Source organism: Schistocerca americana, chromosome X (assembly GCF_021461395.2).
Source record: "Schistocerca americana isolate TAMUIC-IGC-003095 chromosome X, iqSchAmer2.1, whole genome shotgun sequence".
NCBI lineage: Eukaryota > Metazoa > Arthropoda > Insecta > Orthoptera > Acrididae > Schistocerca > Schistocerca americana.
The window spans coordinates 22,058,685-22,202,863 of NC_060130.1; the positions used below are offsets into that span (position 1 = coordinate 22,058,685).

Here is a 144,179-nt window from a genome sequence, read left to right on the forward strand (position 1 = left end):
TTTACAAACTTTTTGGATGTGATAAATACAGCTTACTGCTGTCAATACTTTTGTTAATTACAATATTGATCGTTTGTTATTTTCAAGCATACATGTCAGGTGCCACGACACCTTTGAATTACTGCAAATGGACAAAGATGACCAGACTCATTTCTCTTAAGTAGAAACAACTATTGACAAGAGAAGAAACTTGATGTCATTCAAATCTACTTTTTCATTGGTAGAGATCTTTCACTCATGGGATTAGCAGCAGAGATTAAAAAGAAGCAGCAGCAAACAGATCCAAGGCATCCATTGTTTGGAACTCATGTTCTTCCATCACAACTCCTTATAATAGTATCAGCTCTGGAGAACTAAGTCCCGATTCATTTTCTTGTAACAAAATAGACTGCCATTACCTTGCAGTTAAAAATGGGAAGCTTTACATGAATGTCCTACATGCAGTTTTTTTATACTTGTGCTCTTTGAGTTCCTGTCCTAGAATACATTAAAATATTAAAAAATGTGTAAATTAATCTTTGAAACAATCCAAACCTTTCAATGGAAACCAGGAAAGACTTACAAACATTATCATTAAAAAAAAAAAAAAAAAAAAAATCAAGGAAAGGTAATGTAAGGAACAATCAGGAAAAGTCCGCTGTACCCTTCCTGTTGTGTACTGTGTTATTGTTATTCTTAATTTTTTAAAATTTGATAATGGCCATTAAAGACCACGCAGAATAGCAATTGCACATTACTAGAAGCTGCCTTTGCATTCTTCCTCCAACAGCCCGTTGTATTTGCTCAGCGTAGAAGCCTTTAAAGTTGTAACTCTGGTCGGTCTGAGACGCCGCCTAGATTTAATCCAGCCTGTCAAAGATCCCTTTGTCATTCCCCTGAACTATGTCAGAAACTTTAGGGTTCTTTCCAAGAGTATTAAAAATCTGTTTTGTCAACCTGACCTTCAAACTTTCGTCTTCCTGACTCGACAGGTGCAGGCAGTATTTCTCGATTTCTGAACAGCTTTTGACTTAGTGCCAGATTGATGCTTATTATCAAAATTGCTACCGTGAGGGGTATCGAGTGAAATTTGTCACTGTAATTGAGGATATTTTGGTAGGAATGACTTACATGTTATCTTGGCTGGGGAGTCATCATCTGATGTAGAAGTAACCTCAGATGTGTCATAGAGAGGTATGTTGTGACCATTGCTGTTCATGTTCATGTACATTAATGACTTTGCAGACAATATTAATAGTAAAGCACTCTTTTCACAGATAGTGCATTTATCTAGAATAAAGTGCAGTCTGAAAGAAATTGTACAAACATTCATCAGATCTTGATAATTTCAAACTTTCTTTTAAATGTTCAGACATGTAAAATCGTGCATTTTGCAAAGTGAAGAAAACGCAGTGTGGTATGACTACAGTATCAGGGTGTCTTGCTTGGATTAAGTCTATTCGTACAATTACCTGGGTGAAGCACTTTGTAGGGATATGAAATGAACAGTCATATGGGCCTACTCAGGGGTAAGGCAGGCGAAAGAGTGAGATTTTTTTTTGTAGAATACCATAGAAATGCAGTCATTCTACAAATCGTTTGTATGATCCATCCTAGAATATTGCTCAAATGTGTGGGACCTGTATCAAAATGGATTAATGGGGAATTGAACGCATGCAGAGAAGGGCAGATCAAATGGTCACAGGTTTGTTTGACCCAAGGGAGAGTGTCACAGAGATGCTGAAATAACTGAATTGGCAGACGCTTCAGGATAAGATGTACACTATCCTAAGAAAGTATGCTTACCAAAAGACGACTCTAGGAATATGCTACAACCTTGTAACTATTGCTCCCATAGGAACCATGAGGACAATATTAGATTAATTACAGCATGCAGAGAAAGATTTAAATGGTCTTGAAACATGAACAAGCTTTAATATCTGGTACAGTGAGATGTACCCTCTGTCATACTCTTCATAGTGGTTTGCAGAGTGTGGATGAACATGTGGATAGCATCATCAAGAACGCAATCAATGTGTATCTGAAACTTGAGCTTCTCCTAGTGTGTAGTGTCACAAACGTTTTGACATTATTATACATACGTCTGCCACTGGGGCAATCACAGGTAATGACTAATTTGGCAGTAATATGCAGTGCTAGATTTGTTAAAAGAAAAAAAATAGACTTCTTAACATGTATTTATGGTAAGTAGCACTCTATCATTTCCTATATTTCTAAGTTCCTACCGAGAGTTTCCGTAGTTTGATTTAGACTTCTGAAAAAGTTATAACACTTTTCTGAGCTTTTTAAAAGTGTGAATACAACATTTGCATCTTACCGCTTCAACTAGAGCAAAAGTTCTATTGTACCACATCTCAAAATCTTTGGGTCCAATTTTTTTCGTCATCAGCGGTATACTGTCACAAATCAAGCCTTAGTTATGTGTATTGTTAGATTTTGTTTATTATTATTTATGTGGGGTGCATGAACAATGCAGCTGACTGGGATTCACCTGCTGCAAGTCATAGACTGACCGCTGCTGTGTTCACTGCCTGGGTCAAAGGTGCTGAAAGGATGTGCTCATTGATGCTATGGAGACACTGTTCTGTGTTTTATTTTAACGACAATTATTGTCAGTTTTTTCTTGTTTTGTTTATAAGAAAGGAATGAGGACATCATTAGATCTTTTGAAGAGTACACAACATAAATCACAAAATGTTATTTCTGTATTAGCAAAAAATTGGACTACATTGTATGATAGAGATGGAAAAGAAACCGTGATTAAATTCTTTCTGTGTTAGATTCCTGAACCTGCCGATCTTTGAGAGAGAGAGAGAGAGAGAGAGAGAGAGAGAGAGAGAGAGAGAGGGGGGGGGGATGGGATGGGATTTAATTGTATCTCCCCATGCAGCCGTAGCATTTTGGCATGTCGTACATTGGTCAGATCATCAGTAGCTTGGAGGACTCGTATGTAGGACAAAAATCAGCAGCTGTAAAAGGCAGATTTTTTTTCCAACTACAACCAATTCCTCCATTTTACAACAGCATAAATGAATGCAGCTCTTTTTCCCCAAATTTGCTGCTTCAGAGTATTACCGTCATAATGAAGTCTTTTAAGAATTAGGGGCACAGACAGATTAATAAATACAAAGAAAAGCAGGAATATTCAATTTGCTCGAGGCTACCAAATGAAAGAAGAAAGGGGGGTAGGGAGGAGAAAACAAGATCACGTAAGAAAGAAATAAACTGCTGATTGTTTGCATCATTCCTAGACTCAAAACCCTAAGCGAAAGAAACAGTGATGATAGCATTGATTTAAAATGATGTCAGAAAAGACGGCAGCTAATTCTAGGTGATGCTCCATAAAGCCATGGTCTCACGTTGTCAAACCCCTGCAGGATTGTTTGAGGGACAATGATTTGACATTGATTGTTAACTCAAAAAGGCAATGCATCTTTGACTGAAGAAACAATCAAAAATATATTCTTTTAATGGAATATTTACATTGCAGTGTACTGATCTGAGAAACATACTGAAAAGAAACATGACTATGTTGAGAAATTTTCATTTTGTATTTTCTTATATTTGTAACCACAGTACATGAAAAAAGTGACACTCGACATTTGAGTTAACTGAAAGATGAAAGATTAGGGTTTCATGCCCTGCTGATCCTTGTCCCCAAACGGGGACAGCCCGCAAACAGAATTCTACCAACCAGCTTGGACTGAAAACATAACACACAAGAATCGTGCCCGTGAGTGTAGATGACACTCGGAATATCACGCAACACGGATACCCGAGGATGGTGTCTGTCAGAGCAGATTGCAGATGAAGCACGAAGGCAGAGGGAACAAATTACAGACCTGCTCCATCTGACGGTCAGTCTCAAGTAGCACTTTGTAAAAGCAACAACTAATGTCACCGAAATATGCGAGGAAGACAATGATGTCCGACTGTGCAAAGGACAACTCAGGAATTTCAGCAAACTTCTGGAAAAACCTGAAGAATTAAATTGACAGAAACCTGTTCTGGATTGGTAACTTACAAAATAAAACATTTTCAATCTCTGGACAAGTCACACACAAGAAAGATAATAGGCCTTTAAAAAAGAGGATACCATACAGTGTAAAGCTGAAACATGTAAATTGGTCTGGCCAATATGCTCTACACCTGAGCAAAAATGTCAATGAAGTGGTGCACCTTTTAGGAACTGTTAAAAAAGTGTCATTTTACATCAATGAACACAGCAATGACAGCCTGATCCTAGGAGAAAAGAGCTGATACACACTATTTATTTAAGAATGAACACTTCACCTCAACTTTTCACAGCACGGGACCATCAAAAATTGAAACAATAGAGCAACACAGAGGACACTACCACACAGCTGGGGGAGGGCACAGAGAGAGAGAGAGAGTTTAATGACCTACTTACTCACTTTTTACTGGCAACAAGATAAGAGTGCAGGTGGTGTCATATCAAAATTGTAGAGAACATGCACGAGAAAAAGTTTTAACAATAGCAAATTAACGTACTTGCTAGTGCTTATTTTTTGTTTTAAATATCTCTCTCAAACTGATCAGGTATTGGAAAAAGAAAGATAAATATTTTGAATTAAGACTTAAAACAGGATGGAAACGGGTACCATACTGGCCTGAATATAAGATACACCATTTCTACAAAAAATGTCCCATAAAAACTGGGACTTTTATGAATCATAGAAACCTCAACTGTAGTGCTTTTTCTTAAGTTTGAAATGAAACAAAAATATCACTACAGTTTGTAAATCAATTGTTGTGTATGAGGTAGCAATGCAAACATTCTCTTTGTTGCTATCCCATTTAGGTAGTGACTACAGAGGGATCCAGAGAAGTGTAGACATTTTCTGATTGTTATTACCTTTGGAACAAAGTGTTATATGGCTGCAATTTTGAGTGGTAGCATAAACCACTGTTTTCCCAACAGATCTTGTCGTGTGGGTTTCCAGCAGATGACAATGCAGCACTGAATGAAATACAACTATTGTTTGAGCAATGCAAGGCTGTACTGAAACAACAATTTATTGTATTTGGTATAAATTTTAAGCAGACAATACTGTTTAAAATGTGCACAAGGAAAGGTCCTCCAAACAAGAACATCAACCTCCAGGTTCCAGCACTGCTGTATTGCAACATTTTTCTAGATCATCTCAAAAATCTATGAAGCAGGATGTATGGGGAAGTGGGGTAAGCTGATCAAGTGCATGATAAATTCTGAAGACTGCAAAGTGGAAAGTGTACATTCCAAGATTATTTCACACTATGAATGAGGACAACCCCAATCGAAGGATGGAGCACTACGAGTGGTCTGAAGGCATGCTTCACGAAGATGATGGTTTGCAGGGAAGGTTATCTGGCCTAATGAGGCACAATTCAACCTGAATGGTAATGTAAACTGTCATAGCTGCATGTATTGGGCTGCTGAAAATCCTCATGTTCACATGGACAAACATGTTACTTCACATGGTGTTACTGTGTGGTGCGGTCCGTCATAGTATTGTTTCTCTGACCCATTCTTCTTTGAAGGTACATAACTGGTGAGGTGTATCATATGCTGCAAACATTGATTTTATTAGCCATCCAAGAGGTGTTTGGAAACAAAAGATTTTTAGCTACAAGACTGTACTCCGCCTCACCACCACAGAGATATCAGATCCTACTTAGATGAAAATCTACGTGGGCGACGGATAAGTTGAAGAGGAGCTGTCAAGTGCCCACCAAGGTCACGGGACCTTACAATTCTCGACTTCTACCAATGGGGGACCTCGACAAACAAAGTTTACCAACAGAACCCAGCTACACTGAATGAGATATGAGAAACCATCAAGACATTCTGTGCAGCTACCACACTGGCAACACTGACAGCTGTACTTCAGTCAACAATTCAGCAACATTGATGTTGCTTGGCTGCTAACAGGTGTCACTTTGAACACACAAAATGATCTTCCTCCCATGCAAGAATTTTGACACTATGCCATTTTGTTCCATCAATATTGACTATCAAAGAGAGTCTACATTTTTCTGGACCCCTCTGTATTACCATTCTCACAGTTTCACTATTTTAGACAATGGGACAGGCACAGTTTTTCTCTAACTAAAGAATATAATTTATTCTTCACCAATGAAGCACAACATTGAGAGAAAATTTTGGAATTTGGTACAGTTACGTTGCAAATTTCAAACTCACAGTTATTCATCTAACAGATGTGCTTTTTAAAGGTACGGTTCAAGAAATGCTGCACATGCAATGCCCGGGATTGTAGCGACGGCACTGTACTTTGGGAGGAGAGTGACAAAAATACTGACAGTGACAAAACAATGAATGTTAGTGAAGTTAAGAGTGTCTTACATGAAAACTGCAACTGAAAGCTTTGTTTTGGTGTGTAATTTATCTACAGTGTACTACAAAAAAAAGTGGTTAAGGGTAAATCACATTTTGAAAAGCTTTTGTAAATGGGCAACTTGACAAATTATTTTTAATTAAGTTTCTCTCTTTTTCGAAATTAAAGGTGCAACTTATATTCAGGCCAATTCGATGTGTATATAATTTATGATAACTACGAACAGACTTTTAAATTTGCCTACGTCACACCAGGTATACTTAACTTATTTCACTGACCCACACAGATGCTCATGTCCGGTGGAAGTCTCCTCTAGTTCCCCCACTTTTGGTCAGAAGCATTATTTCAGATATCACAATGTCATGACTCACAGCTTTGCACATATCGTACACTGTTAAGGCAGACACCGATACAGCAGTGAGAGCTTCCATCTCCACGCCCGTCTGCCCTCTACACTTTGCTGTGCCAGTTATAATCACACAGTTGAGAGCAGAGTCCAGTTCAATGTCCACAGCCACAGAGGAGAAAGATATATTATGACACAGAGGGATAAAACTGGACGTCTGCTTGGACCACACAATTCCCGCCAGGCGAGCAACGCTAAGTACGTCACCTTTATTCAGGCCATTTTCTCGTACGAGTTTCATCAGTTCGGGTCCCACAAAAACCTTTGCTCATGCTGTAGCAGTCCGTTCTGTCACCAGCTTCGAACCCATGTCGACCATTTTCGCCCTGCCGGTCCGGTCAACATGAGTCAGACTTCCAGACTGTGCTCCCAAACTGCAGAAACGGCAAGAGAAGACAGAGGGCTGTGCTCTGTGTGTTTGTCTTGTTAGGAGTCCTGCATTGCACATAATGCTTGGGGTACAGGGAAGCAAAAGAAACTGTTTTCTAGATTCAGTCACTACACTCAAATTATGTGACAACAACTGAGACATCTGTGTATCCAAAACAAACAGGGGCGAAATGTTGGTGTCTGAGAAGAAGTACTTTTGAAAATCTTGTTTCTGAAGGTTTAACAACTTCCAACTCTGTGCCTTCACGACATCACTACAGCCATCAAGTTCAGTGCCACCTGGAACAAAAATACAAGCTGTAACAAAGAACTCTTCATAATCTGAAAATAGGTTAACTACAAAAGAATTTTTAAGCATTTGTGTTGAAACACCCCCGATTAATTCCTTTACTGGATTTTGGGTAATTTACCGAAGCCACCAAACAGTTAATTATTATGATATATGACCGTGTGCTTAATGGATGAAAGGCTATTGGTTGTTCTGCGAATGTGGCTGTTCTGAGACAGAATAGCTAATGATTGAAAGTTTGTCTATTATTAAGTATCACAAAGGTTGCGATGTACAGCTGATATATATTTCCTACTAACACACAAATTCTGAGGCAGTTGCTACCTTTGCCTTACACGTCTAATTGCGGTTATCTCTTTTTACTGATTGCTGATTTTCAGTACTTTGTCACACGCAATGCTGATGGTTAACATTCACAACAATCCTCACTGCAATCCATGGTTGTTGCTGGCCGACGCGGTTGACGTGAAACACGTAATTCGGCACTTGTCACTTTCTGTTTCTTATCACTCGCGAATCGGCATTAGTGAGAGTCAACCCCACGACGATCAGGGGGACGTGCTCACTCGTCATACTCCAGTGAATTTTACCGTTTACAACTCACTCGACCACCATTCTTGCCCGTCTTTCCCACTCTACTTCTCACTCGACACTCTACCATACTACTGTGCACTCAGCACTAGTCTCACTGCCTACTGCAGCGCTCGACAATCGACTCCTGTCCGCTATCGACCTGGGCGTCAGATACTAGCGTCTATGTTTGTGGGATCACGGATCCCTTACAGTGTTCAAGACAAGTTCTTTGAACCTTAATGATCTGTGATGATTCTTTTCTTTCCTAAGCTAAGGTCGAAAATCTGTTTTGTCTGCAGAAGTGTGCAATATGAATATTACATAAAGTTGATAGGAACATCTCACATAAATCTCCTCAGTGGCTGTAGATTTCACAATCTTGCAGGAGTGGATACAAGTGGAGGTCATAGCAATGATGATAACTACCAAACACTTCCCAAACAACATATTATACTGGGGTGCCCTTAAGAAGGCAGCAGTGTGGTGCATTCTGTGCAGAAAGAGATGGGGAATGTTTTATGGTGCTGTCTGTGTGTTCTCTCTCTCTCTCTCTCTCTCTCTCTCTTTCTCTCTGTCCCACAACTCACATTTCAGCCACTTCCAACCCTCGTATCTGGCACAGGCCACTGTGTCTGCTTCTGACTCTGCCTAGTAGAATTTATGCGGTCGGAAAGCTATCGCTGTTGCTTTCTAATGTAATACTTGTCATGTTTCCTTTATGCCAGCCATTGTGAACACTAATGGCTAAGTAACCTCACCATACCTAAATGCGTTGTATCGTACACGCACTGCAAAATGCACACTACAGACAGATGTGGCAGAATGACACGATGTCTTTATATTTTTTACTTCACCAATTTCCAAATGCACACATAACTTTTGGAGAAGGAGGTAGCGTGGAAACAGAAGTGTGTCAAAAATGCCAAGTTCTTCCAGCAATGACAAGCTACATGTAATAAAGGACACTTTTCAGTTGCTCGTGCTAGGGTCTGCCCACAAGGACATGCTTTTGGTCTGATTGACAACATTCCAGCTGGGTAAAGCTGCACACCACTGGGTTGAACATACCAGCTGTCAACAACAGATCCGATACAACAACAACAGAAAGAATGACTTCCCGAACACAGTTGGAAATCACTGATAGAAACAGTATTCCCCTCATTCACATGTGTTTGCAGACCTCTGTTCAGTCATAATGTTTATTGAAATAATGATGGTGAGCACACACTTTGACAGAGTTCAACTTGGTTGTTACGTGATTGTTCAGCTTTTTCCTTCTTTGCTCCTCCCTTTTCTCTTCCCAAAATCTTTTCATTCTTTGACTGTGTTCTTGTTTCCTTTGATATGTACATATTTTCTCTGTTTTCTTCCTTTCCTTTACTTCAAGTTTTATGTTCATAATTTTGTTTCTGAATTTGTCTCTTTCATTCATCATTTCCATTCTGATTCCTGCTTGTTTGTAGCCTTCTTCTATTTCTTGAAACCAACTGGTTTTTTTGATTAAGGCATTTACTACATCCTAAATCCCTTTGTGAATCTGTCGCTATTCATTGTGTGTATGTGTCCACAGAATGTTAGTCGGTGTTTTCTGATTGTGACTGAGTCTGCCTCTGTGTTCATATAATTCTCTGGTTGATCTCTTCATTCATATACCATCTCTGTGCACTGCTCCTAAAAATTTTCTGAGGATTTTGCATTGTATTCTTTCTGCTTTGTGGTGCCTGGTCCTCAGATTGTGGTCATTTCTGATGCGAAGAGTGCTTCTGATACTATAACTGTATTGTAGTGCATGTGTTTGCCTTGTACTGAAATGTTTCTTTTATTATAGTGTGTCCATGTCAGTTTGTACACTTTCTGAAGTTCTTTTGTTTGTTCTATGTTTTCTTCCTTCTTTGATCCACCTATTTGTATTGTTACTATTATATTGAATAATTTAATATGTTTTTGTGTGTTTATTATTGTTATTAAAATTGTAGATGTCTGTCGTATGCTAACAGCGAGGTTGCTAGCGAGTTGCATTTTTGAGGGAAGCTGGGCGAGGGAGGGTGGAAACAATAACAAATCGTCACTCCCCCCGTAGCAAGACTGCAGCACAAGAGGCAGGAGTGCCATCTGTTCCCTTCGACGTTTCTGTCTTGCTTTGCCACCTATCAGTAAGTGATGAACCAGCTAAATCTGGACTTTGCTGCCACAAATCAAGAAGCAATGGCTCGGAGACAGCATGAGCTCATTGTCCAACTGACGGGTGGAAGCAACACAACAGCAACAGCAACACCAACACCAGTCACACCACCAGTGAATATACTAGAGAGGCCCTCAATATCACCGCAGTAGTCCTCGAGCTGGAAGTGTGAGCTCCGTGGAACAAAGATGGACCTTGGAAGCTGGTGGGTCCAAAATGCAATCAGCAGCAACATACACGAACAACTGAGCCTACTGACTCACACGGCAAATGCAGCGTGCTTTTACCAACACCAGTTCCGAGCATCGGTAATATGAGGGACCATACAAACAATTCTGCAGCACCTCAACTACACAACACTACCCCAGCCGCTACGCAGAACACTACACCGACTGGCTTCCCACTGGTCAAAGTACACAATTACACTTGCCTTGGCAAGCTAAACAATACATTTGTAGAATCCCACGAACGCTGACTGCAAATTTGTATGTCCGTCTGGTTATTTGACCTGTTGTGCTGCCATTCGCAAACAGCATTCCTGGAGGTGTTTTCCTACAGGATAACACTTGCTCACATACTGCTGTTGTAAGCCAACATGCTATAGTGTGTCAACATATTGCCTTGGCTTGCTCGATAACCAGCTCTACCTCCAATCGAGCACATATTGGACATCATCTGATGACAGCTTCAACGCATCCACAAACATCATTAACTGTCCTTATATTGGCCAACAAAGTGCAACAGGCATGGAACTCCATTCCACAAACTGACACATGACACGTGTACTACAGCGTACCAGAATTTACATTTACATTTGCTGTGGCTTATCTCACACTTACATTGATCCCTGATCCTGCAACATTAATCACTTTACATATGTTGTCTCAACAAATATATTCCTGGTATTTCATTACTCTACATTAATTATTTTTTGGTGTTGCAAATTTTTCCGTCAGTGTACCTGTCCTTTCTTTAACCATCCCTGGTGCAATGCAGAATTTTCTTCCCAGTAGCGAGAAAATGCTGTTATTCCAATTTTGAAATCAGATAAATTGCCTCTTCAAACGGACAGCTGTCGTCCAGATTGTTTACTCAGTGTCCTGCAAGTTACTTGAACATATGGTTAGTCGAAGGCTGTATTGTGTCCTTGAATCCCCGGGTCTTTTGGCTTCGATCCAGTGTGCTTTTCGCCAAGGGCGCTCTACTGAAGATAATTTAGTCCACTTGAAGTGTGTTATCTGAACAGATTTTGCTCAGCATCAGTTCCTTGTTGCAGTTTTCATTGATCTGCATATATATCTTATGATACCACATGGTGCCATAACGTCCTTGCCACCTTAAAGGAGTGGGGCCTCCATGGTCCACTCATGATTTTTATCCAGAACTTTCTTCCATGTCACACTTTTTGGGTACAGGTTGGTGCCTCCTGTAGCATCCCCCCCTGCAGGAGACGGGGCTTGCACAAGGTTCTGTTTTGAGTGCCGCTCTCCTTTATGTGGCTATCAATGATCTGGCGGCAGCTGCATGACATATGGTGTCCCCATCTTTTTTGTTCGTCCGCGACGCCTATTGCTGGAGGCAGAATGCAGGGAGCAATACACTAAGCACAATCCTGCGCTTTCACTCATAGCATCCATTTTTTGGCTGCCATGACCTACGTTATGCATTTCTGCCATTGTGTTTTTTAGGACCGGTCTTTTATGCCTAGTTGACATGGCTTCCCCGTCTTTGTCAACTAAAGCAGACATGTAGGTCGCACCTGAATGCTCTTCTATGCCTCAGCGACACCGACCGCGGTGTGGTCCACTCTAGTTTGGTATGGCTGAATGCAGCATTGGTGCAGTCACACCTAGATTACAGGAATATCTCATATGACTTTTTATCAGCTACGACATTACGCCTGGATTCGATACACTATTGTGGGGTAAGACTGGTAACAGGTGCCTTTGGACTAGGCAGCAGTTCCACTATTGTGGGTTCTGCACCATCAAAAATTGATGGCAGCTGCTCGCCCATAGTACCCTAACTGTCATCTCCTCTTTCCAGATACGAGATTTACCTCCGAAAACGGCAACACAGGTCTGGGGTTACGATCACCAAGTTTGAGCCTTGGTCCAGCACACAGTTTTAATCTGCCAGGAAGTTTCATATCAGTGCACGCTATGCTGCAGAGTGAAAGTCTCATTCTAGAAAACTCTTTAACTGTAATTCTCTTTACATATTGGCTATTTTCTTCTTATATGGGGGACATGGTCTCATCTGAGAAGTGAAAGCAAGCCTGTAAAAGAAAGAGGGGTGGGGGCAGTTCTCAATTCTTGAGCAGTGACACTCTTTTTTATTTTTTTTTTTTAAAAAAAAAAGAAAGATCCTTTGTAATTTGGGTGAGTTTATGTTCAATCCTTGCACCCAATTTACTCTTTCATCTACCTACTTTTTTTCTCGTCTAGCAGAACGATATTTATGACCGTTGCTTAATACCTGTTTGTATCACTTACACTGCTGGTATTTATGAATTCTTTAGCATTTGACTCCGGAAAGACCATTTTTCTTTGTAGTGAGGTCTTGCCAACAGCAAATTTTCTGGATGGAAAGTTGCCAATCTGCTCATATACTTTAAAATTTAAAAGTAAATCTAGCAATGCTAGAATGTATACAAAATACTGATATACCCATTATCAAGTTGTTGTTTAAAGATTCGCGACTTTTAAAACTTACGTAGATTATCTTTTTCATGATAGAACTTTACATAAGAAGTTATTAAGAACATTGTGAATATCACATGATGAACAATTGAATGACTAAAGCAGTGTTATCAACCCTCATTCATTGACACATGTAATAAATTCATCGAGGCAGTGAAGTCCAGAGCTGTTGTAAAAATTTCTTAAATTAAAAGTATATATTACCTAATGAAGGTAGTATTTTGGGGTGAAAGAGCACAATAATTATTATTTTTGGAATGTAATAATTCACTATGGCTTCATTTTAATTCTAATAAGTTTCACACTGTAATGAAACATTGTCTAAATGCCTCTCTCTCTCTCTCTCTCTCTCTCTCTCTCTCTCTCTCATTTGTTATAACTTACCGCTGTTATTTTGTATTTGTATTGCAGTCATTACATTAAAATTGGCTATATTGATTCTGCAATTTATACTATTATGTTATTGCTAAGAATTGATTTAAAGAATAAACGTATATATTTATTTGTAAGATTTTGTAAATTTATACCACTGGAACTCTTTCAAAATATTTGATTGCGTAATACTGCCAATAAATACAATGACTTTCTTTCTTCTGTTTATGATTGTAATAGATGTTGGACACGTTGATTCCAAGTATGTTATACAGAAACGCAGTGAATTTTTACTAAAGGCAAAACTATGTGTTCGAAGAATTGTGGAGAGGAGGGTACGTGATGTATTTTAAGTAGGTTATAAAGAGTGACTATAACAACAAAAACAATATATTATTTATAAAATTATTTAATTGAATAGATAAAAAATCTACTCACCAAGTGGCAGCAGAACATACACATAAAAGACTGTTATGATTGGCAAGCTTTCGGAGCCAGTGGCTCCTCCAGACAGAAGCACTGAAGGGGAAGAAAGAAGGGTAAAGGAAAAGGCCTGGAGAGTTCCAGGAAAAGGTGTAGATTTTGGGAAAGTCACCCAGAACTGCGGATCAGGCGAAAAATAGAAACGACACATGTCATATACCAGCTATTATGTAAACACTGTTCAGCTTTCTACATCTGCATGACTACCACCAAATTATTAGTTACGATAAATGGGCATAGGCATAGTGTATATACTGGAAACTCACAATATCCTGTTGCAGGGCATGCTCTACAACATGGCATACGTGACCTCGACACTTGTTTCACCACACATGCCACCTGGATTCTTCCGCCATACACCAGTTTCTCAGAACTCCGCAGGTGGGAACTAGCACTACAACGTGTCCTTGGTTCTCACCACCCACCTCGCTTTAATTTACGTTAATTTCTGCTGTCTCAGCCTTTCTTCACTGTAATTACTCTTTGCTTCACTCCGTTTTAGCTTTCTACATCTTTCATTGTCTTTCCCGTCTATTTTCACTACCCCCTCCCGCAGCTGTTGTATACAATACGCTTAGCTTCTCACTCTTATTAACTCATGTACAGTTTTAGTAGTAATCTCTGTCTTGCATATTACCCTGTCTTCCACCTTTAAGCTCTCAGGTTTCCGAATCTTGCCCGATGCAGTCCCCAACAATTAGTCTTTCCTTCTCATCCTGTACGGTAAGTCACCCATGACCCACGGTTCTGGGTAACTTTCCCAAAATCTACCCCTTTTCTTAGACCTCTCCAGTCCTTTTCCTTCACCCTTCTTGCTTCCCCTGCAACCCTTTAGCCTGAAGAAGGAGTCACTGGCTCCAAACGCTTGCCTATCACAACAGTCTTTTATGTGTGTGTTCTGCCACTGCTTGGCGAGTAGATTTTTTATCTATCCAATTAAATAATTTTATAAAGAGTATCTGTGTGTCATGTTTTTATTGGTATACAACTTGTTATAAACAAAACTTATTTTTACCATTTAATATGTTTCCAGATATTTACCAGTGGGAAAGATGAAATTGGGTTGGTTGTACTTGGTTCTGACAAGACACAGACTCTACTTGATTACCCAAATGCGAGTGTGGAATTTCCTCTTGCACTGCCTACATGGCAGATGATATCCTTTGTGGAGAAATCTTTACATGAAAGAGAAATAAAAACAGATTGGATAGATGGTGTTGTTGTTGGCATGCAAGTCTTGAAAGATGAGCTAGAGTAAGTATTTAAAGCTGTCTGTTTCATGACATTCCTGGAACATGTTCCAGAATGTGTGTTACACAAATCACAGCGACATAGTTGTGACTTTATAAATTTGAATCAATATGTTTTCGTAATGAAAAGGAAACAGAAGGCACAATACCTGCAGAAATAGGAAATTTTTTTGTGTGATTTTACTGTATGAATGTTTTTTACAGTTTTTCAGCTCAATAATTAAGGAGGTATTGATACAAGGCTTTGCCAAAAATCAATCTGTCACCTACAATTCCAGCCCTGTCACTGGCATTCCCTATCCCCACAACATGACTGGGCCACCATGAAAGCAGCCACATCATTGTCAAATTCACTGAAACTACTGCATAGCAATTTACTTGAGTATGGCTGCTGTTGTGGTCTTCAGTTTGGTTTAAGCACTGCGTCAATACCTTCTCTTCATAGCACTCGGAGGTCGCGATCTGCGACTGTTTTTACAAATGGCAAGAGAACTTTTCCTCTAGTTGCTTGTTTTTCAGTGAAAGATGCAAATATTTTAGAATGTAGTGCCTTATGTATATCTGTTAGAATAGCCACAAGGTCTGAAAGTTATTTTCAAATGATTGAGCTCTTCTACAGAGTATTGAAATTCACAGATTCTTCCAACCTGGTCCACCAATGTCTTACATACTCCTCTTCCTCCATGGATTGTTTCCAGCATTTGGAGATGAAACATTAGGCAGCAAAACGTGCCTTATAACCAAAATCTAATGAACATATAATTAAATTAACCAAAGATGTAATGTTGCACTCTCAGGTAAGACTGATCTTGAATGCAAAGCCTAAGTGGAAATTAAATGTACGCTGCAACATTCATCACACTTTTTGTTATTGAAATTATTCACAGTGCCATAGGGAGAACTGAGTTTATGTGTTTTGTAGAGTCAGATACACGCTGTGGCGCAGGGTGCTGTCCGTTATTCTCCTGACTATGATGTGCAGGAATGGTAGTCTTCCTTCTTCTTTGGTCTCCATAGTGAATTTGATTTTGTGGCGTGTGGAGTTCAGATGTACAAAGAAGTCAAGAAGTTTGTCTCTTCCATGAGGCCAGATGACAAGTGTGTTATCCACATAACAGAAGAAGAAGAAGAAGAAGAAGAAGAAGAAGAAGAAGAAGGATTTCCATTTGGATGACATCAGGGCCTCTTCCTCGAAGTGCACCGTAAATATATTCACAATCTCTGGTCAGAGTGGGCTGCCTATTGTGACTCCATCTGTTTGCGGGAGGGGGGTGTGCCACGAGTCAGTGAAGTGGGAAAGCTGACCAAGTAATATGTGTGACGTGTCATACCTCGACCGATATTGAGAACAGAATAAAAAATTCAGAGGCATTACTTTTCAGCACTTCCATGCATATTCTGTATGCAAGATAAGCTTATGGAGCAGGTTTCTCATTCAGAAATTCTATTTCGGTGTTGATTGTTTACATGAAGACCGTGTTAAGCATAATGGAAGAAGGAGAAATGTTTATCAGCATTCCAGATTTGGCAGTGGCAGGCTCATGGTCTGCTGAGACTCTGGTTTATTGTTTCACTATATTGCTGCTTGCATTGCTCAGAATCTCATTTTGTGCGAACATAGAATTGGTAGGTTCAGGAGGGCCATGCTAAATGCCTTGCAGGGCCTCAGTAGTGCCACCCAACTAGCACCTGAGAGGGCAGACAAGTGTTTGCTCATGCGTACGTGATCCTGCAGTGAAGTTGTGTACATTTAGTCAGGAAGTGGGCTTGTATACAGTGAGACAAGTATCCACACAGACAATGTGATGGCATCTGGAGCAGCACAGACTGTCAAGCCCTTAATGCAGCTCTAGAGAGAGGTGAACTGACAGCGGTGCAACTAACAACAATGCCAGACACAGGAATGGCACTGTGTCATCGTATCAGATGAGTCTCGGTTCTGTAACATCGTCACAATTGATGTACTTGTGTGTGGAGGCTCTGATGCCAACAGACCTGGCCAGATTGTACCTGTCATTCCCATGCGGGTCCAGCATGTGATGTGATGGTATGGGGTGCAACTGGATACATGTCACAACCTCTGGTTCACATAGCCAGTAATTTGGACAGCAGCCATTGCATTTGTGTTTTGTTAAGGCCTATCGCTGTGCCGTATTTTCAAGGGCTCCATGATGTTATCTTTTAACAAGATAATGCAAGACTACACATCACCTGAGCTGTACTGAGCTACCTCGATACAGAGAGTGTTCCACTGTTGCCATATCCAGCATTTTCTTCAAATCTGTCACCTGTGGAGAACATCTGTTCACAGGATGCCAAGAGATGGGTATGCCACCAGTCGCCAGCCACCAGTCGCCAACCACTACAGTTGATGAACTCTGACATATGACATACAGTTGAGTAGCATGAATTAATGTACCCATGGCTGTAATCCAACCTCGATTTGATATCCAGTGTGATGAGAGCTGTTCTGCTGTTCCAGTTTCAATACTGAAATTCATATATTATTTTTAATGTATCCTTACCAGATTGGACTGTGGTGTCGTACAGCATAAATACCTTACAACATGTTGAATCAGTGATGAGAAGTGTAGAACAGCCAGCAGGGGAAAGATGTTGGCAATGCGACAGCTTTTATGTAGAACAGCAGTACAGTGTTTTACAGTGCATAATGCTTCCTCAGATTGAGAACAAAATGTGCGGTATGCTGTCATCCATTATCACAAACATAGCCTTGAAAAATAATGTTGACATTACTGTGCATTTCACTCTGAGGCATATTGCACTCTGAGAATGTTCATCGAATTCAGTTACTTTGTATTATATTTCAGTAACAGTGACATAATAGCAAATTGGACTGTATGAGTTTTTATGGATTTTTTTTCCAGAGACACACTACCATTTCTTCAGATTTATTTAATTTGGGTATAAATCCTTTCCAGCATATATGCTGTACACAAAATGTTGAACATAAAATATAGCTATCTGCTGATTTAACATCTTGCTGAGTATACCAGTACAATGTTTTGTTGTAACAAATAGTTCAATGTATTTTACACACTTATAAACTTATTTATACAGTTATAGTAATTTATACCATTACATTAATGTTGTACCTTAATGTTCTGGAAGATGATATTATAAGGAACCTCATACTTTTCCTGGATGATAGAGTTGTCTATAATGAATTATTGCCTGAAAAAGATCTGTACAAATTTGAGTCAGATCATAACATTTCAAATTGGTCCAAAGATGGGCAACTGAGTTTAAGTTTTCACAAATGTAAATTGGAGCACATCACAAAACAAATAAAAGACAGTATTGTATGACTACATTATCAAATAATCACAGTTTTAATTGGTCAACTCATACAAATATCTGGATGAAATGAAATGGTGACATAGACTCACTTGTAGGCAAAGCAGAATGCAGACTTCAATTCGTTGGTAAGATACTGGAAAATGCAATCAGTCAATAGAGGACATTGCTTACAGAATACTTGTGTGGCCCATTCTAGAATATTGCTTAAGTATGACCCATAACAAATAAGGCTAATGGCAGACATTGAATGTATACAAAATAGTGTAGCATGATTGATCATAGATTTATTTGATGCATGGGAGAGCATCAAGAAGCTACTAAAAATTGGAAATGCCAGACAAGTGAAGATAGACGCCAAATATATGACAAAACCCAACTTATGAAATTTCAGGAACATGTATTAAGCGAGGTATTTAGGGATTATACAATAACCGCATATGTATCACTCCTATAGCGACCATGAAGGCAAGATTAATTACAGCATGCACAGAACCATTTAAAGAATCATTCTTCCCACACTCCACATGAGCACTGAATGGGGAAAAACCATAATGTGTGGTACAACAATGTACTTTGTCGGACAAACCCACAGTGGTTTATACAGTGTGCATGGAGACATGGAATCAGTTGACAGTAGTGGTAATGGTTCATATTGATTCCCATTTCTCTGTTTCAGTAGGTGATCTTATGCCTCTAATTATTTTTTCATTGCTATCTTAACTTGCATTCTTCAATTCAGTTTATTAACCCTTCTTATCTCTTTGTATTAGGGCAAATGTACAGTTAACTTTTAAGGAATTTGTATTTTCAATTTATCAACTGGAGTTTTGTTTCATATGCAGCAGAAATGTTACAAATTATTTGTTTCAGTTTGTTTAGAATAATTTGCTGTTTCACAGGTGCCCTGAAAAAAATAAAAGATCGCGAAAGTGTCTTAATGACAACCGATGGCCTCATATTGACAAGACAGCTGGTTGCCTTGCAGAGGGCAGGGCTTGACGGTCTGAACATCTGCTTAGACACCCTGCAGTCCCAATGCTACAACCAGATCATGAGGAGGAAAGGCTGGGAGCGTGCCATGGCTGGCATAGATCTAGCCTTGCAACTTGAATACGACCCTGTGAAGGTATTACTAGTGCAGCTGTCATCGCATGCAGACTTTCATAAGCAAGAGATATAAATCTGTTGTTAAGAATATCAATACAAGAATCACCATTTTAAAGCAGTACGCCCTCACCCTCAACTCCATCCCCGCTCCCACCCTCACCCCTGTCTCCACACTGCAGCTGAAAGTGAAGGAAGGTATATTAAGACAGAAGAAGTAAATTTTAGCTGAAGATGCTAACAGTTTCATAGTTTATACAACGTAAAAAAGTATGCCTTGCAAGTTTACCAATTAAATATCTTATATTTTCCTCCCAAGAGAGTCTTATGAGACTCAAGATCTTTACAGTTTCTCTTTTTTTCTTTTGTGTCTTTAGTTTAAAATAAGTTTCCTCTATTGTGGTGTTGTTTTGAAAAAAATACTCAATTGTTTGGAAAAATTATTCTTAATTCTGTAGTCACACTTCTGTTGTGTCTAAGTACTACTGGTTTCAGTAGCGAGTACCAGCATCAGTTCATCTTATTATCAAAAATTTCTTTGCAAAATAAAAGCTGACCACTGTGGCCGAGTGGTTCTAGGCACTTCAGTCCGGAACCATGCTGCTGCTACGGTCGCAGGTTCGAATCCTGCCTCAGGCAGGGATGTCCTTAGGTTAGTTAGGTTTAAGTACTTCTAAGTCTGGGGGACTGATGACCTCAGATGTTAAGTCCCATAGTGCTTAGAGCCATTTGAACCATTTTGCAAAATAAAAAGCTTCTGTACAACTGCAAACTAGACATACCATTTTCAGGGTGCAGTTCACATCTATTGAAAGCACAACAGTGACCTTTACTTTTAGTAGATAAGACACCTACTGGGGTAAGTGACTTGATGAATGCACACAAGAAGTTGTCATTTATTCCATATGTAGCTGCCATGCAGAATCATATTTTGTATTAGTTTGTCCTTACTCTTCCAAAAGGTTAAACCTTGTCTCTGCAGCCACAGCTTCCTCTCTTCAGCAGTTGTTTTCATCTCCATGTGTGAAGAAAATCCCATTCATTGATCATATTGTTTATGTAGGATGTTCTCAGTTATCCCCTTGTTTTCTTACCTATGATCTTGCCTTCAGAAATGTTTTTTAAAAGATTATCATCTCCAGTTAAGTGTCCAGTGTATTTTGCTTTGCTCTGGCCTATAACTTTCAGTGGTTCCTTCTTCTCTCCTATTTCCTTTAATTTTTCTGTCAATGCAGCTAGTTCTTGTACTTCTCCTCCAGAACCACATTTCAGCAGGTTTGAGGTGAGCTTCCTTTGGCTTTTCTAATGTACAGATTTTGCATCTGTGTGTCAGAACACTCCACACAAAGGTCTTTACAAATATTTTCTTAATGTGGGAGCTGATATGTTTATTCAGTTGCAGCTTCTTCTTATTTTGGAAGGAACTCTTCACCTGTGCTATTCTTTTCTTGAATGCCTTGAAATATTGATTGTTTTCTTGCAAAATGCTACTGAGATAGTGAATTTCAGTTCCTTTCTTGAGTTGCTCATTGCCTGTTCTTGCGTCAGTCCTGCCTCCACCTCCTTTCTTGTCTGTAGCCATAACTTTTGTCTTCTTTGTATTCATTTTTAGCTTTAGTTTTACCATTTCTTGATTTAAGGCCTGAAACATTTTATTTAGTTCCTACTCTGATTTACTATTGTGATGTCGTCAGTCTGCAGTGTATATGCATGCAATTAAGTCTCCATATCGACATCATGCTCCAAAAACCACCTAACTGTGTGTGACAGGGGGTACGTCTCATGCCACCAACTGACCCCCTCTGCCTTGTTCCACTTGTGAACAGTGTTTGGGAAGAATGACTGTCAGTACGCTTCTGTATTATCTCTAACTTCTCAAATTTTCTTCTCGTGATCATTTCATGAATTGTATATGAGAGAAACTATTATGTTGTCAGACTCTTCTCGGAAACTACTCTCTTGAAACATGGGTAGTAAATCTTTCCGTGATGCACAACTGCTCTCTTATGGCATCTACCACTGGAGTTGCTGAGCATCTCTGTAATGATCTCACAGTGACTAAATGATTCTGTGACAAAACACTCCGCACTTCATTGGATCTTCTTTCTCTCTTCTGTCAGTCGTACAGGGTAAGGACACAGGGGTAATTTACATTCACTTAAGATTCTTCCTGTGGATGTTAGTCTGGCATCTGCTTTTCTATTGCTGTTTTGTGTGATCATTCCACTTTAAGGTTGCTCTGAATAGTTACTTCTAGATATTTTATGGTAGATTCTGTTTCCAGCAATTTGTCATTAATAGTGTAGTTGTACAGTATTGGATTTCTTTTCCTGTGTGTGTGTGTGTGTGTGTGTGTGTGTGTGTGTGTGTGTGTGTGATATGTTACATTTATTTATGTGCAGGGTCAACTGCCAGAGCCTGCATCATTCACCAATCCTTTGCAGGTCATTGTGCAAATTGATACTGTCTTCTGTTGTTGACACTTTCTTATGGACAAGTGTAATACCTGTGAACAATATTAAGGAGCCTCTGACACTTTCTACTGGATCATTTATATACATTGTAAATGTAATGGTCGTATCACATTTCCTTGGAGTATTCCAGAAATTACCTTTTGATTCTTGTCATCTTTTCTTTGTTGTTGTTATTACTTCCTTGATGAACATATTAAGGAAGTAAGGTGATAGAAGGCACCCGTCTCTCACTGCCCTTCTGGTTTTCCTTCTTTCATATCCGGTTCAGTACTCTGACTTTTGTATATACTCAAAATTAATCATCTGTCCTTCCAGTTTGGACATTACTTTAAGGAATGATGATATAATGGTAATCTGTTTATTAAACAATATTTTAATGATACACTATGCTTTCTGATCATATAGTGGCTTGATGATGGAATTTGATACTGAAATTAGTAATCATTAGACAAAATAAAAGTGAAGCTATAATAAAAGAAAGTAATATTTTGGATCATGTCAGTCGTTGTTCCAAACAACTGCACGTCAGGAATAGGTTCAAATGGCTCTGAGCACTATGCGACTTAACTTCTGAGGTCATCAGTCGCCTAGAACTTAGAACTAATTAAACCTAACTAACCTAAGGACATCACACACATCCATGCCCGAGGCAGGATTCGAACCTGCGAACGTAGCGGTCACTCGGTTCCAGACTGTAGCGCCTAGAACCGCATGGCCACTCCGGCTGCCTAGGAATAGGTACTAAATTATTTGTCCGCTGATGACCTCACAGCTTAGAACACTAAAAAACAAATGTTAATTGTTTGTTATGTGCCCTGGTAGAGTGTACAACTGTTTACAGTTCACGATTGGTTGTTGGAGATTGGGCGTTACTCACATAGTGTATTTAGTGCACAGTGCAGAAAAAGGCAGTGTCCAGAAAAGTAAAAAAGTGTAAAGGCAAAAGTTTCATGACAGGATGTTGTGTCACCATACTTGGAAGACAATTATAGCCAAAGACAGAAATTTAAAAGAAACTGGCTCATTTGAGCTGTGGAGACCTAGTCGAGGATTCTCAGTAGATAATTGTTAGCACAGTAGAATTTATAAAGAGAGAATGTCAGATCGTGTGAGGGAAGGTTGATTGGTAAGTACCTATCAGCTTTCTCATAAAACTCACAATTTGAAGAATACACATCAAGGAAAAGGTAGAAGTCCAACAGTGTCAAATCTAGACAATAATATCGATCATCCAACAGTTTTGCAAAATCCCCAGTTGTACTTACTTTACTTACTTACTTACTAACTTACTCAGATTTGCTGTGTACCATACAAGGAACTGGTTTCCACTAGTTCACTCGATCAGCTGCCAAGTTCTCACCTTCCTCCAAGTTTGTGTCCATGCATTGAAGATTCATTGCAAAAGTTCCAGGTGTTAAAAGGTCTTCCTGTACATCTGTATCTGTCCATTGATTTCCACAACAGTGTTGATTTTGGGATTCTTCCACCTTACATGTGTAGAACATAACCTGCAATCTTCAGTCTTCTTTCAACAATAATTTTGTGCAGGCTGTGTAGACCTCGTATTCTCAGCACTACATCGTTTGTAACTTGGTCGGGTTAACATCTTCAGAATTCATCTCTAGCATTGTTGGTGAAAAATATGGAGACTGTGTGCTGATTTTACTGACATTTTCCAAGTCTCACAAATATAAACAATAAAGGAGTACAGGCAAAGCTTTGTTGACATATTACAGACCTAATTGCCATATGGACTGATTTTACAGTTCTGCTGGTGATTTCTGCATCTGTGACCTCATTATTACATATAAAGCTACCGAGATAGGGCAATCTGTCAACATCTTGTAGTATCTTCTATTGCACTGTAGTCGGGGAAGAGACGAGTAATTTCCACTTACTTTGCACATTCTGTTTGCCTTATCTCTATTAATTTTCAGCCGTACACAATAGGGCATTTAATGAGAAAGCAGATAAAAATTAACTTGATGCCTTCCAAGGTGACGGTCTCTACTAAGTCTCTACTCCTTCAAGTCTGACTATGTAAGTGTAGACCAGAGATGGTTTAAATTCAGAGAAATAGTATCGACATCAATTAAGAGATATATACCAAATAAATTGAATGGATACCAAATAAATTAAAAGGGTGGTGCACAAAATATGTCAAAACTCAGCTGCAGAAGCAATGAAAAAAAGCATGTCAAAATTTAAAAGAATGCAAAATCTCCAAGATTAGCGATGTTTTACTGAAGCTCGAAACTTAGGGTGGGTTTCAGTGGAAGATGTGTTTAATAATTCCCATAGTGAAACTTCGTTTTGAAATCTGGAAGAAAATCCAAAGAGGTTCTGGTTGAATGTATAGTACACCAATGGCAAGACACAACCAATACCTTCACTGCGCAATAGCTGTGGTAATGTTACTGATGACAGTGCTACTAAAGCAGAGTTACTAAACACGGATTTCTGAAATTTCTTCACCAAAGACAACAAAGTAAATATTGCAGTATTCAAATCAAGAACAACTGCAACTGTGAGTAACTTAGTAGTAGCTCTCCTCAGTGTCATAAACCATTTATGTTTCTTTCAGAGAATGTTGATACAATAGCTCCATTAGAAATCATATATAGCCGCTCATTTGATAAAGATCCATACCTAGAGACTGAAAAGTTGCTCAGGTCACACCAATGCTCAGGAAAGAAAAGAGGAGTAATCTACTAAATAACAGACTCATATCACTAATGTTGATTTGCATTAGGATTTTGGAACGTATATTGTGTTTGAATATTTTGAATTATCTCAAAGGTAATGATTCATTGATAAATAGCTAAGATAGATTCAGAAATATCGACCTTTTAAAACACAGCTAGCTCTTTAGTCACACAAAGTAATAAGTGTTGTCGACTGGGGATCTCAAATTGATTCCATATTTGTAGATTTCCAGAAGACTTTTTGAAACAGTTCCTCACAAGCATTTTCTAATCATATTGTGTGCCTATGGAGTATTGTCTGAGTTGTACAACTGGATGTGTGGTTTCCTGTCAGAATGGTCACAGTTCATAGCAATTGATGGAAAATCGTCAAGTAAAACAGAAGTGATATCTGACATTCCTCAAGGAAGTGTTATAGACCACCTGCTGTTGCCGATCTACATTAACAATTTAAGAGAGAATCTGAGCAGTCCTCTTAGATGATGCTATCATTTACAGTCTCGCAAATCATTTACTGTCTTGTAAAGTGATCAGATGATCAAAATGAACTGCAAAATGATTTAGGCTACCTATCCATATGATGCAAAAAGTGGTAACTGACCTTAAATAATAAAAATTTTTATGTCATCTGCACGAGTAGTAAAAGGCATCTACTAAATTTTGTTTACATGATAATTCACACAGATCTAAAGGCTGTGAAGTCTACTGAATACTTAGGAATTACATTTACAAATAACTTAAATTGGAATGCTCACATAGATAATGTGGTGGCAAAGCAAACAAAAGACTGTGATTTAATAGTAAAACATTTAGAAGATTAGGATTACTAAAGAGACTATCTACAACTATACTTGTCTGTCCTCTTTTGGAGTATTCTGCATGGTGTGGGATCCTTACCAGATAGGACTGACAGAGGACATCATTTAAAAGTTCAAAGAAAGGCAGCTCATTTTGTATTATTGGGAAACAGGAAAGTGCATGCCACAGATATCACATGTGAATTGGGGTGGCAGTCATTAAAGCAAAAGCATTTTGCTGGAGCAGGTTCTTAAAATTTCAATCATCAACTTTCTCCTCCGAATGTGAAAATATTTTGTTAGAGCCCTCTTACATAGGGAGAAATGATCATTGTAATGAAATAAGAGAAATCAGAGCTTGTACGGAAATATTGAAGTGTTTGTTTTTCCTCAAATGCTGTAGGGGAGTGGAATGGTAGATAAATAGGTTGAGGGTGGTTCTCTGAACCCTCTGCCAGCATTCAATTGTGAATTACAGACTAGTCATGCAGATATAGATAATGTAGATAGGCTTTCAATATTGTGCACCGATTCTCTAATTTTATACATTGCTCAAATACTTTCGTGGCGCTTTGGAGTGACCCCTTTAAAATAAAAATTTACCAGTCTTCTTAATATGTATTTTGGTAATGAGGTTGATAAGAAGTTACAACAATACTTTCTTATTACTCCCCAGTTTTGGGTTTTATTAATGAACAAAATCGCCGCAGTGTTCCATAACAATTACGGGCTGAAGTTTCCTGCTGATGGAACCAATATGATTTTCTGTGTTTCTCAGCATACAGGTTGTGTACGCTGTTTGGAGTCTGGTGTATGCTGAATCAAATGTTTTTATTGTTGTGATCTTCCATCTGAAGATTGGTTTCATGGAGTTGCCCATGCTAGCCTATCCTGTGTGACCCTCTTCACCTCTGCGTAACTACTACAGCGTACAATAACTTGAACTTGCTTACTGCAGTCAGTTTTTGGTCTCCTACAGTTGTTACCCCCATTATATTCACAGATGACCACATATTGTGGAAATTGCATATTGTAATGTAGGATGCAATAATAACGTACGGAAAGTTTCTGTTGAAAATTACGAATTATTTAGGAATAAAGCAGATGGCTCACCAAAAGGCAGAAGCACTGTCTCATTGATAGGCACACGAACAAAAGGTTTGTAGAATGAGATTTTCACTGTGCAGTGGAGTGTGCACTGATATGAAACTTCGTGGCAGATTAAAAGTGTGTGCCGGACTAAGAGTCAAACTTGGGACCTTTGCCTTTTGTGGGCAAGTGCTCTACCATCTGAGCTATCCATGCATGACTCACGACCCGTACTCACAGCTTTACTTCCACCAGTACCTCGTCTTCTACCTTCCAAGCTAAAAGTACGTTGCTTGGCGAGCTTCCAGAATGCACTTTCTTTTTCTAGCTGTAGGGAAAACATGCGCGCGCGTGCACACACACACACACACACACACACACACACACACACACACACACTCACTCACTCACATGCACATGCATGTCTCCTTATGTTGTGGTCGCTCAACTGCCAGCTCTTTACTGGCCCATGGTGAGTGTTCTGGAGTGAGGTGGGGCTTTAGAGTGGGGTAGGATGGGGTGGGTTGAGGCAATGTGAGGGATGGAGAGAGATGGGAGGGGTTTGGAGGGCAGCATTTCGTGGCTCGTGGGAGAGTGGGGAGCCATCTGTGGGCTAGCTAGGGGTGCAGGTAGAGGGGTCAGGCGACAGACAGCTGGGCACTCATAGACTAGGGTGTGACGTGAGATAACAGCACACAACTAGCTGATTGGGAAGGGGGGAGAGGGGGGGGGAGGGGTGGGGCAGGGGCGTGTGTGTGTGGGGGGGGGGGGGGGCAGGGGGGCTGGTAGTTAACTTGGATTTAGGCCAGGAAGCAAAGGATGTGCTGTAAGTATGGCTACGAAAGTTGAGTATTCTTAAATAAGATCAGCTGGTGGCAATGTATTGGAAAGTAACTGGCACACAAAGTGCAATTTTGGCTCCTTTTTCTTTGTGAATTTTAAATAGTCTGCAGAGCAAATTGAATTAGGAGGATCAGGCATTTGTGTGGGTCTAGGAAAGTAAATTGTAGAGCCAGATAAAAGGCGCGCAAGACAGGAGGGGTACTACTGCTCATCACTGCTGTATCGTGCTACTAGTACATGTCAGTGTGAGTGCACTGAGAGTGGTGTTGCCGTACATGCGTCTTTAAATTGGTCACCCACTGATCATTGCAGGCTGGCTGCTGGATTCTGTCTCTGGGAGCCAAGCGTGTGGCGCGGTCGCTGCCATGCCATCTGCTGGTGACTCGCACATATATTAGTGTGGAACAGTGCTGACTGATTCTCTGTGTGATTCTAGTTTGTAATGTGCACATCAGTGTTCTGTGTCTTGTTGAGTCCTTAGAGGCATATTGTTCGGAGGTTATTATTAAAGCCATATTTGTGCGACTTGGATCACACTTCAGTATTACTTGGTTATTACATCACCACAAACATATGGACCGGGAATGTACATGCTTTGACAGTTTGCTACGTCTCTCTCTTCTAGGACTGACATGGTAGCTGCCTTGCATTTCTTAATGACTCTGACCTTGTCAACCACAAACCGAATCTTAGTACAGTCATGATTTCCCTGAAGAGATTACATGACAGCAGAGACTTGTAAAATTGTGTTACCCATTTCTCTAGCCAGTGAAGATTCATTCTGTACCTTCAGATACAGTGTCATGTAGGAGTAGAACAGCAAGAAATACGTAGCTCCTCTAACCGTAATGACAGTTTATCACCTCCCAACACTACATGTACCAATGTTTCAGTGCATTTTTGAATATGTTTGTTAACAGATTCATCAACACAACAAAAATTTACGATCTCAGTAGCATCTTATTTCTTAACTCATACTTTACTATTCATCAGAATCTTCATCGCTGCTCTTTGATTCGTCAGAGCTCCCTGCCGTACTTTGTTTTATTTCATAGTCAGAATTAGGTGAAATACCACCTACCGTATTTACTCAAATCTAAGCTGCACTCAAACCTGAAAAATGAGACTCGAAATAAAGGAAGGAAAAAAAAAAATTCCCGAATCTAAGCCGCACCTGAAATTTGAGACTCGAAGTTCAAGGGGAGAGAAAAGTTTTAGGCTGCACCTCCAAATCGAAACAAAGTCGGTCCATTGTAATATGAGACACAATTTAGGTCGAATGAATGACGATACAGCTACAGTAGTTTGGTTCGAGTCGTAAGCTTAGCACTTAAGCTTTACCAGGTAGCCTTTGCTATGCGTCAGGCCCTCCGTCCGTATTTATACTGGTACCCTTCCTTTTTCACGTGCTTCGTCTGGTTTGAATCAATTGCTTATTTTGCTTTGATCTGATAAGTGCCGGTTTCCTTGTTATAGGCGTTTATGTCACTCTAAGCTGAAAATACATTACTGTACTGTGTCATGCATTGTTTGTCGCATTCTGATAGTGCGTGTTTGCGGCCTGTCGTCGCTCGCGGCATGGCTTGCTTTTATGCATGCTACCACCGCCTACAATTAAAAAAAAAAAAAAAAAAAAAAGAGAGAGAAATCATCTCATTAGCGAAACAATGGCAAGAGACTATTTGTTGTTACTTACACTGCTGCTTTCTTTGATAATGATCAACAAGAACCAAATAATAGACTGCGTATGATAGAACATGTTCTGAACGAGAGTTAGGCGAAAATTTATCTCCGTTTGAAAATCTTTGCGGCCGCTTCTTTAGTACATCAAATTCTGCACAGAAATTAGAGTCATCTTAGATTTAAAAATCTAGTCAGTTGCCGTGCTTCAGTTCTGACTGTATCACTATTAGGCATAAGAATAATACGAATATAAACATGACACGATACGTATATTCTTCCACATTTGCTGTTGTCTCACTCTAGTTTCGTAGTTTATTAGGCAGACAGGATTTAAATAAGATAGCAGCAAACACGAAAGAATACGTGGCAACATGTTTATATTCGTATTACTCTTATGATGAAGAGAATACTGCATGTGATTCACATTTCATCAGGTTCCTATAAGCAACCATCTCTTCTCACAGGTAGGAAAAAATTCAGAACGTAGAGTTGGCCATATTGACAAACATCCGAAACAGTCTTGCCAGTCGGATTTTCGTAATACATTGAAGTTCTGCTACATTCGAAGATGAACAATACGGAATTTATATTTACTTCGTTGGATAATGTATGAAAATCGTCTTCCACCTTTTTTTTTTAATTTATTTACTGACGCAGAGGTTTTGGCACAAGTATTTATCTTTGTGCCTACGAAGCATGCCTGTGTAGCGCTACATATATTCGACGGCAAAAGTTAGTTGTGGCAGCACCTACCGACATTTTTCAGAACTTCCACTTGCTTTGCACTCGATTCTAAGCCGCAGGCGGTTTTTTGGATTACAAAAACCAGAAAAAATGCGGCTTACATTTGAGTAAATACGGTACATCCTCTCCTTTGGATTCAACTCCTTAAGTATTATCTTTCGAGTCAACACCTGCTAATCTGTGAGACCGAAATGATGAGCCATACTACTCTATTTCACTGTGCCTGTTTGTTTCATTTGTATAACATTTTATTCCATCATAGATGCTGCACTTACAGTTTCATATATGCATTGCAGCAGCAGACACAATAAAAGTAGCAATCAGCAGTGCTTAGTTTGTGAATGGGTAAAAAATATGCCGTTGTCCCAGTTCCACATATCCCCAAAATTTGATTCTGCCAAATTCTGTACTCTCTGAAATTGAATGTTTAATCCAAAGATGAAAGTGAACAAGTTTGATGCAGTATTGCTAATATTGTTTATTACTCATCTTGCTGGATGAAGTGCATACTGTGTCCTTTCTGAAAGGTTTGCAGAAGTAATGCACATACCAGTTTTCTAAAAACTTACATTGAGATTGTGCTCTCCTTCCTCTTGTACAAATTAGTAGAGCCCTTCGGATTACTCCACAATATGCCTCTTGGCAAGGTGGTAACGACAGTATTATGAAAAGGATAGATTGGCACTCACTGTATAGTGTAGATGTTGTGTTGCAGGCAGGGGAAAAAAAAAAAAAAATACACCACCCATTAAACACGTAAGCTTTTGGTGCAAACCTCCCCCCCCCCCCCCCTTCCCACACACACACACACGCGCACACACACACACACACACACACACACACACACACACACATGCGCGCAAATGCAGATCACACATACATGACCACGGTCTCTGGCTGCTAGGGCCAGACTGGGAGCAACTGCGCATCATGGGAGAAACAACATTCATATGTGTGTGTGTGTGTGTGTGTGTGTGTGTGTGTGTGTGTGTGTGTGTTTTGTCCACTTACGAAGAAGACTTTCTGATCGAATGCTTACGTGTTTAGTAGTCTTTTTGTTGTGCTTGTCTGTGACCTAACATTTCCTGTGTACAGTGAATAGCAATGTATCTTTTTTATAATATGGTCATTATTCCAGCCTAGATTTTCTATTGTTTGTTTCCTTTTAAGACCTTACAGAGACAGTTACTGACAATTTCTTTTTTCTTATTGGAGAAAAGTAAAACCATATGGGGGCAGACGTAGATTGTGAATGAATATGGAATAGAGTATTTTTATTCTCCCTGTATGCTGTGTCAATAACGTCACCTCACACACTTCATTTCTGGCAGCACCTCCTCCTCAACACATGACTGTCCCCCACCACCTCACCATAGTCTTCAAGTTACATCCTATAGCACTTCTGGGTGGACAAATAGATGAAGGATGTAGTTTAAAACAGTATAACTAAACTTAAAAGCCGAACTGCCCTTTTATAGAGACTGCCATCATTATTTAAACATACTAAACAACATCAAAACAGTCAAAAGAAATTGTTTTTCAAAAGAGCAGAAAATTGTAGTGAAATTCATGAAAGGATTGTTTTAAATTGTTATATCTTAAATCTGTCAGCATTTCCCAAGATTTTCTGGCTTAATTAAGACTAGGTCATGCCACCACAGTGGTCAAACAGTGGACTTGCCTTCGAGAGGACAACGGACCCGAGTCCCATCGGGCCACCAAAATTTGGGTTTTCCTTGATTTCCCTAAATGATTTAAGACAAATTCTGGGATGGTTCCTTTGAAAAAGATGACATTCAGCTGAGGAAGCTACATAGTGCTGGTGGAAGCATGAGTATTTCAGAGCACACCATCCATTGCACATTGTTAAACATAGGGCTCTGCTGCAGACAACCCCTGTATGTTCCCATGTTGACAACACAGTTGAATTACAATTTCTGTGGCTCAGGAGCATTGAGATTGGGCAGTGAATCAATAGAAACGTGTCATCTGGTTGAATCATTCGAGTTTCGCATTACACCTGCGTGACGGTTTTGTGCACATACACTGTCAACAGAGTGAATTGGTGCTTGAAAGGTGCACTTTGCTACAGACTTAGGCCAGTGGGAGCAATATTATGCTATGGAGGACATTCACCTGGTCTTCTATGGGTCCTGTGGTAGTAACTGAAGGCTCCATAACAGCTTTGTTCTGTGTGAACATTATTGTGCACTGTCCGCACCCTGTCCCTAATGAAGGTGACATGTTTCAACAATATGACTTTCAGTGTCACGAGGCCAGAATCAAATTCACCCCTTCTGAATCTGATGGAATACATCTGCAATGCTATCAGATACCAGTTCTGCACCCAGAAACCACTGATCTGCAATTTATGGGAATTACATGACCTGTGCTTAGACATGCGGTGCTGCATAATGCTGGGAACATACCTCACATAATGCTGGGAACATACCTGAAATTTGTTGAACTTGTCCCACACAAAATCACTGCTGTATTGTGTTCCAACAGTGGACAAACACATTATCAAACATGAGGTCATAGTGTTTTGTCTCATCAGTTTATATATTCAATGCTTGAATGAAAGGTGTGCTCTTTTCCTTTTTTCTGCTATTGCGTGTATGTGTAAAGCAGGATGTTCTACCATTTGGGCTTGTTTATATGATGGCTGTCAGTATTACCACCTGCACAGATACTAAATGCTCCTTTTGTGAAGACCTTTTATCTTGAGAACACTTTTAACTTTGTTTCACAAATGGCAGCACAGTTTCAAGAAAGCTTCTTAATTTCATGTAATAGTTAAAATAATACCTTCAGCAAAAGATGTGTGTGTTGGAGTGGGGAAAAAGATTGGAGATGTATGTAGTTTAATTTTCATAAATTGTTAAGAAGGTTAACAGCCTGGCATGCTAAGATAAATTCAGACATTCTCTAAAAAGAGAGAAAAAGATTAATTTAACAGAATCAGTGAGGTATACAAATATAACAACAGACTTGTAGAACCATTATTTTGTAGGTTAGATTAGATTAGATTCAGCTTTTGTTCCAAGACCCAAAACATGAGACGATTCTCATGGGTGAGTAACATGCCAGAAAGTATAACATAAAAAATATAAAACATTTGAATACCCTGAATTTGTCAGGAGATTGTCAAACTAGGTGAATACAATACAAACTGGAACAGCTAATATTTTCAGAATTGATACGCTGTCAGACTGAAACATTGTTATGCACTATTAATAAATTTATCAAACAAAAAGTACATAATCTTGACTGTTATGGCAAAGTGCTCTCAGAACTGAAATCTAACAGACATTCTTATTTAAGCTGGCCTAACAGCCACTGTTAAGATATTCATCTATAGAGTAGGATGAGTTATCTATCAAAAAGTCTTTCAAACTCTGTTTAAACCATGCTTTATCTGATACCAAGTTTTTAATGGTGTCTTTCTTCCACAGATAAATTGTGTTGTAATGCGAGGTTTTAATGAAGATGAAGTGTGCAGTTTTGTGGAGTAAACAAAAGAGAAAAATGTTGATGTAAGATTTATCGAGTACATGCCTTTCAGCGGCAACAAATGGAATGATGGGAAGATGGTCTCATTTTGTGAAATGCTCCAAATAATTAGAAAGCAGTGGCCTAATTTTGATCCTCTTCCCAATGGGCCCAATGATACCTCAAAGGTACGTGCAGTATTACGTATGAACATACATTGAAAATAATTTAATGTTTATGACTTACTACCAATCACAAGAATACTTCACATCTGCTGGTGGTATGAGAGATAGACTGGTTTAGTTACATATTTCTCATCCCATTCAGTAAGTCTGTCCTGGCCTGGGTTTCTCTGCAGCTTTTCTGCAACTCTCCCCATTTCCTAAACCTTGACAATCCTTTTCTTTCTTCCCTTTTCCTTCCCCTTATTGTTTCTGCCAGAAGAAGAAGCCACTGGCTCCGAAAGCTTACACATTTCCATAACTTTAAGGGGAGTTAGAAGGGGAAAACATTCTTTTTCACTTTTTCGGGTTTTTATCTGATTATAAAATTTGCCATTTTCCAAATAAAATGATATGTATATTACTTATAAACTTGTGTGAGAAGTATTTCATTTTATTTTCTAAAATATAATCTACACCAGTTGAAAATGTTAAAATTTTTACATGCATTACTTCAAGACCTAATAAAATCTGTAATTTTTTATATACAGGGTAGTCCATTGATCGTGACCGGGCCAAATATCTCACGAAATAAGTGTCAAACGAAAAAACTACAAAGAACGAAATTTGTCTAGCTCGAAGGGGGAAACCAGCTGGCGCAATGGTTGGCCTGCTATAAGGCGCTGCCATAGCTCAAACTGATATCAACTGTGTTTTTTAAAATAGGAACCCCATTTTTTATTACATATTCGTGTAATACATAAAGAAATATGAATGTTTTAGTTGGACCACTTTTTTCAGTTTGTGATAGATGGCACTGTAATAGTCACAAACATATGTCTCATAATTTTAGACGAACAGTTGGTAACAGGTAGGTTTTTTAAATTAAAATACAGAACCTAGGTACATTTGAACATTTTATTTCGGTTGTTCCAATGTGATACATGTACCTTTGTGAACTTATCATTTCTGAGAACGCATGCTGTTACGGCGTGATTACCTGTGAATACCACATTAATGCAATAAATGCTCAAAATGATGTCTGTCAACCTCAATGCCTTTGGCAATACGTGTAATGACATTCCTCTCAACAGTGAGTAGTTTGCCTTCCGTAATGTTCGCACATGCATTGATAATGTACTGACGCATGTTGTCAGGCATTGTCGGTGGATCACGATAGCAAATATCCATCAACTTTCCCCACAGAAAGAAATCCGGGGACGTCAGATCCGGTGAACGTGCGGGCCATGGTATGGTGCTTTGACGACCAATCCACCTGTCATGAAATGTGCTATTCAATACTGCTTCAATCGCACGCAAACTATGTGCCGGACATCCATCATGTTGGAAGTACATCGCCATTCTGTCATGCAGTGAAACATCTTGTAGTAACATTGGTAGAACATTACGCAGGAAATCAGCATACATTGCACCATTTAGATTGCCATGGATAAAATGGGGGCCAATTAACCTTCCTCCCTTAATGCCACACCATACATTAACTTGCCAAGGTCGCTGCTGTTCCACTTGTCGCTGCCATCGTAGATTTTCCGTTGTCCAATAGTGCATATTATGGCGGTTTAGGTTACCGCTGTTGGTGAATGATGCTTCATCGCTAAATAGAACACATGCAAAAAATCTTTCATCGTCTCGTAATTTCTCTTGTGCCCAGTGGCAGAACTGTTCATGACATTCAAAGTCATTGGCATGCAATTCCTGGTGCATTGAAATATGGTACGGGTGCAATCAATGTTGATGTAGCATTCTCAACACCGACGTTTTTGAGATTCCCAATTCTCGCGCAATTTGTCTGCTACTGATGTGTGGATTAGCTGCCCCAGCAGCTGAAACACCTACTAGGGCATCATCATTTGTTGCAGGTCATGGTTGATGTTTCACATGTGACTGGACACTTCCTGTTTCCTTAAATAATGTAACTATCCGGCGAATGGTCCCGACACTTAAATGATGTTGTCCAGGATACCGAGCAGCATACATAGCACGCGCCCCTTGGGCATTTTGATCACAATAGCCATACATCAACACGATACCGACCTTTTCCGCAATTGGTAAACGGTCCATTTTAACACGGGTAATGTATCACGAAGCAAATACCGTCCGCACTGGCGGAAAGTTATGTGATACTACATACTTATATGTTTGTGACTATTACAGCAGCTGGCCGAAGTGGCCGAGCGGTGCTAGGCGCTACAGTCTGGAAACGCACGACCGCTACGGTCGCAGGTTCGAATCCTGCCTTGGGCATGGATGTGTGTAATGTCCTTAGGTTAGTTGGGTTTAAGTAGTTTTAAGTTCTAGGGGACTGATGACCTCAGAAGTTAAGTCCCATAGTGCTCAGAGCCATTTGAACCATTTTTGACTATTACAGCTTCATCTATCCCAAAGTGAAAAAGTGGTCCAGCTAAAACATTCACATTTCTTTACGTACTACATGAATATGTAATAAAAAATGGGGGCTCCTATTTTTAAAAAATGCAGTTGATATGAGTTTGACCTATGGCAGTGCCATTTAGCAGGCCAACCATAGCGCCATCTGGTTTCTCCCTTCATGCTAGACGAATTTCGTTCTTTGTAGTTTTTTCATTTCATGCTTATTTCGTGAGATATTTGGCCCGGTCACTATCAATGGACTACCCTGTAGAAAGCTGTGGATTGCTGTGTTATAAAGGTTAAATTATGTGTTTGCATTGGTAGCACTGTCAAAAATAGTATCGTATCTTTTCATAGTATAAACATGCTTTGTATATCAAAGTGCTAACGTTTTTCCGAGGAGAAGTGATGAATAGACTGGTAAATCTCTCAAAAAGTATGACTCCAAAATGAAGTGTTTTTAAGAAATGTGGGTTTCATGGTAATAAATTTTTGAATAAAGAGAAACATTGTGTTCAGCATGTGGTGTGTGAAGTTGCAGACAATGAAATACTGGCAAACTCATGAGTATCTAGCGAAACACCCATTAGTGCTTCGAAGATTAAAATAAAACATAGTGATAACACAGTTATCTCAAAACAAAACTCATGTAAACGGTAAGTTAGGTTATATTCTGATACATTTACACATCCTAACAGGGGTGTTATGTGAATGTGTGTGCTGTATGTATGTGGAGGGCCAGTTAGTTTACATGAAGACATTGAGGTATCAAATGGACTAGCCAGGAAACTTACCATTAATTCTGCCATTTGTAAATACACTCATTCATTTTGGAATTCTGATAAGTGTAAAGATAATTATTTTGACATAAATGTTAGGTGGTTTTATGGATTGAGAGCTATTGGCAAAGGACACACTGCAGCAGAAACAATGTGTGTCGTGATGTATATGCCACGCCCACTTTGTAAAATGGACAAGTATGCAGGATTTATTGGAGCTGCTGTGAAATCCACTGCATGTGAGTCAATTAAGGGTGCTACAAATGAAGCTGCTGAAATAAACGATGGTATGATTGTCATATCAGTAGCTTTTGGGGCACTTGGTAGAAGCGCAGCTGCAGTTCTAAGAATTCTGTTGCTACAGTGACCAGTGTTGATACTGGAAAGCTAATAGATTTCCAGATTTTAACCAAACATTGTTATAAGTATAAATCAGGGAATGAAGAAGGGCATATCTGTGACAGAAATTATGAAGGACAACTAGTCGTACGGAGGCCTGTGGAGCTGTTGAAATTTATAATCGATCTGTAAACTAAAGGGGAGTGTGTTACACTAAGTTCTTAGGTTATGCAGACTCAAATGCATATAACAGTGTAGTAGCCACTCAGCCTTATGGTGAGAAGCTTATCACAGAACTGGAATGTGTTGCTCATGTCCAGAAGAGGATGGATACCAGATTGAGGAAGTTGAAACAAAGTTTGAGAGACAAGAAACTTTCAGGTGGTAAGACCATAAGAAGCAGGCTGACAGACAACATGATTGATGAACTACAACAGTATTATGAGATTGCCATTAGAAATAATACTGAGGATTTGTTGAAAATGAAGCAGGCAGTATGGGCTACCTTCTTCCAGAGACTGTCAGCTGATGATAAACCAGTACACCATCTTTGCCCTCCTAGATCTGGTTCATGGTGCAATTACCGCAATGCCCAGTACTCAAACAGGTCATACAGCCATAAACATTCTATCCCAGCAGCAGTTGTGGATATCATAAAACCTGTTTACAGAGACCTGGCAATCCTGAATTATTGAAGAAGTGTCTGCATTGTCAGACTCAAAATCCCAGTGAGTCGTTCAATAATCTTATTGTGTCAGTGTCGTTGTAACTGCCATCTGCGTCACGTCTGCTGTGCAGCGAGCTATGCTAATTGAAGTATGAACTCTATTTTTCTTACTTGTCACTTCCTTTTCCATGTGTTTTTGCTTTTAGGAAGCTTTAATTGTCGGGTGCTAGTAATAGTGTTCCATAGATTTCGTGTTTGTTTTGAATACAGTCAGAGAGAGTCCGTTTAGTCAGCCATAGTGCCAGTAGTGCTAGTGTTTGTTTTCAATACAGTCCAGAGACAGGTAGTGCTATTTTCATTGTTTTCTACAGGAAGTGTCTAGTAACCACAGTTTAGTCAACTATCAGCCGCCTTTAGTGAATTAGCAGTCTAGTTATAAGTTGATTAACTCTCTACAGTAAATTGATTTCTTATGATGGATAGGATGTGTGACTGCTGTGTACGGACACAGGAGGAGCTGGCCACTGTTCGCAAACAGCTGAATGTGTTGAAGCCGCGGTTAGCCATCTTCAGGCTGCTGCCTCAGAGTGTAGCGGCAGTGGGGAGTCTGGTGCGTTGCATGGTACACCCCAGGTGTTACATTACATGCTTCACCCACTGACCCTGCTGTCAAGACATCTTTGCGGCTACCGGGCACGGTTGGGCCACCCTCTTCCCAAGGGGAGTGGCGGGTTCAGCGGCATTCGCGGTGCATGAGGCGGAGGGTCAGTGTGGAGGCTGGCCGTGTGGCATCGCCCGTTCTGCCTGTGAGTGGACATGTGGCCACTCCTTCAGCAAGGTCCGAGCAGGCACATGGGGGGAGGGGTATATTAGTTATTGGGAGCTCCAACGTTAGGCGGGTGATGGAGCCCCTTAGGGAAATAGCGGAAAGGTCGGGGAAGAAGGTCAGTGTTCACTCTGTCTGCTTGCCGGGGGTCTCATCCGAGATGTGGAGGAGGCCGTGCTGGCAGTGATAGAGAGCACTGGGTGCACCCGACTGCAAATTGTTGCTCATGTCGGCACCAATGACTCCTGCCGTCTGGGTTCAGAGGTCATCCTCAGTTCGTACAGGCAGTTAGCGGAGTTGGTGTAGGCGGAAAGCCTCGCGGGGTGGAATCTGAGCTAGCTACTTGTTGTATCGTTCCCAGAACCGATAGTGGTCCTCTGGTTTGGAGCCGAGTGGAAGGCTTAAACCAGGGGCTCAGACGATTCTGCGGAGATCTGGGGTGCAAATTTCTCGACCTCCGCTATCGGGTGCAGAAATGTAGGGTCCCCCTGAATAGGTCACGCGTGCACTTCATGCAGGAAGCGGCTACAAGGGTAGCGGAGTATGTGTGGAGTGCACATGTGGGTTTTTTAAGTTAGAGAACTCCCTCCCTAGGCCCGACAAGACACCTCCTGAGATGCGGCAAGGTAGGAGTAGACAAAATGCAGCAGGGAATAACAATATTAATGTGCTAATAGTAAACTGCAGGAGCGTCTATAGAAAGGTCCCAGAACTGCTCTCATTAATAAACGGTCACAATGCCCACATAGTACTAGGGACAGAAAGTAGGCTGAAACCAGATGTAAACAGTAATGAAATTCTAAACTCAGATTGGAATGTATACCGCAGAGACAGGCTGGACAGTGAAGGGGGAGGCATGTTTAATGCGATAAGAAGTGCAATAGTATCGAAGGAAATTGATGGAGATCCGAAATGTGAAATAATTTGGGTGAAGGTCACGGTTAAAGCAGGCTCAGACATGGTAATTGGATGTCTCTATAGGCCCCCTGGCTCAGCAGCTGTTGTGGCTGAGCACCTGAAGGATAATTTGGAAAATATTTCGAGTAGATTTGCCCACCATGTTATAGTTCTGGGTGGAGATTTTAATTTGCCGGATATAGACTGGGAGACTCAAACTTTCATAATGGGTGGCAGGGACAAAGAATCCAGTGAAATTTTTTAAGAGCTTTATCTGAAAACTACCTTGAGCAGTTAAACAGAGAACTGACTCGTGGCAATAACATATTAGACCTTCTAGTGACAAACAGACCCGAACTATTTGAAACAATTAACGCAGAACAGGGAATCAGCGATCATAAAGCGGTTACTGCAGCGATGATTTCAGCCGTAAATAGAAATATTAAAAAAAGGTACAAAGATTTTTCTGGTTAGCAAAAGTGACAAAAATCAGATATCAGAGTACCTAATGCCTCAACACAAAAGTTTTGTTTTAAGTACAGATAGTGTTGAGGATCAGTGGACAAAGTTCAAAACCATCGTACAATATGCATTAGATGAGTATGTGCCAAGCAAGATCGTAAGAGATGGAAAAGAGCCAGCGTGGTACAACAACCGAGTTAGAAAACTGCTGCGGAAGCAAAGGGAACTTCACAGCAAACATAAACGTAGCCAACACCTTGCAGACAAACAAAAATTACGTGAAGTGAAATGTAATCTGAGGAGGGCCATGTGAGAGGCGTTAAATGAATTCGAAAGTAAAGTTCTATGTACTGACTTGGCAGAAAATCCTAAGAAATTTTGCTCTTATGTCAAAGCGGTAGGTGGATCAAAACAAAATGTCCAGACACTCTGTGACCAAAAAGGTACTGAAACAGAGGATGATGGACTGAAGGCCGAAATACTAAATGTCTTTTTCCAAAGCAGTTTCACAGAGGAAGATCGCACTGTAGTTCCTTCTCTAGATTGTCGCACAGATGACAAAATGGTAGATATTGAAATAGATGACAGAGGGATAGAGAAACAATTAAAATCACTCAAAAGAGGGAAGGCCGCTGACCTGATGGGATACCAGTTCAATTTTACACAGAGTATGCGAAGGAACTTACACCCCTTCTTGCAGCAGTGTACCGTAGGTCTCTACAAGAGCGTAGCGTTCCAAAGAATTGGAAAAGGGCACAGGTCATCCCCGTTTTCAAGAAGGGACGTCGAACAGATGTGCAGAACTATAGACCTATATCTCTAATGTCGATCAGTTGTAGAATTTCAGAACATGTATTATGTTCGAGTATTATGATTTTTCTGTAAACTAGAAATCTACTCTGTAGGAATCAGCATGGGTTTCGAAAAAGACGATCGTGTGAAACCCAGCTCGCACTATTCGTCCACGAGACTCAGAGGGCCATAGACACGGGTTCCCAGGTAGATGCTGTGTTTCTTGACTTCCGCAAGGTGTTCGATACAGTTCCCCGCAATCATTTAATGAACAAAGTAAGAGCATATGGGCTATCAGACCAATTATGTGATTGGATTGAAGAGTTGCTAGATAACAGAACGCAGCCTGTCATTCTCAATGGAGAGAAGTCTTCCGAAGTAAGAGTGATTTCAGGTGTGCTGCAGGGGAGTGTCGTAGGACCGTTGCTATTCACAATACACATAAATGACCTTGTGAAAGACATCAGAAGTTCACTGAGGCTTTTTGCGGATGATGCTGTGGTATATCGAGAGGTTGCAACAATGGAAAATTGCACTGAAATGCAGGATGATCTGCAGCGAATTGATGCATGGTGCAGGGAATGGCAATTGAATCTCAATGTAGACAAGTGTAATGTGCTGCGAATACATAGAAAGAAAGATCCCATATCATTTAGCTACAATATAGCAGGTCAGCAATTGGAAGCAGTTAATTCCATAAATTATCTGGGAGTATGCATTAGGAGTGATTTAAAATGGAATGATCATATAAAGTTGATCATCGGTAAATCAGATGCCAGACTGAGATTCATTGGAAGAATCCTAAGGAAATGCAATCCAAAAACAAAGGAATTAGGTTACAGTACACTTGTTCCCCCAATGTTTGAATACTGCTCAGCAGTGTGGGATCTGTACCAGATAGGGTTGATAGAAGAGATAGAGAAGATCCAACAGAGAGCAGCATGCTTCGTTATAGGATCATTTAGTAATCATGAAAGCATTACGGAGATGTTAGATAAACTCCAGTGGAAGACTCTGCGGGAGAGACGCTCAGTAGCTCGGTATGGGCTTTTGTTGAAGTTTCGAGAACATACCTTCACTGAGGAGTCAAGCAGTATATTTCTCCCTCCTACGTATATCTCACGAAGAGACCATGAGGATAAAATGAGAGAGATTAGAGCCCGCACAGAGGCATACCGACAATCCTTCTTTCCACGAACAATACGAGACTGGAATAGAAGGGAGAACCAATAGAGGTACTCAAGGTAGCCTACACCATCAGGTGGCTTGAGGAGTATGGATGTAGATGTAGATGTAGACCAAAAAATGTTTTTCTTGTAATGAAGACACTAAAGTGGGGGTCAGTCATGCTGTTATTGCTTTTAATGATGGCAACATTGGTAGCGTGAAAGTGCTACAACATATGGGAATTAATTCTGGAGCAAACTGCATCAGAGAATTTGAAGGGATGGACAAGGTTTGCACTGGTAAAGCAGAGTATGCAGCACAGTTGGCCACTACGGAGTCCAGAAAGAAGAAAACAAAACAAACTTAAAAAAGATCAAGAGGATGATATACAGTATGGTGCAGGGTGCTTCTGAGTGACTAAAAATAAAATGTTAAGCATATATTGAGTTACAGTCTATTGAAACTTTAAAAACTCTTCCTGAAAATTTACATTTTCTCTTGCATTTTTCCCTAAATCTCCGAAACTACGGCAAGTAGCGAATTCAAATTTTCAAGGAGTAATGACATATGTATCCTGAGTCTTCTGAACTAAAAGAAAAACATAATGTTATGTATAAATAAAATTATTTAGAATAACATACAAAAAGGTACACAAAATTTTAACTGTGTAATTAGAAAATTGTATTTCCAAAAGCAGTGGCTGAAATGCAATTATTGTAAGACTCAGAACATATAGTTTAATGTCCTGTAAAAGTTTCTTGTCAATGGCTACAGTTGTTCCTGAAGTACGGGGAAGTTAAGTCACTAAATGTAACATTGTCAGGATAGGGCGTTCAAACTCCCCTTAATGAACATTTTCTCCTTCCTCCACTTGGTGAGCAACACATTTATAGTATTTTCACAACAGCAGTACCTATTTTCTTACAATTTCTTTTTGCAGGCATACCATGTCCCGGGCTTCAAGGGACGTGTGGGATTTATTACCTCAATGAGTGAACACTTCTGTGGCACGTGCAACCGTTTACCGATAACAGCTGATGGCAATTTGAAGGTGTGTCTCTTTGGGAATTCAGAGATATCTCTCAGGTGAGTGATGAAACATAGAATAATCATGTCCAAGTGAAAATTCATGCGAGGAAACCATAAAATTACTAGAAGACTGACAGACTGATCAGTATTTTACCTTCAGGAGGTGAAATTCCAAAACTTCTTATAGACACATTTGTTCCTGTTGTCCTCACATTAGTTGTGGAGTCCGAGTGACCTTTCAGACCTTCAGAAACTTATCCCTCTTTCCTCTCTCATGAAGGAACTGATAGTTCCAAATGCTGAGTATAGAATAATACTTTCAAACTGTTTGCCATGCACATTAGGTATGTGGTTGGTATATGGAAGAGATAAACTGCAGTTAAATCCAGCAGGTATGAAATGAGTAATCTTTTCTTGAAGTTTTCAGCTTGCACCCTCCTCCCTCCCAGACATACAAACCAGATACCTCTAGCTAAATAATTTGTGAGTATATATAATTTGCCTCTGTCAACATCATGTTACACTAACCTATTTGTTAGATTAAATTAAAGGAAAGTAATCAGAACTGGAAATTATGTAAAGACATTTTTAGCTATGTCCCTATGTTGTATTAAAGTTAACACAGTATTTCTGTCCGTCTGATGGTAACTATGATTCGCCAGCCACCGTTGCCGAGCGGTTCTAGGCGCTTCAGTCCAGAGCTGCGCGACTGCTACGGTCGCAGGTTTGAATCCTGCCTTGGCTCAGATGTTAAGTCCTATAGTGCCCAGAGCCATTTGAACTGTGATTCATGATTATCAGAGTCTATATGTTCCAAATAAAAATTGGAACTTCATGTGTATAAATGTACAAATTATTAGACAATGGGACCAACAACTGACACTTTTAAATTGATGACTAGACTAAGAGATTAATAATAGGAAAAAAACTGCAAGATACTTGGCGATAAGTTTGTTTCAGGACAAGGTAAGGGGGGTGAGGGGTGGGAAAATCAGCTCTCTCTTTGTGAGCATACCAGAAATCCTTTATCAACCGAAGGTAAAATAAGATATAAAAATACAGGGTCAAACAATTAATTTAAGTATCTTAAAAACCAAATGACTAATAAAATTGGAAGCTAAGAAAAGTAAGTTCGTAGTAAGTAGGGTGAAACACAGGGGGCTGCAACATATTGCCATTGTTGTTTGACTTGTCTATCAAAGAAAAAAGAAATGGATCAAAAGAAAATAAAAGTGAGAATGGAAATGTATCAGAAGCAAATAGGAATAAGCAAGGAACATATTCTTTAATAAAAAAAAAAAAAAAAAAAAAAAAAAAAAGTGACATGTGAGGCAGATGTTCCTACAATTTTATGTTCAAAGCACAGCAGTCTGTGAAAGCAAAATATTTATGACATTGAAAAAAGAAAATCAATGAGTGAAAAGTGTGTGTAGGTGAATTGTGGTGAAAGACTGGATATTGGAACTTCTGTTAGGCTGCCCAGTATTAGTTAACTTGGTAGTAAAGGAGCAAGTTTGCAAGGGCAGATAACTGTTTGGCTACGTAAAATAGAGTGGAAGTATGGAAAAGCTAGTCCAAGATAGGATGAAAAAGATAACAGCAACTTAAAAAATGAATTGATAAGTTACCATGAACCCCATTCCAATCTAGTGAATCCAGTGGTTGACAATATCTTGTGACATTCGCCTATAAGGCTCAAACAATAATTGCTAAATAAAATTACAAAATGTTGACAAGACTGTATCTAAGCTGTCACTCTCTTTTGAAACAAGGGTGTTTAAACCAAGAAACACGCAGGAAAGCAGGGACAACTCGCACACTAGAGGAGGATGGGAAGTATCATTGAAGGAGTGAGCATAAACCGTGTGGAATATGTGTGGTACAAGTAATGATAGTAAAAAAAAAAAAAAAAAAAAACGAAGAAGATGAAGAGGAAAAGTCTTGATCTGGAAACAAGGGAATAAAAATTTGCCACGTGAAGAGACAATATGATACTGTGCTGATGAGTGTGTACAAGTGGTGATATACAATATACATAGATAAAGGAACTCTGCATTGGGCCCAGAAGACCACGCAATGCTCTTCGAGAGATGTCCTCTACTATAAATCTATGGAGAGTTAGGGGGTCAGTATACAACTCTCCAGGCTGTTATCAACTTCCAGAAGTTGAAGACACTACTTCTCACTTGAGTATCTCCTCAGCTGGAACTACAAGCAGTGTGTACCCTATTCCAGTCTGTCCACCGAGCAGAATTTCCCGGCTCTACAAGGAATTGAACCTGATCGCTTTCTATGGCACGCCTGTGGCATACTGACTGCGTGGCTGTGGCAAGAGTCATAATATACACTTGTGAACAATTGAGTTATAACTATTCTGTTTATTGGGGAGAGAGTATGTATATAGCCACTGTGAATGAAACAGTTTAGTGTATCATAACTGTAATGTATTCAGACCTCGTACTTGTTGTGTGAGAGCGCAGTGTCTTAGACACTTGTAGTGTTTGTCTTAGCATGTACTAACCGGTGTGCCTTACTTTCTAGTATTTTTAATTGTATATCATTACTGGTGCCTCTGGCACTTTTGTGTTGCAATAGCAATAGCTTGCAATAGCAAACATTGAGTCAACCATGGTTTTTGGATTAGAAGTAGAGGTCAGCTGGGTTGACATTGGGAATAGAGTGATGGGAAGTGAACAATAAGCAGTTATATCGAAGGGTGCATTATTTGATATGTTAAGGTTAATTACAAAATGTGAATTGGAGAATTTTTCACGTTGAGCAGAAGTAACTTTACAGGACCAGGTGTCAAATTACACATGATCAGTGTGAATCCCTATAGTCAGCATGAACACTGGCACACAGAATAATTTATAGGTAGCCTTGCTGTATATAAAAATCAGATTTGTGCTGAACTGTCATGAACAAACTGTCACTTCTCTGGAATAAATAGACTCTGATTTGTTAATTACATCTGTGTAAATGAAAAATATAGGAAAACATAGATTGCTGCTTACTGTAAAGGAGACATGTTACATTGTAGACAGGCACAATTAAAAAGGCACTTACACAAAGCTTTCGGCCACAGCCTTCATCAGCAAAAGAGATACAGAGAAACACACACATTCATACACACAGGCAAGCACATGTCACACACATATGACTGCCAACTCCAGCAGCTTGCCCCTAGCTGCTGGACTTGGCAGTTTTTTTTCTCTGTGTGTGTGTGCAGGGAAAGATAGATCACTATTTACCATAAAGAAAACAAAGTTGCACCAGGCACAACACACAAGCAATCATTACGTATCCTGTTTCAGACCTCACGCCCTCCTTTTTTAACTTAGCGCGTGCCTTTCGGCTTCCTCTCATTGTGTCTAGGCTGTCTTGTCTAGACACAACAATTTTTGGCGACAAGTCAACGGAAAGGGTCTTGTTCTTTCAAATTGCTTACATTTACTTGTGTCATGGCTTCGCCAGATGTACTGTCCGAATTTTATCACTTGCAGAATCAGCAGACGCAGGCGTTATTGGATGCCCTTGGACGGCTCGTCCAGGGTCAACGTGAACTGCACAACGATGCGGCAGCCACCGCTCTACTACTACCGCAGCCACAACTCGCAGTTGCACCGCCTTTTAGGCCATTTGACCCAGCTAAGGAAACATGGACGGAGTGGTCACGCCAGTTTGGATTTCATCTCGCCGCCTACAGAATTCAAGGTAACGAGCGGCAGCCTCATTTATTGGCATGTGTAGGGGTGCAAACGTACCGTGTGATAGTGAAATTATTTCCCCAATGCGACGTAGCAACTCTGTCCTACGAAGAACTTTTGTCTGCTTTAGATGCCTATTTCAAGGAAACAGTTAATGTAGTTGCAAAAAGGTATACGTTCTTTCGTACAAAACGTACGGCCGGTCAAACTAATAGGGAGTGGGTTGCAACATTGCAAGGCCTTACAAGGGATTGTGCTTTTGAGTGTGAATGTGGACTCCCTTATTCAGATACAATGGTCCATGATGCAATTGCACAGAACGTTTCTGATGTTCGTATATGGGAACAGATTTTGAAACTAGTTAATCCCTCCCTTCAGCAAGTGATAGACATATTAGATAGACAAGACACACTTCACTTTGCTCAGGAATCATTTGCAACTTCGCCAGCCGTGTGTAACATTAACCAGCCCGCCGGGCGCGCTGCACGGCCCGGTAAACTGCCCTCGCGCACGTCCACGCAGCTGCCACTACGCTCTAAACCAGGTGTGCCGCGACAGCATACAACTGCAGTAAAATCATGCCCGCGGTGTGCTACTAGACATTCGCGTGAAAATTGCCCGTCACGCCAAGCTATTTGCTTTTTCTGTAATAAGAAAGGACATGTTCAAAGTGTTTGCCAGAAAAAGCTCAGATCAGACAATCACAACCATTCCAGGCCTTTTGCTTCGCGCCGGAATCGAACCAAGGACACTCAGGCTCATGGACCTTCGCCCATGGACATTCATGTAGTGAATTCCACCCCGTCCAGTGCCACTTTCTCAAACAGTGACAGTGTTCGTCCCACACAAAGTGTGCGTCGACGTCGCCGGAAATCACGTCAATTAGCAAGTGATGCTGTACCTGTATCAGTTCAAATTGCACGAGACAGTTGCTCTTGTCGTCAGCAGGACAATAAACTTTTTGTAGATTTGGATTTTAATGGAATGGTCATACCATTCCAGCTCAATACCGGAGCTGCAGTTTCGTTGCTCAATCACGACACGTACAAACAACTGGGCAAACCTCCGTTGCGTGCCGCAAATGTTAAGTTAAATAGTTATTCAGGTCAGAATATCCCCTGTGTTAGGACAGTGCAGCCTTCTTGCAACATACAAGGGACAAACAAAACTTGTCTCATTTTACGTTCTTCGTTCTTCTACTGCAGTGAACTTGTTTGGTTTCGATTTATTTCAGTTGTTTAACATGTCTATAGTAAATCAGGTCCTATCAGTGAATCAGACTGTGCCTTCAGACAGTGTTTCTCGTCTGTGTGAAGAATTTGCAGACATTTTTGCGCCGGGCTTAGGTTGCGCTAAAAACTATGAAGCACATTTGGAACTGAAAGTCAACGGGCAACCGAAATTTTTCAGAGCGTGCAATGTTCCTCACGCATTGCGTGATGAGGTTGCAAGAACATTACACGATTTAGAATCACAAGGTGTAATTGAACGTGTGCAGGCTTCTCTCTGGATCTCACCATTAGTAATTTTGCCCAAACCTTCCGGAAAACTGAGACTTTGTGTGGACTTCAAGGCCACTGTGAATCCACAACTAGTGTTTGCAACTTTTCCATTACCCCGCCTGGAAGATCTTTTTGACAAACTGTGCCCGGGTAAATATTTTTCAAAGTTGGACGTCACAGATGCGTACTTCCAAATACCAGTGGACGAAGAATCCCAGCGCGTCTTGGTGGTTAACACGCATCTTGGTTTGTACCGATTCAAAAGACTGCCATTCGGGTGTGCATCCGCCCCTGCATTGTTTCAGCAATATTTACAAACTGTTTGTGCATCAGTCCCAACTGCTGCGAACTATCTGGATGATATTGTGATCTCCGGAAAGACAGCAGACGAGCATTTAGCACACCTACGAACATTATTTCAGGTATTGCGACAAAATGGTCTTTGCTTGCGGAAGGACAAATGTGTGTTTTTTGCTCGTGACTTACCATACCTGGGACATGTCATCAATGCCCAAGGCATACATCCGAGTCCAGAGCACCTCCGTGCCATACAAGACTTGCCTTCGCCGCAGAATTTGAAGCAGCTACAGAGTGTGTTGGGTAAAATTAACTATTATCATCGCTTTCTGCGCAATGCCTCTTCCATTTCAGCTACGATTCATAGCTTACGCCGTAAGGGTGTTCCGTTCGTCTGGACGACGGAATGCGAACGCGCCTTTCGCCAGTTGAAATCGGCGTTGCTTTCTAATACTTGCCTTACGCCATTCAATCCCCAGAAACCCCTTTTGTTGATGGTAGATGCATCAGATTTCGGGATCGGTGCTGTGCTTGCGCACAAAGATGGGTCGCATGATCGCCCTATTGCCTTTGCATCCAAATTGCTCTCGTCTGCGCAAAGAAATTATTCACAGATAGAGAAAGAAGCTTTGGCTCTCGTGTTTGGTGTTACTAAGTTCCATGATTTCTTGTATGGTCGTCACTTTACCATCATCACAGACCACAAACCTTTGATGTCGCTTTTTCATCCGAACAAGCCTGTACCTCCGCGTACAGCGCAGAAATTCATTCGCTGGTCTATTTTCCTCTCGCAGTACCGCTACGATATCTTGTATCGGTCCACTGCTAAGCACGGAAACGCCGATGCATTGTCCTGTTTGCCTGTTGCTGAGGATAGAGCATTCGATTCTTTTGAACTTGCTTGCATGTTCATTGATTCGGAAACCGATGACGTGGTCGACTCGTTTCTGATTGATTTTCGTCGTGTAGCTACAGCCACAGCTGCTGACCCGGTCCTTGCTACCGTTTTGCATTTTGTTGCTACGCAATGGCCTTTGTCAAAGTCTCGGATCGAGGATCCGTTGGTTTGCTGATTTTTTGCTCACAAGGAGAGACTTTTTGTTCGACGCGGTGTTTTGTTGTTGCGTTCTGATAATGATCAGTCCACAATCATGGTCCCACATTCGTTACAGTTCTCTGTTTTACGGCTTCTTCACCGAGGACATTGGGGTATAGTGCAAACGAAACAACTTCCTCGTCAGCACTGTACTTGGTTCGGAATCGATGCTGCAATTACGAATATGTGTTCTTCTTGCGTGGCGTGTGCCAAAGAACAATCCGCACTGCCGCGGAAAGTCTTTGCATGGCCAAAAGCCACTTCCCCTTGGCAACGCTTGCACATCGATTTTGCTGGTCCATTCTGGTATGCTCGGTGGTTTGTTCTGGTAGATGCCTTCAGTAATTTTCCTTTTGTTGTCCGGATGTCTTCCACGACATCAACTGCCACCATCCAAGCGTTGTCTGCATCTTTTGCATTGAAGGTCTTCCGCAGACTATTGTTTCCGACAATGGCTCACAATTCATGTCCGCAGAATTTCAGTCATTCTGCCAGGCCAACGGTATTCAACATCTGACATCCGCGCCGTTTTCGCCTCAGTCAAACGGTGCCGCTGAACGATTGGTCCGGACTTTCAAGTCACAGATGTTGAAGTTGAAAGAGTCGCATTCTCGGGAGGACGCGTTGTTGCTCTTTTTGTCTTTGTATCGCTCTCAGCCCCGAGATGGTCGCTCGCCAGCTGAGTTGCTCCACAGTCGTCCTCATCGAACCTTGATGTCTTTGCTGCACCCGCCGCATCAGGTTCCTGTGCAGCGGCAGACTTCTGCTTTTGCTCAAGGCGACGTTGTATTTTATCGCAACTATCGAGGTTCACGGCGTTGGCTCGCAGTGCACATTCTTCGCTGCCTCGGCCGCGTGATGTATTTGGTTTTGGGGGCCTCTGGTGAGGTGCGTCGGCATCTCAATCAGCTGCGCCTCTGTCGTCGCACCTGTTCTGCCGCTCCCCGTCTGCTTTCAGCGACGGTGCCATCCGGTCAGCGCCCTGGGGACCCATCTACTGGCTCGCCTCATCCCCAGGTGTTACCAACGATGCCTTCCATTTTGCCCCATGGCGACGCGCCGCTGCCGCCTCCGCCGCCGCCGCCTGCCCAGCTGGTGCCGCCCGCAGTGGACGCTTCGCTGCAGCCACCAAGCGCCTCCCTGAGTCACACGCCGCCGATCGCTTCCCGTGACCAGCTGTCCTCCGCCATGGAACTCTTGCCCGCTCCGGACCACATGGCGTCTTCGCGCGTCGGGTACCCCGACGCAATGGAGGTCGACCCTTCGGCCCCTCCTGTCTCTTTACGGGCACATACACCGCATGTTGACGTGCACCCTGGACTAGGTTTTCAGGTGTTTCCTAGCTCCCCTTGGACCGAATGGCCGCGTGTGGGTGGCACAGCCTCGCCTGTTGTTAGGCTCCCCACCTCATCGCATACGTCAACATGGGGTTCTCCCCACGGCGGGCGGAATCCTTATAACACGACCATTCGCCGATTTGCAGGGGAGGAATGTGGTGTCACCGCCAGACACCACACTTGCTAGGTGGTAGCTTTAAATTGGCCAGGGTCCATTAGTACATGTCGGACCCGCGTGTCGCCACTGTGTGATTGCAGACCGAGCGCCACCACAAGGCAGGTCTCGAGATACGGACTAGCACTCACCCCAGTTGTACGGACGACTTTGCTAGCGACTACATGGACGAAGCATTGCTCATTAGCCGAGCCGATAGTTAGAATAGCCTTCAGCTAAGTCAATGGCTACGACCTAGCAAGGCGCCATTAGTAACATTGCATGTATATAAAGAGTCTCACTTGTATCACCACAATCTCCAGATGTACCAAAAGGATGGATTAAAGTTAAGTATTCCAGAAGCTACGTACTTTTCTTTATAGCATTCATTACGTATCCTGTTTCAGACCTCACGCCCTCCTTTTTTAACTTAGAGCATGCCTTTCGGCTGCCTCTCATTGTGTCTAGGCTGTCTTGTCTAGACACAACATGAAGCATGCAGGAAGGTCGTCTGTCTGATGATTTGCGGTACATATTGCCAAGGTGGCAGGGAGCAAAATAAGGAGTGATCAAAAAACTTCCATTTTAAGGCTGCATAGTTCAGATCAGATCAGTATGCTACACACACACACACACACACACACACACACACACACATATATCCATCCACACATATACCCTGCTTGTGTCTGTATATGTGCGGATGGATATATGTGTGTGTGTGTGCGAGTGTATACCTGTCCTTTTTCCCCCCTAAGGTAAGTCTTTCCACTCCCAGGATTGGAATGACTCCTTACCCTCTCCCTTAAAAGCCACATCCTTTCGTCTTTCCCTCTCTTTCCCTCTTTGCTGATGAAGCAACTGTGGGTTGCGAAAGCTTGAATTTTGTGTGTGTGTTTGTTTGTGTGTCTATCAACATACCAATGCTTTCGTTTGGTAAGTTACATCATCTTTGTTTTTAGATATATTTTTCCCATTTGGAATGTTTTCCTGTATTATATTATATATCAGTGCTTTCCTCTCCCACAACTATCCTGCAGACCTTGTCCACAAACAGATCTCCCAAGCAATACATTCCTCCCCACCCAACAACAATGGTACTACCCCCAGACCACACAGAAGCATCCCCCTTGTCACCCAATATTATCCTGGCCTCGAATACATCAACTAATTACTCCGCCAGGGATATGACTTTCTCAAGTCAAGCCCTGAAATGAGATCATCCCTTGACAATATTCTCCCCACACCACCCAGAGTTGCCTTTTGCCAACCCCCTAACCTCCGTATCATCACCCCTGTAACCGACCCCGATGCAAAACCTGAATCCACTTTCCCTTCTTCCCCTTTTTTCCCCTCTCTCCTCCCTGATGAAGGAACGAAGTTCCGAAAGCTAGGATACGTCAATTTTCTGTTCTGTTTTGTGTATGTATCGGCTGTACTGAGCTGAGGTAAGTACTGGCCAGGCCCTCTATCTCTTTGTTAGTATTTGTTTCATATATATAAACACACACACACACACACACACACACACACACACACACACACAGACAGACAGGGTGATGCGTATTAACATTTAAAAACCTCCAAAGCACTGTAGATGACCCTGAGACAAGTAATTTAATACAAGACACATGGGATCACAAATGTTGGATACGATACAAATGTTGGGAAATGTGTCAAAAGTGAATGATAAATGTCACCAGATGATGTACCTTGTCATGCTTGCAGTGGTAGAGCCTCTCGGTCTGTCACACTTGATCATCCCAACCCAAGTCAAGTATTCATATCATTGTGGCTACGGACACACATGTGCGACTTTAGTGATGGCGTTCAGGATTTGAGTCTTGCATCTGGCAGGCAGTATTTTTTCATTGTGTTTAACAATTATGTATTTATATTGAAGTTTATTATTTTATTTACCGATCTTGCAGTTTCCTTGATTTCTTGCAAAGTACAGTACAAATCAAAACCTACCGTATTGCATAAAAAGTAGATGAGTATAAACTTCAGAATAGCATCATTGCCATTAAATGACCTATGTTTTCTTTACTAACTAATGTCTGTAAACAAAAAGAGGACAGAAGCAAAAAACACAAAATCAGAACTGCTTTTGCTTGATTACAGCAGGGACAATAATTTTGTAACATCTACATTTACAACAGATCATATTTACAAAATGTTTTCGAAATTTGCTCTGTTTGCTCAAATGAAAGTATTGCACTGCTCAATCATTCCTTTACACTCAACCCCGACTGCTGCACATGCTGTGGGGTATGTCATCTGGTTATGTCATATGTTCAGTGTTTCTCGCCAATTTTTGGGGAATTTTGAAATGTACAAAAAGGCAAATGCAGAAAATTATCACATTTGGCTGCACATTACCTGCGTCACAGAAAAATAATGTATACGAATCTTCTCAGATTTTCCACTGAATAACTTTGTGCAAGCCTCACAATATTTCACCAACACAACTGTTCGTCATCTTCAGGTAGTGGTGGGTCCTGTCATCACTGCTGCAAGATGTGACTGGTGATATTTGCACAGCAGAATTGAAATTTGTCAGGCTAGAAGCAGGAGTACGAAGGCACTCCCAGTTGGATGGAAATGCCATTCATAGTAGCCTTCTGCTTATGTGTTGTGGGCAATGACTGCACTTCTGGACACTCGTGTGGTTAAACGCTGAATTAACTCTCTGCAAGGTGCTGCATCAGGTCATACATCGGAGGATCTGGTTTCTACTGTTTTAATTTCATGGCAGTCAGTGCTGGATTCTGGGCAGTGCTTAGTCAAAATTCCATATTCCTGTTGGTAAGATTGCCCACCGTATGGATACATGCCTCATTCTTAAAAACACAATCCTAGAGTGATGATCCTGAGAATAAAATTTCAGTCCTCTTGGGAAACATGTGGTGCCCTGTATTCAGGCAGTGCTCTGCTACCACTAATTTACTGGGTGGCATTTTTGTCAGCGCTGTTGAACACAGTGTTCTTGCACAATGTGAGGTGTCTGCCCTATATAAGATTTCCCATAATGGCATCAGATCTTATATATGATCTGTGTTTTCTAAGGTCAAGATTGTCTTTAACTGAACACAACCAATTCCTTAGTTTTGCTGGTAGACAAAAAACACACTTGATTCTGTTTCTCTTAGTGATTCTTTCTATTTTTGAAAACATGCCGCTGAAATATGGTAGGAAAGCCATTTGCAGTGCTTGTCTAAGTAACTTCATTTACATCCCTACACTGAACTTGCTTTGCTCAGAACACATTGCAAATCTGTTTACAAGAATAAACATTCTGCTGGAACACTGTTCTTAGGTGTTACAGTTCACCAGGCAGACTGTCGGTATCTGAGATCACGTGTGCTCTATGTGCCAGGGAGTGTAAGACACCACCACATTGTGCAGGGTGACGGCAACTTTTGGACCGCAAATATAACTCTGCGTGTATCAGTTTGCAGTAGAGACTAAGCCCCAGTGTTCTGTCAGCTTTTCTTCTAACCGTGACATCCAGGAATGGTAAGCTGCTATCTTTTTGTACTTCCACAGTGAACTGAATATTTAGATGGACCGAGTGCAAATGCTGCAGGAACATAGGTAGTGTCTGTATTATGTGGGCCACACCACAAATGTCTCTTCAGCATTCTGCCAGAAGGAGGAATGTTGGATATTTACTAAGGGAAATAGAGGATCTCCCATGGGAACACTGTCCACTTGATTAAAGTAGTTGGTGTTACATAAGAAATAGGATGAGGTATGCACATTTTTAAACAGCACCACAATTTCTTTCTCAAACTTGCTGCTAATAACCTCTAATGAGGGCTGCAGGGCACTTTTGTAAGTAATGATAACATTTGAGCTAACTAAAAGATCTGAAAGTTCTAGTTTAAGCATTTTCAGGTATTCTATGAAATCCTCTGAATTCTAAATATGATGGTCATAGTCATCCAAATGATAAATTTCAAAGCTGTCATGTGGAAATTGCCAGTTCCATCTTGCAGCAGTGATGGTGGAAATCACCATCACCTGAAGATGCCAAAACGTTGTGTCACTGAAATATTGAGGGAGGGACTTGCATAATGTTATCTGGTGGGGAACCCAAAGTGTTTTTGCAACAGATCTATCAGGCAAGCCTGAAAAGTCACATATACTCCAAGCAGTAAGTACCTACTGTAAAATGGTCACATTAGTGAGCTTCGCAATTAATTAACAGTTTATCAATAAATTTGGCTTCATTTTGCAAGAAATTGTGTTGTGTTCCACTACTCCCTCTTCAACAAAACTAATGTCAGTTTCTGCTCCACCTCTTCAGCCCGAGATCCTATGTATACTCTTGAGCATTTGTGTAAGATACCTGTTTATTTATAAAAATAAAAGTAACTTCTATCATGACTTTCCCATTTTTGTCCAGTGGGTTTGTTATCCTGCTGTTGCCTACTGCAGACTACAAGATTACTGTTGAAGATTTCTGCAAAGTTTTTCTTCCTTTTTAGTGTACCAACATTTCACTGTGTGGTGTTGGCCTGGTACTGTTTAACGGGTGTTTTAACTGTTGTTTCAGAGATGCAATACGAAGCAAATGCAGTGAGGATGACTTGCTTGCCATGATTGGGGCAGCAGTGAGAAGAAAGAAGAAACAACATGCAGGTAAGATACATTACAGCAAATGTAACTTGAGATATTCGCTATTTTTGACTTCATTAAAACAGCAAATACGAGTAGTTAATACTTTCAGCCAGAAGGCAAATACTTGTTTATAAAGAATGATTAATATATAATAAGGCGTCGCATGGCGACGGTGGAATTTTCTAGATAATGTAATTCGTCGTCTTTGGGCGGCAATAAAAACAGAAAAATACGGATGGATATGCGATCCTTCACTATTTTGTTCGCTGGAGAACAAATGAAGCCTTGAGCGCTAAAAAGACTTGTACTGTTTTTCTCAAGTAAGACGGACGCAGATCTGTGGCAGTCTGATCTAATTTTTACTAAATGTATAAAAACGTGTATGTCTGAGTTGAGTGAAGTGTAAAGAACTGTTATAACTTACCGTGACGAAGCACGAGCGACTCAAGAGGACAATGGCTATATAAAAGAGCGCTCAATGGACATGATATGGACATAAAAATCTACCGTCATTGTAGTATTAAGCTTAAGGTACGATATATGTTTTAGTTATAATAAATATTTGTTCTGGGAATTCTGAATCATTTAGCAGTGCTCATTCCTATTATCTCCTCAGTATTATTTTCATTTTAATTATGCATTTTGCTAATATTACAGACACCAAGATCAGCAGTCTAATGTGCGTGTTACATTGATAAAAAGAAAACTGTTTTATCGTCTTCTTGCATCAGCTTTAATATCGAATTTCCCTTTTGTGTGATGTTACAGTTGTTTTTGCGCCCTTAAGAACTTTCTGGTCCCTTAGGAAATTGTTTTGTCATAACAATAACTTCACAACCGGGTATGATCGTATCTACAATCATGAAGTAATTAGAAAGACGATAACGCAATTTCTTAATCAATAGCACGCTAGTTGAGACTGCCTCAAGCCACGCGAAACCGCAAGTAAAAACTATTCACATCTCATAATGCAATATTTTATGACAATGGTCAATCCATGATTCTTACGCCAATTGTGATTGATAAAACAGTTACTTAAATCTCAATTTCCAACTTTCCATTGGATAGCAACATCACTTCTATTTTGTAACATCACACTTGGCGCCCGAACAGGGACTTGACCAAAAATTAGTTCAGATTCTTGGAAAATTTTCTATGTGCTTGTGTTAATAAATGTTCTCTCGTTTCATGTACACATCATCTCTCTGTGAGTAAGACAGAAAATACGCTGGTCGATAACGCAGTTTAATTATCGAGAGAAAGGAAAAGAAAAGAGACGCGAATTTGCTGAGACAACATAGCGGTAACCAAGCCATCAAAAAGTAAGTCAGAATTTTGCATACGCAGTGTAGTGCTTCAGTAGCAACGTTGCTTTTCCAAGTCGATCCACATCCTTTCTATCTCCTTCCCGCTATAGAAAATCTGCTTTATTTTATCTTTCAAAGTAAAATTCTTCGTAGTCTGATAATAGTAATTATTCCTCCCCATTGTTAGTATAGCTGTATTACATTTTCAACATGGTGGATAGTGTGTGCAATTTGCAGTGAAGAGCATCTTCATTCATTTGTCTGAAACGTTTAGGTTCCATCTTGTCTTCTCGCCAGATAGAATTTCATTTGTTGCTCACGCGAGAGTGGTGCTCTTAGCGGACTCACCACGTCACTGACAAACGACGAAAGCCTTGCGTAGCACCTGATTTACTGACGAAAATGGCAGATAGTAAACAGAGACAGGTGACAACAGGAGACGGGAGTGAAGACGTTAATAGTATTCCATACCCTTTACGATCGCGAACGGTAGGTTCCCGTGTGGAAACTGAACTAACCATGTCTGAAAGTGACCCTAAAGTCCAAATTCTTCCCGCTGCAGCTACAAATGACCTCGGTGCATTAATGGAAATGCTGAAACAACAGTTTGACGCAGTAAATGAGACTATAAAAACACAAAATGAGACTGTTAACGCCCGATTAGATGCTGTAAGCGAATCAGTAAAAACACAAAATGAGACTATAAAAACACAAAATGAGACTGTTAACGCCCGATTAGATGCTGTAAGCGAATCATTAAAAACACAGCTAGGCACAATCAAAACAGATCTGCGTAAAGAAATTACGGCTGAATTAAATACCCATTTGGGTGAGGTGCAAACTAAGATCAGTGATCAAATTCAGAAAATGCAGAAACAGGTGAAAAGTGAAATAGCTGAAGTATCTGGAACATTAAACACAAAAATTCAGGCAGCTACCAAAGAAATAAACTCAGTTAGAAATGCAGTATCTGACATTGAAGGTGTAGTGGAGGATCTGTCGAGGCAGATAGACTCAATCAATATTGAAGAACAGGTTAAGAGCACCGTGAAAGCACACACGGAGGCATTGTCGGAACACTACGGTGAATGGATAAAGGGTAAAGATATTTTTATCGAAAAGAAGGTCAGGGAGGAGCTTAGGGAGACTGTCAAGGATGTAACTTATGAAATCTTAGCTGCTCCTGGTAAGTCTGGAGACACAGTGGTTTCTGAATTGGGACAGATTCGGAGGACACTTACACGGGATCTTCCCGAGTGGAAGCAGCAAGTAGTGGACGAAGTCAGAATGCTGAGAAACTGTGTAGAAAATCTGCACACGCATACGCAAACTATAGGGAACAACTCTTTAGACGGTGACGAATGTCAGTCAACTCCTTATCGTTCACCGCCTGATTACATGCAAAACGACAGTCCTGTTGAGTCCCGAGTAGGGAAAATAAATGATCCGCCCACAATTGTGAGTTTAATGCAAGAGGAAAGTGTGATTAAGCATTGCACTTTTCCTGTTTTTCATCCGCAGAAGCGAGAAATACACCCCATCGTGTTCCTAAAGAATTTTTCCGGCATATTTCCCAGGAGCTGGACAGACAGACAGCGTATTCAGTTCGTCACTGGCTTTATTTCTGGTGATGCAGCATTATGGGGAACGGAAATGGTAGACACGTGTAGGAATTATGAAGAGTTTGAGAAAATGTTCTTGGCAAAATTTTGGAGTAATGGGGTACAGCAAAGATTAAGGAAGGAGGTGTATGGTGCGGAAATTTTCAATGAGAAGCATGGAAGTCTCCGGCGATACTTCGAGAAGTATCTAGCAAAAATTAAATTCTGGGATTCTCCGATTTCTTCCAAGGACGTAATTCTGATTCTCAAAAGCAAACTCCCTGTGTCTATTAGAGAGAAATTAGTAAATGTGTCCGAAGAAGACACGGATGTATTCCTTTCTGTGCTGGATTCCTTAGATTTAATTAGCGAGGATGTGCGCTCCAAGGTTGGCAGTGGCAAATTCTTCCCTGGCAGCCAGCAGAATGCATCGCACGCGGACAACAATGCGCCCAAGGCGAGAGCGAGCTACTGCGACCGCTGTTACCAACCTGCCAGCGGTTATCAAAACGCAAACGGCAATAACTTTAAATGGAAGCAGAAAACCAATTACAGTAATCAGCAGAGATACCACCCAATTTACAACCACCAGGTACAACATCAGTACGGAAACCCACCCTATAATTCTGCGCCTGAGCAGTATGGAAATTCTCCACAAACTAGTGGTAATGTTTCAAATGGACCAGTGTACAATCAAAGTTATAGGTCGAAAAATAGCAAGTGGCATGGGCAAGGCGGAGGCCACCCAGCACAACATAAGAACAACTATTCACAGGATAGAGGACCGCGGAACAATTTTCAAATGGCACCAAATGCGAACTTTCCTTCACAAGGAAATGGTTTTGCCGGCAACCAAAAGATCGGGCGACATCAGCCTTCTCAAGTATTTTATTCACAAGTGAATGCACCCAGTGGATTTTACACCTCTACACCGGCATTTGTACCACATAACCAGCACCAATATGAAACGGAACAAACACTTAAGGCCATGAATGACAAACAGGTTAAACATCCTGCGGAAAATTAGAGGCAGCGCCTTTCAGCCTCCAAGAGGTCGCTGCGGATTTTGAGTGGGGGCACTAGCGAATACTCTGATTCTGAGTATGTCAATGTGATACGGTATGACCATGAGACCGACTTACGAGATGACCTTGCACGTGACAAAGAACCTCAAGACATTAACAACATTTATGATGAACAGGTGCAGGCTTCGATTAAGATTTCTATTGCCAACATTCCTGTCACAGCCATTGTTGATACAGGAGCAAACATCAATGTCATGTCACCATGTCTCTTCAGACAGATGTCTTCTGTTTCAAAAGTTTTATCATTGCCGATTCAGGGCTGCTCCATATCGGGAGCGATTGGTCCATTGAAACAGAGAGTTAGTTTACAGACACAGCCTCAACTGCAGATAGCATCTGTTTTGGTTTCTTACCTCTTGCGTACTGGAAATTTCCTTGTGTGAACTGTTAATGATAAGTATTGTGTTGAACAGCGCACTGACTACATGGTAACGGCTACTACATGTCATCTTTAAGTATTAAATGCTATGTATGCAAAAATTGTTTATAGTGATGGACATTGAACTGATATTTCTTCAACAAGCTGAAGCAGGAAACTGGGGTTGCACCAAGAATTTCAATTTAATTTTAAGTTAGTATTAAGAAAAAAAAAGTGCTTGCGAGGCGATTGCCCGGAGCTATATAAATATGTAAAGGTGAGAAATGGAGAAGGATGCGTAAATAAGCACTTCTCTCAAGGTACAAGAAGATTTATAGATTTATTTTTAGTAATGTAAGTACTTGAAGTTCTGTTGTAAAAGCCCAAATTACCTGCTTAAAAAAAAAAGGTACATGTTCAAACACTCCAGACAGTGGACAGGAGTAGAAGAAATAGCTTAAAGTTCAGTTAAAGCGTGCTGTTAAATGGAAAAACAAGTGGTAACCCACATGTGTTCACGCAAGGAGACAATAAGCTGTAGTAAACTAAGTAAGGTGAAATACAGTACAAATGGAGGCAAACCATGAAGCATCAATAATGTAGCGTAAGTACTCCACGAGGCCATTAATTGCTATGAAAGTAAACTATTTCCCTGTGATCTGAGCCCAATGCAAAGAGTATATGAGGAATGTTAGCTGACGAATTGATTTCAGTAGAATCGAGGTACTAAATAACCACACAGCAAGCCACCTGTATCATAAATAAATCCAAGTAAAGATCTTCAGAAGATTTGTTGTGTAATCTAGCGACCATTCAATACCCTAATTGAAGGCTAATCTAAAGAACAAGCAATGCAGTGATATTTAAACTTAATACTGACTATAACCAGAGTAAGACGTAGAAGTAGCAAAGCATGCTGTAATGAAAGAGGTTGAAATTTATATATGTGCCTATGTTTATTACGATAATTTTATTTACGTGCAGATTTTGTTGCAAAAATGTCTCCTAAGACACTCCTCTTATGAAATCCATTTTCCTTGTCCCCGTTCCTTTTGATCCTGGTTCATTAACCCAGACCAAGGGTCGACTTGTAAAAGGCACGTGTGCTTCGAGGCAAAGCAGTGCTTATGAGAAATGAGACACGTAGCGTGATGAACTTCGCTAGCTTTGGTAATGTTTGTTATGGACCGGTTGCGTAAACCCAGTGAACTGTCGGTAATTCCATTCATGCGAAAAATAGTAGACACGCGTTACCCTATTTTTTTTTAACAGAGAACGATTGCTGAGTACATGAAGCGAAGAGGGAGAACTATTGTTATCCAGTCTGCCCTCAAATATAAAAAAAATTTGGCAAGCACAAAGGAAAGCACAAAAAGAAAAAAAAAAAAGATTCAGCGTTAAATGTGTACTCGTTAAGTAGTAGATATGCTGCGTGGCAGTAGAAAATGATCTTAGGTGCACTAAAGAATAAATGCAACGAGTGTTGCGAAACCTGTAGTTTTCATAATGAGGAGATGAGCACTTAAAAGAAAGTTTGAAAGAATATTTTTAGGTTCACTAGTGAAAGCAAATCTTGAGATATAAAGAGTCCATTCATAAAGCAGTTGTTCACTGGACTTAACAAAAGGAGTGACCATTAATCGTAAATATTAGCTCGTAAGTGATATTTTGTAAATAGTAGAATATAAGTCTTTCTATACCAGTGGAGGAAACGTGCAAAATTGATTGTTTTGTAAATGAACTCCATCGGCGAAGGAACTAAGCACGAATGCTGTGTGAAGATGCACACTAAAGTGCGATGTGCATAATAAAAATAACTGTTCACTGTATATTAGTGGTAGTGTTGTACTGCAAGTGTAAAAAGAAGTCAAGGCTACGACAACAGGTGCAACGCAAAGTTCAGTATTGTTCTAAGTGCAGCGACAGCTAAAACATTCGTCGTCACTTACCTGTGAGCCTCATGGGAGGCAGTTGACAGAGAAGTATGGAGGCAACTTCAGTGTCCGGCTCCTCCGATGGGAAACGCGCGCGAGGTGTTTGTATCGATGCACTCGTGTGATACTAAGTTCACAAAAAAAAAAAAGGGGAGCAATCGACGACCAGCAGCTCTGTTACAGCCTGAGCGCGAACGGATACTAAGTATTGGAGCTCACGCAACACTGTGCAGCCGCTGTGAGTGGCTGACGTGTGGGTGACGAAACAATCCAAACTTTAAACTGCTAACCGCCATGACTTCCATCGTACATACTGGAGGAAAGACATTTGTACACTTGTGTGACTACATTTTCATATGTAAATTAAGCAATTTTCTTGAGTTGAAGTTAAGATGAGTGAGAAGTAGATTGTTAGATTACTCAGGCCTTAAAGCCATTAATACCGGCACTCCTGAACACTGCTAAAATGAATTATAATCCTGTCTCTTGATGGACAAAGAAACTGAATGTGCACTATAGGAAGACCCTAAACTCCAGACCAGTCCCGATCCTTAACAAATGTATCCAATAGGTTGTAAGTTATACTAATAATTTTCCACTTCTTCTGTTTCATATTGTAAATAAAAACCCGGGAAACCACTTGAATTCCTGGCACCACAATGGAAAGGACAGATGTACTGCATGATGAACGCCGTAGACAGCTAACACAGAAAGTGAAAGCATCACGAAGTGTAGTGCTACGTTATTAAACTGTAATTGAACCACAATGAGTCAACAGATGCTCGAACATTGTCCACTCTAGTTTAGTGAAAATAAGCACTCACTGTACTCATGTATTAGTTGTTAAGCTCAAGAGAAAGTAATTTCTGAATTCTATCCCCTGAAGAGCGAAATGAACGTTCACTTATTGTTATAAGCAAATATGGACCAAACTTAAAAATGCACATAAATGTTAGTCTTGGTATTACGGAATGAAGTGACTGATGAACAAAGAATGAAAAACTTTATTTTGAAAAATGATAAATATCTGATATATGTTTATAAATGTGATTTCAATTTATGTACTTTGTACGCCAGTAACGCTATGTAAATGTCACACCAAAAATCACGAATATCTCATGAGAACATGAGGATCGAGGTAATCCTTCGGCATTCCCTCTCTCCTCATGGGAGGCAATGAGATATTCGCTATTTTTGACTTCATTAAAACAGCAAATACGAGTAGTTAATACTTTCAGCCAGAAGGCAAATACTTGTTTATAAAGAATGATTAATATATAATAAGGCGTCGCATGGCGACGGTGGAATTTTCTAGATAATGTAATTCGTCGTCTTTGGGCGGCAATAAAAACAGAAAAATACGGATGGATATGCTATCCTTCACTATTTTGTTCGCTGGAGAACAAATGAAGCCTTGAGCGCTAAAAAGACTTGTACTGTTTTTCTCAAGTAAGACGGACGCAGATCTGTGGCAGTCTGATCTAATTTTTACTAAATGTATAAAAACGTGTATGTCTGAGTTGAGTGAAGTGTAAAGAACTGTTATAACTTACCGTGACGAAGCACGAGCGACTCAAGAGGACAATGGCTATATAAAAGAGCGCTCAATGGACATGATATGGACATAAAAATCTACCGTCATTGTAGTATTAAGCTTAAGGTACGATATATGTTTTAGTTATAATAAATATTTGTTCTGGGAATTCTGAATGATTTAGCAGTGCTCATTCCTATTATCTCCTCAGTATTATTTTCATTTTAATTATGCATTTTGCTAATATTACAGACACCAAGATCAGCAGTCTAATGTGCGTGTTACATTGATAAAAAGAAAACTGTTTTATCGTCTTCTTGCATCAGCTTTAATATCGAATTTCCCTTTTGTGTGATGTTACAGTTGTTTTTGCGCCCTTAAGAACTTTCTGGTCCCTTAGGAAATTGTTTTGTCATAACAATAACTTCACAACCGGGTATGATCGTATCTACGATCATGAAGTAATTAGAAAGACGATAACGCAATTTCTTAATCAATAGCACGCTAGTTGAGACTGCCTCAAGCCACGCGAAACCGCAAGTAAAAACTATTCACATCTCATAATGCAATATTTTATGACAATGGTCAATCCATGATTCTTACGCCAATTGTGATTGATAAAACAGTTACTTAAATCTCAATTTCCAACTTTCCATTGGATAGCAACATCACTTCTATTTTGTAACATCACAAACTCTATAGATAGAAAGAAAATTTCTGCTTAACAAGTCATAGCAAACATAAGAGCAAAACAGAACGAAAAACAACAGTGATAGAACCTGAGTTTTTTGTGTAAAATTGGATTTAATTTTTTATTTAGTATTCATTCTGATTAATGCCCATTGGTCAACAGTACATTTCAGCCCTAGAATTTGGTTCTGCAAGGTCCACCAGATAACCATATATGGCTGTTGTAACTCCTTTATTGGACTTCAGAAGTTTTCCAGCAACAAATCTTTTTTTTTTTCTTTCTTTCTTTTTTTTTTATTTTTTTAAAAATAGCTAAAATGCAGAAAACATCATAAAGGAAACACTCACAGAAAAGCATCAGTGTCCTTGAAACAATGGAAACTCCAGTAGGAATATCAACAATGTTGGAAAAGACAGATTACTACTTACTGATGAAGGCTGTGGCTGAAAGCTTTGTGTAAGTGTCTTTTAATTCTGCCCATCTGCAGCCTAAGGTATCTTCTTTATGGTAAGTAACAGTCTATCTTTTCCTTCATTATTCATTAGTGTTCTTTGTTTTTATTGCTGTTTAGCAAGCATCGTGTGGTATATAAGGGATGTGAATAGCGTCAGATGTTGAATCATCACTCTGGAGGATATGAAGGTGCTGCATATTGGTGTGAGACAGCATTATCTGATGAGAGTTTGAAAGAAACCTCATTGTGGATGTCCATTTGGTCGCCTGGTTAAACCTTGCAACATCTGTATTTTTGGAGTATTTGGATCTGACAGTGGCCTGATGTTGGAAAGTAAGGGCATACTCATCATCAATCTTCCAGTTGACTACATCAGACCGCTACAAGGGAGCATCACTGTGTAGTGTACTGAGTACATTGTAATCTGTTCATGTCTGTGACTGCCATCTGAGAACAAGTACAGTAAACTCTCGTGCAGCTACACTTTTGGCTAGCTAGATTGACGCTTGACAAGTTTCAATTTGCATGCACCTGGAGCCAAGCATTTGCTAGTGTTTTTTGGCAATCTACTGCCAATCAGTGCACTGGTGCGTGTCAAAAGTCCAAGTATCATCAATTCGTGCATGTGTTGGTTGAAGATCTAGTGTGTTTCTTATTCGTATGCCACTGCCATCTATTGGAACTCCTTGGAAGTACAGTACATACAGTATTGTTCTATGCAGCGCAACGTAGCCCTGTCGAAACCGACAATTAGAGTGCGCCGCCTAACACTTTCCACTTGTTGTCGGTACACCAAAGCTGAGTGTTTAACAGTGAACGTACAACACCCTGTTGTGTTGCCACGTGGGCTTGGGTAGAACAGAGGAAATGGCATAGATGTATCGAATGCTTTCATTTGATGGCTGCCACAGCCTGGTTTCAAAAATCAAAAGTTTGTCTAGTGCATCTCGAGTGTTGTCAAGTTTTGCATCTGTGTGTTTCTGATTTGAGGTTTTGTGCTCCCACTATGTGCCTTAAAGTGTCCAGAGATAAAAGGGGCCAAAAACCATAAAGGACTCAGCCGAGTGTCTGTAAAAAGAACACTGAACGTGACTACGGGCACAAAACATAAAACGAATGTGATCTTGTTGGAAAAAGAGCTTCACACTTTGCAGAGAATTGATGCTGGTGAGCCACCCACAAAAGTTGCTGCAGAGTAGGAGTACAATTACTGATCGGAAGACAAATCGATCAGGAATTGAAAAATTTTGTTCCATCCAAGCATTGGGCAGCGCAGTGAAATCTTGAAAAACAATGAGAAAAGGTGCACATCCTCAGTTAGAAGAGGCATTATTTTTGTGGCACGAATAAATAAGAGCCAAAGATGTGTCAGTTTCACGTCCTCTACTTTGTCAAAATGAGCTGATGAGCTGATTGAAGGAAAGAAGCAAGAATTCCTCGGAAGTAATGGCCGGCAGGATTGTTTCAAGAAGCGGCATGGCATTCATGAAATTGCCATCAGTGCCAAATCATTATCTGGGGATGAAGCTGCTACGCTGATTTTAAGAAGAAACTGCACACAATCATTGACAAAGGAGGTTATACTGGCAATCAACTTTACAAATGTGATGAGACTGAGTTGAATTACAAAATGCTGCCAACGAAAACCCTTGCCTCTAAAGAAGAAGAAATGGCTTCCGGATACAAAAAAATCAAAGAAAGATTTACTGTCCTCACTTGCAGTAATGCCACTGGCAATCATAAACTGTGTCTTACTTTAATTGGCAAATCCAAAACACCAAGAGCATTTAGACACCAACCAACCAGCTTTGCCACTGAGGTACACGAATCAGTCTTAAGGCATGTATGAACAGTGCCATCTTCAGAGAGTGGTTCCAGGCAGAGTTTGTTCCAGCTGTAGTAAATTACATGGAAGGAAAAGGACTTCCTTGAAAAGCGCTACTTCTTGTGGATAATGCTCCTTATCACCCAGGTGATCTGCAAGATGGGGATATCAAAGTTGTATTTCTCCCACAAAATGTCACATCTCTATGTCAACCGATGGACCAAGGTATTCTTGAGGCGATAGAAAAACATTACAGACGCAAGATACTGGAATACTTAATAGGTGTGATTGATGCTGCAGATGATTTTGTGGAAGCTCTTAAAAAAATCGATGTTTTAAGTGTCATTAATTGATTGCTGAAGCTTGGAATCTAATTCCTCCAGTTCCTCTTGTTAGGTCTTGGAAAAAACTCTTAGATCGTAAGGCAACCTAAGTGGTGGGAAGGAGGAGGCAACACCGAAACTCAAGCTGACATAATTTTGGTGAATTTACTGGAGAAGCTGGTTGTAAAGACACACACTTCGAAGACATTGAAGAGTGGATGGAAAATGGCATTTTTTCATGTGACTGAGGATGAAATCGTCCAAATTGTGACCGATCATAAAGCGTTAGAAGACTATGTTTCTGATGATGAATCAGAGAAAAATATTCCTCACACATTCTGTTACGAAGTGATCCAAACTGCCCTGGAGTACATCAGCCAACAGGAGGAGACGATTTATCCTGAAATAGTTTGATTTCAATGTTGGAGATGTATTGTTGCAGCAATAGTTTCTCAAGCAAAAAAACAAAAAAAAAAGACATTCGTGACTTCGTTACCAAAAAATAAACTCTAATGAAGCATCCTAGAACTTCTATGTCCATAACTTAAAAGGTTTCTTTTTTTTAATTTTCTTGAAAGTTCCTCTAGACAGACTTTTCGTTCCTTTGAGTAATCTCTAGATTTGTTTCACAATTTTGTTCAGTAGTTTATTTTTTATTCAAAAGAGAAGGTAATAAAATTAAAACTCCTGTTTTTTCCTGCTGCCAAATAAGGGAGATTTTTTTCTGTAAGAATGCAAAATAAACGAGCTTTGTTATACAGCATTTAAAAACTTTGAGTTTTCAATCATAGTTTGGTGCCTTTTTAACATGTCAACACAATTTTTTCAGTAAAAAAGTACAGGGTTATTTGCAACCGTATCAGAAACGTTTTACATACCCTACGCACGTTTTACGATCGTATTTCGAAATATTGACACAATTTGGAGTGTTCACATGTGAAAACAGGGGGACTTTGATTTATCTGAAATTTTCGTTATCGGAACCGGCCACCGTCCTGATCATTTCGGATAAACAGGAGTTCACTGTAATAGACTCCTTGCAACATGCTGTGTCATACAGCTAGGAGCAGCCAGACTATGGCATTGCCATCCTGCGCATAGGCTGCCATTAACACTCAAGCAAATGACTGCATGCGAAGTGGTGCCATGATTGAGAAGTATGGACTGCTAATGAATGGTGTCACATTATGTTCACTAATGAGTCCCAGTCCTGCACTGCTCCAAATGACTATCGTGGAGAAGTTTGACAGTGACCCGGGGAGATTGGGAGAGGTCCCATTCTTCCACATTTTTGGGGGGGGGGGGGGGTCACAAAGGAGTCCCATGGTGTGGGGAGCCATTGGGTATGACTTCAAGTCACGGCTTGTAATGGCCGAGGGAACTCTGATGGTACAGCAGTGTGTAATAGTATTGTGGTGCTATTTTTCAACAGGCCAGTGCTTGTCCACATGTAGTATGTGTCTCTTTAAATTGTCTGTGTGATGTTGATATACTCCTGTGGCCAGCAAAATCCCCATATCTGTCCCCGATAGAACATTATGGGACCAACATGGACGTCAACTCCGTCCCACTGCCTGTATCCATGATTGCAATGTCCAGTTACAACAGTTGTGGATCACCTTTCTCAGGAGGGTATGCAGCAGCTTTACGACATCCTCCCGCACTGTCCAGGCCAGACAGGGTGCATTGCTGTATTGATAAGTGGGCTCAAACTGATAAGTTCTGTGTAAATTTGACTCTGTTTTGTTATCACTGAAATAACATCACATATCCTCTAAATTCGCTATGTTTCAATTTGTTTTCTCCCCACCTTCTGAGTGTCTCACTTTTTTTCAAGCAGTGTAATTTAAGACAGACATAAGAATATGAAAATGGGATGGCATATCACATTGCTATTCAACTATGCCCCTAAGAAAATGGTAAGGTAATGGAGAAGAGCAGGTGCACTATTACACTGACTAGAACGTAAACTTAAAGATAGAATTATATTGTGTAACCTATACTGATGACATAATACTAATTGACAAAAACATTACTGATGTGCTAAAGCAATTTGAAATATTAAGGGAGCAAGCTAGGAAAATTGGACTACTAATTTCACCTGGAGAAAAAATTCTTGGCTGATACCAAAATGGCACTAGTTGAACTTATATAGGCAACAACATAGTATTTGGTGTTAAAGAGTTTAAATAATTAGGTGAACAAGACCACTGAACATCATAATGAAAAGAAGGCCATAGAATCCAGACTTCAGAAAATACAAACTGTCTCTCAGTTAACTAAAAGTATTTTTCCTGGAACTTTAAAATCTAACATTGTACAACAGTGATCAAATTAGAATTTCTTTATGCATGAGAGAGACTCTTTGTCCAACACAAGACATGAAAACAGCAAACTGAATTAGAAGAATGTAAAATTGTAGTAAAAATCTTAGGCCCAAGAATAAAAGATGGAACACATCACACAGAACCCAGCATGAAATCTCCATCAAATTCCTAAAAACTCTTGTTACAATGTGTCTCCAAAGAATCCAACTTGTGGGACATACAGAAAGAATGTGTCCAAACAGGCAGCTCATTGGATTCCCACATACTTGAAAAATAAGATCCAACTGATGAAAACAAACAGGAAGAGACCTTAAGAAATTGGAATCACTACATTTACAGTATTCTGATGTAGTGATGAGTCACACAGAGTGCAGTTTCACAGTAGCTTGATCGATGCTTGTACTTGTGTATGTAGTATATGCAAGTGTGTACAGCGTCTATTCTGGTGTACTCACAATATGCTAATTGAGTGGCCGAGCAGTAAACCGGATCCCTACTCGGTTCCAGTGTGCTGTGCTAATTATTCTTCTTCACTTGACATTTATGCTTGGAGCTGCAAGAGAGGTCATTTTCCAGATAGTGCCACAAAAACAACAAATTCTCAGATATCAGTTTAACTTACACGCTTCAACATCATAGACAACATTTCACATTAATATGTTGCAGAACACTAGATTAGTGTTAAAATTGCCAGAGTAAACATTGTTCTCCATGTGACAGATTGTCACCCGACGTCCAAAATCGATAAATTTTATATCTCTGCACAGAGAAGCAGCTGGTTGGTCATTGTCATGTGTGGTGCTAATCAATGGGTCGAGCTCGTTGCTGGCACAGCGCCACCACAGAGTAAGTGGCCCCTCATCCCAGCAGGTGGCGATGTTTTAACACCCGTATAGCTCCCCAGACTTACCACGTCTGTGGATAACTCCGTCTCTGCACAGAACTTCCCACATTTCCCACACAGTGGGCCATAGTGTCTTTTACACACAATAAATCTTCAAACTTATTTCATTGGCTAAGTTAAATTTCGAGTGTGACATGCTATTTAGTAAAAAATAGCAAACGGTAGACATGGATGTTATTGTGACTCTTTCCTAAGGCAACATTTGTGTATTACACTTGTAGAAGTGCACTGCAAAATAAAACAGTAGACCGTAAGTTCAGACAATGGAAACTCCAGGTTGGAATATCAGCAGTGTAGGAAAAGATAGAGTGCTAATTACCATAAAGATGGCACGTTAAAATGCAGACAGGCACAGTTAAGACACTTACACATAAGCTTTTGACCACAACCTTCATCAGAAAAAGAAATAGAAATACACACCATTCATTCACACAAGCAAGCACACCTCACACACACATGACCGCCAACTCCGACAGCTTAGAGCAGAATGCTAGTCTGTAAGTTTGCTACACAATAAAATAATTATTCTGAGCTAAAAGAAAAATGGATTCAAAGAACTAAACTGCTTGAAGAAAAAAAAGGGAAGCTCCCTGAAGCAACGTAGTTTCACGAGTGTGCATACCAGTGGTAAATTATGAGAGTCGCAACTCTCTGAAATGGATACAAAGGCCACCAGATTGCATTAGCTTTGTTTGTGTCTCGGATTGTTACTATGAATGGTAGGAGCTATAAGAGATGTGAAGAGTGTAAGATGTTGAGTGATCCCTGTGAAGGACACAGATGCCCTGTACTTCTGTGAGTCAGCATTATCAGCACGTAACAAAATTTGAAGGGGCCTAATTGTGTGTCTCCATTTGCCAGGCTGATTGAATTATGCAATATGCAGATTTGTGAGACATTCAGATGTGGTAGTGGCCCCATGTTGGACTGCTTGGGAACGTAAGGGCAGCGTGCTTGTCAGCAAGCTTCCAGTTGACCGTGTCTGACGAGCCCATGGGAGAATCGCTGTAATGTACACCGAGCACATTGTAACCCTTTCATACCTGCACCTGTCATGTGATCAGCAGTGAGTCACATTCTGCAAGACCCGCGATTGCAGTTGTCAGTCAGTATGACAACGACATAGGGAGAGGGCGTGTGGGGCAGCATCGGATATGACTTCAGGTCACTCTGACAGCACAGCAGTATGTCATGGACATCCTATATCCTCATTTGCTACCTCCATGTCCAACGGAGTTACAAGAGACAGAGCAGTGAAAACATATCCAGTTGTTGACTCACAAAATGGTTTTGAGCTGTGACACATATAGTCTTAAGTGAATCATTCATACAAAAAGAAAAGAAGAAGAAGCTAAAGTCAGAATGTGAAAAAATTGGAGAATGGAATAGATATTTGAAGACTTCACACTTGAAACTCCCAGTTTTCCTATTGTGAAAGTGCCTTTGTGACCATATGCATTTCACTGACGATAAACTTTTTTTTTTCCCCCTGGGTCTTGGCTCCATATTTTTTCATCCAGTTGAGTCAGAATACTTGCATAGTATTTGTGAGGTATTGTTTCAGTCTTGCAAGCTAATCTAAAATACAAATCCCTTTTGCATCCTAGAAAACAATGACCACTCTTTCTCTCCGATGAAGTCACCTTGGCTATTTTTGTGCAACTGCTGTTTCATTTCGGTCATCTCTCATCCACGGGAACAGATTGGTGCATAGAATCAGTTGTGTGTCAGATTGTCCCAAATTGTTTTTCACATTAGGTTGTAGTGAGGCTTCAACAGATATGCCACTCACTTTCTGGTACAGCCACGGCATCAACTGTTTTGCACATCTTTTTAATTACTGATCTTGCAATATCACACTGTGTTCTTTCTCAGCATTTTCATATTTGATTGTAATTCTAGGAAATTGTTCATGAGTCATCTTACAGACATATGCCACATATGAATTCAGCCACCCATTCCTTAACTGTTGACTATGAAGGAACTCCCCTCATGAACCATGGACCTTACCGTTGGTGGGGAGGCTTGCGTGCCTCAGCGATACAGATGGCCGTACCGTAGGTGCAACCACAATGGAGGGGTATCCGTTGAGAGGCCAGACAAACATGTGGTTCCTGAAGAGGGGCAGCAGCCTTTTCAGTAGTTGCAGGGGCAACAGTCTGGATGATTGACTGATCTGGCTTTGTAACATTAACCAAAATGGCCTTGCTGTGCTGGTACTGCGAACGGCTGAAAGCAAGGGGAAACTACAGCCATAATTTTTCCCGAGGACATGCAGCTCTACAACTAGACTAGAAGAAGAGATCGGTTGGTAGGACATGTTTTGAGGCATCAAGGCATCACAAATTTAGCATTGGAAGGCAGCGTGGAGGGTAAAAATCGTAGAGGGAGACCAAGAGATGAATACACTAAGCAGATTCAGAAGGATGTAGGTTGCAGGAGGTACTGGGAGATGAAGAAGCTCGCACAGGATAGAGTAGCATGGAGAGCTGCATCAAACCAGTCTCAGGACTGAAGACCACAACAACAACAACATGAATGAACTGACTCCTAATAAGTAAGATGATGCCTGTAGAAAAGTACAGCAAAACAGTAATCTCAAAAAAGGACAGGGTAGACAGCACATTCTGTAGGACATATTAAAAATGATTGGTAAAAGAGACTTGGCGTGTTAAATGCAGCTTTTGATTACATGATAATTGAATTGGATAGATAAACAATCTACTCGCTAAGTGGCGGCAGAACACACACATAAAAGAAGATTATAATTAGGCGAGCTTTCAGAGCCAGTAGCTCATTCTTCAGGCAGAAGGGTTGAAGTGGAAGGAAGAGGGGTGAAGGATAGGTCTAGGAAAAAGGTTAGATTTTGAGAAAGTTACCCAGAACTGCAGATCAGGGGAGACTTTCCAGATGGGATGAGAAGGAAAGACTGATTCCACATCTACATACATACTCCACTAGCCACCATATGGTGCATGGCTGAAGGTACCCTGTCTCACTACAATAGTCTGAATAAAATTACTTGATAGTTGACATCAATCACTTGCTGCAACAATGTTGCCATATTGGCTACCAGCTACCGTTTGGTTACAGGTGACAACAAACAAGCGGCTCACTTCACAAATTATGTTAAATGTTTAACACAGAGCAATTTTTCTAGTGGCTGGTGCAAGGTATGTCAGAAATGTTGGATACTCTGTTGACTATTGATTTAAAGTGACCAGTGACTGAACTGGGGCAGACAACGCGTTTTGTATCCCTGACTGTAAACTTGTGTCCTAACCCAGCTGAGAAAATTGTGGTCAACAGTCTGCAGCAGTACTAATATCATTATCGCTTTGTTCATGGCGATTAAAGCTAACCCTTAAGGGTAAACTCAAGACAACAAAAACTCAATTTCAGGGCTGAAAGCAAATTGAAATTTCTCCGTGTCATTTGTTACCTGTAACTATCCTTAAACTAGCTGCACATGCTGCCATGTTTGAAACCAGTGAACAGTCCGTGTGGGCCCTTAGTCGTGGATTATAGATGGCTGAGACAGATTCCAAATGAAGAAATAATGACAAGATGAAAAATAAGACCAAATAGAACAGTCAAAACAATGATGAAAAATGATGCAGCGAAGTATTAAAAATAAAAAAATACATTTAAACCAATTAATTGAATGAAAATAATAATCACACTCATTTGGTTAGATTTAGAATTAAAAATTTTGCTACATTGATGAGATTCAAACCTACGACATGCTACACATTAGATTAATCTGCCAACCATTGTGCTATGCCACAGCACTGCATGAAGTATTTATATATGTGAATGTAGTGACCCAGTTCCAACTATGAATTGCAACCTTAAAAATTTCAGTTTCACGCAGTGTAGTGAAAAACTTATCTAATGTAAGATGATCTCTGTGAATATGATAACTATAAGTATGATACTGAATTACACCTTGTGCTGATTTATTCAGTAGTGTTTGGTTAGTGCTATGAATGAAATATGTGTCTTTCATTAGCATTGTTAATGTGTGTTGTTTTTGGTGTAGTTATCATGTGTCATGAAATACATAATAAAAGTGTCGGGCTCATAATTCGGGATACAAATACATCAAGAAAGAATGCTGTACCAGGAATTGGAAGTGACTGGCCAATTTTGGTGGAGTTTGGCAACACCAGACAGTTCAAGTGTGACGCTGACAACTCTTATTGGCGTTTGAAGTGCCAACTATCAAGTAATTTTATTTCAACTGTAGTCAGTTCCTTTCCCGTTCCATCTGCCAATCGAGTGGGGAAAAAGCGAATGTCTATATGCCTCTCTATGAGTCCTAATTTGTCATCTCTTATCTTCGTGGTCCCTATGCGTAATGTATGTTGGTGAAAGCAGAATTGTTCTGCAGTCAGCACAGTGTTCCTCAAAATCCCTCCAGGGATTCCCATTTGAGTTCCAGAAACATCTCCATAATACTTGTATGTTGTTGTTTCAACCTACTGTTAACAAATCTAGTATCCTGCCTCTGAAATACCTCAATGTCTGCTTTAATTTGACCCCTTGCGGATCCCAGACACTCAAACTGTACTCAAGAAGAGATCACACTAGCACCCTATATGTGATGTCCATCACAGCTGAGCCACACTAGTAAAATCCACCCAACAAACGAAAGATGATTATTCACCTTCCCTACCATGACCCTCACAAGTTTGTTCCATTTCATATCACATTGCAAAGTTATGTCCAGATATTGAAACAATATGACTTCTTCATTCATGACACTACTAATGCAGGATTCTGGCATTATGGATTTGTTTTTCCAACTCATTTGCAGTAACTTATACTTTTCTACATTTAGGGTTAGCTGTCATTTATTGCACCAACTGGGAACTTTGTCCAAGTCATCTTTTATCCTCCTAAATCACTCAACAATGACACCTTCCATACACCACATCATCATCAGCAAACAACCATAGATTACTGTCCACTTTGTCCATCAGATCAGTTATGCACATAGAAAATATGAGTAATAGCGCTCCTAGCACACATCCCTGGAACGATCCTAATGATACCCTAGTCACTGATGGACACTCACCGTCGGGATAATGTAGTGGGTTCTATTACTTCAGAAGTCTTTGAGCCACTCACATGTCTGGGAACCTATTCCATGTGCTTGTACCTTTGTTAAAAGTCTGCAGTGAGGCACTATGTCAAATGCTTCTCGGAAATCAAGAAATATGGAATCTGGGTTTGTGAATTTTTGATGGCAAAGTTAGAGGAGCAATGCATCTGCATTAAATTTTGCGTGAAACTCAAGAAAACCTTTACAGAGACACACCAAATGATGCAGGGAGCCTATAGCGATGAGTGCTTAAGCCATACTCGGTGTTACGTATTATTCACACGTTTTAAAAATGGCTTTACAAAAGTCAAAAATGATCCTTGTTCAGGACGCTCTTAGATGTCCCCTGATGACGCTTGTGTCAGGAACGTCAACGAAATTGTGTGTGCCAGTCGAAGATTCACTGTCCGAGAGATTGTAGAAGAATGTAACAGTTCAATTGGATCATGTTATGAAATGACACAGCATCTTGGAATGCATTGTGTTGCCGCCAAGTTCATTCCACGGCTCATGAGTCAAAACCAAAAAAACTTTTTGGATCTCACAAAAGAGAATGAGATGTTCCATGTGAGAATAGTATGACCCCTGCAGACTTCTTTTTATTTCCAAAGTTGAAAAGGATGAAGTTTTGCAATGGTAGATGAGATAAAAGAAAATTCGCAGACAGCACTTTATGCGACCCAGCAAGAGGTGTGTCATGACTGCTCCTGGAAGTGGAAATGATATTGGGAGCAGTGTATCAATTGTGGAGGAGAGTATTTCGAAGGAGACAATCCATAGTAACTAAAAGATAAGCATAGAAAATTTTGTGGACAAAGTTCTGGAATTTTTTGAACAGACGTCGTATGACAAAAGAGCATGCTGAGTTGCCCATGAGTGATGCTTTGTACTGATTTGTGGACATAAACTTATTGGTCACTATGAAACTGATTAGATTCAAACCCAGAATATGTACAAGAATTCTGCAGCAAACTGATGTTACGGATTGGTCTGTAATTTCGTAGGTCTGTTCTTTCGCCCTTCGTATTTACAGGAGACGCCTCTGTATTTTTTTCCCCAGTTGCTTAGGTCTTTCTGCTGGGTGAGAGATTCACAATAAATACAAGCTAAGTAAGGGTCCAGTGCCATATAGCACTCTTTGTAAAACCAAATTGAGATTCCATCTGCAACTGGCGACTTATTTGTTTTTAATTATTTCAGGTGTCAGGGATGCTTACGAGGGTGGTTTGAAAAGTTCTTGAAACAGAATAGAAAAAAAGTACTTATGTCACTGAAACTTTTTTGTTTTTCAATGTACCCTGCTTGTAGATTAATTCATTTGGTCCAACAGTGTTCCAATACCTTGATCCCATCTCGACAATGATTTTCCTCCAGGCCTACAAAATAGTTGTCAACTCAGGCTACCAATTCTTCATTTAAGTGAATCTTCATCCACAAAGAAAAATTTTCAGTTTAGGGAAGAGGCACGTGTGGCAACAATTCATACCTTAGTTTGTGTAATTTTACCATGGTGATGGCACACGCGTGTGAGCGTGCATTGGCTTGATGCTAGATGACTTTCTTCCTTATTAAACCTGGCCTTTTTTGCATACCTTTTGTTATAATTTGTCCAGAAGGTTAGCATAGTATTCTCCAGTAATTGTTTGCCCAGTGGGGAGACAATGTACAAACAGAATCCCCTTCTCATCCCAGAACACTGATGCCATGATCTTCCCCGCTGAAGGAATTTGGTGGCGCATCCCAGAACACTGACGCCAAGTCCTTCCCCGCTGAAGGAGTTTGGCGGCGGAGATTCAGCATGTTTCCACTGCTTTGATTGTTGCTTTGTCTCTGGGGTATAGTAGTAAAACAAAGTTTCTTCGTGGTCACAAACCAGCACAAAAGATCTTGTTTGTTTCTCCTAAAACAGGCCAAACATTGTTGTGATATGTCCATTCTCATGCGTTTTTGACCCAGCGTCAAGAGTCGCGGCACCCATCTTGTGAATACCTTTCAGATACATCTGGCAAGCGTGAGCAATTTCATGCCCTCTAAATTGGTGATCCTCCTTGATCATTATGCGCACTTTTGCAATGATTTCTAGAGTAGTGACACATCTTGGCTGACCTATTCATGGATGATCATCATCTAAGCTCTCCTGACCAAATTTAAATTCATTTATCCACTTGGCAACAGTTGAAGACAAAGGAGCAGAGTCCCCTGGTGTATTCTGGAAATCGGCATGAATGTCCTTCGCTTTCATACCTTTCTTTATGAAGTTCTTAATTACTGCTTGAATCTCGACCCCCCCCCCCCCTGTACCGTCCCGTCATTGCAGATCACTACACAGGAACAACAACAGAGCCGTGTCACTGCCACAGCTCTCTTCCAAGAGCACTGACATGGCATGTGTTTACAGGCAACAGTCCAACGAATATCATGTGAACAACTTGTGCTAGCGCTGGCCTCTTGTGGTGATTGTTGTTAGGTGTCTTTGTGCTATTGTCAAATGACGGTATGTTTATATGATTCTCTTGCATGAATGATTTCTTGAATGCAAAATTTAAAACATTTATCTCCTACTGCCACACCAGACTGGTCAAGTGACTTGATGGAAAACTTTGACTCACTTAGTGATTTTACATAGGACAATAATTTCCCCTGCTTCTCAGCCAGATCTTTTGCTGAGGTATGACAGTGGTAGTAACCTTTCCTTGTTGGCATTTGGCATTCTCTTTTGAACTAAGAGTGCAGTAGCTTTTCCTTCCTCAGTATTTTCTGAATTTCATTGTTAAACCACAGTGGCTCTTTTGCATCCATAATTCGTTTACTCGGTACAGACTTGTTGAGAGTGCAATTCACGATCTATTTAAGCTTTGACCATAATCTCTCTATGTCCATCTTAATGGAACTAAGTGATGTCAGTTCTGTCTAAGTGAGATGCTAACATCTGCTTATCTGCTCTTTCTGGCATGAACATTTTCCTAGCCTTCTTGACTGATTTATTAATTTTTGTAATCTTAGTTGTTATGATGTTATCATGATTATTAATCCCCATCTCTATGCTGAAGTCATTGATGATATCTGGGCTGTTTGTAACTACAAGGTCTAAGATATTTCCATTGCATGTGGCATGCCAAACTAGGTGCTCAAGACAATTTTCGAAAACCACATTCAAAAGTGCTTCACAAGATTGACTGCACCCCCTGAAATAAAGCCATAGGCTACCATCTATACTCAGTAGGCTAAATTAACCTCCAACTAGCATTGCATGATCTAGGTATTTACGTGCTACTGTCTGTAGACTTTCTTTGAATGGCTCCAAAACTGTCATAGCAGAACCGGGTGGATGATTAAAACATCCATTAATTAACGTGATTTCACATAGACTTGTTATAGGCAACCAGGTAACTTCACTGTCACAATCAGCTTTGACCTCAATAGAGACAATGGACACTCCCTCTCCTACAGTGTCTAACCTGCCTTTCCGATATATATTCCATTAATCACTAAATATGTGAGAGCTTTCTACTCTGGGTTTCAGCCAGCTCTCAGTCTCTGAGAATAATTTGAGTGGGAGACTTTCCTGGATGGCAGTAAATTCGGAAACTGTGTTACAAGTACTTTGACAACTGATAAAATTTTGACAATCTACACTGGAGTGAATTCAAAAGATAAACCTCAACCAACATTGAATGTATCTTGGTGATAAAGAGCCAAAATAAATAAATTGATGATTTTATTCCATTTCATCTGATTGAATGAAACACACACAGCATAACTACTCAGAAAACAACTATAGTGTGGATTACATTTACTATCATACATGTAGCACTCTGAGAACATTTCACCTTGTCATAGTAGTCCTGTGTTTTGGAACTAGGCAGTGCTTCATTTCACTAAGCGAAAGGAATAGCTTGTGTAAAAAAAAAGAAGAGGAAATAGTGGTTGCTGGTGTTTTTAACACTATCATTCAATTTAGTTCCTACTGTGAACTTTGCAGCTAGGATATGTAAATGCTCTGAGACTGCTATTGATAATATCTTTATGAACAAATCTAGGGGAAAGACGTCATATCACAAAACCAATAGTAAATGGACTATCTGATCACGACGTGCAGCATCTTGTGTTAAATGTTGAAACTTGTCAGGATAAAAAAATATTAAATCTGAGTACAGGAGGATAATAAATAAGCCAGAAATTGAGGAATTCAGGAAATTGCTCAAAGACATGAACTGGAGAGATGTTTACCTGACTCAAATGGAAAATACAAAGCATTTATTAATAAAGTTACCTCCTCTTTTGAAAATTGTTTTCCCCTAAAGGTAACTCAGATCACACAGAAGTCAAAAGATAAACCATGGATTACACAAGGAATAAAGATATCATGTGGGGCAAAAAGGAGACTGTATCTACTATCTAGGAACATTTCTGATATTAGAATTGTAATGCATTGCAAAGAATACTGCAAAATATTGAATCAAGTAATCCAGAAATCGAAGTAGCTTTATTAAGAGAAAAAGATGATTGTATCTGGCAACAAAATAAGAACTGTATGGGATATAGTGAAGACAGAGAGAAGTGGGGCCAAAAAGGAAGTGGAACAGATAGCTCTAAAAGTAAATGAGACTTTGGTAACAAGTGCATGTAGTGCTGTAAATCTCTTAAGCAAGACTTAATTTTTGTTACTGACGGCTCGGGGTTATCAGGTTCGGTGAATGGTGCAATGGAGTATCTGGGACCAGTCTTTGAAGAACATCGTGTAGAACCTATTCGAGGAACTTTGAATTCCAACCATTGCTTCTCAGTATACTTACTCCTCAATGAAATTTGATGCAAGTTATATATCTATATTTCCAACAAATAGCTCAATACATATTATCAATACTAGGAATAAGAACAATCTACATAAAGACCTAAAATCACTTATGTTGGTCCAAAAGGGGGCCCAATATTCAGGAACACACATTTTCAATAAATTACCAGCAACCATTAAAAACTTGGTTTCAGGTAAAGCACAGTTTAAACAGAGTTTGAATGACTTTTTGATAGGCAATGCCTTCTACTCTACAGATGAATTTCCTAACAGAGACTGTTAGGCCAGCTTAAGTAAAAATATGTTAGATTTAAGTTTTGACAGTACTTGGTTGCAACAGTCAATATTAGGTATTTTGTGTATGCTAAATTTATTAATAGTGCATAACATAAATTTATTAATAGTGCATAACAATGTTCCCCCCCCCCCCCCCCCCATGAACCATGGACCTTGCCGTTGGTGGGGAGGCTTGCGTGCCTCAGCGATACAGATAGCCGTACCGTAGGTGCAACCACAATGGAGGGGTATCTGTTGAGAGGCCAGACAAACGTGTGGTTCCTGAAGAGGGGCAGCAGCCTTTTCAGTAGTTGCAAGGGCAACAGTCTGGATGATTGACTGATCTGGCCTTGTAACAATAACCAAAATGGCCTTGCTGTGCTGGTACTGCGAACGGCTGAAAGCAAGGGGAAACTACAGCCGTAATTTTTCCCGAGGGCATGCAGCTTTACTGTATGATTACATGATGATGGCGTCCTCTTGGGTAAAATATTCCGGAGGTAAAATAGTACCCCATTCAGATCTCCGAGCGGGGACTACGCAAGAGGATGTCGTTATCAGGAGAAAGAAAACTGGTGTTCTACGGATCGGAGCGTGGAATGTCAGATCCCTTAATCGGGCAGGTAGGTTAGAAAATTTAAAAAGGGAAATGGATAGGTTGAAGTTAGATATAGTGGGAATTAGTGAAGTTCGGTGGCAGGAGGAACAAGACTTCTGGTCAGGTGACTACAGGGTTCTAAACACAAAATCAAATAGGGGTAATGCAGGAGTAGGTTTAATAATGAATAGGATAATAGGAATGCGGGTAAGCTACTACAAACAGCATAGTGAACGCATTATTGTGGCCAAGATAGATACGAAGCCCACGCCTACTACAGTAGTACAAGTTTATATGCCAACTAGCTCTGCAGATGACGAAGAAACTGAAGAAATGTATGATGAAATAAAAGAAATTATTCAGATTGTGAAGGGAGACGAAAATTTAATAGTCATGGGTGACTGGAATTCGAGTGTAGAAAAAGGGAGAGAAGGAAACATAGTAGGTGAATATGGACTGGGGGACAGAAATGAAAGAGGAAGCCGCCTGGTCGAATTTTGCACAGAGCACAACATAATCATAACTAACACTTGGTTTAAGAATCATGAAAGAAGGTTGTATACATGGAAGAACCCTGGCGATACTAAAAGGTATCACATAGATTATATAATGGTAAGACAGAGATTTAGGAACCAGGTTTTAAATTGAAAGACATTTCCAGGGGCAGATGTGGACTCTGACCACAATCTATTGGTTATGGCCTGTAGATTAAAACTGAAGAAACTGCAAAAAGGTGGGAATTTAAGGAGATGGGACCTGGATAAACTAAAAGAACCAGAGGTTGTACAGAGATTCAGGGAGAGCATAAGGGAGCAATTGACAGGAATGGGGGAAATAAATACAGTAGAAGAAGAATGGGTAACTTTGAGGGATGAAGTAGTGAAGGCAGCAGAGGATCAAGTAGGTAAAAAGACGAGAGCTAGTAGAAATCCTTGGGTAACAGAAGAAATATTGAATTTAATTGATGAAAGGAGAAAATATAAAAATGCAGTAAGTGAAACAGGCAAAAAGGAATACAAACGTCTCAAAAATGAGATCAACAGGAAGTGCAAAATGGCTAAGCAGGGATGGCTAGAGGACAAATGTAAAGATGTAGAGGCCTATCTCACTAGGGGTAAGATAGATACCGCCTACAGGAAAATTAAAGAGACCTTTGGAGATAAGAGAACGACTTGTATGAATATCAAGACCTCAGATGGAAACCCAGTTCTAAGCAAAGAAGGGAAAGCAGAAAGGTGGAAGGAGTATATAGAGGGTCTATACAAGGGTGATGTACTTGAGGACAATATTATGGAAATGGAAGAGGATGTAGATGAAGATGAAATGGGAGATGTGATACTGCGTGAAGAGTTTGACAGAGCACTGAAAGACCTGAGTCGAAACAAGGCCCCCGGAGTAGACAATATTCCATTGGAACTACTGACGGCCGTGGGAGAGCCAGTCCTGACAAAACTCTACCATCTGGTGAGCAAGATGTATGAAACAGGCGAAATACCCTCAGACTTCAAGAAGAATATAATAATTCCAATCCCAAAGAAAGCAGGTGTTGACAGATGTGAAAATTACCGAACTATCAGCTTAATAGGTCACAGCTGCAAAATACTAACACGAATTCTTTACAGACGAATGGAAAAACTAGTAGAAGCCAACCTCGGGGAAGATCAGTTTGGATTCCGTAGAAACACTGGAACACGTGAGGCAATACTGACCTTATCTTAGAAGAAAGATTAAGGAAAGGCAAACCTATGTTTCTAGCATTTGTAGACTTAGAGAAAGCTTTTGACAATGTTGACTGGAATACTCTCTTTCAAATTCTAAGGGTGTCAGGGGTAAAATACAGGGAGCGAAAGGCTATTTACAATTTGTACAGAAACCAGATGGCAGTTATAAGAGTCAAGGGACATGAAAGGGAAGCAGTGGTTGGGAAGGGAGTAAGACAGGGTTGTAGCCTCTCCCCGATGTTGTTCAATCTGTATATTGAGCAAGCAGTAAAGGAAACAAAAGAAAAATTCGGGGTAGGTATTAAAATTCATGGAGAAGAAATAAAAACTTTGAGGTTCGCCGATGACATTGTAATTCTGTCAGAGACAGCAAAGGACTTGGAAGAGCAGTTGAATGGAATGGACAGTGTCTTGAAAGGAGGATATAAGATGAACATCAACAAAAGCAAAACAAGGATAATGGAATGTAGTCTAATTAAGTCGGGTGATGCTGAGGGAATTAGATTAGGAAATGAGGCACTTAAAGTAGTAAAGGAGTTTTGCTATTTGGGGAGCAAAATAACTGATGATGGTCGAAGTAGAGAGGATATAAAATGTAGGCTGGCAATGGCAAGGAAAGCGTTTCTGAAGAAGAGAAATTTGTTAACATCCAGTATAGGTTTAAGAGTCAGGAAGTCATTTCTGAAAGTATTCGTATGGAGTGTAGCCATGTATGGAAGTGAAACATGGACGATAAATAGTTTGGACAAGAAGAGAATAGAAGCTTTCGAAATGTGGTGCTACAGAAGAATGCTGAAGATTAGATGGGTAGATCACATAACTAATGAGGAAGTATTGAATAGGATTGGGGAGAAGAGAAGTTTGTGGCACAACTTGACCAGAAGAAGGGATCGGTTGGTAGGACATGTTCTGAGGCATCAAGGGATCACCAATTTAGTATTGGAGGGCAGCGTGGAGGGTAAAAATCATAGAGGGAGACCAAGAGATGAATACACTAAGCAGATTCAGAAGGATGTAGGTTGCAGTAGGTACTGGGAGATGAAAAAGCTTGCACAGGATAGAGTAGCATGGAGAGCTGCATCAAACCAGTCTCAGGACTGAAGACCACAACAACAACAACAACAACAACAACAACAATATTTCATTCTGACAGCGTATTAATTCTGTAAATATTAGCTTCTCCAGTTTACTGTATTGTATTCACCTATTTTGACAATCTCGTGACAAATGATCAGGGTGGTATTCATTATATTAAAATGTTTTGTGTTATACATTCTGACATGTTCCACACCCTTGAGAATCATCTCATTTTTTCGGTGTATGTAACGAAAACTGAATCAAATCAAATGCAATCACCATCTCTCATCATGTAATAACTTCACTTCTTCTTCTTCCCTTGTCGTCTCCTGTTTTTCCAGTACTCATCCATCTCCTCCTCATGTTTTTCCCCCTTTATTCTATTCGTGTTGTTCTCAATCCCCTATTTCTTCTGCATCGAAAGCCTTTTATTTTTATTTATTTATTTTTTTTATCGAGGTGAGTCTTTATGGACTGCGTGGTAACAACCGACTTCACTGTAGTGTCCAGGTCTTGTTCTTGCTCCAGCGTTGACTTCCTGCCAGTATCTTCTGAGCCCCTCCAAGAAGTACCTTTTTATGCCCTTCAGATAAGGGTCCTCACTGTCTTTCGGATGTTGATGCCATGTTAAAACCTTGGTAGTTGGTCACCAATCTTCTAAATTTGTTCCTTTCAGGAATTTCTCTCTGAGATACCAATCTGCTTAAGATCTTTTTCACATTCTTTGAACCATCTCGGCCTCGTTTTCTTAGATGGGATGAAACTCTGTATTCTTTTTGATAGTCAATCACCGTCCATTTTCATGAGATGACCATAAAATAACAATCATTTCTTTGTAATGGATGCTGTGATAGGTTCTGTCTTGCTGCACGATTCCTCATTTGCTCTCATTCACCATTGTCCATCGACCCATCTATTACCTTAGGATTTTCCTTAATATCCTACACTCACGCTTTTCCAGCCGCTCAGCTTGACCTTGTCTATTCGTGGTCAAAGTTTTGGATGCTTATAAGCCCTCAGGTTTTACAACTGTATTATAATGTTGGAACTTGGCCCACATACTCATAGACTTTTTGTTATAAGTATTCTTTGTCAGTTGGTATGCTTGGTCTAACTTCCTCATCCTGGCAATTGCTTCTTCTTTTAATCCATTCTCCTGGTGGATGACTTCACCGAGATACCTGAAATTCTTAACTCATCCGATTTTTTCCCAGGTTGGTTATCATCCATTCAGGTCCGTTACAGATGTTCGTCATATATTTTGTCTTTTGAATAGAGATCTGGAGTCTAACTTTTTTCAGCAATTTCTGACAGCCTATTTATCTTGTTGACTGCTGACTCTATGTTGTTAGCAAAAATGGCCAGGTCAGCCGCAAAATCTAAGCAGTCAATGCACACCCCTTTGTTCTTAGGACCAAGTCTGAACCACTCTTCATTTGTTTCTTCTTGGGCTAATAACTTTCTCCACTCTGGAGTGACCTTTTCCAAGACACAATTGAAAAGGAGAGGGATAGTCCATCTCCTCGTCTTATGTCCGTTCTGATTGTAAAGGGTTTAGATACCTCACCCATAAATTTAATTTTTGACGCTGTGTTAGTAAGAGTTTGTTTGATCAGCTTTCTTGAGGTATTATCCATCCCAAACTTTTCCAAAATATTCATTAATGCCTGTCAGTCGATGGAGTCATATACTTTTTGAAAATCAACAAACATGACCACATAGTTATTTCTTCCAGTTTTTTGGACCTGATGATGTTCTTCAGGCTAAAGATCTGTTCTGCGCAAGAATCGCCCTTTCGGAAACCAGCTTGATAGTCCCCAATCAGTTGGTTACAATGACCTTCTATTCTATTCTGTATCACTTTGGAGAGAATCTTATATGGAACAGATACTAATGAGGTACCCCTATAGTTATTGACATTCTATTTATCACCTTTTTTGTGTAGACGATGGATTAAAGCTGACTGCCATTCAGTTGGTATCATCCCAGCTCTCCAGATCTCCTCAAAAAGTTGGACTAGTATATCTAGAGTTTCATTATTTGCCAGCTTCAGTAGTTCCACCACTATTGAATCCTCTCCAGCTGCCTTATTATTCTTAAAGTTGTTGATGATCTCTTTGGTCTCCTCTTTACTAGATGGAGATGAGGGGTAGTTTGTGGATTGGGGCACATGCAGGGAATCTTTCTTTCGGTTCATCACAATTAAGTAGGTTTTCAAAGTAACGAGACATGATCTTGCAGTTTTCTTTGTTGGTCAGGCCGAGTGTGGTGTGCATACTGTAAGACCTTCAGTACACACACCATCAGATTATTTGACTTGTTGCTCTAACGAAGTAAGCGAGTGTCAGCAATATGTCTCGTGGTCTTATCATGGTGTGTTTATCTTCTGCCATTCGGTCAGATGATAGAAATGCCACTTGCATGCTTAGAGTAGCAGATTGACGGTGACCAACTTTAAACAGAATTTGATTAATTTTCACACACATTTACTAAAATAATAACAAATATAAAAATTACTTAACTTGGTTCTGGATGCTATTTACAATTGACAATCTGAAGTTCTTTGGGATTGGTACGTTAATCTTATTCTCACATATATCTCAGATACTTGACAAAAGTGTCTATACATTTATCTTCATGGCTATGTACAGGAATATGGTAATCTTATCAGGCGCAGACTGAATCTTGACTATGGACTGGTACAGACAATTGTAGAACTCGACGGACTGGTACAGACTAATGCAGACTGGTACAGACTAATGCAGACTCATACAGACTGGTGCAGACAAATGCAGACTGACTGATCGAAGGTCTTTACACTCGTTATAATACCTCGCACGTTCATGTATCACTGCGCGAGTGTGATGCGCGAGGAGAAAATGTTCTATGTTCGCAGCAATCTCATTGGCTGCGTTACATATTAATACGCGGATCGGCGGAAGCAGAATTTGGTCCATCTCTATGGCAGCGCCATCTCATAGTGCGGAGATGGACGAGCGCTGCGCCTGCGCTGTTTTGCTTAGCGGGGCGCACTCTAGTGGGAAATTTGTGTACGCGCTGAATATGCGGAACTATGTACACAACACTGAGCTTTCCATTTTCGTCTCTAAAACAAAAACTAGGGGCTTGGTATCCTTTCAAGTTCGATTTGAACGTCTGATAGAAGTCTCTGACATTGTTTATCTGGAAACGCTGATCGATCTATTCTAACTGCTGTTTCTCATGCAATTGCTTAGACCTTCATAGAGTTCTGGCTGCATATTTTCGAACTTCATGGAATACATCAAAATCATCAGGACTCCTGGTAGAATTCCACTTTTTCCATGCACTTGCTGTTTGGGCCACCACCTCACCACAAACCTCATTCCACCATGTATGATTCCTCTTTTTAGCTGTCAGGATTGTAGTATTAGCTGCTTGTTGGATCATGGAGGCAATGTCTGCCCATTTATGGGATTCAACTGTCAGTTACTGGTGGCATTGTTCCAATATGTTTTGATTGATTTTGATCTTCGCAATATCATATTTATGAATTTTATTTCCGGTTTTCACGGTCTTATTGAGAGGGATGAAATTAATTTTGATCTTGGAGAGGTGATGATCCTTTTAAATTCAGTATTTTATCTGTAAAAAGGTTTCTTTCTATTATTTCTGATTGTTTGATGTTGTTTCTTTCTTATTTCTGTAATCCATGCTATCATTGAGTCCTTCTTCCAGTACTACTCATTCAGTAGAGGTCTCTAAAAAAAGATTAATCTTCTTTTAGCCATTACTTCTGATATTTTCTCAAAATTTTTGTAGATCTCCTCATTACTTCTCATTTTCCAGCCATCTGTAGCTTGTATTGCAACCATTATTTTCTAATAATGCTCCTTTGAGGAACCTCTGTTCTGTCCAGCTTATAGTTCATCATTAGGCATCCTCATCCATATAAACATCCTGGTCATACCACTGTGGGATAGTGTTTTAGTTTTGTTTTTTTAGTTGTACATTTCTTGTTGTAAATATCCTTTGTAAAACGATTTGCTCTCTCCAGTTTGCTGACTCTTGCATCTACTGTTAATTCTTCTAGTCCATTTTGTTGTACAGTTTGTCCAATATATTTAAATTTACTTACTAATGCTATTTTACATTTTTGTTTTTCTAAGAATGTTGATGCATTGTTTGAAATTGTCATCAATGTTGTTTTTTCGGCTGAAATTTTGGGACCAGCTCTCTTTGCTATTTCTTCCAAAAGATTTCTTTCAATAACTGTCTGTCAGATTTTTTGAAAGTATATCAGAATCATCTGCAGAAGCCAGGCAGTTTACCTTAATTCCATTTGTTATTTGTCCTAAAATTATTGGTTCAATTTTGTAATTTTTTTTTCTCCAAATTCCAGATACTTTCTATTTTTTCTAGAATGCAGTGTTACAGTAAAGGTGATAAACTGTCCCCTTGTGTAACACCAGTTTTTATTTCAAATGGTTGAGATACTTCTCCCATAAATTTAGCTTCAGTCATCCTATTTGCTAGTGTTTTGAGGATTATGTTTGCTTTAATACAAAATTCTTTGATGATTTTACCTATAATTTCTCTGCCTACCAAATCAAAAGTTTTCTTGAAACCAATACATGATACTATTATAGGTTTGGTGATTAGCAGTCTGTGGAGGATTATCGATTTTCTAATAAACATCTGCTCTGTGCAGGGTCTTCCCTTTCTAGAGCTCCTCGAGATTCTCCCAGTTATTTGTCTAAAGTTTCTACAACTCTGTCCAGAGAATTTTTGATAATATTTTGTATACCACTGGCAGAAGTGAGGCATCTCTGCCATTGTTGACATTTTGAGTGTCCCCTTTTTTTCATAGCTGTGGATTAATGCTTTCCATAATCTCTTCAGCTTTCCAAATGTTCTCAAACAGCAGTTGTAGATCATTTGTGTGTTCTGACTATTTCAATAATTTTGCTGTAGTGGAGTCTTCATTTGTTGCTTTGAAGTTTTGGAAGATTTGATGGCTTCATGAATTTATTGCTCTGTTAGTGGAAAATCTTCCTCCAGATGTTGTGGGACTGCTATTATATATTGCTACAATGTGCTGTTATTGTTGTTGTTGTTGTTGTTGTTGTTGTTTGGTTGCCTGTTCTTCAGCACTTTCTTTCTGTTTCCTTTATCTATTTGCCGCCATTTTAGCCCATTTACCGGTATTTTCAGCTTGTTCTTCACTTATTTGACCTTTTGGTGGCTCCTCTTGAAGAGATCTTATTTCTCAGCATTTAAAATTACATCATCTGCTGCTCTTTCGCAACTGAATTTCATCATGTCCATCTTCCTTGACTCAAGATCCTGAATTTTCATCCTTAATTCTTGAACAGTCTCATTTCTCTTTTTGTGTTTTCCAGATGAAGAAACTTTTGGTCCTCAAAGCTAAGATTAGTATCAGTTTTTTTATTTGTTTCTGCCTATGGCTGCTATATCTCTTTAGTTAGAATATTTTCTCTCTCTGTATTTGATTATAGTCTAAGTCTGAATATTTTTATAAGTACATTTATTGCTGTAGCAATGAGTAAAATAAATTGTATTGCACTGCCTGTAGCATGTAGCACCATTTTGACTTTTAGTCCTCTTGCTGTACAAAAAGTAGCTTTGATGATTACTTAATGCAAGTATTTTGTAAGAGCTGTGGAACGGTTAGTATCTGTTTATATTTTTCTGATTAATTCAAGCTCGTCAATGCACATCCTGTGTTAAGGAAATATTTGCACTGAATTTACTGTGTGTTAAATATAAGCAGTGGATCCATTGGGGTAGTCTGTTTGGTAGAAATATGTCAAGGTGAACAAAACAGGAGATGGTGAAGGAAGAGAGGGAAAAGAACAACATTTGCTTCTCATCAGCATTATAACTGGGTTGCAACATTCAGTGAAAATTATCTGTGACAGGAAGTTGTCATAAATACATTTTTTGAAGAAACTTTATGTTTGTATAAGCATTTATTAAATTTAAAAAGTTGGATTTCATCTGTTAATACAAAAGATAATGTTTTGCATTGCAGGCATGATGAACCTGTCAAAGATGAAGAATCGGCCAATGATTCTTATTGGAGGATAACAGTATGTATAACTTAAACTTGAGATTCTTGAAAATAAAGCTAGTCAGTATTTCTTAACAGTACTGATTTAAATACATCTAAAAGATCGCTGTTACCTAAATGAAAGTTGACGAGCAAAGTCTTAGTGGACATTTGTATAAAATTGTCATAGGTGTTATTTACAAGAAGAGTAAATAGTTTCAATAGGAATGTGGTGAGACATTTAACAAATGTCATGACCACACATTAATAGGACCTTATAACACTACCATTATGATATTAGTATGCTTTTACGTAAATAACAGAAACCCTGTCTCTATGTTGCCACGTATAACCCTCTTACTAAAATTTAGTTTAGTTTTAAAATAAAATACACTATCGAAGGATAGTCCTGTTTACAGGAAAAGATAATCAATAGAGTTATCCTTCTTACAGGATTTACCGTGTGTTGCGTCTAATGGATAAGTAAATTGGACTATTCACTTCTTTTCCTAAGATCTCACCCAGTGGCAAGATAGGAACACAGTATGAATAATAATATACTGAAGCTAGGAAAACTCATTTCCAAGTTCATTTAGTGGTTTAAAACATGTACTTAATGGTCACCAACCTATCCTGGCAATGAAATAGTGAAGTATTGGAGAAGCAGAAATGTGAATTTTGCCTACTTTCTTGCTACTGTTTAGTTTGGCTCTTCAAATAAATTACCCCACTTAAACAATTTTGGGCTGCATCTTTATACATTATGTTTTTAAAAAAGAAAAAGCCCAGTAGATAACTTCAAGGAAGGTAAAAAAAATTAGCCGGGGTGGGGGGGACTACCTTTAGAAAAGCACTTTCCATAATCAAGAAACTTAAATACTTAGACACTAAAGCACACACTTTTTAACTGAACATTTCACTTAAAGAAAACCTCTTTCTTGGTGGAATTTACTTTCAAAAGCTATTATTGTTTGAAATAATTCTGTGTAGCCATCTAACAGGTTCTAGTAACTTGGCTTCACTCTGATTGAATTTTATGTAAGCAAACCATAACACTTTGCAATAGTTAAGAAAACATTTTTATTATTTACACTAAAGCAATTTAAATGGTGCCTCTTTATATTAACTTGGCACTTCATAAGTCTGTAAAGCAGGACACTCGGATTAATCAAACACCAGGAAGGAACCCTATACAGATGTATGATTAGGATGAAATAACAGGGTGAGCCAGTTTCCGTAAAGTTCAAGAATGATTATTAAAACACAGTTTAAATTAATGGTTCATGCTGTACAAAGGTAAAAATAGAAAAAAATCTTATCTGGTGGCTGTAGGCTTGAGTGTGGTGAACAGTTATGATGGCTACACTACCCACACTACGGCCTGCAAGTTTCTTGCTGTATGGGCTCAATTTCTCTTCTTGGCTTCATTCAGTTTTACATACAGTAGCTCAACAACTCGCAGCTATGCTGTAAGCTGTTTGCAGTCTTCAACCGAGGCATTTTTATGAAAATTTGCAGGCAAAGCTTCTGCTCCACAAAGGAGTTACCTCAATCACTGCTGCCTTCAGACTGTGTGACTTACTTCCCGAACTTGCTCAAGGTAGCACGCCAATTTGCCTTTCGCACCTCTTCCGTGCGCCACAGCCATTTTTGTTTCAAACAAAAGCACACTGGTTTTTACATAACACCTATTTCTTACATTGTTCCTAAGCATGACCATTTCTTAAATTGTCAAATTTACATCAACATGAACAATTTATACACACATATTTTTAAATACAAAATGTTATCAAAACATTATTTAGACACTTGGTATCCTTTGTAGAGGACTTGGGCAGGTTTGTCCCATCCTAGTACACATTATTTTGTTACTTCCCTTCAGATATTCCATTTAGCTACATCTACAATAATTCCCAATGTTCTGACTTTTGAGGTGTCCAGTGTGGGTTGCTCTCCACTTCCTGGGTGTATTGTATCGAGTTTGCTTTTTCAAATTTCCATGAGGGTTTATCAATGTATTTTGTAACTGATATTTCAGCACCAATGATAACTTTTGTGAGCCAATGTACACTCCTTGAAAAATGTTTAGGTACTACTATTGAGTGATTCAGTGGTAATTTGTTCTCATCAGTGGAAAAGATGGATGGGTCAGGTTTTGTATCAGTTTCCATCTGCCTGCCCAAAACTTTTTAAATTCCTTGGCATCAAACTTAGATAATTTCTTGTGTGTTGATCCATTCGAACAATGGTTCTCTATTTTTGTCTCTATTTATGTATCTCCAGGTTGTGTTTTGGAATTAAAATCTTAAACATATACGTGCTGTCTAGTTGCTGTGTGTAAGACTAGTGTCAGACACTTTCCGTTAGGTGATTTGTGGACTGATGTAATAACCAGGCCTTTGAGTTTTACCCTAATTACTTCTACATCACTAATTTTCTGACAGCTTAAGCCAGCATAATCCAAGAGCTGTTTCTTTTTTCATTTATTGTGGATGCACCTAACAATTGAGAGGAGTATTGATATTGCTTTATATTGCGTAATCTTGCATGTAGCTGCTGAATTATCACCTAAATGCATTTCCTTTAGAGCTATAATACTGATGGCATGCTCATCATTTAATTTGCTTTGGTAACTGCATTTGTCACTTGTTAATCCTACGTTAATTTACATAATATGGACACCTTGCCTGATAATTTTTGACTGTAAGCTCTGAGACGTGCTGGACCATCTTTTGTGTAGAGTTTTTGCTGTCTGCTCCTGCAGTCACACAGCCTTGGTGCACCATCTCAGGGGTTGTCTACATGCCCCACAACAGTCTTTTTTGTGTCCAGTGTGAATGATTCATTGGTAAATATCCTGTCCGATACACTTTTGTTTGTAGACAATACTACTGTGTTAGCTGAAAATAGAAACCCTGAGCCAGGAAGCAGTAGTCTCAGTACCTCAGAGAATTAGTTTCAGGTAAAGTATATGGATCTAACATATCTAAAATGCACATGGTTTAGTTTGGAAACCACACAAACAGCCAAATGTACACACCCGCAGTAGCTGCTAGGGGTGGGGGGGGGGGGGGGGGGCAGAGTGATTGGAGAAGACAGTACATGGTCTGAATGGGAAAAGATTGGTGGGTACAGAAGAGAGAAGGGAAAAGGTAAAGTGATACAGTGGGAAACAAATTAGCAGAGGTTTAGGTCAGGTGGATGGCACTAGATGTGCTGGAGAGACAATTTCCACCTGTGTAGTTCAGAGAAACTTGCACTGGAAGGGAATATCCAAATGGTATGTCTAGTGAAGCAGTTGTTGAAGTGGTGTACAGCCTCTTGGCAACTGCAATGTCAAGTCGGTGGTTTGCCACAGTTTGGTGCTAGACATTACTGCGAGTGAACAGTTGGTTACTTGTCATCCCTACATGGAAAATTGTATGGTAATTGCAGCATAGCTGATTTTTAACAGGTTGCTTTTGCACATGATCGTGCCTTTTATATGGTGGGAGATGCCTGCGACTGGACTGCTGTAGGAGGTGGTGGGTGGATTTGTGGGACAGGTTTTGCACCTGGGTCACTCACAGGATTAGTGGCGGACAAGTATGTTCTCTAGATTGTGCAGGCCGTGGAACACTACTTTGCAGGACATTGACCGTGAAAAACAGAGATTGCATCAGGATTGAATACAAAACACACAATGCCAAGTTAAGTACAAGAAGAGTGAATCTTCTAAGAGTTTGTGCTTCCAGCGGCTCCTGGGAGACCAGTATTAGATTCCGATGCACCAGTGCAGGTTTACTGTATCCTTTATACCTTCACATTGACCATGAAACACAGAAATTCGATCGGGATTGAATACAAAATGCACAATGCCGTCTTAAGTACATTAGGAGTGAATCTTCTAAGAGTTTGTGCTTTGAGTTTCTCCTCCTGGGAGACCAGTATTAGACTCCGATGCACCAATGAAGGTTTACTGTATCCCTTGGTCTTTCACATTGACCACGAAACACAGAAATTGCATCGGGATTGAATACAATTGGCACAATGCAGACTTAAGTACAAGAAGAGTGAATCATCTAAGAGTTTGTGATGTGGGCGTCAACTGGTAGACCAGTATTAGATTCCGATGCACCAGTGCAGGTTTACTGTATCCCTTGGACTTTCATATTGACCGTGAAACACAGAAATTGCATCGTGATTGAATAAAAATGGCACAATGCCGACTTAAGTACAAGAAGAGTGAATCTTCTAAGACTTTGTGATTTGAGCGGCTCCTGGGAGACCAGTATTAAATTCCGACGAACCAGTGCAGGTTTACTGTATCCATTGGACTTTCAGATTGACATGGAACACATAAATTGCATCGGGGCTGAATACAAAAGGCAGAATGCCGACTTAAATACAAGAAGAGTGAATCTTCTAAGAGTTTGTGCTTTGAGCGGTTCCTGGGAGACCAGTATTAGATTAAGTTTCACCAGTGCAGGTTTGCTGAATCCCTTGGACCTTCACATTGACCATGAGACACAGAAATGCATCAGGATTGAATACAAAAGGCACAATCCCGGCATAAGTACAAGAAGAGTGAATCTTCTAAGAGTTTCTGCTTTGTACAGATTATGGAAGACCAGTATTAGATTGCGATGCACCAGTGCAGGTCTGCAGAATCCCTTGGACGTTCACATTGACCATGAAACTCCGAAATTCCATCGTGATTGAATACAATTGGCTCTAATCCGACTTATGTACAAGAAGAGTGAATCTTCTAAGAGTTTGTGCTTTGAGCGACTCCTGGGGGTAAAGTATTAGATTCCGATTCACCAGTGCAGGTTTACTGAATCCTTTGGACCCTCACATTGATCATGAAACACAGAAATTGCATCGGGATTGAATACAAAAGGCACAATGCCGATTTAAGTACAAGAAGAGTGAATCTTCTGAGAGTTTGTTCTTTGAGCGGCTCCTGGGAGACCAGTATTAGATTCCGATGCAGCAGTGCAGGTTTCCTGTATCCCTTGGACCTTCTCATTGACCGTGACACACAGAAATTGGATCGGGATTGAATACAAAAGGCACAATGCCGACTTAGGTACAAGAAGTCTGAATCTTCTAAGATTTTGAACTTTGAACGGCTCCTGGGAGACCAGTATTAGATTCCGACGCACCAGTGCAGGTTTACTGAATGTCTTGGACCTTCACAATGTGCATGAAACACAGATATTGCATCAGGATTGAATACAAAAGGCACAATGCCGACTTAAGTACAAGAGGAGTGAATCTTCCAAATGTTTGTGCTTTGAGTGGCTCCTGTAATACGTGTATTAGATTCCCATGCACCAGTGCAGGTTTACTGAATCCTTTGGACCTTCACATGGCCAGGATGCACAGAAATTGCATCGGGATTGAATAGAAAACACCCAATGCCGACTTAAGTACATGAGGAGTGAATCTCCTAAGTGGTTGTGCTTAGAGCGTCTCCTGGGAGACCAGTATTAGATTCCGCTGCACCAATGCAGGTTTACTCTATCCCTTGGACTGTCACATTGACCATGTAACACAGAAATTGGATCGGGATTGAATACAAACGGCTTAATGCCGACCTAAGTACAAGAAGAGTGAATCATCTAAGAATTTGAGTTTTGAGCGGCTCCTGGGAGACCAGTATTAGATTCCAATGCATCAATGCAGGTTTACTGTATCCCTTCGACTTTCACATTGACCATGATACACAGAAAATGCATCGGGATTGAATTGAAATGGAACAATGCCGACTAAAGTACAAGAAGAGTGTATCTTCCATGCGTTTCTGCTTTGAGCGTATCCTGGGAGACCAGTATTACATTCCGATGCACCAGTTCAGGTTGACTGTATCCCTTTGACCTTCATATTGACCATGAAACGCAGAAATTGCACCGCAATTGAATACGAAAGACACAATGCCGAATTAAGTACAAGAAGAATGAATCTTCTAAGAGTTTGTGATTTGAGCGGCTCCTGGGGGACCAGTATTAGATTCCGATGCACCAGCGCAGGTTTACTGTATCCTTTCGACTTTCACATTAACCACGAAACACAGAAATTTCATCTGCATTGAATACGATAGGCTCTACGCCGCCTTATGTACAAGATGAGTGAATCTTCTAAGAGTTTGTGCTTTGAGCGACTCCTAATGGGTAAAGTATTAGATTCCGATGCTCCAGTGCAGGTATACTGTATACCTTGGACCTTCACATTGACCATGAAACACAGAAATTGCATCGGGATTGAATACAAGAGGCTTAATGCCGACATAAGTACAAGAAGAGTGAATCATCTAAGAATATGAGTTTTGAGCGACTACTGGGAGACCAGTATTGGATCCCGATGCACCAGTGCAGTTTTACTGTGTCCCTTGGACCTTAACATTGACCATGAAACACAGAAATTGCATCATAATTGAATACAAAACACCGAATGCCGACTTAAGTACAAGAGGAGTGAATCTCCTAAGAGGTTGTGCTTAGAGCGTCTCCTGGGAGACCAGTATTAGATTCCGCTGCACCAATGCAGGTTTACTCTATCCCTTGGACTGTCACATTGACCATGTAACACAGAAATTGGATCGGTATTGAATACAAACGGCTTAATGCCTCTTAAGTACAAGAAGAGTGAATCATCTAAGAATTTGAGTTTTGAGCGGCTCCTGGGAGACCAGAATTAGATTCCAATGCATCAATGCAGGTTTACTGTATCCCTTAGACTTTCACATTGACCATGAAACACAGAAATTGCATCAGGATTGAATTCAAATGGAATAATGACGACTTAATTACTAGAAGAGTGAATCTTCTAAGAGTTTGTGATTTGAGCGGCTCCTGGGGGACCAGTATTAGATTCCGAAGCACCAGTGCAGGTTTATCGATTCCCTTGGAATTTCACATTGATCATGAGACATAGAAATTACATCGGGATTGAATACAAAACACACAATGCCGACATAAGTACAAGAAGAGTGATTCTTCTAAGATTTTGTGTATGAGCGGCTCCTTGGAGACCAGTATTAGATTCCGATGCACCAATGCAGGTTTACTGTATCCCTTGGACCTTCACATTGACCATGAGACACAGAAATTGCATCGGGATTGAATACAAAAGGCACAATGCCGACTTAAGTACAAGAAGAGTGAATCATCTAAGAGTTTGAGCGTCAACTGGTAGACCAGTATTAGATTCCGATGCACCAGTTCAGGCTAACAGTGTCCCTTGAACACTCACATTGATCATGAATTTGAGCAAATGGCATCGCGATTGAATACAAAAGGCACAATACCGGCTAAAGTGCAAGAAGAGTGAATCTTCTAAGAGATTGTGCATGAGCGGCTCCTGGGAGACCAGTATTAGATTCCGATGCACCAATGCAGGTTTACTGTATCCCTTGGACCTTCGCATTGACCATGAGGCACAGAAATTGCATCGGGGTTGAATACAAAATGCAAAATGCCGACTTTAGTGCAAGAAGAGTGAAGCTTTTAAGAGTTTCTGGTTTGAGCGGCTCGTGGGAGACCAGTATTAGATTCTGATGCACCAGTGCTGGTTAACTAAATCCCTTGGACTTTCAAATTGAGCATGAAACACCGATAGTGCATCGGTATTGAATACAAAATGAATGCCGACTTAAATACAAGAAGAGTGAATCTTCTACGAGCTTGTGCTTTGAGCGGCTGCTGGGAGACCAGTATTAGATTCCGATGCACCAGTGCAGGTTTATTGAATCCCTTGGACCTTCAAATCGAACATGAAACACAGAAATTGCGTCGGGATTGAGAACAAAAGGCACAATGCCGAATTAAGTACAAGGAGAGTGAATCTTCTAAGAGTTTGTGCTTTGAGAATCTCCTGGAGTCCAGTATTAGATTCCGATGTACCAGTGCAGGTTTAGTAAATCCCTTGCACCCTAACATTGACCATGAAACACTGAAAATGCATCGGGATTGAATACAAAAGTCACAATGCCGACTTAAGTACAAGAATAGTGAATCTTCTAATAGTTTGTGCTTTGAACGGCTCCTTGGTGACCAGTAGTAGATTCCTATGCACCAGTGCTGGTTTACTGTATCCCTTCGACTTTCGCGTTTACCATGAAACACAGAAATTGCATCGGGATTGAATTCAAAAGGCAAAATGCCGACTTAAGTGCAAGAAGAAAGAATGTTTTAAGAGTTTGTGCTTTGTGCGGCTCCTGGGAGACCAGTATTAGTTTCCGATGCATCAGTGCTGGTTTACTTTATCCCTTGGAGCTTCACATTGACCTTGAGAGACGTAAATTACATCGGGATTGAATACAAAAGCACAATGCCGACTCAAGTACAAGAAGAGTGAAGCTTCTAAGAGTGTCTGCTTTGTGCGGCTCCTGGGAGACCAGTATTAGATTCGGATGCACCAGTTCAGGTTTACTGTATACTTTGGACCTTCCTATTGACCATGAAACACAGAAATTGCATCGAGATTGAATACAAAAGGCACAATGCCGACTTAAGTAAAAGAAGAGTGAATCTTCTAAGAGTTTGTGGTTTGAGCGCTCCCTGGGAGACCAGTATTATATTCCAATGCACCACTGCAGGTTTGCTGTATCCCTCCGACTCTCACATTGACCATGAAGCACAGAAATTGCATTGGGATTGAATACTAAAGGCACAATGCCGACTTAGGTACAAGAAGAGTGAATCTTCTAAGAGCTTGTGTTTTGAGCTGCTCCTGGGAGACAAGAATTAAATTCCGATGCACAAGTGCAGGTTTGCAGCATTCCTTGGACCTTCTCATTGACCATGAGACACTGAAAATGCATCGGGATTCAATACAAAATGCACAATGCCGACTTAAGTACAAGAAGAGTGAATCTGCTAAGTGTTTGTGCTTTGAGCGGCTCCTGGGAGACCAGTATTAGATTCCGATGCACCAGTACAGGTTTACTGTATCCCTTCGACCTTCACATTGACCAAGAAACACAGAAATTGGATCAGGATTGAATACAAAAAAGCACAATGCCGACTTAACTACAAGAATAGTGAATCTTCTAAGAGTTTGTGCTTTGAGCGGCTCCTGGGAGACCAGTATTAGATTCCATTGCACCAGTGCTGATTTACTGTAGCGCTTAAACATTCACATTGACCATGAAACACAGAAAATGCATCGGGATTGAATACAAAAGGCACAATGCCGATTTAAGTACATGAAGAGTGAATCGTTTAAGAGTATGTGCTTTGAGTTTGTCCTGGTAGACCAGTATTAGATTCCGATGCACCAGTGCAGGTTTACTGAATGACTTGGACCTTCACATTGGGCATGAAACACAGAAATTGCATCACGATTGAATACCAATGGCACAATGCCGACTTATCTACAATTGTAGTTAATCTTCTAAGTGTTTGTGCTTTGAGCGGTCCCTGGGGGGCAAGTATTAGATTCCAATGCACCAGTGCATGTTACTGTATACCTTGGACCTTCACATTGACCATGAAGCACTGAAAATGCATCGGTATTGAATACAAAAGGCACAATGCCGACTTCAGTACAAGAAGAGTGAGTCTACTCAGAGTTTGTGTTTTGAGCTGCTACTGGGAGACCCGATATAAATTCCGATGCACAAGTGCAGGTTTATAGCATTCGTTGGACCTTCACATTGACCATGAAACAATGAAATTGAATCGGGATTGAATAATATAGGCACAATGCTGACTTAAGTACAAGAAGATTGAAACTTCTAAGAGTTTGTGATTTGAGCGGCTCCTGGGAGACCAGTATTAGATTCCGATGCACCAGTGCAGGTTTAATGAATCCCTTGGACCTTCACATTGACCATGAGAGACAGAAACTACATCGGGATTGAATACAAAAATCACAATGCCGACTTAAGTACAAGAAGAGTGAATCTTCTAAGAGTTTCTGCTTTAAGCGCCTCCTGGGAGACCAGTGTTAGATTCCAGTGCACCAGTGCAGGTTTACAGTATACCTTGGACCTTCACATTGACCATGAAACACAGAAAATGTGATCGGGATTGAATACAAAAGGCACAATGCCGACTCAAGGACAAGAAGAGTGAATCTGCTAAGAGCTTGTGTTTTGAGCAGCTCCTGGGAGACCAGTATTAGTTTCCGATGCACCAGTGCAGATTTACTGTATCCCTTCGACTGTCACATTGACCATGAAAATCAGAAATCGCATGGGGATTGAATACCAAATACTTAATGCCGACCTAAGTACAAGAAGAGTGAATCTTCTAAGAATTTGTGCTATGGGCAAGTCCTGCGAGACCAGTATAAGATTCTGAAGCACCAGTTCAGGTTTACTGTATACTTTGGAGCTTCCTATTGACCATGAAAAACTGAAATTGCATCGCGATGAAATACAGAAGGCACAATGCCGACTTAAGTACAAGAAGAGTGAATTTTCTAAGAGTTTGTGGTTTGAGCGGCTCCTGGGAGACCAGTTATTGATTCCGATGCACCAATGCAGGTTTAGTGTATCCCTCGGACCTTCACATTGTGCATGAAACACAGAAATTGCATCGCGATTGAATACCAAAGGCACAATGCCGACTTTAGTACAATTAGAGTTAATCTTCTAAGAGTTTGTGCTTTGAGCGGACCCTGGGGGTCAAGTATTAGATTCCGATGCACCAGTGCAGGTTACTGTATACCTTGGACCTTCGCATTGACCATGAGACACTGAAAATGCATCGGGATTGAATACAAAATGCACAATGCCCACTTAAGTACAAGAAGAGTGAACCTTCTAAGGGTTTGTGTTTTGAGCTGCTCCAGGGAGACCAAAATTAAATTCCGATGCACAAGTGCAGGTTTGCAGCATTCCTTGGACATTCTCATTGACCATGAAACACAGGATTTGAATCGGGATTGAATACAATAGGCACAATGCCGACTTAAGTACAAGAAGAGTGAATCTTCTTAGTGTTTGTGCTTTGAGCGGCTCCTGGGAGACCAGTATTAGATTTAGATGCACCAGTACAGGTTTACTGTATCCCTTGGACCTTCACATTGACCGAGGAACACAGAAATTGGATCAGGATTGAATACAAAAGGCACAATGCCGACTTATGTACATGAAGAGTGAATCGTCTAAGAGATTGTGCTTTGAATTTGTCCTGGTAGACCAGTATTAGATTCCGATGCACCAGTTCAGGTTTACTGAATGTCTTGGACCTTCACATTGGGCATGAAACACAAAAATTGCATCGCGATTGAATGCCAATGGCACAATGCCGACTTACCTACAATTGTAGTTAATCTTCTAAGTGTTTGTGCTTTGAGCGGTCCCTGGGGGGCAAGTATTAGATTCCAATGCACCAGTGCATGTTACTGTATACCTTGGACCTTCAAATTGACCATGAAGCACAGAAAATGCATCAGGATTGAATACAAAAGGCACAAAGCCGACTTAAGTACATGAAGAGTGAATCTTCTAAGAGTTTGTGCTTTGAGCGGCTCCTTGGAGACCAGTATTAGATTCCAATGCACCAGTGCAGATTTACTGTATCCCTTGGACTTTCACAGTGCCCATGAAACACAGAAAATTCATTGGGATTGAAAACAAAAGGCACACTGCCGATTTAAGTACAAGAAGTGTGAATCTCCAAGTGTTTGTGCTTTGAGTGGCTCCTGGGAGACCTGTATTAGGTTCCCATATACCAGTGCAGGTTTACTGAATCCCTTGGACCTTCACATTGACCATGATGCACAGAAATTTCATCGGGATTGAATATAAAAGGCTCAATGCCGACTTAAGTACAAGAAGAGTGAATCTTCTAAGAGCTTGTGCTTTGAGCTGCTCCTGGCAGACCAGTATTAGTTTCCGATGCACCAGTGCAGGTTTACTGTATCCCTCGGACGGTCACATTGTGCATGAAACACAGATAATGCATCGCGATTGAATACCAAAGGCATAATTCCGCCTTAAGTACAATTAGAGTTAATCATCTAAGAGTTTGTGCTTTGAGCGGCCCCTGGGGGTCAAGTACTAGATTCCTATGCACCAGTGCATGTTTCTGTATACCTTGGACCTTCACATTGACCAAAAAACACAAAAATTGGATCAGGATTGAATACAAAAGGCACAATGCCGACTTAACTAAAAGAATACTGAAACTTCTAAGAGTTTCTGCTTTGAGCGGCTCGTGGGAGACCAGTATTAGATTCTGATGCACCAGTATGGGTTAACTAAATCCCTTGGACTTTCACATTGAGCATGAAACACAGATAGTGCATCGGGATTGAATACAAAAGGCAGAATGCCGACTTAAATACACTCCTGGAAATGGAAAAAAGAACACATTGACACCGGTGTGTCAGACCCACCATACTTGCTCCGGACACTGCGAAAGGGCTGTACAAGCAATGATCACACGCACGGCACAGCGGACACACCAGGAACCGCGGTGTTGGCCATCGAATGGCGCTAGCTGCGCAGCATTTGTGCACCGCCGCCGTCAGTGTCAGCCAGTTTGCCGTGGCATACGGAGCTCCATCGCAGTCTTTAACACTGGTAGCATGCCGCGACAGCGTGGACGTGAACCGTATGTGCAGTTGACGGACTTTGAGCGAGGGCGTATAGTGGGCATGCGGGAGGCAGGGTGGACGTACCGCCGAATTGCTCAACACGTGGGGCGTGAGGACTCCACAGTACATCGATGTTGTCGCCAGTGGTCGGCGGAAGGTGCACGTGCCCGTCGACCTGGGACCGGACCGCAGCGACGCACGGATGCACGCCAAGACCGTAGGATCCTACGCAGTGCCGTAGGGGACCGCACCGCCACTTCCCAGCAAATTAGGGACACTGTTGCTCCTGGGGTATCGGCGAGGACCATTCGCAACCGTCTCCATGAAGCTGGGCTACGGTCCCGCACACCGTTAGGCCGTCTTCCGCTCACGCCCCAACATCGTGCAGCCCGCCTCCAGTGGTGTCGCGACAGGCGTGAATGGAGGGACGAATGGAGACGTGTCGTCTTCAGCGATGAGAGTCGCTTCTGCCTTGGTGCCAATGATGGTCGTATGCGTGTTTGGCGCCGTGCAGGTGAGCGCCACAATCAGGACTGCATACGACCGAGGCACACAGGGCCAACACCCGGCATCATGGTGTGGGGAGCGATCTCCTACACTGGCCGTACACCACTGGTGATCGTCGAGGGGACACTGAATAGTGCACGGTACATCCAAACCGTCATCGAACCCATCGTTCTACCATTCCTAGACCGGCAAGGGAACTTGCTGTTCCAACAGGACAATGCACGTCCGCATGTATCCCGTGCCACCCAACGTGCTCTAGAAGGTGTAAGTCAACTACCCTGGCCAGCAAGATCTCCGGATCTGTCCCCCATTGAGCATGTTTGGGACTGGATGAAGCGTCGTCTCACGCGGTCTGCACGTCCAGCACGAACGCTGGTCCAACTGAGGCGCCAGGTGGAAATGGCATGGCAAGCCGTTCCACAGGACTACATCCAGCATCTCTACGATCGTCTCCATGGGAGAATAGCAGCCTGCATTGCTGCGAAAGTTGGATACACACTGTACTAGTGCCGACATTGTGCATGCTCTGTTGCCTGTGTCTATGTGCCTGTGGTTCTGTCAGTGTGATCATGTGATGTATCTGACCCCAGGAATGTGTCAATAAAGTTTCCTCTTCCTGGGACAATGAATTCACGGTGTTCTTATTTCAATTTCCAGGAGTGTACAAGAAGATAGAATCTTCTATGAGTTTGTGCTTTGAGCAGCTGCTGGGAGACCAGTATTAGATTCCGATGCACCAGTACAGGTTTATTGAATTCCTTGGACCTCCAAATTGAACATGAAACACAGAAATTGCGTCGGGATTGAAAACAAAAGGCACAATGCCGACTTAAGTACAAGAAGTGTGAATCTTCCAAGTGTATGTGCTTTGAGTGGCTCCTGGGAGACCAGTTTTAGATTCCCATGCACCTTTGCAGGGTTACTGAATCCCATGGACCTTCACATTGACCATGATGCACAGAAAATGCATCGGGATTGAATACAAAACGCTCAATGATTTAAGTAGGAGAAGAGTGAATCTTCTAAGAGTCTCTGCCATGTACGGCTGCTGGGAGACCAGTATTAGATTCCGATGCACCAATGCAGGCTTACTGTCTCCCCTGGACCTTCACATTGACCATGAAACACAGAAATTGCACCGCGATTGAATACAAAAGACACAATGCCGCATTAATTACAATAACAGTTAATCTTATAAGAGTATGTGATTTGAGCGGCTCCTGGGAGACCTGTATTAGATTCTGATGCACCAGTGCAGGTTTACTGAATCCGTTGGACCCTCACATTGACGTTGAGACACATAAATTACATCGGGATTGAATACAAAACGCACAATGCCGACTTAAGTACAAGAAGTGTGAATCTTCCAAGTGTATGTGCTTTGAGTGGCTCCTGGGAGACCAGTTTTAGATTCCCATGCACCGTTGCAGGGATACTGAATCCCTTGGACCTTCACATTGACCATGATGCACAGAAGATGCATCGGGATTGAATACAGAAGGCTCAATGCCGACTTAAGTGCAAGAATAGTGAATCTTCTAAGAGTTTCTGCCATGTTCAGCTACTGGGAGACCAGTATTAGATTCCGATGAACCAATGCAGGCTTACTGTATCCCTTGGACTTTCACATTGACCATGAAACACAGAAATTGCACCGCGATTGAATACAAAAGACGCAATGCCGCATTAATTACAATAAGAGTGAATCTTCTAAGAGTTTGTGATTTGAGCGGCTCCTGGGAGACCAGTATTAGATTCCGATGCACCAGTGCAGGTTTACTGAATCCCTGGGACCTTGACATTGACCTTGAGAGACATAAATTACATCGGGATAGAAAACAAATGGCACAATGCCGACTCAAGTACAAGAAGTGTGAAGCTTCTAAGAGTTTCTGCTTTAAGCGGCACCTGGGAGACCAGTTTTACATTCCGATGCACCAGTGTAGGTTTACTGTATCCTTTGGAGCTTCACAATGACCATGAAACACAGAAAATGAATCGGGATTGCATACAAAGGCACAATGCCGACTTCAGTACAAGAAGAGTGAATCGGCTATGAGTTTGTGCTTTGAGCGTCTCCTGGGAGACCAGGATTAGATTCCGATGCACCAGTGCAGGTTTACTGAATCCCTTGGACCTTCACATTGACCATGAAACACAGAAAATGCATCCGGATTGAATACAAAAGGCACAATGCCGACTTAAGTACAAGAGGAGTGAATCTTCTAAGAGTTTGTGGTTTGAGCGGCTCCTGGGGCACCAGTATTAGATTCTGATGCACCAGTGCAGGTTTACAGTAACCCTTGGACATTCACATTGACCATGAAGCACAGAAATTGCATCGGGATTGAATACAAAAGGCACAATGCCAACATAACTACAAGAAGAGTGAATCTTCTAAGATTTTGCGCTTTTAGCAACTCCTGGGAGACCAGTATTAGATTCCGATGCACCAGTTCAGGTTTACGGTATACTTTGGACCTTCCTATTGACCATGAAACACAGAGATTGCATCGCAATTAAATTCAAAAGGCACAATGCCGACGTAAGTACAAGAAGATTGAATCTTCTAAGAGTTTGTGGTTTGAGCGGCTCCTGGGAGACCAGTTTTTGAATCCGATGCACCAATGCAGGTTTACTGTATCCCTCGGACCTTCACATTGTGCATGAAACACAGAAATTGCATCGCGATTGAATACCAAAGGCACAATGCCGACTTTAGTACAATTAGAGATAATCTTCTAAGAGTTTGTGCTTTGAGCGGACCCTGGGGGTCAGGTATAAGATTCCGATGCACTAGTGCAGGTTACTGTAACTCTTTGACCTTCACATTGACCATGAGACACAGAAACTACATCGGGATTGAATACAAAAGGCTCAATGCCGACTTAAGTACAAGAAGAGTGAATCTTCTAAGAGTTTGCGCTTTGAGCGGCTCCTGGGAGACCAGTATTACATTCCGATGCACCAGTGCAGGTTAACGGAATCCCTTGGACCTTCACATTGACCATGAGACACAGAAATTGCATTGGGGTTGAATACAAAATGCACAATGCCGACTTAAGTACAAGAAGAGTGTATCTTCTGAGAGTTTCTCTTTGAGCGGCTCGTGGGAGACCAGTATTAGATTCTGATGCACCAGTGTGGGTTAACTGTATCCCTTGGACTTTCACATTGACCATGAAACACAGATAGTGCATCGGGATTGAATACAAAAAGCTGAATGCCGACCTAAATACAAGAAGAGTGAATCTTCTACGAGTTTGTGCTTTGAGCGGCTGCTGGGAGACCAGTATTAGATTCCGATGCACCAGTGCAGGGTTACTGTATCCCTCGGACCTTCACATTGTGCATGAAACACAGAAATTGCATCGCGATTGAATACCAAAGGCACAATGCCTACATAACTGCAATTAGAGTTAATCTTCTAAGAGTTTGTGCTTTGAGCGGCCCCTGTGGGTCAAGTATTAGATTCCGATGCACCAGTGCAGGTTACTGTATAACTTGGACCTTCACATTGACCATGAAGCACTGAAAATGCATCGGGATTGAATACAACATGCACAATGCCGACTTAAGTACAACAAGAGTGAATCTTCTAAGAATTTGTGTTTTGAGCGGCTCCTGGGAGACCAGTATTAGTTTCCAATGCACCAGTGCAGATTTACTGTATCGCTTGGACTTTTATATTGACTATGAAACACAGAAAATGCATCGGGATTGAATGTAAAAGGCACAATGCCGACTTAAGTACAAGAAGAGTGAATTTTGTGAGTTTGTAATTTGAGCGGCTCCTGGGACACCAGTATTAGAGTCCGATGCAGCAGTGCAAGTTTACTGTATCCCATGGACCTTCACATTGACCATGAAACACAGAAATTGCATCGGGATTGGATACAAAAGGCACCAACCAATTAGCATACTGCCTGCTGTTTCCAAAGCACTCGAATATATTGTTCATGACCAAATCACTGAACACTTGCACGAATTCAGCCTATATCACAAATTTCAATCCGGTTTCCGTAAACATCACAGCACAGACACTGCTCTAATTAAAGTATTAGATGACCTGAAATGTGCCATTGACAATCTAAAGGCAGCAATATTGACGCTACTGGACTTCAGCAAAGCTTTTGACACTGGTAACTTTGACATATTGCTCAAAAAAAATGCAACAGCTTAATTTCTCTGTTAGTGCAGTGAGATGGTTTGAAAGCTACTTAAAAGACAGACAGCAATGTGTTGGCTGCGTAAATGAAAAATCTTCCTGGAAACATCTTTCCTCGGGACTGCCACAAGGATCAGTCTTAGGACCACTTTTGTTTTCTTTATATGTCAACTATATTTCGTCGGTTCTGTCCTGTAAATATCATTTCTATTCCGACGACCTCCAGCTCTACCTAAGCGTCAGACCTGAAAACGTAAACACTGCAAACGCTCAGATGAATGATGATCTGTCTTCGGTAGTGACATGGGCGAAAAGCCTTGGGTTTAAACTAAATGCAAAGAAGACGCAAGTAATCTTAATAGCCCATCAGAAATTAATAAGTTCAGATCTCGGCGAATGGCTACCTTCTATTCTGCTCGATGGTACTCCAATACCATATCAGAAAACAGTGAAAAATTGGGTGTAACTTTGGATGAGCATCTCAACTGGGCGGAGAATACAGTCGCAGTGTGCCGAAAGACGTCTGCTTGTCTCTATGCTCTTAAAAAGTTTCAGAACATATTTCCACTGGACTTGAAACGCCAGCTCGTGCAAGCACTCTTTCTACCGAACCTCCACTATTGTGATGTGATTCAACAAGGCACGGGTAGTGAAAAGAAAATACGGCTAGAGATAACCATGAATGCCTGTGTGCATTACACCTGCAACATTCGCCGATATGATCATGTTAGTGCTTCATACTCCGAGCTAAAGTGGCTGCGGCCGGACAAATTGCGTGACTACCACACTCTATGTCTACTTCACAAACTCTTCGTCGCGCAAGCACCCCAGTACCTTGCTTCAGAGATTAAAAACCTGTCGTGCCATCATAATCGAAACACGAGGTCACTCTTATTTGGTATCCTAACTGTGCCCACTCACAAAACAAAATCTTTTGCAAACTCCTTCTCAGTTGCCGCTGTCAGCATCCGGAACAAACTGCCCCTTACCTTGCGCAAAATTCAATCTCCTGCTGCTTTTAAGAAGAAGTTGAAGCATTTCGTACTATCATTCTCATAAAGTTCTCCACAAAATTAATGTACCAGGCCAATCCTCTCATCTGTCAAATAGCAAAGCTAGCGTCTCCGATCTTGCTCCTGAGATGCCTTCCCATTCATCTATCTCTATTAGCCAGGCAATCTTCTTTTCCTTTATATTTCCTTAATTATGTTTCATCATGTGTATTCTTCTCCTCCGTTCACAATGAGTGTCCCTCATACGCCCTGCTGCCAGCACTCCTATCTAAAATTTGTCTCTTCAATAATGTCTAATTATAACAGTACTTATGATCTACGAATATAAACTCTATATGTATATATTTTTCCAGGTGTACCTTTCTAATTGTTTATTTCACTTTTTGTAGAAATGTAGTTTAACATGCCTACTTAAACATATGAATGTAAAATAAGTAGGACGCCTGGATAGATGTAAGAGAGGGCCTGATGGCCCTAATCTTGCCAGGTTAAATAAATAAATAAATAAATAAATTAAGTACAAGAAGAACGAATCTTCTAAGAGTTTCTGATTTCAGCGGCACCTGGGAGACCAGTATTAGATATCGATGCACCAGTGCAGGTTTACTGTATCCCATGGACTTTCACATTGACCATGAAACACAGAAAAAGCATCGGGATTGAATACAACAGGCACAATGCCGACTTAAGTACAAGAAGAGTCAATCATCTAAGAGTTTGTGCTTTGAGCGGCTCCTGGGAGACCAGTATTTATTTCCGATGCACCAGTGCAGGTTTACTGTATACCATGGACCTTCACATTAACCATGAAACACAGAAATTGTATGGCGATTGAATACAAAAGGCACAATGCCGACTTAAGTACAAGAAGAGTGAATCTTCTAAAACTTTGTGATTTGAGCGGCTCCTGAGAGACCAGCATTCGATTCCGATGCACCAGTGCAGGTTCAGTGAATCCCTTGGACCTTCACATTGACCATGAAACACAGAAATTGCATTGTGATTGAATACAAAAGGCACAATGCCGACTTAAGTACAAGAAGAAAGAATCATCTAGGAGTTTCTGATTTGGGCGGCTCCTGTGAAACCAGTATGAGATTCCGATGCACCAGTACAGGTTTACTGTATCCCTTGGACCTTCACATTGACCATGAAACACAGAAATTCCATCGGGATTGAATACAAAAGGGACAATGCCAACTTAAGTACAAGAAGAGTGAATCTTCTAAGAGCTTGTGCTTTGACCGGCTCCTGGGAGACCAGTATTAGATTCCGATGCACCAGTACAGGTTTAGTAAATCCCTTGGACACTCACATTGACCATGAGACACAGAAATTGCATCGGGATTGAATACAAAAGGCACAATGCCGCCTTAAGTACAAGAAGAAAGAATCTTCGAAGAATTTGTGCTTACAGCGGCTCCTGGGAGATCAATATTAGATTCCGATGCACCAGGCAGGTTTAATGTATCCCTTGGATCTTTGCATTGACCATGAAACACAGAAATCGCATTGGGATTGAATGCAAAAGGCACAATGCCGACTTAAGGACAAGAAGAGTTAAACTTCTAAGAGTTTGTCCATTGAGCTGCTCCTGGGAGACCAGTATTAGATGCCAATGCACCAGTGAGGGTTTACTGTATTCCTTCGACCTTCACATTGACCATGAAACACAGAAATTGCATCGGGATTGAATACAAAAATCACAATGCCGACTTAAGTACAAGAAGTGTGAATCTTCCAAGTGTATGTGCTTTGAGTGGCTCCTGGGAGACCAGTTTTAGATTCCCATGCACCTTTGCAGGGTTACTGAATCCCTTGGACCTTCACATTGACCATGATGCACAGAATATGCATCGGGATTGAATACAAAACGCTCAATGATTTAAGTAGGAGAAGAGTGAATCTTCTAAGAGTCTCTGCCATGTACGGCTGCTGGGAGACCAGTATTAGATTCCGATGCACCAATGCAGGCTTACTGTCTCCCCTGGACCTTCACATTGACCATGAAACACAGAAATTGCACCGCGATTGAATACAAAAGACACAATGCCGCATTAATTACAATAACAGTTAATCTTATAAGAGTATGTGATTTGAGCGGCTCCTGGGAGACCTGTATTAGATTCTGATGCACCAGTGCAGGTTTACTGAATCCGTTGGACCCTCACATTGACGTTGAGACACATAAATTACATCGGGATTGAATACAAAACGCACAATGCCGACTTAAGTACAAGAAGTGTGAATCTTCCAAGTGTATGTGCTTTGAGTGGCTCCTGGGAGACCAGTTTTAGATTCCCATGCACCGTTGCAGGGATACTGAATCCCTTGGACCTTCACATTGACCATGATGCACAGAAGATGCATCGGGATTGGATACAGAAGGCTCAATGCCGACTTAAGTGCAAGAATAGTGAATCTTCTAAGAGTTTCTGCCATGTTCAGCTACTGGGAGACCAGTATTAGATTCCGATGAAGCAATGCAGGCTTACTGTATCCCTTGGACTTTCACATTGACCATGAAACACAGAAATTGCACCGCGATTGAATACAAAAGACGCAATGCCGCATTAATTACAATAAGAGTGAATCTTCTAAGAGTTTGTGATTTGAGCGGCTCCTGGGAGACCAGTATTAGATTCCGATGCACCAGTGCAGGTTTACTGAATCCCTGGGACCTTGACATTGACCTTGAGAGACATAAATTACATCGGGATAGAAAACAAATGGCACAATGCCGACTCAAGTACAAGAAGTGTGAAGCTTCTAAGAGTTTCTGCTTTAAGCGGCACCTGGGAGACCAGTTTTACATTCCGATGCACCAGTGTAGGTTTACTGTATCCTTTGGAGCTTCACAATGACCATGAAACACAGAAAATGAATCGGGATTGCATACAAAGGCACAATGCCGACTTCAGTACAAGAAGAGTGAATCGGCTATGAGTTTGTGCTTTGAGCGTCTCCTGGGAGACCAGGATTAGATTCCGATGCACCAGTGCAGGTTTACTGAATCCCTTGGACCTTCACATTGACCATGAAACACAGAAAATGCATCCGGATTGAATACAAAAGGCACAATGCCGACTTAAGTGCAAGAGGAGTGAATCTTCTAAGAGTTTGTGGTTTGAGCGGCTCCTGGGGCACCAGTATTAGATTCTGATGCACCAGTGCAGGTTTACAGTAACCCTTGGACATTCACATTGACCATGAAGCACAGAAATTGCATCGGGATTGAATACAAAAGGCACAATGCCAACATAACTACAAGAAGAGTGAATCTTCTAAGATTTTGCGCTTTTAGCAACTCCTGGGAGACCAGTATTAGATTCCGATGCACCAGTTCAGGTTTACGGTATACTTTGGACCTTCCTATTGACCATGAAACACAGAGATTGCATCGCAATTAAATTCAAAAGGCACAATGCCGACGTAAGTACAAGAAGATTGAATCTTCTAAGAGTTTGTGGTTTGAGCGGCTCCTGGGAGACCAGTTTTTGAATCCGATGCACCAATGCAGGTTTACTGTATCCCTCGGACCTTCACATTGTGCATGAAACACAGAAATTGCATCGCGATTGAATACCAAAGGCACAATGCCGACTTTAGTACAATTAGAGATAATCTTCTAAGAGTTTGTGCTTTGAGCGGACCCTGGGGGTCAGGTATAAGATTCCGATGCACTAGTGCAGGTTACTGTAACTCTTTGACCTTCACATTGACCATGAGACACAGAAACTACATCGGGATTGAATACAAAATGCACAATGCCGACTTATGTACAAGAAGAGTGAATCTTGAAAGAGTTTCTACTTTAAGCGACTCCTGGGAGACCAGTATTAAATTCCGATGCACCAGTGCAGGTTTACTGTATCCCTTGGACCTTCACATTGCCCATGATGTACCGAAATTGCATCAGGATTGAATACAAAAGGCTCAATGCCGACTTAAGTACAAGAAGAGTGAATCTTCTAAGAGTTTGCGCTTTGAGCGGCTCCTGGGAGACCAGTATTACATTCCGATGCACCAGTGCAGGTTAACGGAATCCCTTGGACCTTCACATTGACCATGAGACACAGAAATTGCATTGGGGTTGAATACAAAATGCACAATGCCGACTTAAGTACAAGAAGAGTGTATCTTCTGAGAGTTTCTCTTTGAGCGGCTCGTGGGAGACCAGTATTAGATTCTGATGCACCAGTGTGGGTTAACTGTATCCCTTGGACTTTCACATTGACCATGAAACACAGATAGTGCATCGGGATTGAATACAAAAAGCTGAATGCCGACCTAAATACAAGAAGAGTGAATCTTCTACGAGTTTGTGCTTTGAGCGGCTGCTGGGAGACCAGTATTAGATTCCGATGCACCAGTGCAGGGTTACTGTATCCCTCGGACCTTCACATTGTGCATGAAACACAGAAATTGCATCGCGATTGAATACCAAAGGCACAATGCCTACATAACTGCAATTAGAGTTAATCTTCTAAGAGTTTGTGCTTTGAGCGGCCCCTGTGGGTCAAGTATTAGATTCCGATGCACCAGTGCAGGTTACTGTATAACTTGGACCTTCACATTGACCATGAAGCACTGAAAATGCATCGGGATTGAATACAACATGCACAATGCCGACTTAAGTACAACAAGAGTGAATCTTCTAAGAATTTGTGTTTTGAGCGGCTCCTGGGAGACCAGTATTAGTTTCCAATGCACCAGTGCAGATTTACTGTATCGCTTGGACTTTTATATTGACTATGAAACACAGAAAATGCATCGGGATTGAATGTAAAAGGCACAATGCCGACTTAAGTACAAGAAGAGTGAATTTTGTGAGTTTGTAATTTGAGCGGCTCCTGGGACACCAGTATTAGAGTCCGATGCAGCAGTGCAAGTTTACTGTATCCCATGGACCTTCACATTGACCATGAAACACAGAAATTGCATCGGGATTGGATACAAAAGGCACCAACCAATTAGCATACTGCCTGCTGTTTCCAAAGCACTCGAATATATTGTTCATGACCAAATCACTGAACACTTGCACGAATTCAGCCTATATCACAAATTTCAATCCGGTTTCCGTAAACATCACAGCACAGACACTGCTCTAATTAAAGTATTAGATGACCTGAAATGTGCCATTGACAATCTAAAGGCAGCAATATTGACGCTACTGGACTTCAGCAAAGCTTTTGACACTGGTAACTTTGACATATTGCTCAAAAAAAATGCAACAGCTTAATTTCTCTGTTAGTGCAGTGAGATGGTTTGAAAGCTACTTAAAAGACAGACAGCAATGTGTTGGCTGCGTAAATGAAAAATCTTCCTGGAAACATCTTTCCTCGGGACTGCCACAAGGATCAGTCTTAGGACCACTTTTGTTTTCTTTATATGTCAACTATATTTCGTCGGTTCTGTCCTGTAAATATCATTTCTATTCCGACGACCTCCAGCTCTACCTAAGCGTCAGACCTGAAAACGTAAACACTGCAAACGCTCAGATGAATGATGATCTGTCTTCGGTAGTGACATGGGCGAAAAGCCTTGGGTTTAAACTAAATGCAAAGAAGACGCAAGTAATCTTAATAGCCCATCAGAAATTAATAAGTTCAGATCTCGGCGAATGGCTACCTTCTATTCTGCTCGATGGTACTCCAATACCATATCAGAAAACAGTGAAAAATTGGGTGTAACTTTGGATGAGCATCTCAACTGGGCGGAGAATACAGTCGCAGTGTGCCGAAAGACGTCTGCTTGTCTCTATGCTCTTAAAAAGTTTCAGAACATATTTCCACTGGACTTGAAACGCCAGCTCGTGCAAGCACTCTTTCTACCGAACCTCCACTATTGTGATGTGATTCAACAAGGCACGGGTAGTGAAAAGAAAATACGGCTAGAGATAACCATGAATGCCTGTGTGCATTACACCTGCAACATTCGCCGATATGATCATGTTAGTGCTTCATACTCCGAGCTAAAGTGGCTGCGGCCGGACAAATTGCGTGACTACCACACTCTATGTCTACTTCACAAACTCTTCGTCGCGCAAGCACCCCAGTACCTTGCTTCAGAGATTAAAAACCTGTCGTGCCATCATAATCGAAACACGAGGTCACTCTTATTTGGTATCCTAACTGTGCCCACTCACAAAACAAAATCTTTTGCAAACTCCTTCTCAGTTGCCGCTGTCAGCATCCGGAACAAACTGCCCCTTACCTTGCGCAAAATTCAATCTCCTGCTGCTTTTAAGAAGAAGTTGAAGCATTTCGTACTATCATTCTCATAAAGTTCTCCACAAAATTAATGTACCAGGCCAATCCTCTCATCTGTCAAATAGCAAAGCTAGCGTCTCCGATCTTGCTCCTGAGATGCCTTCCCATTCATCTATCTCTATTAGCCAGGCAATCTTCTTTTCCTTTATATTTCCTTAATTATGTTTCATCATGTGTATTCTTCTCCTCCGTTCACAATGAGTGTCCCTCATACGCCCTGCTGCCAGCACTCCTATCTAAAATTTGTCTCTTCAATAATGTCTAATTATAACAGTACTTATGATCTACGAATATAAACTCTATATGTATATATTTTTCCAGGTGTACCTTTCTAATTGTTTATTTCACTTTTTGTAGAAATGTAGTTTAACATGCCTACTTAAACATATGAATGTAAAATAAGTAGGACGCCTGGATAGATGTAAGAGAGGGCCTGATGGCCCTAATCTTGCCAGGTTAAATAAATAAATAAATAAATAAATTAAGTACAAGAAGAACGAATCTTCTAAGAGTTTCTGATTTCAGCGGCACCTGGGAGACCAGTATTAGATATCGATGCACCAGTGCAGGTTTACTGTATCCCATGGACTTTCACATTGACCATGAAACACAGAAAAAGCATCGGGATTGAATACAACAGGCACAATGCCGACTTAAGTACAAGAAGAGTCAATCATCTAAGAGTTTGTGCTTTGAGCGGCTCCTGGGAGACCAGTATTTATTTCCGATGCACCAGTGCAGGTTTACTGTATACCATGGACCTTCACATTAACCATGAAACACAGAAATTGTATGGCGATTGAATACAAAAGGCACAATGCCGACTTAAGTACAAGAAGAGTGAATCTTCTAAAACTTTGTGATTTGAGCGGCTCCTGAGAGACCAGCATTCGATTCCGATGCACCAGTGCAGGTTCAGTGAATCCCTTGGACCTTCACATTGACCATGAAACACAGAAATTGCATTGTGATTGAATACAAAAGGCACAATGCCGACTTAAGTACAAGAAGAAAGAATCATCTAGGAGTTTCTGATTTGGGCGGCTCCTGTGAAACCAGTATGAGATTCCGATGCACCAGTACAGGTTTACTGTATCCCTTGGACCTTCACATTGACCATGAAACACAGAAATTCCATCGGGATTGAATACAAAAGGGACAATGCCAACTTAAGTACAAGAAGAGTGAATCTTCTAAGAGCTTGTGCTTTGACCGGCTCCTGGGAGACCAGTATTAGATTCCGATGCACCAGTACAGGTTTAGTAAATCCCTTGGACACTCACATTGACCATGAGACACAGAAATTGCATCGGGATTGAATACAAAAGGCACAATGCCGCCTTAAGTACAAGAAGAAAGAATCTTCGAAGAATTTGTGCTTACAGCGGCTCCTGGGAGATCAATATTAGATTCCGATGCACCAGGCAGGTTTAATGTATCCCTTGGATCTTCGCATTGACCATGAAACACAGAAATCGCATTGGGATTGAATGCAAAAGGCACAATGCCGACTTAAGGACAAGAAGAGTTAAACTTCTAAGAGTTTGTCCATTGAGCTGCTCCTGGGAGACCAGTATTAGATGCCGATGCACCAGTGAGGGTTTACTGTATTCCTTCGACCTTCACATTGACCATGAAACACAGAAATTGCATCGGGATTGAATACAAAAATCACAATGCCGACTTAAGTACAAGAAGTGTGAATCTTCCAAGTGTATGTGCTTTGAGTGGCTCCTGGGAGACCAGTTTTAGATTCCCATGCACCTTTGCAGGGTTACTGAATCCCTTGGACCTTCACATTGACCATGATGCACAGAAAATGCATCGGGATTGAATACAAAACGCTCAATGATTTAAGTAGGAGAAGAGTGAATCTTCTAAGAGTCTCTGCCATGTACGGCTGCTGGGAGACCAGTATTAGATTCCGATGCACCAATGCAGGCTTACTGTCTCCCCTGGACCTTCACATTGACCATGAAACACAGAAATTGCACCGCGATTGAATACAAAAGACACAATGCCGCATTAATTACAATAACAGTTAATCTTATAAGAGTATGTGATTTGAGCGGCTCCTGGGAGACCTGTATTAGATTCTGATGCACCAGTGCAGGTTTACTGAATCCGTTGGACCCTCACATTGACGTTGAGACACAAAAATTACATCGGGATTGAATACAAAACGCACAATGCCGACTTAAGTACAAGAAGTGTGAATCTTCCAAGTGTATGTGCTTTGAGTGGCTCCTGGGAGACCAGTTTTAGATTCCCATGCACCGTTGCAGGGATACTGAATCCCTTGGACCTTCACATTGACCATGATGCACAGAAGATGCATCGGGATTGAATACAGAAGGCTCAATGCCGACTTAAGTGCAAGAATAGTGAATCTTCTAAGAGTTTCTGCCATGTTCAGCTACTGGGAGACCAGTATTAGATTCCGATGAAGCAATGCAGGCTTACTGTATCCCTTGGACTTTCACATTGACCATGAAACACAGAAATTGCACCGCGATTGAATACAAAAGACGCAATGCCGCATTAATTACAATAAGAGTGAATCTTCTAAGAGTTTGTGATTTGAGCGGCTCCTGGGAGACCAGTATTAGATTCCGATGCACCAGTGCAGGTTTACTGAATCCCTGGGACCTTGACATTGACCTTGAGAGACATAAATTACATCGGGATAGAAAACAAATGGCACAATGCCGACTCAAGTACAAGAAGTGTGAAGCTTCTAAGAGTTTCTGCTTTAAGCGGCACCTGGGAGACCAGTTTTACATTCCGATGCACCAGTGTAGGTTTACTGTATCCTTTGGAGCTTCACAATGACCATGAAACACAGAAAATGAATCGGGATTGCATACAAAGGCACAATGCCGACTTCAGTACAAGAAGAGTGAATCGGCTATGAGTTTGTGCTTTGAGCGTCTCCTGGGAGACCAGGATTAGATTCCGATGCACCAGTGCAGGTTTACTGAATCCCTTGGACCTTCACATTGACCATGAAACACAGAAAATGCATCCGGATTGAATACAAAAGGCACAATGCCGACTTAAGTACAAGAGGAGTGAATCTTCTAAGAGTTTGTGGTTTGAGCGGCTCCTGGGGCACCAGTATTAGATTCTGATGCACCAGTGCAGGTTTACAGTAACCCTTGGACATTCACATTGACCATGAAGCACAGAAATTGCATCGGGATTGAATACAAAAGGCACAATGCCAACATAACTACAAGAAGAGTGAATCTTCTAAGATTTTGCGCTTTTAGCAACTCCTGGGAGACCAGTATTAGATTCCGATGCACCAGTTCAGGTTTACGGTATACTTTGGACCTTCCTATTGACCATGAAACACAGAGATTGCATCGCAATTAAATTCAAAAGGCACAATGCCGACGTAAGTACAAGAAGATTGAATCTTCTAAGAGTTTGTGGTTTGAGCGGCTCCTGGGAGACCAGTTTTTGAATCCGATGCACCAATGCAGGTTTACTGTATCCCTCGGACCTTCACATTGTGCATGAAACACAGAAATTGCATCGCGATTGAATACCAAAGACACAATGCCGACTTTAGTACAATTAGAGATAATCTTCTAAGAGTTTGTGCTTTGAGCGGACCCTGGGGGTCAGGTATAAGATTCCGATGCACTAGTGCAGGTTACTGTAACTCTTTGACCTTCACATTGACCATGAGACACAGAAACTACATCGGGATTGAATACAAAATGCACAATGCCGACTTATGTACAAGAAGAGTGAATCTTGAAAGAGTTTCTACTTTAAGCGACTCCTGGGAGACCAGTATTAAATTCCGTTGCACCAGTGCAGGTTTACTGTATCCCTTGGACCTTCACATTGCCCATGATGTACCGAAATTGCATCAGGATTGAATACAAAAGGCTCAATGCCGACTTAAGTACAAGAAGAGTGAATCTTCTAAGAGTTTGCGCTTTGAGCGGCTCCTGGGAGACCAGTATTACATTCCGATGCACCAGTGCAGGTTAACGGAATCCCTTGGACCTTCACATTGACCATGAGACACAGAAATTGCATTGGGGTTGAATACAAAATGCACAATGCCGACTTAAGTACATGAAGAGTGTATCTTCTGAGAGTTTCTCTTTGAGCGGCTCGTGGGAGACCAGTATTAGATTCTGATGCACCAGTGTGGGTTAACTGTATCCCTTGGACTTTCACATTGACCATGAAACACAGATAGTGCATCGGGATTGAATACAAAAAGCTGAATGCCGACCTAAATACAAGAAGAGTGAATCTTCTACGAGTTTGTGCTTTGAGCGGCTGCTGGGAGACCAGTATTAGATTCCGATGCACCAGTGCAGGGTTACTGTATCCCTCGGACCTTCACATTGTGCATGAAACACAGAAATTGCATCGCGATTGAATACCAAAGGCACAATGCCTACATAACTGCAATTAGAGTTAATCTTCTAAGAGTTTGTGCTTTGAGCGGCCCCTGTGGGTCAAGTATTAGATTCCGATGCACCAGTGCAGGTTACTGTATAACTTGGACCTTCACATTGACCATGAAGCACTGAAAATGCATCGGGATTGAATACAACATGCACAATGCCGACTTAAGTACAACAAGAGTGAATCTTCTAAGAATTTGTGTTTTGAGCGGCTCCTGGGAGACCAGTATTAGTTTCCAATGCACCAGTGCAGATTTACTGTATCGCTTGGACTTTTATATTGACTATGAAACACAGAAAATGCATCGGGATTGAATGTAAAAGGCACAATGCCGACTTAAGTACAAGAAGAGTGAATTTTGTGAGTTTGTAATTTGAGCGGCTCCTGGGACACCAGTATTAGAGTCCGATGCAGCAGTGCAAGTTTACTGTATCCCATGGACCTTCACATTGACCATGAAACACAGAAATTGCATCGGGATTGGATACAAAAGGCACCAACCAATTAGCATACTGCCTGCTGTTTCCAAAGCACTCGAATATATTGTTCATGACCAAATCACTGAACACTTGCACGAATTCAGCCTATATCACAAATTTCAATCCGGTTTCCGTAAACATCACAGCACAGACACTGCTCTAATTAAAGTATTAGATGACCTGAAATGTGCCATTGACAATCTAAAGGCAGCAATATTGACGCTACTGGACTTCAGCAAAGCTTTTGACACTGGTAACTTTGACATATTGCTCAAAAAAAAATGCAACAGCTTAATTTCTCTGTTAGTGCAGTGAGATGGTTTGAAAGCTACTTAAAAGACAGACAGCAATGTGTTGGCTGCGTAAATGAAAAATCTTCCTGGAAACATCTTTCCTCGGGACTGCCACAAGGATCAGTCTTAGGACCACTTTTGTTTTCTTTATATGTCAACTATATTTCGTCGGTTCTGTCCTGTAAATATCATTTCTATTCCGACGACCTCCAGCTCTACCTAAGCGTCAGACCTGAAAACGTAAACACTGCAAACGCTCAGATGAATGATGATCTGTCTTCGGTAGTGACATGGGCGAAAAGCCTTGGGTTTAAACTAAATGCAAAGAAGACGCAAGTAATCTTAATAGCCCATCAGAAATTAATAAGTTCAGATCTCCGCGAATGGCTACCTTCTATTCTGCTCGATGGTACTCCAATACCATATCAGAAAACAGTGAAAAATTGGGTGTAACTTTGGATGAGCATCTCAACTGGGCGGAGAATACAGTCGCAGTGTGCCGAAAGACGTCTGCTTGTCTCTATGCTCTTAAAAAGTTTCAGAACATATTTCCACTGGACTTGAAACGCCAGCTCGTGCAAGCACTCTTTCTACCGAACCTCCACTATTGCGATGTGATTCAACAAGGCACGGGTAGTGAAAAGAAAATACGGCTAGAGATAACCATGAATGCCTGTGTGCATTACACCTGCAACATTCGCCGATATGATCATGTTAGTGCTTCATACTCCGAGCTAAAGTGGCTGCGGCCGGACAAATTGCGTGACTACCACACTCTATGTCTACTTCACAAACTCTTCGTCGCGCAAGCACCCCAGTACCTTGCTTCAGAGATTAAAAACCTGTCGTGCCATCATAATCGAAACACGAGGTCACTCTTATTTGGTATCCTAACTGTGCCCACTCACAAAACAAAATCTTTTGCAAACTCCTTCTCAGTTGCCGCTGTCAGCATCCGGAACAAACTGCCCCTTACCTTGCGCAAAATTCAATCTCCTGCTGCTTTTAAGAAGAAGTTGAAGCATTTCGTACTATCATTCTCATAAAGTTCTCCACAAAATTAATGTACCAGGCCAATCCTCTCATCTGTCAAATAGCAAAGCTAGCGTCTCCGATCTTGCTCCTGAGATGCCTTCCCATTCATCTAAATCTATTAGCCAGGCAATCTTCTTTTCCTTTATATTTCCTTAATTATGTTTCATCATGTGTATTCTTCTCCTCCGTTCACAATGAGTGTCCCTCATACGCCCTGCTGCCAGCACTCCTATCTAAAATTTGTCTCTTCAATAATGTCTAATTATAACAGTACTTATGATCTACGAATATAGACTCTATATGTATATATTTTTCCAGGTGTACCTTTCTAATTGTTTATTTCACTTTTTGTAGAAATGTAGTTTAACATGCCTACTTAAACATATGAATGTAAAATAAGTAGGACGCCTGGATAGATGTAAGAGAGGGCCTGATGGCCCTAATCTTGCCAGGTTAAATAAATAAATAAATAAATAAATTAAGTACAAGAAGAACGAATCTTCTAAGAGTTTCTGATTTCAGCGGCACCTGGGAGACCAGTATTAGATATCGATGCACCAGTGCAGGTTTACTGTATCCCATGGACTTTCACATTGACCATGAAACACAGAAAAAGCATCGGGATTGAATACAACAGGCACAATGCCGACTTAAGTACAAGAAGAGTCAATCATCTAAGAGTTTGTGCTTTGAGCGGCTCCTGGGAGACCAGTATTTATTTCCGATGCACCAGTGCAGGTTTACTGTATACCATGGACCTTCACATTAACCATGAAACACAGAAATTGTATGGCGATTGAATACAAAAGGCACAATGCCGACTTAAGTACAAGAAGAGTGAATCTTCTAAAACTTTGTGATTTGAGCGGCTCCTGAGAGACCAGCATTCGATTCCGATGCACCAGTGCAGGTTCAGTGAATCCCTTGGACCTTCACATTGACCATGAAACACAGAAATTGCATTGTGATTGAATACAAAAGGCACAATGCCGACTTAAGTACAAGAAGAAAGAATCATCTAGGAGTTTCTGATTTGGGCGGCTCCTGTGAAACCAGTATGAGATTCCGATGCACCAGTACAGGTTTACTGTATCCCTTGGACCTTCACATTGACCATGAAACACAGAAATTCCATCGGGATTGAATACAAAAGGGACAATGCCAACTTAAGTACAAGAAGAGTGAATCTTCTAAGAGCTTGTGCTTTGACCGGCTCCTGGGAGACCAGTATTAGATTCCGATGCACCAGTACAGGTTTAGTAAATCCCTTGGACACTCACATTGACCATGAGACACAGAAATTGCATCGGGATTGAATACAAAAGGCACAATGCCGCCTTAAGTACAAGAAGAAAGAATCTTCGAAGAATTTGTGCTTACAGCGGCTCCTGGGAGATCAATATTAGATTCCGATGCACCAGGCAGGTTTAATGTATCCCTTGGATCTTCGCATTGACCATGAAACACAGAAATCGCATTGGGATTGAATGCAAAAGGCACAATGCCGACTTAAGGACAAGAAGAGTTAAACTTCTAAGAGTTTGTCCATTGAGCTGCTCCTGGGAGACCAGTATTAGATGCCGATGCACCAGTGAGGGTTTACTGTATTCCTTCGACCTTCACATTGACCATGAAACACAGAAATTGCATCGGGATTGAATACAAAAATCACAATGCCGACTTAAGTACAAGAGGACTGACTCTTCTTAGATTCCATGAATTGAACCATTCCTGTGAGATCAGTTTTAGATTCCGATGCTTCAATTCAGGCTCACTGTATCCCTTGGACCTGCTTATTGACGATGATACACAGAAATTGCATCGGAATTAAATACAAGACGTACAATGCCGACATAGGTACAAGAAGACTGACTCTTCTTACTGTCTATATTTTGAACCTTTCCTGTGACACCAATTTTAGATTCCTATGCTTCATTTCAGGTTTACTGTATCCCTTGGAACTTCTTATTGACGATGAAACACAGAAATTTTATTGGAACTTAATATAAAAGTCACAATGCCGACCTAAGTACAAGACGACTGACTCGTCTTACTCTCTATGTTTTGAACCTTTCCTGTGGGACCAGTTTTGATTACGATGCTTCACAACAAGTTTACTGTATCTCTTGGACCTTCTTATTGACGATGAGCCACCGATATTACATCGGAATTAAATACAAAAGGCAAAATGCCGACTTAAGAACCAGAGGACTGACTCTTCTTACATTCTATGATTTGAACCTTTCCTGTGAGACCAGTTTTACATTCCAATGCTTTACTTCAGGTTTAATGTATCCCTTGGATCTTCTTATTGACGATGAAAAACAGAAATTGCATCGGAATTAAATACAAAAGGCACAATGCCGACTTAAGAACCAGAGGACTGACTCTTCTTACATTCTATGATTTGAACCTTTCCTGTGAGACCAGTTTTAGATTCCGATGCATCACTTCAGGTTTACTGAATCCCTTGGACCTTCTTACTGACGAAGAAACGCAGAAATTGAATTGGAATTAAATACAAAAGGCACAATGCCGATTTAAGTACAAGAAGACTGACTCTTCTTTATGTCTATGATTTGAACCTTTGCTGTGAAACCAGTTTTGATTCCGAAGCTTCACTTCAGGTTTACTCTATCCCTTGGACCTTCTTATTGACGAAGAAAATCAGAAATTGCATCGGGAATAAATACAAAAGGCACAATGCCGATTTAAGTACAAGAAGACTGACTCTTCTTACTGTCTATGATTTGAACCTTTCCTGTGAGACCTGTTTTAGATTACGGTGGTTCACTTCAGGTTTACTGTATCCCTTGGACCATCTTATTGACGATGAAACACAGAAATTGCATCGGAGTTAAATACAAAAGGCACAATGCCGACTTAAGTACAAGAAGACTGAATCTTCTTACTGTCTATGTTTTGAACCTTTCCTGCGAGACCTGTTTTAGATTACGATGATGCACTCCAGGTTTGCTGTATCCCTTGGACCTTCTGACTGACGATGAACCAGAGGAGTTGCATTGGAATTAAATACAAAAGGCACAATGCCGACTTAAGTACAAGAAGACTGACTCTTCTTACGATCTATGTTTTGAATCTGTACTGAGAGACCAGTTTTAGATTCCGATGCTTCACTTCAGGTTTACTGTATCCCTTGGACCTTCTTATTGACGATGAAACACAGATATTGCATCGGAATTAAATAGAAAAGTCAAAATGGCGACTTAAGTACAAGAGGGCTGGCTCATCTTACTGTCTTTATTTTGAACCTTTCCTGTGAGACCCGTTTTATATTCTGATGCTTCACTTTGGTTTACTGTATCCCTTGGACCTTCATATTGACGATGAAACACAGAAATTGCATCGGAATTAAATACAAAAGGCACAATGCCGACTTAAGTACAAGAAGACTGAGTCTCCTTACTGTCTATGATTTGAACTTACCTGTGAGACCAGTATTAGATTCCTATGCTTCATTTCAGGTTTACTGTATCCCTGGTACCTTCTTATTGACGATGAAACACAGAAATTGCATCGGAGTTAAATACAAAAGGCACAATGCTGACTTAAGTACAAGAGACTCTTCTTACGTTCTACGATTTGAATCTTTCCAGTGAGACCAGTTTTGATTCCGATGTTTCACTTCAGGTTTACTGTATCCCTTGGATCTTCATATTGACGATGAATCACAGAAATTGCATCGGATTTAAATACAAAAGGCCCAACGCCGACTTAAGTACAAGAGGACTGACTCTTCTTATATCCTATGATTTGAACCTTTCCTGTGAGACCAGTTTTAGATTCCGATGTTTCACTTCAGGTTTACTGTATCAATTGGATCTTCATATTGACGATGAATCACAGAAATTGCATCGGAATTAAATACAATAGGCACAACGCCGACTTAAGTACAAGAGGACTGACTCTTCTTACATTCTATGAATTGAACCTTTTCTGTGAGACCAGCTTTAGTTTCCGATGCTTCACTTCAGGTTTACTGTATCCCTTGGACCTTCTTATTGACGATGAAACACAGAAATTGCGTCGGTATTAAACACAAAAGGCACAATTCCGACTTAAGTACAAGAAGACTGACTCTTCTTACTGTCTAAGTTTTGAACCATTCCTGTGAGACCAGTTTTAGTTTCAGATGCTTCACTCCAGGTTTACTGTATCCCTTGGACCTTCTTATTGACGATGGAAGACAGAAATTGCATCGGAATTAAATACAAAATGCACAATGCCGACTTAAGTACAAGAAGACTGACTCTTCTTACTGTCTATGTTTTGAACCTTACCTGCAAGACCTGTTTTAGATTACGATGCTTCACTTCAGGTTTACTGTATCACTTGGACTTTTTGACTGACGAGGAACCACAGAAGTTGCATTGGAATTAAAAACAAAAGGCACAATGCCGCCTTAAGTACAAGAAGACTGACTCTTCTTACTGTCTATGTTTTGAATCTTTACTGTGAGACCAGTTTTGGATTCCGATGCTTCACTTCAGGTTTACTGTATCCCTTTTGCCTTCTTATTGACGATGAAACACAGAAATCGCATCGGAATTAAATACAAAAGGCGCAATGCCGACTTAAGTACAAGAAGACTGACTCCTCTTACTGTCTATGTTTTGAACCTTTCCTGTGAGACCTGTTTTAGATTACGATGCTTCACTTCAGGTTTACAGTATCCCTTGGACATTCTTATTGACGATGGAACATAGAAATTGCATCGGAACTAAATACAAAAGGCGCAATGCCGACTTAAGTACAAGAGGACTGACTCTTCTTACATTCTATGAATTGAACCTTTTCTGTGAGACCAGCTTTAGTTTCCGATGCTTCACTTCAGGTTTACTGTATCCCTTGGACCTTCTTATTGACGATGAAACACAGAAATTGCGTCGGTATTAAATGCAAAAGGCACAATGCCGACTTAAAAACCTGAAGACTGACTCTTCTTACATTCTATGAATTGAACCTTTACTGTGAGACCAGTTTTAGTTTCTGATGCCTCACTTAAGCTTTAGTGTATCCCTCGGACCTTCTTATTGACGATGAAACACAGAAATTGCATCGGAATTAAATACAAAAGGCACGATGCCGACTTAAGTTCAAGAAGACTGACTCTTCTTACTGTCTATGTTTTGAAACTTTCCTGCGAGACCTGTTTTAGATTACGATGCTTCACTTCAGGTTTACAGTATCCCTTGGACCTTCTGACTGACGATGAACCACAGACGTTGCATTGAAATTAAATACAAAAGGAACAATGCCGACATAAGAACAAGAAAACTAACTCCTCTTACTGTCTATGTTTTGAACCATTCCTGTGAGACCAGTTTTGATTCCGATGCTTCACTACAGGTTTACTGTTTCCCTTGGACTTTCTTATTGCTGATGAAACACATATATTGCGTCGGAATTAAATACAAAAGCCACAATGCCCCCTTAAAAACAAGAAGACTGACTCTTCTTACTGTCTACGTTTTGAACCTATCCTGTGAGACCAGTTTTAGATGCCGATGCTTTACTTCAGGTTTACTGTATCCCTTGGACCTTCTTATTGACGATGGAACATAGAAATTGCATCGGAACTAAATACAAAAGGCGCAATGCCGACTTAAGTATAAGAGGACTGACTCTTCTTACATTCTATGAATTGAACCTTTACTGTGAGACCAGTTTTAGTTTCTGATGCCTCACTTAAGGTTTAGTGTATCCCTCGGACCTTCTTATTGACGATGAAACACAGAAATTGCATCGGAATTAAATACAAAACGCACAATGCCGACTTAAGTTCAAGAAGACTGACTCTTCTTACTGTCTATGTTTTGAACCTTTCCTGCGAGACCTGTTTTAGATTACGATGCTTCACTTCAGGTTTACAGTATCCCTTGGACCTTCTGACTGACGATGAACCACAGAAGTTGCATTGAAATTAAATACAAAAGGAACAATGCCGACATAAGAACAATAAAACTAACTCCTCTTACTGTCTATGTTTTGAACCATTCCTGTGAGACCAGTTTTTATTCCGATGCTTCACTTCAGGTTTACTGTTTCCCTTGGACTTTCTTATTGCCGATGAAACACATATATTGCGTCGGAATTAAATACAAAAGCCACAATGCCCCCTTAAAAACAAGAAGACTGACTCTTCTTACTGTCTACGTTTTGAACCTATCCTGTGAGACCAGTTTTAGATGCCGATGCTTTACTTCAGGTTTACTGTATCCCTTGGACCTTCTTATTGACGATGGAACATAGAAATTGCATCGGAACTAAATACAAAAGGCGCAATGCCGACTTAAGTACAAGAGGACTGACTCTTCTTACATTCTATGAATTGAACCTTTACTGTGAGACCAGTTTTAGTTTCTGATGCCTCACTTAAGGTTTAGTGTATCCCTCGGACCTTCTTATTGACGATGAAACACAGAAATTGCATCGGAATTAAATACAAAAGGTACAACGCCGACTTAAGTACAAGAGGACTGACTCTTCTTACATTCTATGATTTGAACCCTTCCTGTGAGACCAGTTTTAGATTCCGATGCTTCACGTCAGGTTTACTGTATCCCTTGGACCTTCTGACTGACGAAGAACCACAGAAGTCGCATTGGAATTAAAAACAAAAGGCACAATGCCGCCTTAAGTACAAGAAGACTGACTCTTCTTACTGTCTATGATTTGAACCTTTCCTGCGAGACCTGTTTTAGATTACGATGCTTCACTTCGTGTTTACTGTATCCCTTGGACCTTCTGACTGACGATGAACCACAGATGTTGCATTGGAATTAAATACAAAAGGACCAATGCCGTCTTAAGTACATGAAAACTAACTCCTCTTACTGTCTATGATTTGAACCATTCCTGTGAGACCAGTTTTGATTCCGATGCTTCACTTCAGGTTTACTGTTTCCCTTGGACTTTCTTATTGACGATGAAACACAGAAAATGCGTCGGAATTAAATACAAATGCCATAATGTCCACTTAAAGACAAGAAGACTGACTCTTCTTACTGTCTATGTTTTGAACCTATCCTGTGCGGCCACTTTTAGATGCCGATGCTTTACTTCAAATTTACTGTATCCCTTGGACCTTCTTATTGACGATGGAACATAGAAATTGCATCGGAACTAAATACAAAAGGCACAATGCCGACTTAAGTACAAGAGGACTGACTCTTCTTACATTCTATGAATTGAACCTTTACTGTGAGACCAGTTTTAGATTCCGATGCTTCACTTCAGGGTTAATGTATCCCTTGGACCTTCTTATTGACGATGAAACACAGAAAATGCGTCGGAATGAAATACAAATTTCGTAATGCCCACTTAGAAACAAGAAGACTGACTCTTCTCACTGTCTATGATTTGAACCTTTCCTATGAGACCAGTTTTAGATGCCGATGCTTTACTTCAGGTTTTCTGTATCCCTTGGACCTTCTTGTTGAAGATGAAACACAGAAATTGCGTCGGAATTAAATACAAAAGGCACGATGCCGACATAAAAACAAGAAGACCGACTCTTCTTACTGACTATGTTTTGAACCTCTCCTGTGAGACCAGTTATTGATTCCGATGCTTTACTTCAGGTTTACTGTATCCCTTGGACCTTCTTATTGACGATGAAACACAGAAATTGCATCGAAGTAAAATACAAAAGGCACAATGCCGACTTAAGTACCAGAAGACTGACTCTTCTTACATTCTACGATTTGAACCTTTCCTGTGAGACCAGTTTTGATTCCGATGCTTCACTTCAGGTTTACTGTATCCCTTAGATCTTCATATTGACGATGAAGCACAGAAACTGTATCGGAAGTAAATACAAAAGGCACAATGCCGACTTAAGTACAAGAGGGCTGACTCTTCTTACAATCTATCATTTGATCCTTTCCTGTGAGACCAGTTTTAGATTCCGATGCTTCACTTCAGGTTTACTGTATCCCTTGGACCTTTTTATTGACGATGAAACAAAGAAATTGCATCGGCATTAAATACAAAAATCACAATGCCGACTTATGTACAAGAATACTGAGTCTTCTTACTGTCTATGATTTGAAATTTTCCTGTGAGACCAGTTTTAGATTCCTATGCTTCATTTCAGGTTTACTGTATCCCTTGTACCTTCTTATTGACGATGAAACACAGAAATTGCATCGGACATTAAATACAAAAGTCACAATGCCGACTTATGTACAAGAATACTGAGTCTTCTTACTGTCTATGTTTTGACCTTTCCTGTGAGACCAGTTTTTATTCCTATGCTTCATTTCAGGTTTACTGTATCCCTTGTACCTTCTTATTGACGATGAAACACAGAAATTCCATCGGAATTAAATACAAGAGGCACAATGCCGAGTTTAGTACAAGAAGACTGACTCCTCTTAATGTGTATGTTTTGACCTTTCCTGTGAGACCAGTTTTTATTCCGATGCTTCACTTCAGGTTTACTGTATCCCTTGGACCTTCTTATTGACGATGAAACACAGAAATTGCATCGGAATTAAATACAAAAGGCACAATGCCGACTTAAGTAAAAGAAGACGGACTCTTCTTACTGTCTATGTTTTGAACCTTTCCTGTGAGACCAGTTTAGATACCGATGCTTAACTTCAGGCTAACTGTATCCCTTGGACCTTTTTATTGACGATGAAATACAGAAATTGCGTCGGTATTAAATACAAAAGGCACAATGTCGGCTTAAAAACATGATGACTGAATCCTCTTACTGTCTATGTTTTGAACCTTTCCTGTGTGATCATTTTTAGATTCCGATGCTTTAGTTCAGGTTTACTGTATCCCTTGGACCTTCTTATTGAGGATAAAACAAGAAATTGCATCGGATTTAAATACATAAGGCACAATGCCGACTTAAGTACAAGAGGACTGCCTCTTCTTACATTCTATGATTTAAACCTTCCTGTGAGACCAGTTTTAGTTTCCGATGCTTCACTTCAGGTTTACTGTATCCCTTGGACCTTCTGACTGACGATGAACCACAGAAGTTGCATTGGAATTAAATACAAAAGGAACAATGCCGACTTGAGTACAAGAAGACTGACTCTTCTTAATGTCTATATTTGAAACTTTACTGTGAGACCAGTTTTAGATTCCGATGCTTCACTTCAGGTTTACTGTATCCCTTGGACCTTCTTATTGACGATGAAACACAGAAATTGCATCGGAATTAAATACAAGAGGCACAATGCCGAGTTTAGTACAAGAAGACTGACTCCTCTTACTGTCTATGTTTTGACCTTTCCTGTGAGACCAGTTTTTATTCCGATGCTTCACTTCAGGTTTACTGTATTCCTCGGACCTTCTTATTGACGATGAAACACAGAAAGTGCATCGTAATTAAATACAAAAGGCACAATGCCGACTTAAGTACAAGAAGACTGACTCTTCTTACTGTGTATGTTTTGAAACTTTACTGTGAAACCAGTTTTAGATTCAGATGCTTCACTTCAGGTTTACTGTATCCCTTGGACCTTCTTATTAAGGAGGAAACACAGATATTGCAACGGAATTAAATACAAAAATCAAAATGCCGACTTAAGTACAAGAAGACTGACTCATCTTACTGTCTATATTTTGAACCTCTCCCGTGAGACCAGTTTTAGATTCCGATGCTTCACTTTGGTTTACTGTATCCCTTGGACCCTCATATTGACGATGAAACACAGAAATTGCATCGGAATTACATACAAAAGGCACAATGCCGACTCAAGTACAAGAAGACTGACTCGTGTTACTATGTACGTTATGAACCATTCCTGTGGGACCAGTTTTGATTCGGATGCTTCACTTAGGTTTACTGTATCAATTGGCCTTTCTTGTTGAGGATGAAACACAGAAATTGCGTCGGAATTAAATACAAAAGGCACAATGCCCACTTAAAAACAAGAAGACTCACTCTTCGTACTCTCTATGCTTTGAACCTTTCCAGTGTGACCAGTTTTAGGTCCCGATGCTTCACGTCAGGTTTACTGTATCCTTCAGACGTTCTTATTGACGGTGAAACACAGAAACTGCATCGGATTTAAATACTAAAGGCACAATGCCGACTTAAGTACAAGAGGACTGACTCTTCATACTTTCTACGATTTGAACCTTTCCTGTGAGACCAGTTTTGATTCCGATGCTTCACTTCAGGTTTACTGCATCCCTTGGATCTTCATATTGACGATGAAACACAGAAATTGCATCGGAATTAAATACAAAAGGCACAATGCCGACATAAGAACAAGAAGACTGTTCTTCTTACTGTCTATGTTTTGAACCATTCCTGTGAGACTAGTTTAGATACCGATGTTTAACTTCAGGTTTACTGTATCCCTTGCACCTTTTTATTGACGATGAAACACAGAAATTGCGTCGGTATTAAATACAAAATTCACAATGTCGACTTAAAAACGTGAAGACTGACTCCTCTTACTGTCTATGTTTTGAACCTTTCCTGTGTAATCATTTTTAGATTCCGATGCTTTAGTTCAGGTTTACTGTATCCCTTGGACCTTCTTATTGACGATGAAACAAGAAATTGCATCGGATTTAAATGCATAAGGCACAATGCCGACTTAAGTACAAGAGGACTGCTTCTTCCTACATTCTATGATTTGAACCTTCCTGTGAGACCAGTTTTAGTTTCCGATGCTTCACATCAGGTTTACTGTATCCCTTGGACCTTCTGACTGACGATGAACCACAGAAGTTGCATTGGAATTAAATACAAAAGGAACAATGCCGACTTAAGTACAAGAGGACTGACTCTTCTTATTTTCTACGATTTGAACCTTTCCTGTGAGACCAGTTTTGATTCCGATGCTTCACTTCAGGTTTACTGTATCCCTTGGACATTCTTATTGACGATGAAACACAGAAATTGCATCGGAATTAAACACAATATTCACAATGCCGACTTAAGTACAAGAAGACTGACTCAGTTTACTGTCTTTGTTTCGAACCCTTCCTGTGAGACCAGTTTTGATTCCGATGCTTCACTTCAGGTTTACTGTATCCATCAGACTTTCTTATTGACGGTGAAACACAGAAATTGCATCGGAATTAAATACAAAAGGCACAGTGCCCACTTAAAAACAAGAAGACCGACTCTTCTTACTGTCTATATTTGATCCTCGCCCGTGAGACCAGTTTTAGATGCCAATGCTTTACTTCAGGTTTACTGTATCCCTTGGACCTTCTTATTGACGATGAAACACAGAAATTGCATCGGAATTAAATTCAAAAGGCACAATGCCGACTTAAGTACAAGAGGACTGACTCTTCTTATTTTCTACGATTTGAACCTTTCCTGTAAGACCAATTTTGATTCCGATGCTTCACTTCAAGTTTACTGTATCCCTTGGATCTTCATATTGACGATGAAACACAGATATTGCGTCGGTATTAAATGCAAAAGGCACAATGTCGACTTAAAAACATGAAGACTGACTCCTCTTACTGTCTATGTTTGAATCTTTCCTGTGTGATCAGTTTTAGATTCCGATGCTTTAGTTCAGGTTTACTGTATCCCTTGGACATTCTTATTGACGATGAAACACAGAAATTGCATCGGAATTAAATACAAAAGCCAAAATGGCAACTTAAGTACAAGAAGACTGACCGATCCCACTGTCTTTATTTTGATCCTTTCCTGTGAGACCCGTTTTAGATTACGATGCTTCACTTTGGTTTACTGTATCCCTTAGACCTTCATTTTGTCGATGAAACACAGAAATTGCATCGGAATTACATACAAAAGGCACAATGCCGACTTATGTACAAGGAGACTAAGTCTTCTTACTGTCTATGATTTAAACCTTTCCTGTGAGCCCAGTTTTGATTCCGATGCTTCACAACAGATTTACTGTATCCCTTGTACCTTCTTATTGACGATGAAACACAGAAATTGCATCGGAATTAAATACAAAAGGCAGAATGCCGACTTAAGTACAAGAACACTGACTCTTCTTACTGTGTATGTTTTAAACCTTTCGTGTGTGACCAGTTTTAGAATCGGATGTTTCATTTCAGGTTTACTGTATGCCTTGTACCTTCTTATTGACGATGAAACACAGAAATTGCATCGGAAATAAATACAAACGGCAGAATGCCGACTTAAGTACAAGAACACTGACTCTTCTTACTGTGTATGTTTTAAACCTTTCCTGTGTGACCAGTTTTAGAATCGGATGTTTCATTTCAGGTTTACTGCATCCCTTGGACCTTCTTATTGACGATGAAACACAGAAATTGCATCGGAATTAAATATAAAAGGCACATTGCGACCTAAGTACAAGAGGACTGATTCTTCTTACTGTCTATGATTTAAAACTTTATTGTGTGGCCAGTTTTAGAATCCGATGTTTCATTTCAGGTTTACTGTATCCCTTTGACCTTCTAATTGACGATGATACACAGAAATTACATCGGAATTAAATACAAATGCACATTGCGACCTAAGTACAAGAGGACTCATTCTTCTTACTGTCTATGATTTAAGCCTTTCCTGTGAGACCTGTTTTAGAATCCGATGTTTCATTTCAGGTTTTGCTGTATCCCTTGGACCTTCTTATAGACGATGGAACACAGAAATTGCATCGGAATTAATTACAAAAGGCACAATGCCGACTTAAGTACAAGAGGACTGACTCTTCTTACATACCATGATTTAAACCTTTCCTGTGAGACCAGTTTTAGATTCCGATGCTTCACTTCATGTTCACTGTATCCCTTGAACCTGCTTATTGACGATGATACACAGAAATTGCATCGGAATTAAATACAAAAGGCACAATGCCGACTTAAGTACAAGAAGACTGACTCTTCTTACTGTCTATGCTTGGAACCGTTCCTGTTAGACCAGTTTTAGATTCCGATGCTTTACTTCAGGGTTACTGTATGCCTAGGACCTTCTTATTGACGATGAAACACAGAAATTGCATCGGAATTAAATACAAAAGGCACAATGCCGACTTAAGTACAAGATGACTAACTCCTCTTACTGTCTCTGTTTTGAACCATTCCTGTGAGACGAGTTTAGATTCCGATGCTTCACTGCAGGTTTACTGGATCCCTTGGACTTTCTTATTGACGATGAAACACAGAAATTGCGTCGGAACTAAATACAACTGGCGCAATGCCCTCATAAAAACAAGAAGACTGACTCTTCTTTTTGTCTATGTTTTGAACCTTTCCTGTTAGACCTGTTTTAGATTCCGATGCTTCACTTCAGGTTTACTGTATCCCTTGGACCTGCTTATTGACGATGAAACACATAAACTGCATCGGTATTAAATACAAAAGGCACAAAGCCACTTAAGTACAAGAGGACTGACTCTCCTTACTGTCTATGCTTGGAACCTTTCCTGTTAGACCAGTTTTAGATTCCGATGCTTTACTTCCGGTTTACCGTATGCCTAGGACCTTCTTATTGACGATGAAAAACAGAAATTGCATCGGAATTAAATACAAAAGGCACAATGCCGACTTAAAAACAAGAAGACTGACTCTTCTTACAGTCTATGCTTTGAACCTTTCGTGTGAGACTAGTTTTAGATTCCGATGCTTCACTTCACGTTTACTGTATCCCTTAGACCTGTTTATTGACGATGATACACAGAAATAGCGTCGGACATAAATACAAAAACGCACAATGCCGACTTAAGTACAAGAAGACTGACTCTTCTTACAGTCTATGTTTTGAACCTTTTTTGTGAGACCAGTTTTAGATTCCTATGCTTCATTTCAGGTTTACTGTATCCCTTGTACCTTCTTATTGACGATGATACACAGAAATTGCATCGGAATTAAATACAAGAGGCACAATGCCGACTTAAGTACAAGAAGACTGACTCCTCTTACTGTCTATGTTTTGAACCCTTCCTGTGAGACCAGGTTTGATTCCGATGCTTCACTTCATGTTTTCTGTATCCCTCAGACTCTCTTATTGACGATGAGACACAGAAATTGCAACGGAATTAAATACAAAAGGCACAGTGCCGACATAAAAACAAGAAGACCGACTCCTCTTACTGTCTATATTTTGCACCTCAAACGTGAGACCAGTTTTAGATTCCAATGCTTTACTTCAGGTTTACTGTATCCCTTGGACCTTCTTATTGACGATGAAACACAGAAATAGCATCGGAATTAAATACAAAAGGCACAATGCTGACATAAGTACAAGAGGACCGACTCTTCTTACTGTCTATGTTTCGAACCATTCCGATGCTTCACTTCAGGTTTACTGTTTCCCTTCGACCTTCTTATTGACGATGAAACACGGAAATTGCAACGGAATTACATACAAAAATCAAAATGCCGACTTAAGTACAAGAAGAGTGACTGATCTTACTGTCTATATTTTGAACCTTTCCTGTGAGACCAGTTTTAGATTCCGATGCGTCACTTTGGTTTACTGTATCCCTTGGACCTTTATATTGTCAATGAAACACAGAAACATCATCGGAATAAAATACAAAAAGCACAATGCCGACTTAAGTACAAGAAGACTGGCTCTTTTTACTGTCTATGTTTTGAACCTTTCCTGTGAGACCAGTTTTAGATTCCTATGCTTCATTTCAGGTTTACTGTATCCCTTGTACCTTCTTATTGACGATGAAACACAGAAATTGCATCGGAATTAAATACAAGAGGCACAATGCCGAGTTTAGTACAAGAAGACTGACTCCTCTTACTGTCTATGTTTTGACCTTTCCTGTGAGACCAGTTTTTATTCCGATGCTTCACTTCAGGTTTAACGTATTCCTTGGACCTTTTTATTGACGATGAAACACATAAATTGCATCGGAATTAAATACAATAGGCACAATGCCGACTTAAGTACATAAAAATTGACTCTTCTTACTGTCTATGTTTTGAACCCTTCCTGTGAGACCAGTTTTGATTCCGATGCTTCACTTCAGGTTTACTGTATCCCTCAGACTTTCTTATTGACGATGAAACACAGAAATTGCATCGGAATTAAATACAAAACGCACAGTGCCGACTCAAAAACTAGAAGACCGACTCTTCTTACTGTCTATGTTTTGAACCTCTCCCGTGAGACCAGTTGTAGATTCCGATGCTTTAGTTCAAGTTTACTGTATCAATTGGACTTTCTTCTTGACGATGAAACACAGAAATTGCATCGTAATTAAATACAAAAGGCACAATTCCGACTTAAGTGCAAGAAGACTGCCTCTTCTTACTGTCTATGTTTTGAATCTTTACTGTGAAACCAGTTTTAGATTCAGATGCTTCACTTCAGGTTTACTGTATCCCTTGGACCTTCTTATTGACGAGGAAACACAGAAATTGCGTCGGTATTAAATACAAAAGGCACAATGTCGACTTAAAAACATGAAGACTGACTCTTCTTACTGTCTATGCTTTGAACCTTTCGTGTGAGACCAGTTTTAGATTCCGATGCTTCACTTCACGTTTACTGTATCCCTTAGACCTGCTTATTGACGATGACACACAGAAATAGCATCGGACATAAAAACAAAACGCACAATGCCGACTTAAGTACAAGAAGACTGACTCTTCTTACAGTCTATGTTTTGAACCTTTTTTGTGACACCAGTTTTAGATTCCTATGCTTCATTTCAGGTTTACTGTATCCCTTGTAACTTCTTATTGACGATGATACACAGAAATTGCATCGGAATTAAATACAAGAGGCACAATGCCGACTTGAGTACAAGAAGACTGTCTCCTCTTACTGTCTATGTTTTAAACCTTTCCTGAGAGACCAGTTTTGATCTGATGCTTCACTTCAGATTTACTGTATCCTTTGGACCTTCTTATTGACGATGAAACACAGAAATTGCATAGGAATTAAATACAATATGTACAATGCCGACTTAAGTACAAGAAGACTGACTCTTCTTACTGTCTATGTTTTGAACCCTTCCTGTGAGACCAGGTTTGATTCCGATGCTTCACTTCAGGTTTACTGTATCCCTCAGACTCTCTTATTGACGATGAGACACAGAAATTGCTACGGAATTAAATACAAATGGCACAGTCCCGACATAAAAACAAGAAGACCGACTCCTCTTACTGTCTATATTTTGCACCTCAAACGTGAGACCAGTTTTAGATTCCAATGCTTTACTTCAGGTTTACTGTACCCCTTGGACCTTCTTATTGACGATGAAACACAGAAATTGCATCGGAATTAAATACAAAAGGCACAATGCCGACATAAGTACAAGAGGACCGACTCCTCTTACTGTCTATGTTTCGAACCATTCCTGTGAGACCAGTTTTGATTCCGATGCTTCACTTCAGGTTTACTGTATCCTTTGGACTTTCTTATTGACGATCAAACACAGATATTGCGTCGGTATTAAATACAAAAGGCACAATGTCGACTTAAAAACATGAAGACTGACTCCTCTTACTGTCTATGTTTGAATCTTTCCTGTGTGATCAGTTTTAGATTCCGATGCTTTGGTTCAGGTTTACTGTATCCCTTGGACATTCTTATTGACGATGAAAAACAGAAATTACATCGGATTTAAATACAAAATGCACAATGCCGACTTAAGTACAAGAGGACTGGCTCTTCTTACATTCTATGACTTGAAGTTTCCTGTGAGACCAGTTTTAGTTTCCGATGCCTCACCTAAGGTTTACTGTATCCCTTGGCCCTTCTTATTGACGATGAAACACAGAAATTGCATCGGAATTAAATACAAAAGCCAAAATGGCAACTTAAGTACAAGAAGACTGACCGATCCTACTGTCTTTATTTTGATCCTTTCCTGTGAGACCCGTTTTAGATTCCGATGCTTCACTTTGGTTTACTGTATCCCTTGGACCTTCATATTGTCGATGAAACACAGAAATTGCATCGGAATTACATACAAAAGGCACAATGCCGACTTATGTACAAGAAGACTAAGTCTTCTTACTGTCTATGATTTAAACCTTTCCTGTGAGACCAGTTTCAGAATCCTATGCTTCATGTCAGGTTTACTGTATCCCTTGTACCTTCTTATTGACGATGAAACACAGAAATTGCTTCGGAATTAAATACAAAAGTCAGAATGCCGACTTAAGTACAAGAACACTGACTCTTCTTACTGTGTATGTTTTAAACCCTTCCTGTGTGACCAGTTTTAGAATCCGATGTTTCATTTCAGGTTTACTGTATCCCTTGTACCTTCTTATTGACGATGAAACACAGAAATTGCATCGGAAATAAATTCAAAAGGCAGAATGCCGACTTAAGTACAAGAACACTGACTCTTCTTACTGTGTATGTTTTAAACCTTTCCTGTGTGACCAGTTTTAGAATCGGATAATTCATTTCAGGTTTACTGTATCCCTTGGACCTTCTTATTGACGATGAAACACAGAAATTGCATCGGAATTAAATACAAATGCACATTGCGACCTAAGTACAAGAGGACTGATTCTTCTTACTGTCTATGATTTAAACCTTTCCTGTGAGACCAGTTTTAGAATCCGATGGTTCATTTCAGGTTTTGCTGTATCCCTTGGACCTTCTTATAGACGATGGAACACAGAAATTGCATCGGAATTAATTACAAAAAGCCACAATGCCGACTTAAATACAAGAGGACTGACTCTTCTTACATACCATGATTTAAACCTTTCCTGTGAGACCAGTTTTAGATTCCGATGCTTCACGTCAGGTTCACTGTATCCCTTGGACCTGCTTATTGACGATGATACACATAAATTGCATCGGAATTAAATACAAAAGGCACAATGCCGACTTAAGTACAAGAAGACTGACTCTTCTTACTGTCTATGCTTGGAACCTTTCCTGTTAGACCAGTTTTAGATTCCGATGCTTTACTTCAGGTTTACTGTATGCCTAGGACCTTCTTATTGACGATGAAACACAGAAATTGAATCGGAATTAAATACAAAAGGCACAATGCCGACTTAAAAACAAGAAGACTGACTCTTCTTACTGTCTATGCTTTCAACCTTTCGTGTGAGACCAGTTTTAGATTCCGATGCTTCACTTCACGTTTACTGTATCCCTTAGACCTGCTTATTGACGATGATACACAGAAATAGCATCGGACATAAATACAAAACGCACAATGCCGACTTAAGTACAAGAAGACTGACTCTTCTTACAGTCTATGTTTTGAACCTTTTTTGTGAGACCAGTTTTAGATTCCTATGCTTCATTTCAGGTTTACTGTATCCCTCAGACTCTCTTATTGACGATGAGACACAGAAATTGCTACGGAATTAAATACAAAAGGCACAGTGCCGACAGAAAAACAAGAAGACCGACTCCTCTTACTGTCTATATTTTGCACCTCAAACGTGAGACCAGTTTTAGATTCCAATGCTTTACTTCAGGTTTACTGTATCCCTTGGACCTTCTTATTGACGATGAAACACAGAAACTGCATCGGAATTAAATACAAAAGGCACAATGCCGACATAAGTACAAGAGGACCGACTCCTCTTACTGTCTATATTTCAAACCATTCCTGTGAGACCAGTTTTGATTCCGATGCTTCACTTCAGGTTTACTGTATCCCTTGGACTTTCTTATTGACGATCAAACACAGAAATTGCGTCGGAAGTAAATACAAAGGGCACAATGCCCACTTAAAAACATGAAGACTGACTCTTCTTACTCTCTATGTTTTGAACCTTTCCTGTGATACCAGTTTTAGATTCCGATGCTTCACTTCAGGTTTACTGTATCCCTTGGACCTCCTTACTGACGATGAAACACATATATTGCATCGGAATTAAATACAAAAGGCACATTGCCGACCTAAATTCAAGAAGACTGAGTCTTCTTACTGTCTAATATGTAAACCTTTCCTGTGAGACCAGTTTTAGAATCGTAAGCTTCATTTCAGGTTTAGTGTATCCCTTGTACCTTCTTATTGACGATGAAACACAGAAATTGCATCGGAATTAAATACAAAAGGCACAATGCCGACTTAAGTACAAGAGGACTGACTCTTCTTACATTCCATGATTTGAACCTTTCCTGTGAGACCAGTTTTGATTCCGATTCTTCACTTCAGGTTCACTGTATCTCTTGGACCTTCTTATTGACGATGAAACACAGAAATTGCATCGGAATTACACATAATATGCACAATGCCGACTTAAGTACAAGAAGACTGACTCAGTTTACTGTCTTTGTATTGAACCCTTCCTGTGAGACCAGTTTTGATTCCGATGCTTCACTTCAGGTTTACTGTATCCATCAGACTTTCTTATTGACGGTGAAACACAGAAATTGCATCGGAATTAAATACAAAAGGCACAGTGCCCACTTAAAAACAAGAAGACCGACTCTTACTGTCTATGTTTTGATCCTCGCCAGTGAGACCAGTTTTAGATGCCGATGCTTTACTTAAGGTTTACTGTATCCCTTGGCCCTTCTTATTGACGATGAAACACAGAAATTGCATCGGAATTAAATACAAAAGCCAAAATGGCAACTTAAGTACAAGAAGACTGACCGAACCTACTGTCTTTATTTTGATCCTTTCCTGTGAGACCCGTTTTAGATTCCGATGCTTCACTTTTGTTTACTGTATCCCTTGGACCTTTATATTGTCGATGAAACACAGAAATTGCATCGGAATTACATACAAAAGGCACAATGCCGACTTATGTACAAGAAGACTAAGTCTTCTTACTGTCTATGATTTAAACCTTTCCTGTGAGACCAGTTTCAGAATCCTATGCTTCATTTCACGTTTACTGTATCCCTTGTACCTTCTTATTGACGATGAAACACAGAAATTGCATCGGAATTAAATACAAAAGGCAGAATGCCGACTTAAGTACAAGAACACTGACTCTTCTTACTGTGTATGTTTTAAACCCTTCCTGTGTGACCAGTTTTAGAATCCGATGTTTCATTTCAGGTTTACTGTATCCCTTGTACCTTCTTATTGACGATGTAACACAGAAATTGCATCGGAAATAAATTCAAAAGGCAGAATGCCGACTTAAGTACAAGAACACTGACTCTTCTTACTGTGTATGTTTTAAACCTTTCCTGTGTGACCAGTTGTAGAATCGGATGTTTCATTTCAGGTTTACTGTATCCCTTGGACCTTCTTATTGACGATGAAACACAGAAATTGCATCGGAATTAAATATAGAAGGCACATTGCGACCTAAGTACAAGAGGACTGATTCTTCTTACAGTCTATGATTTAAACCTTTATTGCATGACCAGTTTTAGAATCCGATGTTTAATTTCAGGTTTACTGTATCCCTTGGACCTTCTTATTGACGATGAAACACAGAAATTGCACAGGAATTAAATACAAATGCACATTGCGACCTAAGTACAAGAGGACTGATTCTTCTTACTCTCTATGATTTAAACCTTTCCTGTGAGACCAGTTTTAGAATCCGATGTTTCATTTCAGGTTTTTCTGTATCCCTTGGACCTTCTTGTAGACGATGGAACACAGAAATTGCATCGGAATTAATTACAAAAGGCACAATGCCGACTTAAGTACAAGAGGACTGACTCTTCTTACATACCATGATTTAAACCTTTCCTGTGAGACCGGTTTTAGATTCCGATGCTTCACATCAGGTTCACTGTATCCCTTGGACCTGCTTATTGACGATGATACACATAAATTGCATCGGAATTAAATACAAAAGGCACAATGATGACTTAAGTACAAGAAGACTGACTCTTCTTACTGTCTATGCTTGGAACCTTTCCTGTTAGACCAGTTTTAGATTCCGATGCCTTACCTCAGGTTTACTGTATGGCTAGGACCTTCTTATTGACGATGAAACACAGAAATTGCATCGGAATTAAATACAAAAGGCACAATGCCGACTTAAGTACAAGATGACTAACTCCTCTTACTGTCTCTGTTTTGAACCATTCCTGTGAGACGAGTTTAGATTCCGATGCTTCACTGCAGGTTTACTGGATCCCTTGGACTTTCTTATTGACGATGATACACTGAAATTGCGTCGGAATTAAATACAACTGGCGCAATGCCCACTTAAAAACAAGAAGACTGACTCTTCTTTCTGTCTATGTTTTGAACCTTTCCTGTTAGACCAGTTTTAGATTCCGATGCTTCACTTCAGGTTTACTGTATCCCTTGGACATGCTTATTGACGATGAAACACATAAACTGCATCGGAATTAAATACAAAAGGCACACAGCCACTTAAGTACAAGAGGACTGACTCTTCTTACTGTCTATGCTTGGAACCTTTCCTGTTAGACCAGTTTTAGATTCCGATGCTTTACTTCCGGTTTACCGTATGCCTAGGACCATCTTATTGACGATGAAACACAGAAATTGAATCGGAATCAAATACAAAAGGCACAATGCCGACTTAAAAACAAGAAGACTGACTCTTCTTACTGTCTATGCTGTGAACCTTTCGTGTGAGACCAGTTTTAGATTCCGATGCTTCACTTCACGTTTACTGTATCCCTTAGACCTGCTTATTGACGATGATACACAGAAATAGCATCGGACATAAATACAAAACGCACAATGCCGACTTAAGTACATGAAGACTGACTCTTCTTACAGTCTATGTTTTAAACCTTTCCTGTGAAACCAGTTTTGATCTGATGCTTCACTTCAGATTTACTTTATCCTTTGGACCTTCTTATTGAAGATGAAACACAGAAATTGCATAGGAATTAAATACAATATGCACAATGCCGACTTAAGTACAAGAAGACTGACTCTTCTTACTGTCTATGTTTTGAACCCTTCCTGTGAGACCAGGTTTGATTCCGATGCTTCACTTCAGGTTTACTGTATCCCTCAGACTCTCTTATTGACGATGAGACACAGAAATTGCTACGGAATTAAAAACAAAAGGCACAGTGCCGACATAAAAACAAGAAGACCGACTCCTCTTACTGTCTATATTTTGCACCTCAAACGTGAGACCAGTTTTAGATTCCAATGCTTTACTTCAGGTTTACTGTATCCCTTGGACCTTCTTATTGACAATGAAACACAGAAATTGCATCGGAATTAAATACAAAAGGCACAATGCCGACATAAGTACAAGAGGACCGACTCCTCTTACTGTCTATGTTTCGAACCATTCCTGTGAGACCAGTTTTGATTCCGATGCTTCACTTCAGGTGTACTGTATCCCTTGGACTTTCTTATTGGCGATCAAACACAGAAATTGGGTCGGAAGTAAATACAAAGGGCACAAAGCCCACTTAAAAACATGAAGACTGACTCTTCTTACTCTCTATGTTTTGAACCTTTCCTGTGATACCAGTTTTAGATTCCGATGCTTCACTTCAGGTTTACTGTATCCCTTGGACCTCCTTGTTGTTGTTGTGGTCTTCAGTCCTGAGACTGGTTTGATGCAGCTCTCCATGCTACTCTATCCTGTGCAAGCTTTTTCATCTCCCAGTACCTACTGCAACCTACATCCTTCTGAATCTGCTTAGTGTATTCATCTCTTGGTCTCCCTCTACGATTTTTACCCTCCACGCTGCCCTCCAATACTAAATTGGTGATCCCTTGATGCCTCAGAACATGTCCTACCAACCGATCCCTTCTTCTGGTCAAGTTGTGCCACAAACTTCTCTTCTCCCCAATCCTATTCAATACTTCCTCATTAGTTATGTGATCTACCCATCTAATCTTCAGCATTCTTCTGTAGCACCACATTTCGAAAGCTTCTATTCTCTTCTTGTCCAAACTATTTATCGTCCATGTTTCACTTCCATACATGGCTACACTCCATACGAATACTTTCAGAAATGACTTCCTGACACTTAAATCAATACTGGATGTTAACAAATTTCTCTTCTTCAGAAACGCTTTCCTTGCCATTGCCAGCCTACATTTTATATCCTCTCTACTTCGACCATCATCAGTTATTTTGCTCCCCAAATAGCAAAACTCCTTTACTACTTTAAGTGCCTCATTTCCTAATCTAATTCCCTCAGCATCACCCGACTTAATGAGACTACATTCCATTATCCTTGTTTTGCTTTTGTTGATGTTCATCTTATATCCTCCTTTCAAGACACTGTCCATTCCATTCAACTGCTCTTCCAAGTCCTCTGCTGTCTCTGACAGAATTACAATGTCATCGGCGAACCTCAAAGTTTTTATTTCTTCTCCATGCATTTTAATACCTACTCCGAATTTTTCTTTTGTTTCCTTTACTGCTTGCTCAATATACAGATTGAACAACATCGGGGAGAGGCTACAACCCTGTCTTACTCCCTTCCCAACCACTGCTTCCCTTTCATGTCCCTCGATTCTTATAACTGCCATCTGGTTTCTGTACAAATTGTAAATAGCCTTTCGCTCCCTGTATTTTACCCCTGCCACCTTTAGAATTTGAAAGAGAGTATTCCAGTCAACATTGTCAAAAGCTTTCTCTAAGTCTACAAATGCTAGAAACGTAGGTTTGCCTTTCCTTAATCTTTCTTCTGAGATAAGTCGTAAGGTCAGTATTGCCTCACGTGTTCCAGTGTTTCTACGGAATCCAAACTGATCTTCCCCGAGGTTGGCTTCTACTAGTTTTTCCATTCGTCTGTAAAGAATTCGTGTTAGTATTTTGCAGCTGTGACTTATTAAGCTGATAGTTCGGTAATTTTCACATCTGTCAACACCTGCTTTCTTTGGGATTGGAATTATTATATTCTTCTTGAAGTCTGAGGGTATTTCGCCTGTTTCATACATCTTGCTCACCAGATGGTAGAGTTTTGTCAGGACTGGCTCTCCCACGGCCGTCAGTAGTTCCAATGGAATATTGTCTACTCCGGGGGCCTTGTTTCGACTCAGGTCTTTCAGTGCTCTGTCAAACTCTTCACGCAGTATCAAATCTCCCATTTCATCTTCATCTACATCCTCTTCCATTTCCATAATATTGTCCTCAAGTACATTGCCCTTGTATAGACCCTCTATATACTCCTTCCACCTTTCTGCTTTCCCTTCTTTGCTTAGAACTGGG

General features: G+C 40.5%; 1 pseudogene; it reads left to right on the forward strand.

Annotated features, from left to right (window-relative positions):
- The first annotated feature begins 13,476 nt into the window (after positions 1-13,476).
- On the forward strand, positions 13,477-89,491 carry LOC124554925 (annotated as a pseudogene).
- Positions 89,492-144,179: the final 54,688 nt, after the last annotated feature.